Source organism: Hemiscyllium ocellatum, chromosome 11 (assembly GCF_020745735.1).
Source record: "Hemiscyllium ocellatum isolate sHemOce1 chromosome 11, sHemOce1.pat.X.cur, whole genome shotgun sequence".
NCBI lineage: Eukaryota > Metazoa > Chordata > Chondrichthyes > Orectolobiformes > Hemiscylliidae > Hemiscyllium > Hemiscyllium ocellatum.
The window spans coordinates 99,196,974-99,341,152 of NC_083411.1; the positions used below are offsets into that span (position 1 = coordinate 99,196,974).

At 40.8% G+C, this 144,179-nt stretch overlaps 1 protein-coding gene and 1 long non-coding RNA gene across 3 annotated transcripts; one reads left to right on the top strand and one right to left on the bottom strand.

Annotated features, from left to right (window-relative positions):
• Positions 1–39,747: 39,747 nt before the first annotated feature.
• On the bottom strand, positions 39,748–94,262 carry rab41 (RAB41, member RAS oncogene family). Of its 2 annotated transcripts, none has more exons than XM_060832757.1 (8): positions 94,098–94,262; positions 80,036–80,094; positions 74,029–74,082; positions 62,394–62,499; positions 54,676–54,787; positions 52,615–52,708; positions 51,296–51,362; positions 39,748–42,753 (listed from the first exon to the last, which is right to left on the bottom strand). In XM_060832757.1, the coding sequence occupies exons 1-8, from the start codon at positions 94,168–94,170 to the stop codon at positions 42,689–42,691; spliced, it is 630 nt and encodes a 209-aa protein (XP_060688740.1). In that variant the 5' UTR covers positions 94,171–94,262; the 3' UTR covers positions 39,748–42,688. The 2 variants fall into 2 exon arrangements, with proteins under 2 accessions (XP_060688740.1, XP_060688739.1); XM_060832756.1 differs by lacking the exon at positions 62,394–62,499 and adding an exon at positions 60,971–61,076 and having other exon boundaries at positions 94,098–94,254.
• A 72-nt stretch (positions 94,263–94,334) lies between these two features.
• LOC132820527 (uncharacterized) lies at positions 94,335–102,257 on the top strand. Its single transcript, XR_009645201.1, has 2 exons — positions 94,335–94,435; positions 101,667–102,257. It is a non-coding gene; the product is annotated as an uncharacterized LOC132820527 (long non-coding RNA).
• Positions 102,258–144,179: the final 41,922 nt, after the last annotated feature.

The following is a 144,179-nucleotide window of genomic DNA, read 5'->3' on the forward strand; positions in this document are numbered from 1 at the left end:
ACTTATGCAGTCCAAGTTGGGAAGGTAACTGACCTTCTTTCAATACTGCCGTTTATTCCTCCAGACAGCTGAGACTGCACTGACCCCAAGGCGACCTCAGACCAGGATGGCATGATTTGGTGTCGTGGCCTCCACTGCTGGGCATGAAAAAAAAGAGTAAGTCCTGCCTCTGCCCCACCTTGTCCATCTAGGAATGGAGTAGTGCAACAGTGGGTCCGCCAGTTTCTCTCCATCTAACATGTTCAGGGTAAATGTCAGGAATTGTGCAGGACAGCTCCAGACTGACTGTGCTTTTCTGGGCATACAATGGGCTTTTAAAGATGATGCAGATGGAAGGAATGCTGATGAATTCTGGGATATCCGCTGAGTGATGAATTGTTGTGGAAATGGCCCATGGGTAAAATGGGGCCTGAATTGGACATGACAAACACCATAAGGGCAGAATAGTAGTTAACAAGGTGATTTTGCTAAGGTACGGCAATAACAACATTCGGTCTCGCGATGGAGGTTTCTCCAAACGACTCAATACAACTCGGACATTGGCAACAAGATGTAAGATTCAGCCCTCACTAATTATAACTGCTTTCCTGGTGCATCAGCAATACTTCTAGATATCAGAGGCTGATTTCAAGTTCAATTCACTTCACTGCTTTTGTGTTATCTGGAGTTTTAGGCTAATACAGTCAAAGGTTTTGAGGTTGAGCACAGAGTTTTACAGGGGTACTTCTTCTCACTCCTCATTATCAGTCAGCTTGAATGTGCAGGACTAGAACAATAATTTAGTCTCTTTATTGACAGAATAATAACTTGCAATTCCTCTATGGCCACAGGAAAGATGCAGAGAACAGCCAGTGTGGTACCAATATTCAAGTACAGAGCAAGGGATAAATCAGGAAACCACAGGCCAGTCAGCCCAACCTCACTGGTGGGGAACTGTGTAGGTAATTCTGAGAGAATTAATTAATCTGCATTTGGAGAGGTAGGGATGAATGAACAACAATTGGCATAGTTTCGTTAAGGGGAGGTCATGTCTGACCAAATGATTGACTTTTTTGAAGCGATGACCAAGTGTGTAGATGAGGATTAAGCATTTGATATTTTGACTTTAGCAAGACTTTTGATAGGATCTTACATGTGATATTGATAGCAAAGATGGTAGGATCCAAGGAAATTCAGCTAGTTGAGTCCATAGTTGGCTGAGGAGGAGGAAGCCAAGGATGATGGTTGAGGAGTGTTTTTCTGACTTTAAATCTGTGTTCAGTGGGGTCCTGCATGGATCATTGGTGGGGCCCTTGCTGTTTATGGTATATATAAATTATTTCGACCTGAAAGTAGGAGGATTGATCAGTAAGTTTGCAAAATGACACAAAAATTGTTTGGTTGGTAAATAGTGAGGATGATAGCCTTAGATGGCAGGAGGATATCATAAGGTAAAGTTGTAATAGTCCCAGAGGAACGTATAGCTGCTCTTCCATTAAAAAGAGATGACTAGCAAGGGGTGAAGTTGAGAAAGCATGAACTTCATGGTGACCTGACCTGGTCCAGATATTGAACTATGCTATTACCGTTACTTATGGATAGGCATTAGAATAGTGCTCAGGTAAAGTACATTGGGGAAAGGCAAACTATGGCAATTTAAGGTAGGAATTGAAAAATGTCAATTGAGACTGCTGTCTCAGGGTAAATCCGCATGCATCACGTGGGAATCCTTTAAAGGCCAGTTGATTACAGTGCAGAAACAGCATGTTCCTATGAAAAGAGAAGGATATGGATGAAAAGATGTGTAAATCTTGGATGACAAGAGAAATTGAGAGCTGAGTCAAAAAGAAAAATGGAGACCATATGTAAGGTTTAAGAAACAGAAGACAGAACGAGCCCTGAAGGAACATAGAAAGAAAACATTAAGGTAGATAAATCCCTAGGACTTGATGAGATCTATCCCAGAATACTGAGGGAGGCAATGGAGGAAATTGGTGAGATCTTGTACAAAATCTTTGTATCCTCTTTTGTTACAGGTGAAGTCCCAGAGGAATGGAGAATAGCCAATGCTTTTCTTTTGTTTAAGCAGGGCAACAGGAATAAGCCGGGAAATTACAGGCCAGTGAGCCATAGGTCAGTGTTTAGGGAAATTATTGGAGAAGATTTTTAAGAGACAGGATTTATTCACTTCTGGAAAAATATGGACTTGAGAGTCATAGAATCACAGAACTGTACAGCATGGAAACAGAATCTTCAGGAGTAGGAGGATATGAAGAGAAAATTCTTCACCTGGAGAATGGGGAGACTGGAAATCTCTGCCACAGATAGTGATTTTGGCCAAAGAATTTAATGTTTTCAAGAAGAACTCAGGCTAAAGGACCAAAGTATATGAGGAGCAAGCGAAAGCAGGATACTGAGTTTAATGATCATTCACAGAGTCATAGAGCTGTGCACCATGGAAACAGGCTCTTCAGTCCAACTCGTCCATGTTGACCAGACATCTTAAATTAATCTAGTCCCATTTGCCAGCACTTGGCCCATATCACTCTAAATTGTTCCTATTCATATCCCCATCCAGATGTCTTTTAAATGTTGTAATTGTATAAGCCTCCATCACTTCCTCTCACAGATCATTGCACACACGCACCACCCTCTGTGGGAAAAAGTTGCCCCTTAGGTCCTTTTTAAATTTTTCCTCTTCCAACTTAAACCTATGCCCTCGAGCATTAGACTCCCCTATCCTGGGGAAAAGACCTTGGTTATTCGCTGTATTCATGCATCTTACGATATGTTAAACTCCTATAAGGTCAAACCTTAGCCTCTGATGCTCCAGGGAAAATAGCCCCACCTTATTTAGCTTTTCCCTATAACTCAAACTCTCCGATCATCCTTGTAACATCCTTGTAAATCTTTTCTGAACCTTTTCAAGTTTCACAACATCGTTTCTTTCACAGGAGACCAGAATTGAATGCAGTATTTCAAAAGCAGTCCAACTAATGTCCTGCACAGCTACGGTATGACCTCCCAGCTCCTATACTGAATGCACTGACCAATAAAAGGCAAGCATACCAAATGCCTTCTTCACTATCCTGTCTACCTGGGAGTCCACTTTCAAGGAAACATGAACCTACACTCCAAGGTCTCTTTGTTCAGCCACACTCCCCAACATCTTATCATGAAGAGTATAAGTCCTGCCCTGATTTGCCTTACCAAAATGTAGCACCACACATCTATCTAAATGAAACTCCGCTCCTCGGCCCATCTGATCAACATCCTGTTGTACACTGTGGTAACCTTCGTTGCTCTTAACTATACTACCAAAACTTATTAACCATAACTTATATGTTTACATCCAAATTAATTACATAAATTAGTAGCAAAAAGCAGCACGGCTTTGTGTGGTGGAGGTCTTGTCTCACATATTTGGTTGAGTTTTTCTGAGCAAGTGAGAAAGATGATTGATGAGGCAGAGTGGTGGATGTTATCCATATGGACTTTAGCAAGGCCTTTGACAAGATCTCTCATGGCAGGGCGAGACAGAAGGTGAAGTCAAATGGGATCCATGGTGAACTATTAAGATGAATAGAGAACTGGCTTGGTAATAGAAGACAGAGTATTTGTGAAAGGATATTTTTCTGACTGGAAAATTATGATAAGTGGGGTTCCACATGGATCAGTTTTGGAACAACTTTTGTTGGTGACTTATAAAAATAATTTGGAGGAGAATGTAGGTGGTCTGATTAGTAAATTTGTGGATGACATAAAGATTTGGGGAGCTGCAGGATATAGATGGACTGGAGACTTGGGCAGAGAAATAGCAAATGGAACTTAATCCAAACAATCCATGTGGAGGCAAGAGATTTTAGAATCAAAGAGTTATGGTCATAGATTTGTACAGCAGAGAAACAGACCCTTTGGTCCAAATTATCCATGCCGACCAGATAGCCTAAAAAATCTAGTCCTATTTGCCAGCCTTTGGTCAATATCCCTCTAAACCTTTCTTATTCATATACCCATCCAGAGTTAAATGTTGTAATTGTACCAGACTCCAACACTTTCAATGGCAGTTCATTCCATGTACACACCATCACTGCATGAAAGAGTTGCCCCTTAAGTCCCTTTTAAGTCTTAGCCTTCTAGTCTTGGACTCCAATACCCTGGGAAAAAGACCTTGTCTATTCACTCTTTTCATGTCCCTCATGATTTTATAAATCTTGATAATGTCACCCTTCAGCCTCCGATGCTCCAGGGAGAAAGCTCCAGCCTATTCAGCCTCTCCCTATAGCTCAAAACCAGCAACCCTAGCAACATCCCTGTCAATCATTTCTGCACCATTTCAAGTTTCACAACATCCTTCCTTTAGCAGGGAGACCAGAAGGTCACCGAACCAATGTTAGATACATCTGCAACATGACATCCCAACTCCTACTCTTAATGCATTGTCCAAGAAAGGATAGCACAACAAACACCTTTTTCACTACCCTTTCTACCTGCGACTCCACTTTCAAGGAACTATGAACCTGTACTCCAAGGCCTCTTTGTTCGTCAACACACTCCATTAAGTGTATAAGTCCTGCCCTGATTTGCCTTACCAAGATGCAGCACCTTGCATTTATCTAAATTAAACTCCATCTGCCACTCCTTGGTCCATTGGCTCATCTTTCAAGTCTCCTTTGTATTCTGAGATAATCTTCTTCACTGTCCATTATACCATCTATTTTGGTATCAGTTCAAGCTTACTAACGATTCCTCCTTTATTCACTTCCAAATCATTTACATAAATGACAAAAAACAATGGACCCAGCTCTGATTCTTATGGGACTTCACTAGTCACAGGCCTCCAGTCTGAAATACAACCCTCCACTACCCTCTGTCTCATACCTTCAAGCCAATTTTATATCCAAATGGCTAGCTCTCCCTAAAACTCATGTAATCTAATCTTGCTAACCAATCTATCATGCTGAACCTTATGAAACACCTTACTGAACTCCACATGCACAATGTCCACCACTCAGTCTTCATCTACATTCTTTGTCACTTCTTTAAAAAAACTCAATCAAGTTAGTGAGTTAATTTCCCATGCACAAAGCCATGTTGACAATCCCTGATCAGTCCTTGCCTTTCCAAATACATGTAAATCCTGTCCCTTAGAATCTCCTTCAACAACTTCCCACCACCAAAGCCAGGCTCACCAGTCTATAGTTCCTTTGCTTTTACTTATCACATTTCTTGAATAGTGACACATTAGCCACCCTCTAGTCTCCTGGCACCCCACTTGTGTAAGGATCCTGGGAAGCACCAACGATCAGAGGGACCCGAGTGTGAATGTGCACTGGTCCTTTAAGGTAGCAGGACAGCCAGGTAAATCACATATGAATACTTGTCTTTATTAGCCAGGGCATAAAATTTAAGATAAGGGAGGTTATGCTGGAACTGTACAAAATGTTGGTTGGGCCATGTTTGGGGCATTGTGTGCAGTTCTAGAATATACATTATAGGACGGATGTGATTGTGCTCAATAGGATGCAGAGGAGATTTACCAGTAAGTTGCCTGGCTACGAAGAGAGTTTGGATTCACTGCAGTTGTTTTCCTTGGAGCAGAGGACATTGAGAGAGGACATAATTGAAAAAAAAATTGAGGAGCATCTATAAGGTACACATGAAGAAACCTTTCCTTTTGGGGGAGGGGTTAGTGACTGGGGACATAGATTTAACATGGGTGCAGGAGGTCCAAAAGGGATGCCAGAAAAAAAGATTTCACCCAGAGAATGGTGGGCATCTGGAACTCACTACAAGGGGTGCTAGAAGCACAGATCCTCGACATTTAATAGTATTTTTGCATGCAATTGTGCTTCCATAGCATGTAAGACCATGTGTCAAGTACTAGAAAATGGGATTAGAACAGGTAGGTGCTTGTTCTTGACTGGCACAGACTTGATGGGCTGAAGAGCCCTTTTCTGCTAGAGATCCCTATGATAATATGACTCTAATACTTGATATTATATCATTTCCTGTGATATATTATATTTATATTAAAAATATATCTAAATAATTATCCTTTTTTAACCTACAAGTTGACATACTAACCAATACAATATCACAGAGAAGACCAAACCTGGTACCAGAAATTTAAAATAATCAATCAATCCCTTATGACATTAAATGGAAACCAAATCTTTAGAGACTGACTAGACTGCACTTATGGCAAGTTGGGAAGAGGAACTCTAGACAACATTAGTGCAGTACAAGAGACATGGATATCTTAATGGAGTATCAAATATCACTGACCGGATAATTCCCAGTAGTGTGACATTCATTAGGTAATCACCTGTTGTCTGTCCGTAGTTATAGGAATGAAAAGGTATGACTCTGACTGTATTGTAGTCATGGGTGTGGAGAACAGAACTTGGAGAGCTGTGTGTATGGTATCCACGGCTTGTGACTTTAAGGGATCTTCATAAACACAGTATTTGCTCTGCTGTTTGTCTGTATTCACCTGTATCCCTCAGCATTCTTTCATTGTCAAAAAACAATATCTTCAGGAAAGGGTTTAGGCCCGAAACGTCGATTCTCCTGTTCCTTGGATGCTGCCTGACCTGCTGTGCTTTTCCAGCAACATATTTTTCAGATCTGATCTCCAGCATCTGCAGTCCTCACTTTCTCCTAAAAAAAATTCTAAAAACTAACTTCTAATACAAAATACTGGCTGCAATTAGAGATTTTGAAAATCCATTTCTGTTCATTGTAACCAAATGGAACATGATAAGTCATGATGGTTGACACCTGTTAAAAATTCGAGCGTTTACATTACCTTGCAATGTACCAGGTGCTAACCCGTGAAAAAAGTTGCAGGCTGTTTGCTTCAGGTGAACTCAATTATGATGACGAAAAACACCAAATGCTGCTGAGCAAATGCAGTTCCTGAACTTTGTAGACCATAAACTAAAAATTATAGTAGCCATGGAATCAGTTGTCTGACTTCCCCACAGGAAATGGAAGTAAAGTAATGAAATTTCTACCTGTATAAAAAAATTCTTAAATTGTCTTCTCAGTTTCCTTTGAGGAACAGTTAGACTGAAACTGCTAGAATGTTGTTAACTGACTAGAGCTACTGCATTCTGGGAAATTATTACCTGGACATGCTCAGTTTGCACAATCCAAATTCAGAACTGGTTGTGGACAAAAATATAGTCCAAACCCTGACTTTTTGGAGAGACTCTTTCAAGTGAAATCTTTTAAAGGGAATAAAATCTGTTGCGTATACGTATAACTTTTTAAGTGGAGAAAGGAATCACAGGGAATTGTAGTAATACACTGATAAAAAGTGATTGAGGCAAAGGAGGAGATTTTTGATCAAAAATTTGGCCAGAGGTAGAATTCAAGAGGAATTTAAAAGAAAATGGCAAAGAGGAAATGCAGCCATAGGAATTTCTTCAGAGTTAATAAGGTCTGCATTTGCAATTATAGAGACAGAGACGTACAGCACAGAAACAGACCCTTCAGTCCAAATCGTTCATGCCAAACCAATATCCTAAATTAATCCAGTCCTAATTGCCAGCATTTGAGCTATATCTCACTGTTATGGATCAAGCCAGATCCACCAAAACATTTTAAAATGGTAGCTCAGATCCTAACTTTTCTACTTGTTCTGGGCAGATGTTAAGATGGATATCCCAGGAGTAATGCATCTGGTCAAACAACTGGGCTTCAAGTAAAACAATTTATTACAGACTACTGAATGAAACATAAGTAGAAGAAAACAGAATTTAGAATAATAACTATTTGAAAACCCAACCGACACCATATCGCCCACAATTTAACAAAGTGCTGTTCAAATTTCCTGCAACATCCTATAAACACACCCCTTGGCAAAAAAATAAATTCAAACACACGGGTTCTTACAGGAGAGATAGATTGCAGAGAGGATCAGCCAGGGACCATTGGCTAAAGGTCAAACCTCTTCTTCTCCCAACAGCTTTTTGGAGCCCCCAGTTAAAGCTAAAGCAAAACTAGAAAAAAATCCCTGAACCGGGGGAACTGGCCACTTAGCTTTCATTCCACGAGAGTTTTTAAACAAAACCTAAAAGCCCTTTTCCTTGATTGTTGCCTTGACTAGTATCTGTTAGCTATTAGCAAAGGCTGGTTTCCTTGGAGCGTTGGAGGCTGAGGGGCGACCTTATGGAGGTTTATAAAATCAAGAGGAGTATGGATAGGGTAAATAGACAAGGTATTTTCCCTGGGGTGGAGAAGTCAAAAACTACAGAGCAAAAACTAGAGAGGTGAGAGCGGAAAGATTTAAAAGGAACTTCAGGGGTAACTTTTTCACGCAGAGGGTGGTGCATGTGTGGAACAAGTTGCCAGCGGAATTGGTGGAGGCTGGTACAAGTACAACATCTAAAAGGCATCTGGATGGGTATATGAATAGGAAGGATATATAGGGATGTGGGCCAAGTGCTGGCAAATGGGACTAGATTAATTTAGGATATATGGTTGGCATTGACGAGTTGGACTGAAAGGTCTGTTTCTCTTTGAGTACATTTCTAGGAGTCTATGACCCAAATCCTAAAGAAATCAGAACCTCTGCCTTTTACAACCCCTCTTGAAAGAAACCAAGGATAACATAACCTTGTTAAAGGAACAGCATTATTATACCCTTTAAACCCTTTCTATTCATCTACTCATACAGATGCCTTTTAAATGCTGTAATTATACCAGCCTCCATCACTTCCTCTGGCAGCTCATTCCATAATGCACCAGCTTCTGTGTGAAAATGTTGCCCCTTAGGTATCTTTTATATTTTCCAACTGTCACCTTGAACCTATGCCCTCTATATTTGGATTCCCCTACCCTGGGAAAATGACCTTGGCTATTCACTCTTTCCATGCCTCTCATGATTTTATAAATCTCAATAAGGTCACCCCTCAGCCTCCAATGCTCCACGAGAAATTGCTCCAACCTATTCAGCCTCTCCCTACAACTCAAACCGTCCAACCCTGGCAATATCCTTGAAAATCTTTTCATTATCTTTTCAAATTTAACAACATCTTTCCGACAGTAGAGAAACCAGAATTGAACACAGCATTCCAAAAATGGCCAAACCAATGTCTTATACAGGTGCAACATGACATTCCCAATTCCTATACTCAATGCACCGGACCATTAAAGGAAAGCAGTACTAAACACCGTCTCCACTATCTTGTTTACCTGCAACTCCACTTTCAAGGAACTATGAATCTGCAATCCAAGATCTCTTTATTTAGCAATACTGCCCAGACCCGACCATTAAGTGTAGTGAAATTCACAACTAATCTTGGAGGAACCTGTTTTGGAGAGGTCACAGCACAGAAACAGGTAAGTGAATAAGTGAATATTTTAAGCATAACTTCACAGTAAGTCTGCAGTAGTGAGTAGAGTGGGTTCTTTCTTGATTATATGTCTTACTGAGATATGTCTCTTGATTAAACTTAAATATAATCCATAAGTATTAATTAAACCTGGAGGAGCATTTTGTAGAGGAATAAGAACCAACGACATAGAACAGGAAAAGGTTGAGATTCTGAAGGGAGATTACAGAGAGTTAGGCAGGAATTTAAAAAGGAGGTCCTTGAGAGTAGTAATATTTGGATTATTCCTGGTGCTACGAGCTAGTGAAGGTAGGAATAGGATGATAGAGCAGATGAATCCATGGCTGAGGAGCTGGTGTATGGGAGAAGGATTCACATTTTTGGATCATTGGAAACTCTCCTGGGGTAGAAGTGACCTGTACAGGAAGGACAGATTGCACCTAAATTGGAAGGGGACTAATATACTGGCAGGGAGATTTGCTAGATCTGCTCGGGAGGATTTAAAGTAGTAAGATGGTGGGGTGTGGCCTAGGGAGATAGTGAGGAAAAGGATCAATCTGAGACTGGTACGGTTGAGAACAGAAGTGAGTCAAACAATCAGGGCAGGCAGGGACAAAGTAGAGAACAAGGCAGGGCTGATAAATTAAACTGCATCTATTTCAATGCAAGGGGCCTAACAGGGAAGGCAGAGGAACTCAGGGCATGGTTAGGATCATGGGACTGGGATATCAAAGCAATTACAGAAACATGGCTCAGGGATGGACAGGACTGGCAGCTTAATGTTTCAAGATACAAATGCTACAGGAAGGACAGAAAGGGAGGCAAGAGAGGAGGGGAGGTGGTGTTTTTGATAAGGGATAGCATTACAGCTGTGCTGAGGGAGGATATTCCCAGAAATACATCCAGGGAAGTTACTTGGGTGGAACTGAGAAATAAGAAAGGGATGATCATCTTATTGGGATTGTATTATACATCGCCTAATAGTCAAAGGGAAATTGAGACACAAATTTGTAAGGAGATCTCAGTCATCGTTAGCAGGAGCGATGAGTCAGCATACAGAGAGGAGATGCAGCAGCTAACGGACTGGTGCAGAGCCAACAACCTGTCTCTGAATGTGGACAAGATGAAAGATGGTTGTTGACTAAAGGAGGGCATGGAGCAACCACTCGTTTGGACATTGGCTCCCATGTGGAGATCGTGAAGAGCACCAAATTTCTTGACGTCCACCTGGCAGAAAATCTCATCTGGTCCCTCAACACCAGCTCCATAGCCAAGAAAGCCCAGCAGTGTCTCTACTTGCTGTGCAGGCTGAGGAAAGCACACCTCCCACCTCCCATCCCCCCAACTTCACCACATTCCACAGAGGGTTCATTCAGCGTACCCTGAGCTGCTGCATCACTGCCTGGTTTGGGAATTGCACTGTCTCAGATTGTAAAACCCTACAATAGATAGTGAGGGCAGCTGAGAGGATCATTGAGGTCTCTCTCTATTACAGTTGAATGTTCCGCCTGCAGAATGGAAGGTAAAGGTCATCAGTAGTGTCCCTGCTGACTGCATGTGTGGGAAGTGCACACAACACCTACTCCTCAAAAACCACGTTAGGGAACTGGAGCTGAGAACTTCAGATAATTTGGGAGGCAGAGGGGTTGTTGAGAGGAGTTACAGCAAGCTAGTCACACCTCAGGTAAAAGATGAAGGTAGATGGGTTACTGTCAGGGGACGGAAAGGGAACTGGCAGGCAGTGCAGGGATCCCATGTGGCTGTTCCCCTCAACAAGTATACCGCTATGGACACTGTTTAGGAGGGGGGACCTATCATGGATAAATGGTCTCTGGCACAGAGTCTGTCCCTGTTGCTGAGAAGAGAAGGGGGAAGAGGAGAAGGGCATTAATCATTGAGGACTCCACAGTTAGGGGGAGAGATAGGACGTTCTGTGGGAATGAGACAGACTCATGGTTGGTGTGTTGCCTCCCAGGTGCCAGGGTTTATGATGTCTCTGGTTGTGTTTTCGGGATCCTTGAGGGGGAGCAACCCCAAGTCAAGGTCCACATAGGCACCAATGACATAGGTAGGAAGAGAGATGGGGATTTAAGGCAGAAATTCAGGGAGCTAGGGTGGAAGCTTAGAGCTAGAACAAACAGTTGTTTTCTCTGGTTTGTTGCCCGTGCCATGTGCTAGTGAGGCAAGGAATAGGGAGAGAGAGGAGTTGAACACATGGTTGCAGGAGGGAGGAATTTGGATTCCTGGATAATTGGGGCTCTTTCTGGGGTAGATGGGACATCTACAAGCAGGATATCTTCAACTGAACCAGAGGGGTACCAATATCCTATGGGGGAGGTTTGCTAATGCTCTTCGGTTGGATTTAAACTAATTCCACAGCAGGGTGGGAACCTGAAATTGTACTTTGAGTATACGGGGGGAATGAGAGTAGTGAGGGCAGAACTAAAATTTCAAGATTGCAAGAAGACATCAGCAGACAAGAAGTCAGTTTGATGTGTATCTACTTCAATGACAGGATCATCCAGAACAAGGTGAGTGAACTTGCAGCATGGGTTGGTATCTGGGATTTCGATGTTGTGGCCATTTCAGAGACATGGGTAAAGCAGGGACAGGAATGGTTATTGCAGGTTCTGGGAATTAGATGTTTCAGCAAGAACAGAGAAAATATTAAAAGAGGGGATGGTGTGCACTGTTAGTTAAGGACAATATTACAGTTGCAGAAAGGACATTTGAGGACTCCTATACTGAGGTAGTTTGAGCTGAGATTAGAAACGGGAAAGGAGAGGTTACCCTGTTGGGAGATTTCTTTAGTCCTCAGAATAGTTTCAGAGATGTAGAGGATAGAATAGCAAAGATGATCTTTGATAGGAGCGAGAGTGACACGGTGGCTCAGTGGTTAGCACTGCTGCCTCGCAGCAACAGGGTCCCAGGTTCAATTGTGTGTGGAGTTTGCACATTCTCCCTGTGTCTGCATGGGTTTCCTCCCACAGTCCAAAGATGAGCAGGTTAGGTGAATTGGCCATGCTAAATTGCCCATTGTGCTAGCCGCATTAGTCAGAGGAAAATGGGACTGGGTGAGTTGCTCTTCGGAGGGTCGGTGTGGACTTGTTGGGCTGAAGGGCCTGTTTCCACACTAGGGAATCTAATCTGTAAGAATAATAGAGTGGTTATGGTAGGGGACTTTAACTTTTCAAACATAGACTGGGACTGCCATAGTGATAAGGGCTTAGATGGAGAGGAATTTGTTAAGTGTGTACAAGAACATTTTTTGGATTCAGTGTGTCGATGTGCAAGACTTGAGAAAGTGCAAGACTTGACCTACTCTTCGGAAATAAGGCAGGGCAGGTGACTGAAGTGTACGTGGGGGAGCACTTTGGGGCCAGTGACTATAATTCTATTAGTTTTAAAATAGTGTTGGAAGAGGATAGACCAGATCTAAAAGTTGAAGTTCTAAATTGGAGAAAGGCCAATTTTAATGGTATTAGGCAAGAAGGTTCAAAAGCTGACTGGGGGCAGATGTTCACAAGTAAAGGGATGGCTGGAAAGTGGGAAGCCTTCAGAAATGAGATAACGAGCGTCTAGAGAAAGTATATTCCTGTTAGGGTGAAAGGAAAGGTTGGTAGGTATAGGGAATGCTGGATGACCAAAGAAATTTAGGTTAAAAATGTGTTGCTGGAAAAGCACAACAGTTCAGGTAGCATCAAAGGAACAGGAGAATCTATGTTTCGGGCCCAAAATGTTGATTCACCTGCTCCTTTGATGCTGACTGACCTGCTGTGCTTTTCCAGCAACACGTTTTTAACCTCTGATCTCCAGCATCTGCAGTCCTCACTTTCTCAAAAGAAATTGAGGATTTGGTTAAGAAAAAGGAGGAAGCATATGTCAGGTATAGACAGGATAGATCGGGTGGATCCTTAGAAGAGTATAAAGGCAGTAGGAGTATACTTAAGAAGGAAATCAGGACGGCAAAAAGGGGACATGAGATGGCTTTGGCAAATAGACTTAAGGGTTTTTACAAATACATTAAGGACAAAAGGGTAACTAGGGACAGAATAGGGCACCTCAAAGATCAACAAGGTGGCTTTTGTGTGGAGCTGCTGGAGATGTGGGAGATACTAAACAAGTATTTTGTATCAGTGTTTACTGTGGAAAAGGACATGAAAGATACAGAATGTAGGGGAATAGATGATGACACCTTGCAAAATGTCCATATTACAGAGTATGAAGTGCTGAATGTCTTGAAACACATAAAAATGGATAATTCCCCAGGACCTGATCAGGTGTACCCTAGAACTCTGTGGGAAGCTAGGGAAGTGATTGCTGGGCCCCTTACTGAGATATTTGTATCATCGATAGTCACAGGTGAAGACTGGAGGGTGGCTAACGTGGTTCCACTGTTTAAGAAAGTTGGTAAGGACAAGCCAGGGAACTTTAGACCTCGAGTCTGATGTCGGTGGTGGGCAATTTGTTGGAGGGAGTGCTGAGGGACAGGATGTACATGTATTTGGAAAGGCAAGGACTGATTAGGGATAGCCAACATGGCTTTGTGCGAGGGAAATCATGTCGCACAAACTTGATTGAATTTTTTGAAGAAGTAACAAAGAGGATTGATAAGGGTAGAGCAGTAGACATGTTTTATATGGACTTCAGTAAGGCATTCGACAAGGTTCCCCCTGGGAGACTGGTTAGCTAGGTTAGATCTCATGGAATAAAGGGAGAACTAGCCATTTGGATACAGAATTGGCTCAAAGGTAGAAGACAGAGGGTGGTGGTGGAGAGTTGTTTTTAAGACTAGAGGCCTGTGACCAGTGGAGTGCCATAAGGATCGGTGCTGGGTCCTCTACTTTTTGTCATTTACATAAATGATTTGGATGCGAGCATAAGATGTACAGTTAGTAAGTTTGCAGATAACACCAAAATTGGAGGTGTAATGGACAGCGAAGAGAGTTACCTCAGGTTACAACAGGATCTTGACCAGATGGGCCAATGGACTGAGAAGTGGCAGGTGGCATTTGATTCAAATAAGTGTGAGGTGCTGCATTTTGGGAAAGCAAGTCTTCAGAGGACTGTTACACTTAATGATTAGGTCCTAGGGCGTGTTGCTGAACAAAGAGACCTTGGAGTGCAGGTTCATAGCTCCTTGAAAGTGGAGTCACAGGTAGATAGGATAGTGAAGAAGGCGTTTGGTATGCTTCATTGGACAGAGTATTGAGTACAGGAGTTGGGATGTCATGTTGCGGTTGTATAGAACATTGGTTAGGCCACTGTTGGAATATTGCTTGCAATTCTGATTTCCTTCCTAGCGGAAAGATGTTGTGAAACTTGAAAGGGTTCAGAAAAGATTTACAAGGATGTTGCCAGGGTTGGAGGATTGGAGCTATAGGGAGAGGCTGAACAGGCTGGGGCTGTTTTCCCTGGAGCGTTGGAGGTTGAGGGATGACCTTATAGAGGTTTACAAAATCATGAGGGGCATGGATAGGATACATAGACAAAGTCTTTTTTCCTGGGATGGTGGGTGTGGAGTCAAGAACCAGAGGGCATAAGTTTCTTGTGAGAGGGGAAAGATATAAAAGAGAGCTAAGGGGCAACATTTTCACGCAGAGGGTGGTATATATATGGAATGAGCTGACAGAGGAAGTGGTGGAGGCTGGTACAATTGCAACATTTAAAAGGCATCTGGATGGGTATATGAATAGGAAGGGTTTGGAAGGATATGGACCGGGTGCTGGCAGGTGGGATTAGATTGGGTTGGGATATCTGGTCGGCATGGACGGGTTGGGCTGAAGGGTAGCTTTGTGCTGTATATCTCTATGACTATGACACCAAAATCCTGCCCTGATTTGCCTTACCAAAATGTAACATCTCACATTTATCTAAACTAAATTCCAAGTGCCACTCCTCAGCCCATTGGCTCATGTGATCAAGGTCCCATTATACTTTTAGATAACCACCTTTCCCATCCACTATACCACCAATTTTGGTATCATCTGCAAAATTTCTAACTATTCCTCCTTTATTCACATCAAATCATTTCCATAAATTACAAAAAAAAGCAGTGAATCTAGCACTGATCCTAGTTCCATATTTAAGGTGATTGAAAATTTGTAATAGTACCCTTTTTTGAGCCACAAAGATTTTCCTTTCTCAGGTTCTTTACTGTTTTTCAAAGCAAAATTAGAAATTTAGCTGTTTCCAATAATTCCATATCCTTCTGCATCTTGTCTCACTTCAACTGTAAAAACAAGCGGCAAATATTTAAAACTCCCATCATCCCTTCTTCATCTACAACTGCCATTTGACAGAAGGATCCCATTTTCCAGCACTGCTTCTCTTTAGAATATACTTGTAAAAGCCCCTTCTATCTGCGTCAAAATTTCTGTTAGTTCATTTTCACCTTCATTCCACTTTTTACATCCCTCAATTTTGTTTGTATTTTTAAGCTACCCATGGAGTACTGTGTTCCTTTTAATCTGTCCAGTTTAATTTCTATTGATTGTTTCCTTCACCATTTAGACCATCTTATTGGTTGGCCTATCCTAACCTACAGATAGTTCTGGGGATCCTGTAACACATTGTGTTAATGAGAACAATTGCAGAATTGGCAATTTAGGCCATCCATATTTACTCCAAAATTATGTCAGTTATCTCCTTCTTTGTACCTCTCTACTTGTGTTAAATCTGCATAGTGTACTTCCAAGCTTCTTCGCTTGCTGTATCCCATTCTACACCATCAGAAGGTGACCAATTTATCTTTCCAGAATCCAGGCGGAACACCAAGACCCAGATCATTCCAGCTACTTTCATAATTGATTATGATAAATTCAGAGAATTTGTTTTCATATCTAATGTCAGCACATCGATCATAATGGTCATGTCTGTACCTCTGAACCGGAAGGTCAAATTTTAGTCCCACCTACCGCAAAGGTACATTATAAAATGAATTAATATTATAGCATAAATAAGGTGATCTTGAATAATTAAAACTCCTTTACAACAGCATGGATCTTACTGCCAAGGATGCATAAAAAAGAGCTCTGAAGAAATTAATAGCTGTAACATATTGTTATATATAGGCCCTTATACAATAACCCAAAATATATCATCTGCACTTCTCTACAAATCTTCTCAAAACTCGCTCTTCTCTTTACATTTGTCCACTTTTAGACTCTCGTTTTGGTCAAGTAATGTTTTTTATTTCCCCACTTTACACTTCATAAAAACATATTTATCTTGTATTCCATCCAATTCATTTTTGAAGGATTTTCACTATTAATGTTTTCTCTCTCAAATGATTATAAAAGACCTCATGACACTATTTGCAGAGCAACAGACGAGTTTTTTCCACTGTTCTGGATAATATTTATCTCTTAAACAATCAGATTATCCAGTCATTATCATATTGTTATTTTACAGGAGCTTGCTGTCAGCAAACTGACTACATTTTTTTGTACAAAAACAGTGATTACACTTCCGTAGGACTTAATGTGTTGTAACGCATTTTAGTATCACTTCAGCTAATGAAAGGCTGTCTTTGATAAGTTTCTTGTTCGTTTGATTTGGATCTGGTTCCTTATTATCTCTCCAAATATTGCCTTTTTAGACTTCACTGCACTTATATTTAACATTGCAAGAATCTTTTCTATTCTTATATTGAATTTGAATATTTTATAAGCATTATTTCAATTTGATTCCCAACTCTTACATTAGTTATTTTCCATGCTTTATTTCCAAGAATTTAATCAAGTAATGCATCTTCACTTGGGGTAGAAACTATAGGGCTGACAAAGGGTTAAGATGGTAGAGGTTGATGCTTTCATGTCTCTCACTATTTTCATCTGCATAGTAAAGTCACCACCTGACAGAAAGAGGTTAATTTAAATCATAAAAGTTACAATGAAGTTCCAGTGACTGTGGGCCTTTTAAAATTTATTAATAGGGGATGTTTTTTCATGGAATCTCTACAGTGTGGAAACAGGTCACTGGGCCCAACAAGTCCACATCAACCCTCTGAAGTGTATCCCACCCAGACTAGTTCCCCTACCCAACAACCCTACATTTTCCATGATTAATGCACCTAGCCTACACATTCCTGAACACAGTGGACAATTTAGCAAGGCCAATTCACCTAACCTGCACATCTCTGCACTGTGGCAGGAAAACAAACTCAAAGAAAACCCTTGCAGACACAGGGAGAATGTGCAAACTCCACAAAGACAGTTGCCCAAGGCTGGAATCGAACTGGGTCCCTGATGGTCTAGAGCAACAATGCTAACCACTGAGCCACCATGTGCCTTTTATCACTCAAAGGGTAGCATTAGTTGCCCATCCCTACGTTTACTAGAGATGGTTGTGCTGAACTGCTGCCTTGAATATTTGCAGCGCAGGTGGTGTAGATCTACCAACATCTTCTCTGTTATAAAATGGATTGCAGATTTTTGATGCTACGATGTGGCCATCACGGAAACGTTGATAGAAGAGGGACAGGAACGGTTGTTGGAGGTTCCTGGTTACAGATGTTTCATTAAGATTAGGGGGGGTTGTAAAGAAGGGGGGGTGGCATTGCTAATTAGAAATGGTATAACGACTGCAGAAAGTCAGTTCGAAGGGGATCTGCCTTTGGAGGGAGTATGGGCTGAAGTCAGAAATAGGAAAGGTGCAGTCACCTTGTTGGGTGTTTACTATAGGCCCCCCAATAGCAGCAGAGATGTGGAGAAACAGATTGGGAAACAGATTTTGGAAAGGTGCAGAAGCCACAGGGTCGTAGTCATGGGCAATTTCAACTTCCCAAATATTGATTGGAAGCTCTTTAGATCAAGTAGATTGGACGGGGCGGTGTTTGTGCAGTGTGTCCAGGAAGCTTTTCTAACTCAGTATGTAGATTGTCCAATCAGAGGGGAGGCCATATTGGATTTGGTACTTGGTAACGAACCGGGACAAGTGATGTGCTTGTTAGTGGGTGAGCATTTTGGTGATGGTGACCACAATTCTGTGACTTTCACCTTGGTTATGGAGAGAGATAGGTGCGTGCAACAGGGCAGGTTTTACAATTGGGGGAAGGGTAAATACGATGCTGCAAGACAGGATCTGAGGAGCATAAATTAGGAGCATAGGCTGTCAGGGAAGGATGTCGTTGAAATGTGGAACTTTTTCAAGGAACAGATATGACGTATCCTTGATATGTATGTACCAGTCAGGCAGGAAAGAGATGGTCATGTGAGGGAACCTTGGTTGACGAGGGAGGTTGAATGTCTTGTAAGGAAGAAGAAGGAGGCTTACATAAGGTTGAGGAAACAATGTTCAGACAAAGCGTTGGAGGGATACAGGATAGCCGGGAGGGAGCTGAAGAAAGGGATGAGGAGAGCTAAGTGAGGGCATGAAAAATCTTTGGCGGGTAGGATCAAGGATAACCCCAAGGCCTTTTAAGCGTATGTGAGAAACATGAGAATGACGAGAACGAGGGTAGGTCCGATCAAGGACAGTAGTGGGAGACTGTGTATTGAGTCGGAAGAGATAGGAGAGGTCTTGAATGAGTACTTTTCTTCAATATTTACAAATGAGAGGGACCGTATTGTTGAAGAGGAGAGCATGAAACGGACTGGTAAGCTAGAGGAGATACTTGTTAGGAAGGAAGATGTGTTGGGCATTTTGAAAAACTTGAGGATAGACAAGTCCCCCGGGCCTGACGGGATATATCCTAGGATTATGTGGGAAGCAAGAGAGGAAATTGCAGAACCGTTGGCAATGATCTTTTCGTCTTCACTGTCAACAGGATGGCACCAGGGGACTGGAGAGTGGCGAATATTGCGCCCCTGTTCAAAAAAGGGAATAGAGATAACCCCGGGAATTACAGGCCAGTTAGTCTTACTTCGGTGGTAGGCAAAATAATGGAAAGGGTACTGAGGGATAGGATTTATGAGTATCTGGAAAGACACTGCTTGATTAGAGACAGCCAGCAAGGATTTGTGAGGGGTAGGTCTTGCCTTACAAACCTTATTGAATTCTTTGAGGAGGTGACCAAGCATGTAGATGAGGGTAGAGCAGTGGATGTGGTGTACATGGATTTTAGTAAGGCATTTGATAAGGTTCCCCATGGTAGGCTTATGCAGAAAGTCAGGAGGCATGGAATAGTGGGAAGTTTGGCCAATTGGATAGAGAACTGGCTAACTGGTCGAAGTCAGAGAGTGGTGGTAGATGGTAAATATTCAGCCTGGAGCCCAGTTACAAGTGGAGTTCCACAGGGATCAGTTCTGGGTCCTTTGCTGTTTGTAACTTTTATTAATGACTTGGAAGAGGGAGTCGAAGGGTGGGTCAGTAAATTTGCAGACAATACGAAGATTGGTGGAGTTGTGGATAGTGAGGAGGGCTGTTGTCGGCTGCAAAGGGACTTAGATGTGATGTAGAGCTGGGCTGAAGAGTGGCAGATGGAGTTCAACCCTGTCAAGTGTGAGGTTGTCCATTTTGGAAGGACAAATAAGAATGCGGAATACAGGGTTAACGGTAGGGTTCTTAGTAAGGTGGAGGAGCAGAGGTATCTTGGGGTCTATGTTCATCGATCTTTGAAAGTTGCCACTCAGGTGGATAGAGCTTGTAAGAAGGCCTATGGTGTATTAGCGATCATTATCAGAGGGATTGGATTCAAGAGTCGTGAGGTGATGTTGCAGCTGTACAGGACCTTGGTAAGGCCACATTTGGAGTACTGTGTGCAGTTCTGGTCGCCTCACTTTAGGAAAGATGTGGAAGCTTTGGAGAGGGTGCAGAGGAGATTTACCAGGATGTTGCCTGGAATGGAGAATAGGTCGTACGAGGATAGGTTGAGAGTGCTAGGCCTTTTCTCATTGGAACGGCAAAGGATGAGGGGTGACTTGATAGAGGTTTATAAGATGATCAGGGGAATAGATAGAGTAGACAGTCAGAGACTTTTTCCCCAGGTATAACAGAGTGTTACAAGAGGACATAAATTTAAGGTGAAGGGTGGAAGGTATAGGGGGGATGTCAGGGGTAGGTTCTTTACCCAGAGTGGGGGGGGCATGGAATGCGCTGCCTGTGGAAGTGGCAGAGTCAGAATCATTGGCAACCTTTAAGCGGCAATTGGATAGGTACATGGATAGGTACTTAAGCTGGGACAAATGTTCAGCACAACATCATGGGCTGAAGGGCCTGTTCTGTGCTGTATTGTTCTATGTTCTATGTTCTAATGCAACGTGCAGGCCTTCATGGATCTACTTCACAACAGAAGTAAAAACTACTGTCTGATTTTGTTTAAAAGCACATTTGGGACAGGTTCAGATAACATTCGAGGAACAAATTATTTATATTGCAGCAAGTATCAATTTTCCATTCTGAGCTAGGTATGGAAGAAGGACATAGTGCACTGACACTCATAATTATAAGAGTCATAGAGATGTACAGCATGGAAACAGACCCTTCGGTCCAACTCATCCATGCCAACCAGACAACCCAAGCCAATCTAGTCCCACTTGCCAGCACCCAGCCCCATATCCCTCCAAACCCTTCGTGTTCATATACCCATCCAGATGCCTTTTAAATGTTGCAATTGTACCAGCCTCCACCACTTCCTGTGGCAGTACATTCCATACACACACCACTCTCTGCGTGAAAATATTGGCCCTGAGGTCCCTTTTATATCTTTCCCCTCTCACAAGAAACCTATGCCCTCTAATTCTTGACTCCCTCCATTCCAGGGAAAAAACTTTGTCTATTTACCCTATCCATGCCCCTCATGATTTTATAAACCTCTGAGGACATCTCTCAGCCTCCAATGCTACAAGAAAAACAGCCCCAGCCTGTTCAGCCTCTCCCTATAGCTCAAATTCTCCAACCCTGCCAACATCCTTGTAAATCTTTTTTGAAAGCATCCAAGTTTCACAACATCCTTCCGTGAGGAAGGAAACCAGAATTGCACACAATATTCTAAAAGTGACCTAACCAATGTCCTGCGCAGTCGCAACATGACCTCCCAACTCCGGTACTCAATACTCTGACCAATAAAGGAAGGCATATCAAACACCTTCTTCACTATCCTATCTACCTGCGACTCCACTTTCAAGGAGCTATGAACCTGCACTCCAAGGTCTCTTTGTTCAGCAACACTCCCTAGGACCTTACCATTAAGGTGTATAAGTCCTGCTAAGATTTGCTTTCCTAAAATGCTGCACCTCACATTTATCAGAACTAAACTTCATCTGCCACTTCTCAGCCCGTTAGCCCATCTGATCAGGATTCTGTTGTAATCTGAAGTAACCTTCTTCGCTGTCCACTACATTTAGTCTCATCTGCAAACCTACAAACTATATCTCTTATGTTCACATCCAAATCATTTATATACATGACGAAAAGCAGTGGGTCCAGCACCGATCCTTGTGGCACTCCACTGGTCACAGGTCTCCAGTCTGACAAACAACCCTCCACCACCACCCTCTATCTTCTACCTTTGAGCCAATTCTGCATCCAAATATCCTGAATTCCATGAGATCTAACCATACTAACCATTCTCGCATGGGGAACCTTGACAAATGCCTTGCTGAAGTCCAGATGTAGATCATGTCTACTGCTCTCCCCTTATCAATCCTCTTTGTTACTTCCTCAAAAAACTCGATCAAGTTTGTGAGACATGATTTCCCACGCACAAAGTCATGCTGACTGTCCCTAATCAGTCCTTGCCTTTCCAAATAAATGTACAGTCCAATGTCAGGATCACTGGTCTATAGTTCCCTGGCTTGTCCTTACCACCCTTCTTAAACAGTGGCGCCATGTCAGTCAACCTTCAGTCTTCCGGCACCTCACCTGTGACTATCGATGATACAAATATCTCAGCAAAAGGCCTAGCAATCACTTCCTTAGCTTCCCACAGAGTTTTAGGGTACACCTGATCAGGTTCTGGAGATTTATCCACCTTTATGCATTTCAAGACATCCAGCACTTGCTTCTCTGTAATATGGACATTTTTCAAGATATTACCATCTATTTCTCAACATTCTATATCTTCCATGTCCTTTCCCACAGTAAACACTGATGCAAAATACTCATTTAGTATCGCCATCTCCTGCAACTCCACACAAAGGTTGCCTTGTTCATCTTTGAGGGGCCCTATTCTCTCCGGAGTTACCCTTTTGTCCTTAATATATTTATAAAAACCCTTTTGATTCTTCTTTATTTGCCAAAGCTATCTCATGTCCCCGTTTTGCCCTCCTGATTTCCCTCTTAAATATACTCCTATTTCCTTTGTACCCTTCTAAGGATTCCCTCGGTCTATCCTGTCTATACCTGACATATGCTCCCTTCTTTTTCTGAACCAAACCCTCAATTTCTTTAGTCATCCAGCATTCCCTTTACCCACCAGCCTTCCCTTTCACCCTGACAGGAATATACTTTCTCTGAACTCTCGTCAACCCATTTCTGAAGGCTTCCCATTTTCCAGACATCCCTTTACTTGCAAACATTTACCCCCAATCAGCTTTTGAAAGTTCTGGCTTAATACCATCAAAATAAGCCTTCCTCCAAATTTAACCCTTCAACTTTTAGATCTGGTCTATCCTTTTCCATCACTATTTTAAACCTAATAGAAATATAGTCACTGGCCCCAAAGTGCTCCCCTACTGACACCTCAGTCACCTGCCCTGCCTTATTTCCCAAGAGTAGGTCAAGTTTTGGACCTTCTCTATTAGGTACATCCACATACAGAATCAGAAAATTTTCTTGTACATGCTTAACAAATTCCTCAACATCTAAACCCTTCACACTATGTCAGTCCCAGTCTATGTTTGGAAAGTTAAAATCCCATATCATAACCACCGTATTGTTTCTTACAGATAACTGAGATCTCAGAGTCACAGAGATGTACAGCATGGAAACAGACCCTTCGGTCCAACCTGTCCATGCCGACCAGATATCCCGACCCAATACTGGGGCAGCACAATGGCTCAGTGGTTAGCACACACGGTACCAGGGTTCCAGGTTCGATTCCAGCCTTGGGTGACTGTCTGTGTGGAGTTTGCACATTCTCCCAGTGTCTGCGTGGGTTTCCTCTGGGTGCTCCGGTTTCTTCTGGGTGCTCCGGTTTCCTCCCACAGTCCAAAAATATGCAGGTCAGGTAAATTGACCATTCTAAATTGCCCATAGTGTTAGGTGCATTAGACAGAGGGGAATGGTTCTGGGTGGGTTACTCTTCGGAGGGTCGGTGTGGATTTGTTGGGCCTAAGGGCCCATTTCCACACTGTAGGGAATCTAATCTAATCTAGTCCCACTTGCCAGCACCCGGCCCATATCCCTCCAAACCCTTCCTATTTATATACCCATCCAAATGCCTCTTAAATGTTGCAATTGTACCAGCCTCCACCACTTCCTCTGGCAGCTCATTCCATACATGTTTCACCCTCTATGTGAAAAGGTTGCCCCTTAGGTCTTTTTTATATCATTCCCCTCTCATCCTAAACCTAAGCCCTCCAGTTCTGGACTCCCCCACCCCAGGGACAAGACTTTGTCTATTTATCCTATCCATGTCCCGAATGGCTGTGTAAACCTCTAAGGTCACGCCTCTACCTCCGACGCTCCAGGGAAAATAGCCCCAGCCTGTTCAGCCTCTCCTTATAGCTCAAATCCTCCCTCAGTATAGCTGTAATGCTATTAAAGCCTACTGCAACTGGTATTCCTAGGCGGTCACATCCACATACTAACCAAGCCTGAATCTGCTTAGCTTCAGAGATCAGAGAAGATCAGGCATTTTCAGAAAAGGCTGACTTGGGCCGCATACCTATTCCTCCATTCTTCATTCATAAACTACATAATGTCTGATATACTAAATTGCATCTGTTATGTATCTGCCCAATTGACAGCTAATTGTGTCTCTATTATCATCACCATCCTTATTACAATTTGCAAAGACTTCCAATTTGATAGAATGCGTGTACCATTCATTTGTGCATTAAATGAAAGCAACTCTCCAACAGAATCCTTTTATCCTGACTCTTCGCTGTTCAGTAGCTCTCTATTCTTGCCATAACCACCTTAATTCGACATACAATAATTTTTGGCAGAAATCAGTTACTTATTTTAAAAAGTCAAACAAATCAACTTTCTTCAAAGAAGTTCATAAGAATTGAAAATCACATTAATTTTAGAATTCTTTGCTTAGTGGTCATGATTGCCTCACCCTTCACTACGTTAAGGTAAAATCAATCCGTGTTATAGATTCCAGCAGATTATCACTCAAAGGCAAATGGAACATCTTGTCTAATAAAATATTATAAACTGGGCATAAGGTAATACATAAAAGTAGCACGCAGGGAAAGCTGAATGGAAAATCACTATGTTGGGGGTTGGGTGAGGGAAAATAATCTTTTCATTTTTGTTTCGTACCTGTCCTAGTTGAAAGACCAAATGAACGTTCAATGCTTTGGAATCGCAGCATTGTACCACCCTGACTTATAATACTATGACTATAAAACTAGTGTGTTTTAATAGAAAGTATAAATCCATTACACACAGCCTCAAAGTTATATAACCCAATGTAAGTTAATTAGTCAATAACCATACTTGAAGTGAGATTAGCCGATCTATAAAAAAGGCAAAATATCAATACATACTTAACATTTATGAAAATAATCTGTTTCCATGGCCTCTCTATCTGCATTGACAACAATTTATAAAGTGTCCAGGTCAAGTTTAATCTTGCTACGTCATTCTCAACCGCGGGGAAGATAATCTGTGGGGCACATGGGCTTTCAACAATAAATACTAAATGTCTGTAATAATGGGATTTGCACACTAAAAATATTCGCAAGCTTTTACTTACGAACGGTTACTCTGCTCTTCCATATGTTAACAGCTGGGAGAAAGTTACTAGAAATCTTATGGTCAAGGATCAAACAGCACATGTCCGCTAGCATCTAAAGTGTAAACAAATTTAAGAATGCCAACCATAGTCATGGTAACTAGCAACTAATCACAGATGGTTGTCCTTGTATATTAATTAGCTTCAAAAATCAGGACACTAACTTTGTTCTCATTGGTTAGAAGGTGTTAAAGCAATCTCATCGGTTACTCTCACCGAGTTGTACATTTCATGCAAACTCAAAAAAAATACACGCGGTAGCGAGTTTTAGAGAACATACATATCAGCTACTGTACTAGATATAGATGCTGAACTGCACCTTCTCTGTGAATCATTGTTGAGTTTCCTTCAAATTTCGACACTCCTTCTACCCCATTGTACGGAAGAGTGACTGCGTTCACCGAGCAGCACTTTGCAATCGACAGGATTTGTTGAAGTTCCCAGCCGACGCTTTGCTATCGTCTCCTCCCTGCTCCGAATGGCGCTGCTTTCCCCTGTTGTTCTGATATAATTCCGTGTTTTGGCGAAGCCGCAACTGCTCCATGACAAAGACCTCGCAGCAGAAACAGAAACGACTCTGACTGCCATCTGGCAAATTCCGCGACATTTAGGCAGAGCCTCAGAGGGAAGCAGTGTGTGAACGAAGCAGTGAGTAACAAGACGGGGAACAGCAAGACAAAGGATGTGGAAAAGTGAGAGAAAAACATGCTGACAGGTAGAAAAACAGCCGACTTGAACGAGACTGAGGTGGTGACGGAGAAAGTGAGAAACAGGGGGCAAAAACGAGAGGTAGAAGGCAAAAGTGGAAAAAGAACAGAGAAAAATAGTCAGAGGAGAGAAACAGGCAGGAGGTCCAGATGGAGAGACAAGGAATAGTAATGACATGTAGATGGAGAACACGAGAGAAAGTCTAACATTTCATAACCATTTGAATGACAAAGTGTTTCCTGATTTCACTCCCAAAAAAGCCTATAATTTAATTGAACACTTTGACCAGTTATTCTTCTCCAGTAAGGGAAGATGTTATGCTTGCTCATTTTAAATACTTCAATTTTATAACCACTTGATTTTTAAATTTAGAGAATTCAATATGAGCTTATTCAATTCGTCCTTTTTTGTTAACTCTGAGCCCTGTGATCTTCCTGGTGATTGTGTAAGGAATATCCTTGTTTCATACCCAAAATTAAACATAATACTGTGTTCCCAGTTGCTGTTTAATAAAGATTTGGAGATGCTGGTGTTGGACTGGGGTGTACAAAGTTAAAAATCACACAACACCAGGTTATAGTCCAACAGGTTTAATTGGAAGCGCTAGCTTTCGGAGCACTGCTTCTTCGTCAGGTAGTTGTGATGAAGAAGCAGTGCTCTGAAAGCTTGTGCTTCCAATTAAACCCGTTGGACTATAACCTGGTGTTGTGTGATTTTTAACTGTTTAACTAAGGTTCTGTATAACAACATGATAACTTCTTCAATCTTGAATTCCAACATTCTTGAGTTAGAAGATAAGATTATAGATGTTTGTTGACTGCTGTTGATAATCTTTTACACAGGAATCTTGTTCCTCCACAGTTTGAAAGTTTTCATCATTAAGAAAAATACATCAATGAATTTTCAAATGCAAATGACCTCAGACTTCTACCTCAGAACACTTCAACCCCAGGCATCAATGTGGACTTCCTCATGAGTTTCCTCATTTCCCCTTCCCCCCCCCCCCTTCACCCTAGTTCCAAACTTCCAGCTCAGCACTGTCCCCATGACTTGTCCTACCTGCCTATCTTCTTTTCCACCTATCCACTCCACCCTCCTCACTGACCTATCACCTCCATCCCCACCCCCATTCACCTATTGTACTCTTTGCTACTTTCTCCCCACCCTCCTCTCATTTATCTCTCCACCCTGCAGGCACTCTGCCTCTATTCCTGAAATGTCAATTTTCCTGCTGCCTGAACTGCTGTGCTTTTCCAGCACCACTCTAATCTAGAATCTAGTTTCCAGCATCTGCAGTCCTTGTTTTTATCCATGTCTGCCATAGTTTTGAGTGATCAGTCCACTAATTTACCTTTGTATGGTTGCACGGCAGACTACTTGAAGGCCAGAGCAATTCTCAAATCTGGCCAATAATCTGCATTTGTGTGTTTGTTTTATTCCGCAGAGGTATGCAGAGATGATAATACTAGTTTATATGTTTGTAACAGATGTTTCATTTAATGCTTGAAAATGTCTGCTGAACTGCTGACAGCAATTTGACTCTTTTTGGTCAATTTTATTTCCAGTCACCACATCCAAGCTTAACCAATCAGCCACAGTGCAGAGATAAATCAACAGACATATAATTAAACCAGAAAAATCCAACGTTATTGCATTTCCCACTTGTAAAACAAAAGACTTTATTTTAATTAAATAGCCTAACTAAAAAACATTTATGAAATCATTCTTTTAGTTTCAATTTGCCCATTTTCTCTGTGCATAGAATTTACCTTTAAGATACGAAAGTGAGTTTTGATATATTGGTATCAAAAATCCAAAATTCCCTGAACATCGGAAAGCTTTGTGGATTGGAAAAATGCTTATGTAACATGCTTATTCAAAAAAGGAGGGTGATAAACTATAGGAAACTATAGACCAGTTCGAGTAATGTCAGTTATTAGGAAATTATTAGAATCCATTATTAAGAAAGTAACAAGACATGGAGTTAGGGTTATTTATTAGCTTGGAGAGAGGATTAGCTTTCCTACAGGAAACAGAAAGTTGGGATAAATGAGTCTTTTTCTGTTTGGTAAGTTGTAACTAGCAGGTTCCACAGGGTTTGGTCCTCAGGTCATAATTATTAACAATCTATGTTTATGCCTTGGATGCAGGGATAGAAGGTACTATAATCATATTTACAGATTAATATTAAAATAGGTGGGAAAGTAAGTTGCAAAGAAGAAATGACCGAGGTGTCAGTGGGGGAGCACTTTGGGGCCAGCGACCATAATTTTATTACATTTAAAATAATGATGGAAAAGGATCGACCAGATCTAAAAGTTGAAGTTCTAGATTGGAGAAAGGCCAATTTTGACGGTATTAGGCAAAAACTTTTGAAAGCTGATTGGGCACAGATATTTGCAGGTAAAGGGATGGCTGGAAAATGGAAAGCCTTCAGAAATGAGATAGCAAGAATCCAAAGAAAGTATATTCCTGTTAGGGTGAAAGGAAAGGCTGGTAGGTATAGGGGATGTTGGATGACTAAAGAAATTGAGAGTTTGGTTAAGAAAAAGAAGGAAGCATGTGTCAGTTATAGACAGGATATATCGAGTGAATCCTTAGAGTATAAAGGAAGAGTATATTTAAGAGGGAAATCAGAAGGGCAAAACGGGGACATGAGATAGCTTTGGCAGATAGAATTAAGGAGAATCCAAAGAGTTTTTACAAATACATTTAGGACAAAAGGGTAACTAGGGAGAGAATAGGGTCCTTCAGAGATCAGCAAGGCGGTCTTTGTGTGGAGCCACAGAAAATGGGGGAGATACTAAATGAGTATTTTGCATCAGTATTTACTGTGGAAAAGGACATGGAAGATATAGGCTATAGGGAAATAGATGGTGACATCTTGCAAAATGTCCATATTACAGAGGAGGAAGTGCTGGATGTCTTGAAATGTGTAAAGGTGGATAAATCCCCAGGACCTGATCAAGTGTACCCTAGAACTCTAAGGGAAGCTAGAGAAGTGATTGCTGGGCCTCTTGCCAAGATATTTGTATCATCGATAGTCACACTTGAGATGCCGGAAGACTGGAGGTTGGCTAACATGGTGCCACTGTTTAGGGTTAAGAACAAGCCAGGGAACTATAGACCAGTGAGCCTGATGTCAGTGGTGGGCAAGTTGTTGGAAGGAATCCTGTGGGACAGGGTGTACATGTATTTGGAAAGGCAAGGACTGATTAGGGATAGTCAACATGAGGTTTTGTGCATGGGAAATCATGTCTCACAACTTGATTGAGTTTTTTGAAGAAGTAACAAAGTACATTGATGAGGGCAGAGCAGTAGATGTGATCTATACGGACTTCAGTAAGGCGTACAACAAGGTTCCCCATGAGAGACAGATTAGCAAGGTTAGATCTCACGGAATATAGGGAGAACTAACCATTTGGATACAGAACTGGCTCAAAGGTAGAAGACAAAGAGTGGTGGTGGAGGGTTGTTTTTCAGACTGGAGGCCTGTGACCAGTGGAGTGCCACAAGGATCAGTGCTGGGTCCTCTACTTTTTGTCATTTACATAAATGATTTGGATGCGAGCATAAGAGTACAGTTACTAAGTTTGCACATGACACCAAAGTTGGAGGTGTAGTGGACAGCGAAGAGGGTTACCTCGGATTACAACAGATCTTGACCAGATGGGCCAATGGACTGAGAAGTGGTAGATGGAATTTAATTCAGATAAATGCGAGGTGCTGCATTTTGGGAAAGCAAATCTTAGCAGGACTTGTACACTTAATGGTAAGTTCGTAGGGAGTGTTGCTGAACAAAGAGACCTTGGAGTGTAGGTTCATAGCTCCTTGAAAGTGGAGTCACAGGTAGGTAGGATAGTGAAGAAGGCATTTGGTATGCTTTCCTTTATTGCTCAGAATATTGAGTACAGGAGTTGGGAGGTCATGTTGCGGCTGTACAGGACATTGGTTAGGCCACTGTTGGAATATTGCGTGCAATTCTGGTCTCCTTCCCATTGGAAATATGTTGTGAAACGTGCAAGGGTTCAGAAAAGATTTGCAAGGATGTTGCCAGGGTTGGATGATTTGAGCTATAGGGAGAGGCTGAATAGGCTGGGGCTGTTTTCCCTGGAGCGTTGGAGGCTGAGGGGTGACCTTATAGAGGTTTACAAAATTATGAGAGGCATGGATAGTGTAAATAAGCAAAGTCTTCTCCCTGAGGTTGGGGAGTCCAGAACTAGAGGGCATAGGTTTAGGGTGAGAGGGGAAAGATGTAAAAAAAAGACCTACAGGGCAATGTTTTCACATAGAGGGTGGTTTGTGTATGGAATGAGCTGCCTGAGGAAGTGGTGGAGGCTGGTACAATTGCAACATTTAAGAGGCATTTGGATGTGTATATGAATAGGAAGGATTTGGGGGGATATGGGCCGGGTGCTGGCAGGTGAGACTAGATTGGGTTAGGTTATCTGGTCGGCATGGATGGGTTGGGCGGAAGGGTCTGTTTCCATGCTATACATCTCTATGACTCTAAATGAAAAATTGATGAGTGGACATGGATAGGTTAGGTGAGTTGGCCAAAGTCTGACAGATTGAGTTTAATGTGGGTAAGTGTGAGATTATGGTCAGCAGCATAGTAAGGCAGTTTATCTAAAAGGAGAGAAACTTCAGAGTGCTTCAATCCAGAGAGATCTTGGTCCTCTCCTGTATGAATCACAGAAAACTAGCACTCAGGTATAGCAGGTAATGAGGAAGGCAAATGAATTTTGGTATTTATTCCTGAAGGAATAAAGTGTAAAACTAGGGAAATATTGCAGCAATTGTTCAAGACATCATGAGATTACACCTGGAGTATTGTATACATTTTTGGTCCCTCTACTTGAGGAAGAATATGGTTGTATCGAAAGTTTTTCAGAGGAGTTTCACAGATTGATGCCAGAAATGAAGGACTTGTTTTGTGAAGAGAGATTGAGCAGCTTAGGCCTAAACTGTTCAGAATTTTGATGAATTTAAAGAGATCTAATTGAGGTATATAAGATGTTAAAGGGGATTGACAAAATAGATCTGGAGCAATCCGGAACATGAGGTCATGGTTTTAAGATAGGGGGCAGCAGATTTAACTGATGAGGAGGAATTGCTTCTTTGAAATTCACTACCTCAGAGTACGGTGGATATCAGGACACTAATTTTAAAGGAGGAGATAGACAGATTTGTCATTAATAATGGATTAATGGGTTATGAGGAGTGTGCAGGAAAGTGGAGTTGAGGTCAAAATGAAATCAGCCATGATAGCACTAAATGGTGGAGCAGGTTCAAGGGTCTGAATTGTCTACTGCTGCTCCCAGTTTGTATGTTCTGTAAGATATATGAATTTAAATTGTGGCTTTGAGTTATGAATTCAAAGAGGCAAATGATCACTGTCACAGTTGCTTATTGGAAAAGGAAATGAATAGTCAGTCACTGGTCTTGATATATCCTGGTCTGAAATCAAAGTCTTGTGTTCTATTTTGTGTTGTCACCCACCAGATAATTGTCAGTACAAAGCAACCACAGAACAACTCGGTTATCCGAATGTCAATTAGCTGAACAAGATCTCAAGGTCCTGAAAACAAACGTTATCTAAATAATCAGTTGGCCGCACAAAATACTCCCTGCCCCTTTCATTCGAATAAGTGAGATTGTTTTGCATTTGATCGGTTTTAGGTCTGAAAGACATGATGTAAGTTTGCAATGGTTATTTGACTGTTTGGTGCAAAGTCAACCTTTAATTTGAAATAGTGGTTCCCCAGCTTGCTTGATGAGTAAGCTTTAGCCTTTCTTGGTCATCTTGCAATTTTTTTCTACTTTTGGTCTGAAATTCCTCCTTGGGTAACATGAATGGTTTTGGAGTTATCAGTGGCAATGCAAAAGTTACAAGCAATTCTAAGTTCAGCCAGTGTCTTTCCAATCAAACAGTTTAGGGTGGATCACTGCGTAATGAACACAATATAAATGTTGATCAAATGTTCTCCTGTCTGACATTATAACTCTCAGACTGTCCTCTATCACCCTCTTGAATACCTGATGCCACCATTCAATTGTAGGTTAAAAGAATAAAACAGAAGTACTGCACAGGAACAAGCCCTTTGTCCTCCAAGCCTGTGCCGATCATCAGGCCCTAACTAAATTTAAAAAAAACCTTCTGCACTTATTCAGTCCATACCCCTCTTTTCTCTCCCTATTCATGTAACCATACAGATGTCTCTTAAATGCATGCTTCCATTACCTGTTCTGGCAGTGTGTTCCAGGTTCCTAACATTCTGTGTGAGAAAAACTTCCCTTGTACATCTCCCTTAAACTTTGCTCCTCTCAACTTGAACTTGTGCCTCCTTGTAATTGAAACTTCAACCCTGGGAAAAAGCCTCTGACTATCCATCCTATCTATGCCTCATAATTTTGTAAACCTCTATCAGATCTCCTCACAGCTGTCATCTTTCCAGTGAAAACAATCCCAGATTTTTTAACCTTTCCTCATAGCCAATACCCTGAAGACTTCCTGGTGAACCTTCTTTGCACTCTCTCCAAAGCCTCCACATCCTGGTAGTGTGGTGACCAAACTGTATGCAATGATCCAACAGCGGCCTAACAGAGGTTTTATATAGCTGCAGTATAATTTGCCTACTCTTGTATTCCACGCCCTGCCTGATGAAGGCAAACATGCCATATGCCTTCTTAATCACCTTGGCCATCTGTGTTGCCACGTTTAGGGAACTATGGACCTACACACCCAGATCCATCTGAATATTAATGTTCATAAAGGTTGTATCATGTCACATTGTGGTGAACTTGTGTGGCTTGCTGGAACTTTCTAAACTGACTGGAAACAAACTATGAGCCATTGTCTGTAGTGATAGACTGTAGAAAACTACATTTTGTAAATAATTTGTTCAGAATACTAATGACTGTAGTGGTTATTGTCAGATTTGTTATAGAAGTTTCCTGCCATTTGCTATGTTGATCATGAATGACAAGCAAAAATCCTAGTGGCTGCTTGCACTTTACTGAAAGTGTCTTGAGTCATTGCTGTGTTTGTTGGGCCTGGGAGACCGCCACACATTTTATTAATTTTACAAGCTGTAAACAAGGACTACAACCTCACTTCTGGTCTAGAAGTTCTAGATTCAAATTCCACCTGGCCCAATATTTATCATAACATGCCTGAGCAGGTTGGTGAAAAATATCAGTGGTAGAACATTTAGCCAACGACTGACGTCTCTGCTCTTACAATATGTAGATTGGGGCTGTTGTGGTGGTATGCCAGTCAGAAATTGCAGGCTCAATCCCATCTGCCTTGCACGTGTCATATCATGTTTGACAAGATTGAGTAACATAATTAGAAACTACAAAGTTTCAAATAAAATGTTTTTTTTAAAATATGGCAATCTATTAGTAGCCACCAGACTATGTAACAAGATAGTTGCTTTATTTTAGCAACACCCAGGTGTCCTTTCCAGATCAGTAACATGTAGTTATTTGAGGAGAACCACTCGAGTCCGCATGCATTACAGTTGTCAACGTACAATGCAAGCTCATTGAATACTCCATAACATACTGTTGAAGAAAACCCTCGAGACTCAGACCTTGAGAACTGATTAGTTTATTACATGATATATCATGGGGATTTCACCGTTCTAACTGTGGCCTGTGTTACACCGAAGTACATCAGGATACTACAGGATTATATAGAGAAAGCAGATAGGAGCTGATCGTTAATTACACAGTTTGGTAGGCTTACAAGCTGGTACTAAATTGGAGGTTAGTCATTAAGAGCTGAAAACGTGTTGCTGGAAAAGTGCAGCAGGTCAGGCAGCATCCAAGGAGCAGGAGAATCAACGTTTCGGACATGATCCCTTCTTCAGGAATGAGGAAAGTATGCCAAGCAGGCTAAGATAAAGGGTAGGGAGGAGGGACGTTGGAAATGCGATAGATAGAAGGAGGTGAGGGTGATAGGCCGGAATGGGGGTGGGGGGCAGAGGGGTCAGGAAGAAGATTGCAGGTTAGGAAGGTGGTGCGGAGTTAGAGGGTTGGGACTGAGACAAGGTTGGGGGAAATTGGAGAAATCTGAGTTAACCCCTTGTGGTTGAAGGGTTCCTAGGCAGAAGATGAGGCGCTCTTCCTCCAGCCATCGTGTTGCTATGGTCTGGCAATAGAGGAGTCCTGCATGTCCTTGGTGGAGTGGGAGGGGGGAGTTGAAGTGTTGAGCCATGGGGTGGTTGGATTGGGTGGTCCGGGTGTCCCAGAGGTGTTCTCTGCAACGTTTCGCAAGTAGGCGGCCTGTCTCCCCATTATAGAGGCGGCCACATCAGGAGCAGTAAATGATGTGTGTGGAGATGCAAGTTTTGCATTTCTTGTGGTTGTAGGGGAAGGTGCCGGGAGTGGAGGTTGGGGTTGGTGGGGGGTGTGGACCTGATAAGGGAGTCACGGAGGGAGTGGTCTTTTCAGGACGCTGATAGGGGAGGAGAGGGAAATATATCCCTGGTGGTGGGGTCCATTTGGAGGTGGCGGAAATGACGACGGATGATATGATGTATATGGAGGACCAGTGGGGTGGTAGGTGAGGACCAGTGGGGTTCTGTCCTGGTGGCAATTGGAGAGGCAGGGCTCAAGGGCGGAGGAGCGGAAAGTGGAGGAGATGCAGTGGAGAGCATCGATGATCACGTCTGGGGGGGGGGGGGGGGGGGGGGAGAAATAGCGGTCTTTGAAGGAGGCCATCTGGGTTGTTCAGTATTGGCACTGGTCTTCTTGGGAGCAAATGTGGTGAAGATGAAGGAATTGGGCATATGGGATGGCGTTTTTACAGGGGGCAGGGTGGGAGGAGGTGTAGTCAAGGTAGCTGTGGGAGTCGGTCGGTTTCTGGTAAATGTCCGTGTTGATTCGGTCACCCGAGATAGAAACGGAGAGGTCTAGGAAGGGGAGGGGGGGGGGGGGAGTCTGAGACAGTCCAGGTAAATTTGAGGTCGGGGTGGAATGTGTTGGTAAAGTGGATGAACTGTTCAACCTCCTCGTGGGAGCACGAGGCAGCGCCAATACAGTCATCGATGTAGTGGAGGAAAAGGTGGGGGGTGGTGCCAGTGTAGCTGCAGAAGATAGGATATGTGGAACAGTCCATGAAGAGGCAGGCATAGCTGGGGCCCATGTGGATGGCCATGGCTACTCCTTTAGTTTAGTTTACTTTAATGAATAAACCAAAGCACAATTATGCATTCCACAAGTGGACAGAACAAGTGGTATCACCATTTGTTCTAGTTACACAGATTGCTAAAACTAAGCAGAGATGTCCCTAATTATCTGAATGACCGTGAAGTGGCAATAACTCGTGAAGGAAGTGGGACTAATTGACAAGTCTATGTCATCTTGACTGATTCTACAGCCTGCACTGATCATTCAAAGGGAGGAAACATTATCTTGACACCTTTGGAAGATAAGGCTTACCTTTCACATTACCTCATAGTAAGGAATGCACAGCCAGCAAAGTCCTGGGGACACAAAATGGTTTCTCAGCCAGAATAGGAAAATGGCTTCCAGACAAATCATGTTAACTTTTCCCCAACACATACATTGTTGTTCTTTTTGCAAATCCACTCAATTTTTAGGTCCTGATTTACTTTCTGCAGTCTATCACCAATTTCTGTCTCAACTCCTTTCCCACATTTTATGGTCACCTATGAAAACTTTGTGATCACACCAGTCTTCAAATGTTATTTGCTGCTTTGTTATTGCAAACTTGCCAAATGATCAACATTCTCCTTTCATAGTATAAATATTGTTTCCCCTTTACACGGGCATTTGTTCAATACTACCCCATGAACAAGATAAAAAGCTTGTAGAGAATGGGTTTTTTTTTCCAGCAATAATCAAGTTCTACACTACAAAATAACTATCAAAACAGACATTGCAATTGCGAATAGAAACAAAATTTTGGAAAAACTCAGGAGGACTGGCAGCAGCTATGCAGAGAAAGCAGTTAATATTTCCAGTCCAGCAAACCTTCTTCAGAACTAATTGCGAGGAGAAAGTGAGGACTGCAGATGTTGGAATCAGAGCTGAAAATGTGTTTCTGGAAAAGCGCAGGTCAAGCAGCATCCAAGGAACAGGAGATTCGATGTTTCGGGCATAAGCCTGAAGGAGGGCTTATGCCCGAAATGTCGAATCTCCTGTTCCTTGGATGCTGCCTGACCTGCTGCGCTTTTCCAGCAACACATTTTCAGCTCAGAACTAGTTGCAGCTAGAAAAGATTAGCATATGTGCTAAAAATGGAGTAAACCATAGGTAGAGAAGGAGCAGACGGTAAGAGCAAGAGTCAGAGCAAAAAATCAGTTGGGCAGACAAAGGAATGAGTGAAGGTAAACCTGGGAGAATCAATAGCTGCTAAATGGGGACCATTAGTGGCTGACTATGAGTTGTTTGTGGAAGCAATGCGATAAAAAGGCCAGATGTGTCAGAGTTGGGATAAAGGATATTGGAGGAGGTGCTCAAGTCCAAGAATTATTGACCTTGATATTGAGGCCTAAGACTTCAAAGTCTCCAAGTAGTAAATGAGATGCTGCTCTTCCAGTTTGTGCTGAGCCTCACTGGAGTACAGCAGCAAACAGAAGACAGAGTTGCTTGTATGGGAACATGGTGGGGTGTTTAAATGATGAGCAACAGGAACCTCATGTTTTGCAAAGTGGTCACCCAGTCTGCATTTCATCTCCCCCACATTGAGAGCAGTGAATACAGGGAAAGTGAAGCCAGGTGTGAGAGCTGGTAATGCCCAGATCTCCTCTTCAGGTGAGAAGGGTTGATATTAAGAGCAGAAGTGATGTCCAAAGGCCTAAGTATTTTCATTATCACAAGGTAATAGTCTTGTGCAGACTGCTGGAGTGGCAGAGGAAATCCATGGAATTTATCAGGGGGGGAACAAAGTCAGGGCAGACAAAGGAGGTTTGACTGAGAGTCCAACAAATTCAGTTGTAAAACTGAAATATAAATGTGTGTGTGGAAAAAACAAATAAAAGATACCTGAAAATTCCTGACCAGAGGGGAAAAAAGAAAGGAGGAGTTATGTCAGTAGTTAAGTTCTAGGAGCCATCCAAACAAAGAAATGACTTTTCTCAGAAAGATTCACATGAATGCCTAAGGCTTTAGTGAATATTATTGGCAGTGAGCATCTACCCATAGTGTATCAGATGTCACATGTCCCTAGAGTGTTGTATGAAAGGGTGTGCTTAATTGTTTTTTATTCAGTCATGGGGCCAGTGTTTATTGCCCATCCTTAGTTGCCCTTGAGCAGTTAGTGAGGTGTATTGGAGGCAGTTCCAAATTTTGACCCAATGACACAAAGTAATCCATTTCCAAGTCAGGATGGTGACTGGTTTGGAGGTGAATTTGGTCCCATATACTCTTTGCCCTCGTCCTTCGAGATGGTAGAGGATGTGGCTTTGAAAGGTGACATCTCAGGATATTTGGTAAATGCTTGCATGGTAACATGTATTTTATACACTGTTATTGAGCATCAGCAGTGATCAATTGTGGATGCAGTTGCATTCAATCAAATGGTTGCTTTGCCTTAGATGGTGTCAAGGTTCTTGACTGTTACAGGAGCTGCACTCATTCAGCCAAGTGGACTGTATTCCATCACACTCCTAATTTGTGCCTTACAGATGGTGGGCAGACTGTGCAGAATCAATGTAATTTACTCGCTACTGTATTCCTAGTCTCTGACGTGCTTTTGTAGCACAGTATTTATATGGCATATGCAATTGAATTTCTGGTTAATGGTAACCCCCAGGATATTGACTGGGAGAAATTCAGCAATGGTAATGCTACTGATTTTCAAGAGTGATGGTTAGATTGTTGGTGACTGTCATTGGCTGGCATTTCAAAGCCATGAATATCACATGCCACTTTATAGCCCAAACCTGTCTATCGTCGAGGTCTTGCTGCAATTGAGATGGACTGCTTCTGTATCTGAGGAGTCATGAATGATGCTGAACATGTTTGCTGATGATTTTGCAATCTCCACTTCTTTTATAATGGAGGGAAGGTCATTGATGAAATAGTTAAAGACCGTTGAGCCAAAGACACTACTTTGAGGGATTCCTGCCAAGGTGACTGGACGACGGTTGCAGTTGTTGGAGGTCAGTGGGTCAGTGGAGAGATTTACCGGATTCCAATTCGCTCCAATTTGGCTAGAGCTCCTTAATGTCACACTTGGTCAAATGCAACCTAGATGTCACTCACCTCTCTTCTCGAATTCAACTCTTTTGTTCATGTTTGAGCTAAGGTTGTAATGAGGTCAGGGGTTGAGGGGCTGTGGATCAGTGAGCAGGTTATTGCTAAGCAGATGTTCTCTGCCACAATGATACCACGTGGGGCTAAAACCTCTAAAAGCAAACATGCGGGACAAATCTCTCACTCACTCTAGAAATGGAAAGACTCTGTAAAAAGAGGTCCAAATGGCTAGTTTCTGAATTGAAGATTACTATTGATCAAAAACAAAAATGCTTATAAATAGAAAATAAGTGAGATAAAGTCACCTCATCACTACTGGTTATTTGAACTCTTGGTCCATTGACTTTTTTGCCTGTATTTTCCACCCAGGATATTCATGCAAACTGGCTGTCTCTATTTGAAAATATTTGGATTTAGAGAAAAATATTCTAAGTTTGTATGAATAATTAATACCCCATTTTGCCATGTTAGCAGACATGTTTGTATAATGAATACATTTTTGTTTACTTAATTGATGAAACATGGTATGAATTTATTTCATCTTAGATCCTTGTCAAAAACAGGCATCAACCTCTCTAGTGATTAAATGCGTCATTTCACATTTGCAACTCATGAAATAGCAGGGCTGTATTTTTCAGTGTTTTGTTTCCATCAGGGTTATATCAACATTCTGAAAAAGAGATCACACCAAATGTTTTCTTGTACCCCCCCCCCCCCCAAAGCAGAGCGATTTCAATCTGTTTTTAAAACAATCACAGCCAATTTCCAGAGATCAAATGGTAATCAGTGTGCCTGAATTGTTAATAAGACGTTTTTAAAAAAAGTTTAACAAGGCATTTCTCACCTGTCACTTTTCTCCCCTGCTCAAAATTTACAATTTTCTGCTTACAATTGGTGACCAACTTGCTGAAGGGAAGAAGCTTCCATCTCAGTTCTTGTGCTTCTGAAAGAAATCTGGTTAATTCTGATGGTCCTCTTCAAGTGCAACTATAAGGTTTATTTGCACTATTTCCTAAGTTATGCTTACAAAGATTCTGGAGGCAACTGCCTACATCCAAACAGGCCAGAAACTTTGACGGACAGACATCTGAACATGGCAACATTTTTTTTTGCATTAAGAACGAGAGAAGTTATTGCTTTCCCATTTATCTTGAATGTGTTTTGGGTTTAAAAGGGAAAAGCGTTACAATTTCATCTTAAAAACTGTTTACACAAGCTTCACAGCTTCATTGAATAAGTTCACTTTATAATAATCAATTTTATATTTGATAAAGAAACTTTGTTGAAAGATCTTTCATTTAAGTCTATGTAGAAAAAGCCATTTTAGGAACCAGGTAGATAAATTAATTTTATGTTGTGACCTGTGGAATAGCAGAATGAAACAGTGCATTCTTTTTAACTTTGTCGTTACAAGAGTCGAGGCTTGGTAAGGTTGATACTGGGCAAATGTTTCCACATGTAGGAAAAGTAGTATGGATTTAGTTTAAGAATACGAGGTCTTACTTTTAAAATAAAAAAAAATTCTTACTCAGAATCCAGAGGGAACAGCAGTCAACTTCAACTTGATTCACTTTACTTTGACAGTCAGATGACTACACACATGAGAAATCCATTACAAATTGGCTAAGTGGTGAAATGGCTCATTTTATTGTGTAATACAAGGATGTGACTTTACAACAGGAGGTGGTACCTTAACATAAATATTCTAGCAACCAGCTGTTATGAGATCATTAATTACTGGAATATGAAGACAAATATTTTCTTTATTAAACAGATGATGTGTCAATGAATGGTTTGAGTGACAGGATATTTATCTTTGCAAAAGACTTTAGACACCGGTACACAGGCTGAGCTAATCTAACTTGATAAATAGTATAAACAGGCAAGTGGTTTAGTGTCTTACTGCCTTTCCAAAGAACATAATCTAGTAAATGCATACACACAGACATGAGAACATTACAACTGTCCAAGTATTTACAACAAAAAGACTTTTAAATATTCAAAAAGAAAAACACATTGCTGATGGAGGAGGCTCCAGTACTTGTTTGCAAATAGTTCCATTGTAATAGGCTAACATTTTGTTTTAAAAATTATCCAAGAGAGTATCCTTCATTACTGGTCTCCACAGGCTGCATAAATATACCAACAATTATTGTAATCACAAACAGGAAAGCCACACTTGGTATTAGTTACAACTTCAACCTTGCACGCACTCATCCTCAAATGGAGCTGATTAGACATGGCAAAGTTCAAATGGAGAATTTCACTGAGCAACAAACTTAAGCCCTCATGCATGCTGGTATTCTTCAGAACAAAGGTACGCTTGATTTTAAAAGCATGATTAGAAATTCAGGGCATGATTTAAGTGAGCCACAGTGAGATTGCTGTTGTTTCTTAGAGAACCCAGTTAGAACGACTAAATACCTGACTCCTTCTAAACCTCAGTTCAGCTTTTAATTTCAGTTTCTCCATTCTAGTCAATTCACAAAAGTGGAGAAAAACATTTGGAGTTTTATGGAATCGGGTAATTACCAGTCTTGTCAAGTATTACAAATTCTTCCAAAAAAGGTACAGTAATAGGACTTGTACTCCAATATTTATTGGTACAAAACTTATACTGCTGGATGTAGAGAGGGAGGTACTTTTAATTTTGCTGATGGGTTAGCACCAACCATCACCAGTTTAATACTTTCCCATTTAGTTGGCATTTCAAGAAGTTTATAAGAATATAACAGCATTGTCCCAAGTATGCTTAATATGCATTTCTGGGTAGGTCTCTGGTACAAAAGGCTACGTTAGAAGTCTACAAACAGCAGTAATGCAATAAATCATTTTGTGCTGATGTTATGAATGTGAAGATTTAATCTGGCAGTAATAAAGGTCACATTTTCTTTTGCTACAGCAAACTTAATAGTCAATAATTGTTGTTAGATGTCTGTTCAAACTGCCAATGAATCAAAAAGCTATTTCCAATAAATACATTGAAGGGTTTTATATATTTCATTAAAAAGGATTTGCATAAATATGTTGATGTAAATAGAATTTGCTCATCTGAGAATTTAACGTACTAACACAGATTAGGTGTGCTCACAAAGCAACAAACTTACACCTACTAAGTCTAAGCACAAATTACATGTTACTGCATTTCTGAGACTGCATGTACAGAGACTGTACATTAGAACAATACTCAGGGGCTTTGAAAACTAATTAACTGTGGCTTACCTGTAAGACGGTTCCTATAAACTACTAGTTCATGAAGGAATCTAGTGTAATAAGCTGCAACTACTAGTAATACAAACTGTGTATTCAGAGATCTGGTACTGTAATTTCAGCTGCAGCTAAATTACTCAGACATGCCATTTAGTCTGAAACATTGGGAAGTGAGACTAAAATGTCCAAAATTGCAATCAAGTATTCTTCCTGATTTACAAATAAAATTCCAAAGTATCCCTCCACAGTGGTTCCAAACAAAATATTTCCAGGAATGTATTGCTGTTCACCCAGAGCAACCAAAAAAATGAATATTATTTTTCTTGTGACAGTGGAAAAGAAACATCATTTTAGAGTTAGTATAACTCAAAAATGCAGATTATAAAAGTACTAATTAATTTTGAACCTGAAACTTGCAGGGACCATTTGAAAGGTCTTCACAAAGTGATTGGCCAAATAGAATCAGGAAGCAGCAACCAAGCCATGACACTATTCATCAGTCATCACATTCTGCAACACAGATGAACTACAAAGCACGGTTAAGTTATTTCATGGGTTTTGAAACTAGAAGCTGTCTACTTGTGCAATACCAAAATCATCATCTACTTGGGAAGGGGACTGAATGGCTACTCAGCAAAACATTCAGATACTCTCCCCGATGGTGAATAGTTAACTTCCAACTTTAAATGAAACAGATACTATACCAGTGCACTCGAACTCTAAATGGCTGCACAAACGAGCTGAGACACACATCCATGGAGAGCAAAGGAATATAGCTTTAGAAGCTTACCTCAACAGTAGGAAATCAGTTCTCTTCTAGCACCACACAGTAGCAAGAATGCTGCCACACTTCAGCAAAGACCACCCAAGACAGCATATTAAGACATTACTCAGACATCAGGAAGAGTTTGATTGGATACAATGGTGCTTCCCCCTTTCCAAATTATAAAAATACTCCCTCCAGTCAAAGCAGCACCGGTACCTCAGCTCATACCCACATGAAGACATCATAGACAATTTATCCTTTTTTTGAAAATCTGACACAGCAACATCTTTGCATATTCACACAAACATTTTACATCGTGCACACATTTCTGTACAACGTAAAGGACTGCATCGCTCAGTGTTAGAGTGCAATACATAACATAATTAAAATCAAACTTGATCTCTGATCTTAAATAAACCATGCAGCTGAAGGAAATGAAGTTGAATTTTCTGAATGAAGAAGCTCCTCTGGTGTGATTACAGCAGCACGTTCACACATTACTGAGCCAGCACACCACCAAAAGGGAGCAAGGTGGGTAGTCAATGACTGTAATGCAGTTGGTGATGCTGGCCAATAGGGAACAGTTTGATTGTGCCAATATTAGCAGGAGCAGCCACCCTCATTGATTGGTGGTTCTGGTGGTTTCTCCAGCTTGATATCAATCACTGTAAAAGGAGTTAGGGAAATTTCACGTTTCTGAATGAGAAGATTTATATAGCACCTTCCACAACATTTCAAAGTGGTTTGGTACAAAAGAAACAGACGCAGGAGTAGGCTAATTGGCCCCGACATCTGCCCCACCATTATACATTAATGATTGACAAACCCCAAGCCTCAACTTTTCTTTTATGCTAGCTCCTTATAGCTGTCATATTACGAATATTTTTAAAAAAATGAACTACCTACTTCGTCTTTAAATACCTACAGCAATCAGGTCTCCATAACCTTCTGGGATCAAGAATTGCAGACATTTACAATAATGAATATTGTGAAAATGTTGTTAGTATTATAATAAATAAACAGGGGGATAGCAGTCAACTTGTGCACAATAAGTTCCCACAAGTAGACATCTGGTAATGACAGACAATGAACTGGATTTGTTTTTGTGATGTTGATTAAGGGTTAATTATCAGTCAGGACATGGGGATTATTTCACGTAGAGCTGGGGAATATTGGCAACAGATCGTTTCCACGCACAGGAGAGTAGGCCTCCAGTTCATTTAAATATTGCATCGAAAAGTTGGCACCTTTGACAGTGAAACATTCATTCACGGCACTGAAGTGTTTGCTTAATTTTTATGCTCAAGTCTAGGAGTGGTAAGGAATCCACAACAATCTGACTTATAAGAAAGATTATAAGCAAGAGGAGTACAAGACTGCTGGTTGACACCATACAATAGCTGATACTAAATCAAGGGACATATTGCCCCACATCTGTTGTGGTTCTATTCGCCGAGCTGAGAATTTATGTTGCAGATGTTTCGTCCCCTGTCTAGGTGACATCCTCAGTGCTTGGGAGCCTCCTGTGAAGCGCTTCTGTGATCTTTCCTCCGGCATTTATAGTGATTTGTATCTGCCACTTCCGGTTGTCAGTTCCAGCTGTCCGCTGCAGTGGCCGGTATATTGGGTCCAGATCGATGTGCTTATTGATTAAATCTGTGGATGAGTGCCATGCCTCTAGGAATTCCCTGGCTGTTCTGCTTGGCTTGTCCTATAATATTAGTGTTGTCCCAGTCGAATTCATGTTGCTTGTCATCTCCATTAGGTGTTCGCTGTACCATCACGTCTAGGAATGGGAGTTGGTTGTCCTTTTCTTCCTCTCTAGTGAATTGGGTTCCTGTGAGTGTGGCGTTGATGATCCGGTGTGTGTTCTGTATTTCTGTGTTTTTAATGATTACAAAGGTATCATCCACATATCTGACCCAGAGTTTGGGTTGAATTTGCGGTAAGACTGTTTGTTCTAATCTTTGCATTACCGCTTCTGCTATGAGTCCAGAGATGGGTGAGCCCATGGATGTGCCATTGATTTGTTCATATATTTGGTTGTTGAATGTGAAGTGTGTTGTGAGGCACAGGTCCAGTAGTTTGAGCATGCAGTCTTTGTTGATAGGTTCAACGTCCTGTTGTCTGTTCTGTATGTCCAGCAGGTTGGCTATTGTTTCTTTGGCTAGGGTTTTGTCAATAGAGGTGAACAGTGCCGTTACATTGAATGAGACCATGGTTTCTTCCTAATCTATGTGTATATTACTGATGTCCAAGAATTCCTGTGGTGATTGTATAGAGTGTCTGGATCCACTGATAATTAGAGTGCCTGTTAAGAAGATTATCATACTATAAATCATACTACCAGTAGACAAAAGGCAGAATGAGTCTCATCCTGGACAAAGCAGACTACATCCAAAAAGAACAACTACTTGCCAACACCTACCAAAAGAGGGAGTTTGACCCCATCCCACAGCTCACCAATAGGATAAACAACATACTGAGGAACCTACAAAAATACGGTCAGATAACCAGGTTTGACCTACAAAGAATGAAACCGGAAAGCAACAACACTCCCAGATTCTATGGCCTACCTAAAGTGCACAAACCAGATATCCCACTCAGATCCATAGTATCACTACCAGGGACACCAGCACACAAACTGGCTAAAGAACTACAGCAGAAACTGAAACACCTGATCAGCAGATCCAGACACACTATACAATCAACACAGGAATTCTTGGACATCAAAAATATACACAGAGAAGGAAGAAACCATGGTCTCATTCGATGTAACGGCACTGTTCACCTCTATCGACAAAACCCTAGCCAAAGAAACAATAGCCAACCTGCTGGACATTCAGAACAGACAACAGGACGTTGAACCTATCAACAAAGACGGCATACTCAAACTACTGGACCTGTGCCTCACAACACACTTCACATTCAACAACCCTAGACAGGGGACGAAACGTCTGTAACAAATTCTTAGTTCAGCGAACAGAACCACAACAAATGTTGGGCACCTTTGTAATCATTAAAAACACAAATAGAGAACACACACCGGATCATCAACGCCACACTCACAGGAATCCGATTCACTAGAGAGGAAGGACAACCAACTCCCATTCTTAGACATGGTGGTACAGAGAACACCTAATGGAGTATTCACCACAAAAGGTATACAGGAAAGCCACACACACACACACACAGACCAAGTCCTGAACTATGAAAGCAACCACCCCAACGCACACAAAAGAAGTTGCATCAAGACACTATTCAAAAGGGCCACAACATACTGCAGTACACCAGAACTGCAAAAAAGAAGAACTCCTCTACAATGTATTCGCCAAAAACGGATACCCCTGCAATTTCATCAACAGATGCCTAAGGGAAAGACAATGGAACGAGGACATGCCACAATCCAAAGGACTAGCCACACTACCATACATCAAGAGCATTTCCGAACTGACAGCCAGACTACTGCAACCACTAGGACTCATAACAGCACACAAAGCAACAGCCACTCCCAGACAGCAACTCACTAGAACGAAGGACCCGATACCCAGCATGAGCAAAACCAATGTAGTGTACAAAATCCCACGCAAGGACTGCACAAATACTACACAGGGCAAACAGGAAGACAGCTAACGATCTGCATCCATGAACACCAACTAGCCATGAAACAACACGACCGGCTATCCTTAGTAGCCACACACGCAGATGACAAGCAACATGAATTCGACTGGGACAACACTACTATTATAGGACAAGCCAAGCAGAGAACAGCCAGGGAATTCCTAGAGGCATGGCACTCATCCACAGATTCAATCAATAAGCACATCGACCTGGACCCAATATACTGACCACTGCAGCGGACAGCTGGAACTGACAACCGGAAGCGGCAGATTCAAACAACTACAAATGCCGGAGGAAAGATCACAGAAGCGCTTCACAGGAGGCTCCCAAGCACTGAGGATGTCACCTAGACAGGGGACGAAACGTCTGCAGCACAAATTCTCAACTCGGCGAACAGAACCACAACAATGAGCACCCGAGCTACAAATCTTTTCACAAACATTGCCCCACATCTCTTAACTTCATTACCAAAAATCTATCAAATTCAGTTTTAAAACTGACAATATATCTGGCGTCAATTGTCACCTGCAGATGACAGTTCAAAATTTCTAGCATGCTGTGTGAAGGGATGTTTTGTAATTTCACTCTGCAGAGATCTGGCAGTAATGTTTACACTCTGCATCCTATTCTGGAGGGGGGCTCCGGCCCGAAACATCAATTTTCCTGCTCCGTTTTTCCAGCAACGCACTCTTGACTCTGATCTCCAGCATCTGTAGATCTCACTGTATCCTATTCTAGACACCAAACTAGTGGAAGTAGTTTCTCCTAAACTATTCCACTTAATATCTTTAAAAATTAAAACAAGCCACAATGATCAGTACTGGGTCCATTTCTTTTCGTCATTTACATAAATAATTTGGATGTGAACATAGGAGGTATAGTTAGCATGCTTGCAGATGATACCAAAATTGGAGGTGTAGTGGACAGTGAAGGTGCTTGCCTCAGAATGCAAACAGGATCTTGTTCAGATGGGCCAAAGAGTGGCAGATAGATAATTCAGATAAATCTGAATTTCAGATAAATTTGCATTTTGGAAAGGCAAATTAGGGGAGGACTTATACACTTAATGGTAAGGTCCTGGGGAGTGTTGCTAAAAAGAGAGACCTTTGAGTGCAGGTTCATAGTTCCTTGAAAGTGGAGTTCCACGTAAACAGCCTTGTGAAAAAGACATTTGGTATACTTGCCTTTATTGGTCAGTGCTATATTTCCATTGAGTAATGGAGTTGGGAGGTCATGTTGCAGCTGTACAGGATATTAGTGAGGCACTTTTAGAACACTACACACAATTCTGGTCTCCCTGCTATAGGAAGGATGTTATGAAACTTGAATGAGTTCAGAAAAGATTTACAGGATGTTGCCAGGGTTGGAGGATTTGAGTTATAGGGAGAGGCTGAATAGGCTGGGACTGTTTTCCCTGGAGCGTCAGAAGGTGAGGGATGACCTTATAATGATTTATAAAATCACGAAGGGCATGGATAGGATAAATAGACAAGGTCTTTACCCCAAGAGGGCATAGGTCTAAGGTGAGAGGGGAAGGATTTAAAAAGGGACCCAAGGGACAAATTTTTCATGCAGAGATTAGTGTGTGTACAGAATTAGCTTTTTAAGGTTTGTGCGAAGATTTGTGAGCTCACGTTGTGGATGTGGTTGTTTGCTCGCTGAGCTCATGGGTTGTCATGCAAACGCTTCATCACCATACTAGGTAACATCAGTGCAACTTCCATGAAGCATTGTTATTCTACTCTGCTTGATATTTATATGATCTGGCTTGTTTCAACCCAGAATTCCACCAAAGTGTGTAGAAATAGACAGCATACACAAACCACTACAGAGAAAAACTGGAAATGACAACATCCATCTTTATAGACCAGATCATATAAATACCAAGCAAAGTAGAACAACCCTTCACAGATGATATTATCTAGCATGGTGTTGAAACGTCTACATGACAACTGATCAGCTCAGCAAGCAAACCAACAACCGTAGAGAACGAGCTGCCAAAGGAAGAGGAGGAAGCTGGTACAATAACAACTCAAAGGCATCTGGATGAGTATATGAACAGGAAGGGTTTAGGGATATGCGCCAAATGCTAGCAAATGGACTAGATTTATATCAGATATCTGGTTGGCATAGATGAGTTTGACTGAAGGGTCTGTTTCTGTGCTGTATAACTCTGACTCTATTCAGACAATCATTTTCTAAATTCCAGCTAATGCAATCCTAATTTTGTGTCTTGTCACAACTTATAGAAACATATGAATAGGAGGCCATTCAGCCAAAAGAGATTATAAGTGATCTGGAGCTTAAATATATACACCTGGCTTTGGCCCACATCCTTCAAAAGCTTTGCTGAACCAATATCTATTATCTCAGATTTAAAATTAGCATTTGATCTAGCATCAACTACAGTTCGAAGAGGATTTCAAACCACTACCAGCCTGTGTGTAGAACTGCTTCCTAATATTTCTCCTGAATTATCTGGCCCCAATTTTAGGTGACATCCCTAGTTCTAGAAGCTCCAGAGTAGATAGTTTATTTTTATCTACCCAGTCTTTTCCCTTTAATATCTTCAATCTGACTTCCACTTAACATACTGAATTCTAGAGAAAACAGGTCGAATTTACAGTAATCTCTCCTCATATCTTGAACAATGTCCAAGTATCATTCTTGAAAACCGACATTTTTCTCCACCCAAGGCTTCGTAAGGTGTGGTGCCCAGATCTACTCTTCGTGCTCCAAGTGGAATCTAACCAGGGTCTCATAGCTGGGAGAAAGTGAAGACTGCAGATGCTGGAGATCAGAGTTGAGAGTGTGGTGCTGGAAAAGCACAGCAAGCCAAGCAGCATCCGAGGAGCAGGAGATTTGACATTTTGGGCATAAGCCCTTCATCAGATCGTGATGCTGCCTGGCCTGCTGTGCTTTTCCAGCACCACACTTCAACCCAGATTCTCACCGCTGCCATATAACTTGTGCATCCTTCCATTAGCCTTCATTATTTTCTGCATCTGTTAGTGACATTTTAAAGATGTATGCAACTGAACACTATGTATATTTAGACACCCACTGCATTCAACTAGAATGTAGAACGTATCTGAATTTATCCACTTTCGGTCCAAAATGCATGACCTCACACTCGATTACATTGAAATCTGTCTGTCCCATTTTTGCATATTCACCTAGTCAATCAATATCCCTTTGCAATTTTATGCTTTCAATGACAATGTACAATATCACCTAAACTTGTCTCATCAGCAAACTGGATATATTCCATTATCTGTTGTTAATGAACATTGTGAAGAATTGAGGTACCTAGCACAGATCCTCATGGCACACTACCAGTCATATCCTGTTAATTTGAGTGTCTTCCCACAATCCATACTTTTTAATTACCTGTCACTCAAACGATTTTCCATCTACGCCAGTAATTCGTGCTCAATTCCACATGCTTCTTTCATAGTTAACTCTCTCTGATGTGGAAATTCATATAAACATCTACAGACATTCCCCTCTCCAGTACCTTAGTCCTCTCTTCAAAACATTTAATGAGGTTTGTCAGGCACAACCTAACCTCATGAGACTGCTTAACTTAAAAATTCAGGTGTTTAGTTACCTTATCCATATTCTAGACTCCAACAATTTCCCCAGCGTGGATGATATGCTAACTTGCCTGTAATTCCCTAACCTTCCTCTTTTAACCTTCTTAAAAGAGTGACATCTGCAATTTTCCAATCCAGAGGGGCGACTTCTGAATATCGGAAGTTCAAAAGATTATTGTTACAACATTTATAATCTGCTCCCCAACTTCCTTTAATACCTCAGATGGATTGGAATTTGTTACTCTTAAATTGTTCCAAATTAAATCTTGGAGTCAAAGTATCATTTTAGCAATTCTAAATCAGATTTTCCCCTTAAGATTAATATAATATTCCCAAGGTGTCATGCCCAAAACTCCAGGTCCAGCCAAGACTCTGAATTGCTGAAGTGTTAGCTTCAAACATCTTGTATTTTATGCTCCAGATATGAAGACTAGTATTTGATTTTCATTTTTGCTTATTTTCTGGACCTGTTAGGAACTTTAGTGAACCATGCACCTGGATCCTTGGTCTCTCTGCATCTCCATTGTTTTTGTTTCATCATTTTGAATTACTGTCTATCCTTTTTATGTCCAAGTGGATGATCTCCCATAGCTGACATTGAAATCCATATGCTATGTGTTGTTGATTCAGTCTATCAGTATCTTTTTCTAACTTATAAATATATATGCTTGAAAGTACAGAGAGTTATCCACAATTTGAATGAACTCCATTTTTAAAATCTAATATCCTATAAAATCCAAAATTAGTAAGATGATTGCCAGACGATTGAAGGACATCATGGATCGAATTATCAGTCCCTTGTAACACCTGTTACCTCTACTTTATCACTCCATTTTTGCAGTTGTTTTCATAATCCTCCTTAACAGGCACTCTAATTATCAGCTGGGAAAAATCCAGAAACCTCAATGTCAATTATATGGATGAGCATTATTCTTTCTGCTAGACCAGAAGTCTCTCTCTTACAAAGCATTTCATTATCAATGAACACAAAATGTAAATATGGCAGCAATGAGGTGGATTGAAACAGTAGCATTGGAACTTCATCCAAAACCTTGACTTTTTGTTAAACCTATCATGCTGCTTTTCTACCTGCCTGGACAATAAAACAACATCACAGACAAATCCACCTGTCCACCTTTTCGCTCGCATAAATCCTTTTGCATCATTTCTTTCCATTTATCTTCCCTAAGCATCCTTTATGGGATCCAGTTTTAAATGTGTCAGTCACTCTTTGATATACCATCCAAATATTCGTTGTGAATTCACACAGTTATCAATCTATGTCTTCATCTGATGCAGAGTCCTTGCTCATTCAAATGGGATTTTCAACAAGGTAAAACTGTACCTTGATGAAAATTTTTCCAACCCTGAAAAATTCCATGTGTAGCACTCACACCCTGGCTGACAAGACTTTTCCCATCCCCCTCAGCCATTATTAATGTCTTTGGTATCACTTTTGTTTCCACATTTCTGATCCCGCTCGCATTCGTTTAAGTGCTCAAAGGCAGGTGGATAGTAAAGTAGAATTACTAAAATGCTAACTTCTCCCATTCTTCTCCACGGGACAAGGAATGGTATCACTTTATCAATCTAAATTGACAGTATTAACATTGCACGGTTTGCCCTTCAACAAATGGGAATAACCTTCCAAAATTTGGGAATTGAATGGTTACAAAGTTTTGCTGGCACATCTCTAATAGCCCATGAATATATAGAAAAGAGATCATTCCTACATACCACACTAGTTACTGTACACAGGAAAGAAAACTCTACATGTGTAACATCTTTAAACCAGTAAAATATCCAATTTGCTACAAAGAAAAAAAAATGCAAACAATTGAGTGACACTTAATACTTCATGTAGAACAAAAACAACTGACCATGGAAATACGGAGTTTTTAAATTGGCACCCTACATTGCCACTCGTACCATAAGTATGTTAGTTTGCCCTCTGAAGTAAAAAGTCATGGGAAAGTGCACTGAAGGATACTGTCTTCTTTACTCTTTTCAGGTGCATTATCCATTCCAGGCAGAGCAGCTGCTACACGTCGGAAAAGCTGAAAAAAATGGATTTGAAGTTGAAGATGTGTGACTAAACAGATTAAACAAAAAACAAGCTATGTAAGCAGAACAGACCCACTATTGATAATATATTTATGCAGGGTTTATAATCAACAATTATACTTTCCAAAAACAAACTACCAATTATCCCCATTTGTTAACTTTGTGTTCTTTGTCAACTTGCTTGCAGTAACTGAAAGATGACAAAGCCTATTTGGAGTCTCCTTGCCACAAATGACCACTTGGCTTACTAACAGGTGGCTAGAATCATGAACCAAGTTATGGCAAACCAACCTTGTCACCGTTGTCTCGAGTGGAGAGGTATTGCAAGGAACTGGCCAACACAGAAACTGAATAGGTAAAAAGGCTGACTGCCTATTACAGGCACAAATCAATAAAACTTAGATTTACACTGCACTTCTCTCAAAATAACACCCCAACATGCTCAACTGAGAAAATGGAAATGTCACTGCCTTTGCAGCAATTTGAAAATGTGACTGAAGGGAAATGGGAGGCAGGAAAAGGTAGAACATTTGCAGTGCATTCAAGTGAACTTTTTTGATCAGTAGGTTTCCAGCCCAATGAGGAAGATAACTTTACTGGATCTGGGTCCAGGAAATGAGGTGACTGAGTGAAGCAAGATTGAGAAGCAGAGAAGACAGATTTCAAGCTATTGGCAAAAGAATTAAAGGCAATGTGAGTAATGTTTTTGTTTTACTGCATAATTACAATTGGAATGCATTATCTGAAAGCATGAAGGAGGCAGATTTAATTATTGTTTTCCAAAGGAAATGGAATAAGTATTGAAAGAATAAAGACACTTGCAGGACATGTTAGAAAATGGGTGCGGAATGAGGGAGAGATACAATAGAGTTAATTAACATAGTTATTATCACAATTAGCCTATAAATATTTTAATCAGTGAATATTTAACAGTACCAAACAATATTTTATATAAAATAAATATTTTAAAGCATAACTCCCTGCACATTAACTTGGCCTACTCTACAGGAACCAATTTGTGAATTCAAGGTAGCAACAATTCAGTAATTCGAGCCCCAAATAAATTTTGCATTTCAAATCTTGTTTTTTTATATAATAAAAATAAGAAGAGCAGGTGCTGGAGATCTAAGTCAAACAAAAACGGAAATTATTGGAGAAACTCAATAGGTCTGGCAGCATCTATTTAAAGAAAACAAGAGTCCAGTGCCCCTTCTTTAGGGCTTGTTTTTATACACATGTACATACCTGCTTGACGTTATATCCTGCTTTAGCACTAGTTTCAATATACATTACATTCAGTTCCCTGGCTTTTCGCTCTCCTTCCTCCATTGAAACCTGCCTAGAATTGGAATGCAGCAAAACATCAGTGCACAATAAAAGGAAAATTGAGAACCATGATGTTCACATATTTTAGTTCAGAAATGATAGTGTTAGTTCTATCTAGTCTAGCAATAGTTTGAAAGACATTAAATAATTTCTTTCCTACTTTGCTCACACAATACATTCTGGAATGAGAAATGGTAAATCTCTTGAACCTGTTCATTTAAAAGACTCATTTATAGCTATAAATAATTTATTCGATCTGGAGAGAGCTGAGAAATGAAGAAAAGAGTGACATATTCTCTCTCAATCTGACAAGTGGCAATTATTTAGAAAACTCTTCAAGATCTAATTTTCAAGAAATCTTAAAAAGAGAATGAAATCGTAACTGGCAGAGCAGTATCTCTTCATATGTATCCTGTCTAAATAGTCGAGGTATTTTATTCTAGGGCAGAATATCACATGATACTAGGGACAATTGCCTATAGGGCAGAAATCCTCAACACTATGCTTGAAGGTTCACCTGACAATCAAGAATTTCAATAATCCTAGCGTTTCATTTTGTAGCAAAAAGGAAATTTCATTTTAACCAAGTCCACACCTTTGCCCTATACTCGCTAATTTACACTGCATGATCAGAAGCAATCTTTTTGAATTCTCTCTCATTTTTGGAGTTCTCTTCCTTCTTATAGATCAGCCACAGCAAGGTTCCTTCAAATGCGCTCCCAACCTCTCCAGCATTTTTCATTTAAGATGCTTCTGAAAACCTACTTTACAGAGCTTTCATCCATCTCTTCTGATATAATTGCCTTGTGTCTCAATGCCTAATTGTGCTACACAGTCCTCATGTGAAGCACCTTGGGATCTTTTAAAAAGGTACTATATAAATTAGATATCCATCCAGCACATAGAGTAACTTAAACTTCCACTAAAAAATGAACCAACAGCCACCCAGTTATAGCAAATCCCTGTCATCTTCTCAAGGTGTTGTGAACTGCTGAAAGTTAAAACATGCAGCTGAGAATCAGGATACATTTAAGTTTGCTTCTAGAGACAAAGGCTTAAAGTTTGTGATCAACAGAGAGACAAAGCTACTGAACTTCAGACTACTAAAGTGTTAATGGGAGATCCAGCAGTTGTGTACATGCCTGAAATCTTGAATTTGGCATCTGGTTTAAAGAGGTAATAACCACTTTGTCCCCTCTAATCTTTGTGCCATGTTGTAACTCCAAATATTCCCCAACAGACCATGCACAGATAAGTGCTAATTATTTAGAGACTAATGAATGCTCAATGTGATTTTTTTTTAAAAAAGTGTTCCCACAGTTATCATCTATGAAAACGTTTTCACATGGAATGTTGGGAATGATGGTGAGTGTGACAGTTTGACGTCAACTTCCTACTGCTCTTGACACAGAAACTGATCCTTTGGTGATCGGAATACTCACAAATGAGACCCAGACATAAATAGCACATCAGATGATATTTAGTGCACATTTCATGAGAATCATACCTATGGCATCCACAACAAAATTTATTAATCACCTGGTTTAACAGGTGAATTACAAAAAATAAAGCTCACTTCAAATAAGGCCATCACTAATATTAATTTTAAAAATATGAATAAAATCTTCAGCGGGCCTCCGGGCAAAGCACTGTTGATAATTCCTGAATTCTACCTGTATGTTTGGGTTGGTGATGTCATTTCCTGTTCTTTTTCTCCAGGGGTGGTAGATGGGGTCTAACTCTAATTTCCACAGGAAATTATGTCACACAGGAAATGACAGCACCAACCCAAACATATAAATAGAATCAGGCCCAGAGGCCCACTGAAGATGTTACCCAGTTGGGTGACAACGTCTGGAAATGAACCTTCCAACTCAGCGAGCAAACCTACATCCAGAACCTCAACCTGAGCTACAAATCTTCTCAAAACTCGATATGAATAAAAAAAAGTTGACATGAAAAACCATTTAAACTTGTTACCTTTTGTCAGCCAGATCAGTCTTATTCCCAACCAGCATAATGATGACATCACTTCCTCTTTCTGTCCGTACATCATCAATCCATTTTGAAGTCTGTTGGAAAGAGTTCAAATCTGGAGGTAGTGGGGTCAGGTGAAGAGAAACAAAGATACTCTAAGAATGTAGCAAAACAATTTAGATGGTTATTTTCACTGCAATGGGCTGCTCGTGAAAATTAACAGCAGATAGACTCACTGCGTAACTTTACATGGGGTTGATTTCTAATCTTTCTAAGATCCATGCAGTAATGTTCACTTTCTGCAGTAGTTAGACGAAATCATCATATACAAAATTAAAAGATTTTATTGCAGAGATTAGTACCCCCAATGGCCAATCAGCAATAGACTGGAGATCAGGCAGGATTTGCTCTAGAAACTTAGTTATGGAGGTTTGGGTCAGGGAGTTCAATTGTTCCTTTGTTCATACACCAGTTCATGTTTAAATAACAAAAATTAAATTGCTAATGATTTTATATCAAAGACTGATTTTCCAATAATGCCTTCAGATTTCATATTTAGTTCCTGATTCTACTTTAGTGCAAATAGGGCATAATGTGACAAAAATGACTAAAACAGGTACAGTTGTCATCAGCTTAAATCACTCAAATTTTCCAACCCTTCAGAAGTATCCCACAGGTTTTTCATTCTCTTCTTCACATTCTACTCCCATCTCCACACACTAGTTATCAAGAGTAAACTTGGTCTGTAATGAATTGAGTGGAGAGGTTTGTAAGTTAAATCCCCTACAAGATTGTAATATAATCAAGGCTGACATATCAGTGCTATTCTGAAGGTTTATCAGATGAAAAGATGGCATAATTGACAATACATTCTAAAACAGAGGCTCAGACTAGTTTTTCAAGAAGTTGCAAAGTTTAGCATTTTCAAAGGCAAGAGGGTTTTTCCATGTGCCTTGGCCAACATTTCTCAACAAAACTTTCATTACAAACAAACAGTGACTCACTTAATGGACACTGGAAACCTCTGCACAAATTATCCCCTGTACTTGCAATCATCATGTTTATTCGCTGTGAAACCTTCTGGAACATCACAAGGACAAGAAGATACTTTTTTCTTATGTTTTCTGTATTGTGCCCTTTTGCTTATTCATCACTAGCTTCTTTCTTTCTCCGATTCTCCACCCTTCTTAATCTCCTCTCTACCATGCAAACTTCCCTGTCATTTCATCCTTTCCTTCAGCTACATCTCTCTTCTTGCTCCACAATCAAACTCCCATCCATTTCCTCTTTATTACTTACCTTACTCCCTCATCTTTCCACTTTGTCTTGTACTTTCTCAAATCTGTTTTTATCTTTGTGATTGTTTCTAAAATTATTTGAGATGAGACACTGGGATTTGGACACCATTACAAGCAGACCTTTGAATGCAAGAGAATGGTGCACACTGCATCCAAGATTAGTGAGGACTCATCAAAATATCTTCCTGTTCATGGGGTGACATTAAGTTTAATCTCCTGGTTGCTGACTTTGCACATTCTACTCGGGACATTCATATCTCCTGAGATGAGAAATTTCTTCACCCAGAGCATGCTGAGCCTATGGAATTATCGACCACAGAAATTGGTTCTCATCCAAAACATTGATTATTTTCAGGAAGAATTTAGAAATATGCCTTAGGGCTAAAGGGATCAAAGCAGGAACAGGATCCAGAGTTGGATGCTCAGCCATGATCACATTGAATAGTGGAACAGGCTCAAATTGCTGAGTTATAGAGACGTACAGCATGGAAGCAGACTCTTTGGTCCAACTCGTTCATGCCAGCCAGGTATCCTCACCTAATCTAGTCCCATTTGCCACCACTTTGCCCGTATCCCTCTAAACCTTTCCTATTCATATACCCATCCAGATGCCTTTTAAATGTTGTAATTGTACCAGCCTCCACCACTTCTCCTAGCAGCACTCACTGCATGAAAACGTTGCCCCTAGGTCCTTTATAAATCTTTCCTCTCTAACTCCAAAACTATGCCCTGTAGTTCTGGACTCCCCTACCCCAGGAGAAAATACCTTGTCTATTTACCCTCTCCATGCCCCTTATGATGTTATAAACCTATATAAAGACCACCCCTCAGCCTCTGATGCTCCAAGGAAAACTGCCACAGCCTATTCAGTCTCTCCCTATACCTCAAACCCTGGCAACATCCGTAGAAATCTTTTCTGAATCCTTTCAAGTTTCCCTCAGGATTCCCTCCAACAATCTGCCCACCACCGATGTCAGGCTCATTGATCTATAGTTCTTTGGCTTTTCCTTACCAACTTCCTTAAATAGTGGCACCACATTAGTCCATCTCCTGTCTTCTGGCACTTCACCTGTAGCTATTGATGATTCAAATATCTCAGCAAGGGGTCCAGGAATCACTTCCTTAGCTTCCCAGAGTTCAAGGGTACACCTGATCAGGTCCTGGGGATTCATCCACCTTTATACGTTTAAAAACACCCAGTACGTCTGTAACATGGACATTTGAGACCAACATACAGCTTACCTTACTATCTGCCGCATTTGAAGGTTTACATTCAGCAACAAGTGTGCATGGACATCCACGTCTTGTGGCATCTCCTCTTTTCCCAATATACACCATTTAGACAATAGTCGGCATTTGTGTTAATACCAAAGTAGATAACTTCACATTTATTCACATTGTACTGCTTCTGCTATGAATTGCCCACTTACTCAATTTGTCCAAATTTCATTGAAGCATCCCCTTCATCCTCCCATTCAGCTTTGCATCTACAAACTTGGAGATATTACATTTATTTTCCTCACTAAATCATTAATACATAGTGAATCCCTGGGTCCAAACACCGATTCCTACGGAACTCAACTAGCCATTTCCTACTGCTTGGGAAAAAAAAACTGTTCATTCCTCTTGTTTCCTGTCTACAAATCAGTTCTCTAGCCATGTAAGCAACCACCCCCATCCCATTTGTTTTAATTTTGCATACTAATCTCTTATGTGGAACCTTATCCAAAGCCTCCCGATAGTCAAAACAAATCACACCCACTGCTCTCCGTATCAACTCTATTGGTTACTGCCTCAAAAAAATCCAGTGTACTTGTCAAGCACAATTTCCCTTTTGTAAATCTATGCTGACTGTCCAGTCCTGTCACTTTTCCCACAAGTGCTCTGCTATATAATCTGTTAAATGGATTCTAGCATTTTCCTCACTACCAACGTCAGTCTAACCTGCCTTCTGTTTACTTGCCATTTTTAAAAAAAAGTGGGGTTACATTAGGTAACTTGCAATCCATAGATGTTCCAGAGTCTATAGAATCTTGAATGACCACCAATGCAGCCACTATTTCTAGGGCCACGTCCTTAAGTTTTCATGGATATAAATTATGAGGCCATGGTGATTTATCAGTCTTTAATCCCAATAATTTCCCTAGTCCCTCCTTCGCATTAGACTCAGTATTCCCCAACATTTGTGGAATGTTATTCGGGTCCTCCTTTGTGAAGGTAGATCCAGACTATCTATCTCTATCTATATTATATTAGTATGTCATTCCTTTGTTTCTCATTCTAACTTCCTCCTCTCGTTATTCATGTACATAACCATAGAAGCTTTTACAATCAGTTTACAGTCAAGCTTAATCTTGTACTTTACTTCCCCCTTGTTAAGTCAATCCCTTTGTACTCCTTTGATAAAAATATAAACTTCCCCCATTTCTCATTCCTACTGGTTTTTTTTCAACCAATTTGTATGTCCCTTCTTTGGATTTAATACAATCCCTGAAGTTCCTGTTAGCCATGGTTGGGCCTCCTTTCCGGTTTTATTTTTGTGTCAAACAAGAATGAACAATTACTGCAGTTCCTCCAAATAAATGTCTGAATTGGCTATCCACAGTCATCCCTTTAAGTAAGGCTCCCCAATTTATCAAAGCCAACTCATCCCTCATACCATTGTAGTTTCTTTAATTCAGACTCAGAATCTTAGTCCTAGGATCAACTACGTCACTCACTAAAAGAAGAATTATACCACAGTACAATCACTTTTCCCAAGGGGCCTTGCACAGATAGATTGTCAATTATTTCCTTCTCAAAACACAACACCCAACCTAGGATGATTCTGCTTTTCCAATTCACACTTCCCTTAGACCCATCTTCTGTGTCTTTGCTAGCCCCATTATCTCATTTAGTCTTACACCGTCGTAGCCTCTGTCACTATAATGGACTTTCACTTTTGCACTTTCCCTTCCTCCATATTTGTTTTAATATTGTTGCATCTTCAACATTTTCTAATTTTGGAACAACCCAAGCATTAATTGTTCTTCTACAGATATGGTCAGATTTGCTGAATGTTTCCAGCATTTTGTTAGATTACTTACAGCATGGAAACAGACCCTTCAGTCCAATAAGTCCATATACCGACCCGCCGAAGCACAACTCATCCAGACCCATTCCCCTACATTTACCCCTTCGCCTAACACTATGGGCAATTTAGTATGGCCAATTCACCTAACCTGCACATTTTTGGACTGTGGGAGGAAACCCACACAGACACGGGGAGAATGTGCAAACTCCACACTGTCAGTCGCCTGAGGCGGGAATTGATTCCGGGTCTGTGGCGCTGAGAGGCAGCAGTGCTAACCACTGTGACACACTGCCGCCCACAATTTTATTATTAATCAATAATTTACAATACTGGAAGAAAAGCAAATGGAAACCGACTACGTTCAAGATTGCTTAATTCTCTGCTGGTTAGCCATTTATTTCAATTGGGTCTTTCTATACACGGTTTTTAAAAATAAACAATTCAAACCTTAATACCAATTTTCTGTATTTCCTTTCCTCCTGTGGATCATTATCTATTTGCTGCTTTATCCAACTTCCAAGAATGCACAGGCTGTTTCTCCACCAACTCTCCAGCCCTATCATCTTAACATGATCTCTACTATCCCTGTATTTACTCATTTAACAACAGAATGTGAAGGAGCTACATGATCGGAAAATGCTTTTAATATTTTGAATCCATTTCTGAAACACCCTTTAAACACCAAAATTGAATAACATAGTCCACGTGCATTGGTAGCTGTGGATCAGCCTGAAGTTGATTTGCTTGTAACATCCAGATAGTGAAAAAAGGAGGCATTTGAGATTAGGAGAGAAAGCAAGACCAAATGAAGCACATTCTTTATCATTAAGAATCATTCACAGAGGGATAATTGCTTTCAAGCTAGGAATAGCAGGTGCAGGGTAAAAAGGTGTACAACCTTTTCACCAAAAGGGTAACAATCGTTGTTAAATAGACACCAAATTGTTTCAAGAAGCAATTAAGACATTTCTTGCAGAGAAGGCAAGGAAGAGGGGTGGTCACAGGTACATTAGGAGTGAATTGAAAAGGAACAACTGGTCAGGTATTAAATCTCTTAAAATGTCAGTTCTTAACCCCAAGCAACAGATCAGAAATTCGTCAAATTCAAATTAATAGTTAAGGTGCAATATCAAGAATGCAATGGACAAATGGGAGTCTGTTTGCAAAGTTCCAAATCTACTATAGACAGATTGTGAATTAATATTTTAACAAAGTTTTATTTTCAGAATGCCTGCTTTCAAACATTGATTTCCTTTGGCATCAGAGCCTAAAGATAACATTTGGATTATTCTTGCAAAATCTAGCCATGTTTTAAAAAGGGGCAAAGGTAGGAAATTAGGAATACATGCTGACCTAGCCATATCACCGGCATCCCATGAATGAATAAAGAGTAACCAATCATTACATTTAGGAATCCAGATAAATGATTACGTTACAGTCTGAATTAGATTAGATTACTTACAGTGTGGAAACAGGCCCTTTGGCCCAACTAACCCACACCGACCCTCTGAAGAGCAACCCACCCAGACCCATTCCCCTATATTTACTCCTTCACCTAACACTACGGGCAATTTTGCACGGTCAATTCACCTGACCTGCACATTTTTTGACTGCGGAAGGAAACCGGAGCACTCAGAGGAAACCCACTTCACACAGACAGTTGCCCGAGGCGGGAATTGAACCCAGGTCTCTGGTGCCGAGAGGCAGCAGTGCTGACCACTGTGCCACCATGCTGCCCGAATGTACTGCTATTCTCAACATTGTGGTATTACATCACTACGTAACTACATTCTAGGGCACATAGTGAAATGATTAGCTGCAACAGTTTATGCATATTAATAAGAAATTATACCTGAGAGACAAAATAGAAGTGTGTCATGCAGAGGAACAGGAGCAAGAGAAAGAATTAGCAGGAATTTGCACTCACTTGTAATATCATAGACTACAACAGCAATAGTGGAGTCACGGATGTAGCTGGGAATCAGACTGCGGAACCGCTCCTGGCCGGCTGTGTCCCAGAGCTGCAGTCGAACCTGCAGAGACCAGGTCCAAGACAGCAGAGAAAGAGAAAAGGCAAGAGGAAAATGACAGGATCAAGGACCAATCTCAAATCAGCACAGCAGAATGCCACCTACTGGGAGCAGGTCAGAATCTCCGCTACTGTACTGGATTTCATAATTGGATTTAGTTGCAAATTAAGACAAAGTTTAAAATGCTCAACGTGCATTTTACATTAATTTCAGCTCAGGCCTGCAGAATGACACTGCTGTCTGCATCCAATGACAATTCAATGAGATATCCTAATAACTTTCCTGAAATTCAAGGATTTGACTTATCAGGTGTCAAGTATATAATTATACACGACGAGAACAATTCTTTGGGCACCTTTGTAACAGAAAATGCAATTTGCCATAAATTGACAGATTAAATGAAAACTTGAAACCTCTGCAGCTACAGAGGTCTTATACAAAAGGTGTAGAAAGTACAGGCAAAGAGACAGTCACAAGCTAGTTCAACACATATTACACCGGTTAGGAGGTTCGGACCCAACCTTTGAACCATTCAATCATGCAAGTATTGCGAAACCCTTGATTATGCCTTTAACTATATACTTTAAATAGTTCACCTGAGAAGGTCACATTCCTGTCAATTTTCTATATGATTAAAAGACATCTAGTGCAAGTGATTATACAATTGAGATAATCTCAGCTTCTCTCATCCAAACCTCAATGTTTATAGAATTTAGAGAAGCAGCATCACCCCAACAAGCAACTGGTCAAATGTTATATCGAAGACAGGGATTGAGTTCAGGTGCTAGATGTCTCCATCCTTTTTAATAGCTGTTAAGAGTTGGTAGAGTATAATAATAGATATATGGGCTGCAATAGTTGAATACTGGAGCTAAATCTTAAATATATAACCTTCAATTCAGGATGATTTGAAAACTTTGACTCAGTTGTATGCAGATGAAATATATACCAGTAAGTGAAGCATGGCATGTTACCAGTAGCGTACAGGAGTTAGTGGCAGGTAAACCTACATCAAGATAGACCAAACTCCAAAAGAAATTCAGAGTAAGCTTTGCACTGATAACGAACTACAGGTTATTGGAGGCTGCCTGACAAGGTCTAAGGGTGCAAGTGAAATATGCTCCAGTTCATTAACTTTCACTTAATAACCAAAGAAAGATTTGATTAGTGAATGACACCAGAATGTAGCCACAGCAAAAATGTATCTTATTAAAGCTGCCTCAATAGCCAAGAGAGTCTGTTCATTTCCAGATAGTCCATAATCTTTTTATAAAGAGAACCGATTGTACTGGAATCAAAACACATACACCGAATACCTACTTGCAATATCAAACACTACAACAGCAGCAGCCGAGTCACGAATGTAGCTGGGAATGAGGCTGCGGAATCGCTCCTGGCCTGCAGTGTCCCACAGCTGGAGTCTGATCTGGGGATGGAGGAGCAGAGGGGAAAAACCAAATGGGAAAACAACACAGGAAAAATACACTGAAAGGCAAAGTAAACAAAATGAAGAATGCAGGGAACCTAAAAAATAAAAACTTAAAAGTAGAATGGTACTTTACAAACCTACCGGAAGCTTCGTAACCATTGCTTTAAATCCATTTCTCAGATGCAGGTACAAAAACATGATTAAAAACATGAAGGAGCAAATTACTGCAGATACTAGAATCGGTACTGAAAACAGCAAATGCTGGAGATCACAGCAGGGACAAGCAGCATCGCCAGAGAGAAGGGAGGCTAATGTTTTGAGTCTAGATGGCTCTTCTTCAACGTTATGTGAAGTGTGAAGGGGACACAATGCCATAGTTGTGTGTGGGGGTGAAGGTGTAGAGTGCTGGGGGAGAAAAGATGTTGATAGCACAGATTAAGGTGATCGGAATGTGAGAATGGCAGAACAATTGTGTGTCTTACTGCCAGAGTTGAAAGAACAGAGACAGTCTCACTGGGGAAGTGGAGAGAGGATATGGTGACAAAGTGTAACTACTAAAGCCAGAACAGAAGGAAAGAAATGGAAAGACAAAATGCTGGAAAATCTCAGTAGGTCTGGCAGTATCTGTAAGGAGGGAAAAGAGCTGATGTTTCGAATCTAGCTGACCCTTTGTCAAATCCGCCAGACCTGCTGAGATTTTCCAGCATTCTCTTTTGGTTTCAGATTCCAATATCCGCAGTAGTAATTTGCTTTTATATAGGAAAGGAATGGAGCTTGGTTCACAATATGAAGCTGTTAGACTCAATATTAAGTCCAGAAGTTGTAAAATGCTTAGTCTGAAGAGGAGGTGTCGTTCCTTCAGTTTGCATTATGATTCACTGGAACACTGCAGGACACTTGCATACCCATTTGTCTGTCCTTGGCAAGGTGCAATAACTCAATGCAAACTGGATGAACAACATCTCCTCTTCAGACTAGGCATTTTATAACTTCTGGACTTAATATGGAGTTCAACACCTTCAAATCGTGAACCAACCCCCATTCCTTTCCTTCCCTTTTAGCTTTACTTGTTATATTCTGTCACCATGTTCTCTCTCTGCTTCCCCCACCTCAATGGAACTGTCTGTTCTTTCAAGTCTGGCAGTTAGACACATCATTGGTCTGTCATTCTCACATTCTGATCACAATTTGAACTATCAACATCCTTCCTCCCCCAGCACTCAACACCACCCCAACCCCAACACATAACAATCTTAAATGCTGCTCCCTCCACACTTCACGTCAGCTCTCATGAAGAACCATCTAGACATGAAATGTTAGCTTGCTCTTTCCATGGATGTTACCTGACCTGCAGTGATCACCAGCATTTGCTATTTTCATTAAAAACATGGATGTCCTCTTTGAAATCGTCACATGAATGCACAAGAAGCAGGATTAGATTCACTCTGCAACATGCACCAAGTCAATAAGTTTCAGCCAGGCATCTAATCCTTCATCAGAAGCATTACTAGTATATTAGAGTTTTTTTCCATATCCTTCCATGAAGATGTGCACACATTTGGGATACAATTCCACATATGCTCACTAATCTTTGGTAACTGACAAAGGACATTCTTGCTATAAGGTTCTAGATAGTAAATGTCAATGTGTTATCATAAAGGCATTACAACAAAGCTTAATTCTGTTCTCACTTGATCTCCATTAACGATCATTCGACAATAACCACATGTAGAATCACAGCTGATCTTTGATCTCCAGTTGGGGAGCACTTGTTCACTGGATGAGACTAACGACAAAGTTATTACCTTTCTCTTCATGTGCCTCAAGCTGAATAAGGCAAAACACTACTTCAGAGAGTGCACACAGGACAATAAGGAGCACGCTTTTTCAGCCCTTTTCCCCTACATAAATTTTAATTAGCCTTGTAGGCTACCAAAACAATGAATTGGTGCTACCAGATCTTCGCAATACTCTGACTATTGCTCAATAGTGGCTGGTAACAATAAAAGGTGGACTGCTAATGGTTTCTCATCTATGGCCTTTTGGGTATGTCTCAATTAGGAACTGAAATGGGAGATTCCTGATGAAGGGCTTATGCCCGAAACATCGATTCTCCTGCTTCTGGATGCTGCCTGACCTGCTGTGCTTTTCCAGCAACACACTCGACTGACCTCCAGCATCTGCAGTCGTCACTTTCTCCTGAAAGTAAATCCTGTACATTATAATCAGCTGTGCTAAACATCAGCAGTATAACAAGCAAAATTATCACAGCATTGATTTTAAGCTGCTCATTTTAGTTTAACCACTGAAAACAGCTCAAAATACTAGATCTTGAGAGAATGCCACAAAATTACCCTAAGTTACTCAAGACAGATATGATGCTAAACTCTTACTCCTGGACAGGGAGGACATTCTCATAGTGAACCTATTTTTTTAAATCATTGGGAAGTCCAAACTCTGGAAGGCTCCCTGCAGAGCAAATATATTTCATTTACAAAATGACAAGTGCTACAGCCTGCAGCAGATGAGGAACAGCTCATATTTCATTAACTGTCAGAAAAATAATTGCAGAGTCAAGTTGAGCAAACTTTGCTGGGGACTGAGGGGAGGGAGTGTTTGGTTTAATTACAGGCGATTTAATTACAGGTTTAATTACAGATTTTTGCATTCATGGCTCCCTTGCATAGGGATCTCAAGTATAATGTGGAGACTAGATGCTTTAGCTGACACAACACAAAATTAAATCTCTAAGGATTACACTTTGTGTGAACCTTCACTGAGTTTGCTAGCTGACTATATAGCACAGCATCCAAACAGCACTCTGAATGAAGTTAACTTAGTTATTTATTTGGCCCAAATGCTGCAAAAAGCAACAATAAAAAAAGTCTTCAACATTGGTTTTATCAGTTTTTTTTCTGCCAAAGCAAGCAATATTCAACATAATGTTTCCGTGAAGTTACTGATCATCTTCAAATTTACTTCCAATAGTTAATACAATTAAAAAGGCTGGGGGATAAAATGTGACATCCCTGCCTGAGCCAAATGCTCTGGGTTGAAATCCCATTCCATGACAGCCAAGGAAATGTATCTATAATGCAGTCACCAGGTTTAGTATCAACTTGTAGACCATTCCAGCTTATGCCAATAGTTAGCCATAAGAGCAGATGTGATTCCTCGTCAGTCATTGTTGGAGCTGCCAATGGCTGAAGGTAACAAAATGACTGTGGTTTTTAAACTAACATAGGATAGCTGAAATGAACCACTAGCTGAACTCAGCAGTTCCAAGAGTTAGAAAATGCCTCATGGAAATCACAAGATGATCTTTATGAGAGAGAAAAAAAAAGAGTGAAGGAATGTAGACAGCAGATGGGATACATTTTGGATGAGCGAAACTCAGATGGACACCTTTCCGCAAGCCTGGTTAAAGTTTGTTAATTAGCAAAGATCAGAATGAAAAGTCTGATCCCACAATAACTAAGAACTTTTAGGGGAGTGCCATGAACAAACTCAAAGGGTATGTTAGGATTATAGATACATTTGATAGAGGATTTAACTAAACTCCAATAAACAAGCAACCTTAGACAATAGGTAGAAACCTCCATTTTCCTATTAGGAGGGATTGAATAATGTCAATGCGGAAATATTCTTGACAGCAGGGAGGCCTGGAAACAGGGAAACTTGACAGCAGGAAAGAAAAATAACAGGTGTTGCGCAAGATGTATTATGAGAGCCCAAGAATAGTTGATAAAGATGCCTGACAAACAAGACAGCAATGGAAGACCTAGAGCTGTCCATGAAGTTGTTCACCATCGATTATGTATTTACAGAATTGGATGTGTAGGTTAGACAGGATATGGCTAACAGTGATGTCAATATTGTGTGTAATCACTGTAATGCAAAATGTATAAATAAATGGGAGAGTTAGAATGTTTGGAGTCTGTCTCAAGAGGCCTCCACCACTCTGAATTGGTAAGGAGTTCCAAATTAAGATCATTTTGTGCTGCTGAACACTGAACTCAACACTCCTCTTCTAAATCCATCTCCCACAACCATGGAATAGAACAGCAGCAGTTCAAGAGGGCAGCCTACCATCACCTTCTCCGCTGCAATAAACATTGGCCTAGCTCACATCCCATGCATGCATTTAAAAAGAAATGGAACCGTCTACCAATACTAAGATCTCACATATATTTAAAAGTTTGTTGTCAATGTAACTCCAAACTTCTTGGGAATCAATTTGCTCAGTGCAGCTTAATTGCCAACTTGTGTCGGATTAGCACCAGTTTTTATTCTTATGTTAAGGTCTGTGTGTGATGTCTCCTTGCCCCTACCAGTGATGGAATTACAATACTGCAAGTTAGACCTACCTTCAGACAGAGAAGTCAAGATATTAATACAATAGGTATCCCAACAGCTACAGGCCATCCAGATGGATTTAGGTTTTTCAATGCTGAGAATGTTTGCAACAGGTTCATTCTTAGCAGTCTTAAAAGTTTATTGGGAATGCAACACTAGCTTAGTGGAAAAGTGTGTTTTATTTTGCTGGCGAGAGAAAGCTCTCTTACAAAATGATAATTATCTAAACCCCAAACACCTAATGATTTGCACATAATGCGTGGATGAGTTTGTAAAATTGGGAAGTTTCACTATCAACTTCTGAGATCACAATAGAAAGTTTGTTTTAGGTATAAAGACTCCATATTGGATTATGCCAACTACAAGCTGAATTAAGAATATAGCATGAGTGAAAGGAGACATTAAAGGCAAGATTGGATTTTAGCTTTTCTTTTAATAAAAGGAAATTAAAAATCAAAAGGTCATATAAAATTTCAAAATTGAATGTTATTTCGAGAAAGAAAATCCCTACTTTATAGCTATGGTGAATGAACAGTGATTGTTCAAACTGCAGATGTTCAAGATGATATCGACCATCACATGGTCACAGCAGCGAGGAGAGGAAATAAGAGTGATCTTGAGACATAAATCTTCTAACTGGTTTGAATTTTAAGAATTACAGAAAAGGATTTTTTTTTTAAAAAATCAAAATGGCTTTGAAAATACAAATATGTCAACCAGAAGGGAACTGGAAGCATATCTTCGAAATGGATGACTTGATGGAAAGCTAGTCGCAGCTCTAGGCATGACATCTGACATTTTTGTCTATAAGATCAAGTAATATGCATTAGATGGTTTGCACCTAAGAATTCTGAACACATTGGGCTGAGACAGTGAAAGCACAGATCCAATTTTGTCAAAGTGGTAATTGTGTCAAATCATTGAAGATTAGGAAATATCACACTGCTGCTCAAGAAAAGCAAAGAGGGATAAATCAATGTGTGTATTACATTTTTGATTGTGTACACATTTTTAACATTCAGTGGTTGCAGCATGGCTGGCAGGAGGCTGCAAGTTTTCAGTGCTGACAGCAGATGGCCTTGCAGGGTAACCAGAGCAACTCTATACAAGTTCCGAATGTAGCTTGCAGTACCTGCTGCAGTGTTGAGACCCAACCTAAACTGCACTTGCATCAAATATATTACATTAGTAGCAGGGATTTGCAAATACAGACTTGCATCATATGGCCAGGGATCAAAAGATGGTTACTCAGCCTGGATTTATGAAATATAGGCCAGTTTTGAATTGGACATGTCATTTGATAATTTTAAAAAGAGCAGCAGTAGGCCAGTTAGTCCATTGAGCCGGTTTCAACATTCAGTAAGGTCATGGTTATTTGGCAAGAAAGTGGAATTAAGGCTGCAATCTAGTCTCCACAATCCTTAAACCCCTTGTCAAAATTATGTCAATCTGAGCCCTGATATATATTCACTCATCGAACCATAACTGCGCACTGTGGAAGAGAATTTCAAAGACAAACTGAAATAACTCCACATAGACCTATATCCAATCATCCTTTACTTACACATGGAGAGTCCTTGACATTGATCCAGCCCTGAGTGAACAGGAATGTCAGACATTCCAGTTTATATCTGACAGCTAGGGCTGACTGCAGTACAATCACTACATCCCTTCTCCTGAGTTCAAGGACACAAGGCAGTTCTTTTTTGTAGTTCCTCTTGTGTGTTTTAGCACTGAGACAGGTTCCTCCAACTGTGCCCCTGAGATGAGCAATGTGTAACAGACAATAGCTTACCTTTTGCACACACAATATCTCAAAGGAATTAATTCTCCTTGTTCAGACTGCAAAATTTGCTGTCATCGCATATACAGAGGTACCTTCAATGAATGACTGACAGGGAGAACCCACGGGTTCAGGAACAGTCGGAGGCGCAGTCAAGATGCTGGGCACATTTTGTTCCCGCACGATTTGAGTTTGCAGCTTTCATATGGCCCGCATGCTTGTTCAGGACCCTCGCACCTACACAACCTTTTTGTGTCTCTGGACCGGACGTCATGTTGACCATGCCTTTTACCCATGCAGGACTATTCCCATGGCTCCTACCCAAACCTTGTCCCCTGAAGTAAATAGTCTCTCTTACTTAGTGGAGTCTCATGTCCTGCATTGGTGTTCCTGATGCCTTTTCACCATCACCCCCAAGGTCTGGGAAGATACGACTGAGTGGGTGTCCACAAATGTTTAAAAACATTGTGCTCATGAAAGGACCTGTATAGTCAATGTGTAACCAAGTCCAGGGCTTAGCCAGCCATTCACGTGAATGTGGGGGGAACTGCTGGCAGTAAATTTTGTCCTTGTTGGCACTCCCAAGGACACTGCCCTACCAACACAACTATGTCAATATCAAATCCTGGCTAGCAGTCAAATTCTTGCCAATGTCTTCATTTTGGAAACTGCTGGATAGTCCTGGAGGAGTTCAGCCAGTATTTGGCAGCAAACTTCGTGCAGGATATCATTCTTGCTCCCCATAATAACATGCCATTCTCTACTGTGATCTGGTCTCTCCACATCCAAAAAGACTTCATTTCTGGTTGTGTCGGCCTTTGGCTTCCCCAACACCAGGTGTTTCAGTTTTGCCAGACCTGGATCTTTCTGCATCCAAAGTCTGATATTGTCAGCTGTCGCTTGGGAAAAATATCTATGGACTATGTTTAAGTTCCTCAAGTGCTCCTCATTGGTCTTCATGGTTATTAGTACATCTAGATAAAGGGCAACCTGGCGTAGACCTTGTAAAACATTGTCCATCAACCATAACTGCAAGTATGCATGGCTCATGTCCAACTTTGTGAAGGACAGCTCCCCCTGCTGCCAGCTTTGCATATAAATCCTCTATGTAAGGGATTGGTTATTTATCCTGTTGCAAAAGCAGTTTATCATTTGTTTAAAGTCCCCACAATGGTGAACAGATCCGTCGGGTTTCACAATCAGTATGACTGATGCTGCCCAATCTGGACTGATTTGATGATCCCTTTACTTTCCAGCCTTCTGATTTGCCTGTAAGACAAATGGCACTGGGTGGCCCTTGCAGAATCATGGAATTTGCTCCTAGTCAACATGCAAGGTAGCCTTGTGTCCTTTAATAGTCCCTAGACATTTTTGAAAAACAGCCAGGAATTTAATTAAGACTTCACTCAGGCAGCCATTTTCTAACAATTTCATCCCATCAAGTTTAGGGTTTTTACTACAATCAGTGGTAACTGAACCAGCTGCTTCGCATAAGAGACCAGAACCTTTATCTGTTAGGGTTACCCGGTACAGATTCTCAGTCTAACCAATATCTTGTGCTAACTTAAGGGTTGGAGTCCTGAGTGAATTTTATTAAAGATGGTTCTGTGATCACTGAAATTGTCATGCCAGTACTGACCTCCTTTAGCACCAGGGTGACCATTTAACCAGATGTTTATTTTGACTAGTTCAGATTTGGATCTTGCTCGGCAACTTAACTGTTCCAAACCAGATGCAGGTGGGTTTTTCAGAGTGTGAACTCTCCAGGATACCAGCCTACAAGTTCTCTTACTCAATTTAGGTCTGGTGGGACTGTTTTACTGTCTCAAGTCTGAATACCAGCAGCAACCAAAACAGATTGCCGGCCTGGATCCTGAAGAAGGTTTTAACCAATTGGTCGAAACTTGGCTATGTTTTGGGGTTTTGCTGTGGGCTGACAGAGTCCCTCTGTTCGGAATTTACCGTGTGAGGCTTTGCAATTACCTTCACTCAACTGGTGTTCCCCAAGCTGTCAGACTGGCAAGAGTGTCTACTTCCATCAGAAAATCCTGTAACTCATATGCTTCACTTGCTGGACTTTCCAATGATAAAGTCAGTTTTACTGCCTGTTTGAAGTCCAGTTGAACTTCAGCTAGTAGGTATTTTTGCACGGTTTACATCATTAACCCTACAAATGAAACTGAGCATCTCATTAAGGGTCAAATCAAAGACACATGCCCTTGACAGTCATCTTAATCTAGTCAAAAATCCCGATATGTATTCTCCTGGTTCTAGAGTTGCCAAGTAAAACTGACAGACCCTCAGAATTAGAAGAGGTTTGGGATTGTAATATTCCTTAACTATATCGGTCACCTCTTGAAAGGCCTCAGGTAAATTTTGGCTCCTAAAAAACAAAAAAAAACTGTCAGGAGAATGTGTTACTTTGGGGCGGATGCAAAGCAATTTGCCTGAAAAGAAATAACACACTCTTTCCACATGCTGGGCCCAGTCTTTGAAGGGAGAATCGAATGGGTCAGGCCTCCCAAATAATAGTATGATGCTGAAAATGTTTAACCCAACTCAAAGACAAAATGTTGCAAGCAGATTTCTTCAGGAGCGTGTTTTTCTCTCATCGAAACTGAAATAACTCCACAGGAGTAGATTCTTCTATCATCTTCCAAGTGACTCCTGTCATATTCAAGATACCTTTCAGTATTAAAAACTGTGCCACTTATTCTAGACATCCCCCAAAGATGAAACATCCTCACAGAATGTACTCTGACAAATTGCTTCAATATGGTCACCTCTCAATTCTTCCAAACTCAAAACAAACATTTACCAAAATGCAAGGTTTGTGAAGGTTTGTAGCTCAGGTTGAGGTTTAGGATGTAGCTTTGCTCGCTGAACTGTAGGTTCGATATCCAGACGTTTTGTTACCTGGCTAGGTAACATCATCAGTGGTGACCTCCAAGTGAAGCGAAGCTGTTGCCTCCTGCTTTCTATTTATATGTTTGTCCTGGATGGGGTTCCTGGGGTCCCAAAAACACCCCAGGAACCCCATCCAGGACAAACATAAATAGAAAGCAGGAGGCAACAGCTTCACTTCACTTGGAAGTCACCACTGATGATGTTACCTAGCCAGGTAACGAAACGTCTGGATATCGAACCTACAGCTCAGCGAGCAAAGCTACACCCCATTTACTCAAATTGCTCAACATTTCCCTCCGACAATGGCTCCCAGGATACAACTCAGTGAACATTCTCTGAACAAAGTGCATTTATCTTTCCTTAAGTAAGGATACCAATGCCCTGTACAATGCAGTAAGACATTCCAATTCTTATACTCCATTCTCCTTGCAATAAAAACTAACATTTTATCTAATTACTTGCTGATCCTGCATACTAACACTTTGTGAATCACATAAGAACACCTTGAGTCCTCTATATTCTGTGATTTTCTGCAGTCTCTCAATTTAAATGATATTCTGCTTTTCTGTTCTTTCTGCCAAAGTGGACAACCTCACATTTTCCTACATCTTCCAACTTTTACACTCTCAATTAACCTACCCATATCTTTTTGCAGACTGAATCCTCCTCAAAATTTACTTTTTCCTAATTATCTTTGTATCATCAAGTCTGACTACAGCATAACTGGATCCTTTGCCCGAGCAGTAATATGGATTTTAAACATTTGGGACTCCAGTAATCAATTACTCAGTTTGCTAACCTGAAAATGACTCATTTATCCTCATTCTTTTTTTTCTCCTGGTTAGCCAATCCTCTGTACCTGATCACAGATTCTTCATAAAACCGTGAGCTCAATGTTCTGCAAGAACCCTTTATGTGGCTTATCAAATTTTTTTTGGAAATACTGTACTCATCTTGCTTGTCACATTCTTTCTGAACTCTAATAAATTTGTCTCACATTTTATTTCACAAAATAATGCTGATTCCTAACTGTGTTATGATTTTCTTCAAATTCCTATTATCTTCTTAAGATTTAGTGATGCGATTGTTGGAATTCTCCTCCATTGGACAATTGAGATTCCATGGAACTGTATGCAGCACTGCATCAATGAGTACAGCATGAAATCTGCTCACTTAGCCAGACAATTTCAAGTACTCAAAAATGATTTCCTTAGTCTCTACAATTTGCGCCATTAATTGAAATCATGTGTCCAAATTAATCAGTCAGGCCTAGGTGATGGAAGTGAATGGACCTGGTCAACAAAAATTCAATTTTTATGAGTAACCAACTGTAATCTCACAGGTAGATACTTGAATTCACAACAAAATCAGGAGCAAATTTCTTGATTTTAATGCCTCAACTACATGCATGTCTGCTTTCTCTAATTGCATTCAAAAGGTGGGATTATGGGAAAAGGCTAGAGCATTTTCAGGTGCAGCTGAACAGGACATTTCACAAACAGTTAACCACTACTAACATTAATAGGAGGAGAAAGAATTTTTGGAGACATTTGATAAGATGCACAATATGGTAGGGAAATGGATCAATCTACTCTGAATTAACTCATCTTAACCAGGATCATAGGAAATATTACAAAATTAGCTCAGTAGTTAGTGTACAGAGATCAGGATGGAGGGAGGAGAAAACATTTCCAATAAACTGGAGCTCATATTCCCACTACTTCTATTCCTAGGCAGGAAATTATGTCTCAAAATTAAGTGAAAACATCAAACTCAAGATTTCACTTTACATGAATGGCCTACTCACCGTTTAGCGTCCAAAATGAAACATGCCTAATTGAACACGATACTCAAAAAGAACTATTGTTAATGAACTCATATCAGTATGGGCTAACATCTTCAGGAGAAAAGAAAAGACAGGTGTTATGGCTTTGTGGCACATGGGCGGTCTGCAACATTTACAGCCCAATAATGTCAAATGTTTAACTACTCTGAAAACTAGAAACTGTAACAGAAGGAATGAAAACATAACTTCTCTTCGGTATAGGAATTTAGTTCTCACTGCATAATTATTTTACAGAATTAATCCAATCCATGGAGTCTGCCTCAACAACCAAATCAGCCGACAACCAGTAAATTGTTTCAATTTTACTATTCATCTTTTAAAAAAAACAACTTCTGGCATAATTCAGCATACTATAGAGGACATAAAGCAAGAAAATATTTGTGTCTGAACCTAAATAGACTCAGGACTAAAACAGCTGCTATAATCTGCAACAAGATTGCACAAAGTTTAGTTTTATTTCCACTTTGCTAACTAGTCATAAATCCAAAATCTTCCAAACAGCATTCCCTGCACATTTATGCAATGCCTTTCAAAGAAACCAGAAACAAATGGGCTCACATTTGAAAGCACTCGTTAAACCACAAACTCATCAGTAAATATGATCAAACTCATCTATAAATATGATCATACTCACCGTCCGATCTTCCAGATACATTGTTTTTGATAGGAAGTCAATTCCAATTGTTGCCTGGGAACAAAATACCATAACAAAAAACACATACTTATTATAGGACAAGAGATCACAAGTTCAAAATTCAATGTGCAAGTATAGTTAGGACCTAGGTCTCTGGTCTACCCTCTGCAACTGGAGCATCGACTTCTTGTATTATTAGACTTCTGAATTGACGTCTCAAATTTCAAATCTAACGTTGATCTTCCTTCTTCTGCATCTTCTTTGCAGCCATAACTTTGTATTCCTTGCTCCATTCACCCAATGATCTTTGTATGTTATGATCTGCCTGTACTGCACGCAAAATGAAACTTTGCAATGTATTTAAGTTCATGTGACAATAATAAATCAAAATAAAAGGGGAAGTTTCCAAAGACACTTCATTTATAGTCACCTGGCATATTTAAAAAGGGAATTGGATGGCCAGCTTGAAAGTAAAGAAACATTAATGATATTTGACTCTCTTCCTACTAGAAAACAAACTAGAGGCAAAAAAAAAATTGGGATTGCTTGGGCCGGTTCTTTGGGCATTGAGTAATCTCTGACAGCCAAAAATCAATTCTGTTGCGCGTATGATCTCCTTTGGACAAACTGTTTGGCAGTTACAGTAAATAGAAATTGGAGGTATGTAAAAATCAGAAAATCAAAATAGAGAATAGTACAATACTGCCATTTTAAATTATCCAGCTTATGCTCTGTACAATGTCAGACAGCTGAATGGACAAATGAAATCCCGCAGCTGTATGACCAGTTAGTTAAAAGGATAAATGGGCTAGTTTTGATTAGTTACAAGTCAGCTGCTGGTTGAACTCTTGTGGATGTCACTTTGATTATACAATAATATTTAAAGTCATGAAAATTTACAGGGAGAGCCAATGGTATGTGTTGGGAAGTTCATTCTGATTTCTTGGTTTCTGCAGGAACTAAAGTATTTAAGAGTGATAGGCATTGCCCTTGGATTGCAGCAGTATTCAGATGAACAGAGGGAAAAGTAGAGCAAGGCAGGCAGCTAGCATGAGGAAGAAAAGTGCTCTCAGGAGTCAACCCCAACTGCCCAAGGTGCTCCATGGAGCAACTGCCCATTGCAAGTCTCAGGAAACAACAGTGTGCGAAATGTCTGCATTTTAGTAAGAACAGTGTCAACAGAACGAGTTACCGGTTGCAGCCACAACCTAAACATCAGGGTTACATTCAAGACAGCTGAGCTGACAACCGTGGCAATGATGTTTTATACAGGTAGCCTCCTCTAGGGTGTAAGAAGAGATATTTGCAACATCTCAGTTTTCCATCCACTGTGCAAAGAGGTCACAGAAGCTCGTTAGGCAATGATAGTTAATACATTTCACTTTATCCTGCCAAAGTGAAACTGTGAAGAGAGCTTGCGTCTTCGTTAGGAATGCACATTCCCCAACAATGTCAATGCCTAAGACTGGCCATATGTTGCTATGGATGACTTATCAAGTTTGCCTCAGCTTTTAAGTGACCGATTGCTGTAAGATCACAGACCAAAGAATCATGCAGTCCAGTATTATTCTCCTTCCCAGGAGCCCACTTTACCAGCTATTATATTTAACCCAGACAGTAAACTTAAGGGTGGTTGCTGGAAAATGATGGCCATTTGCTGACTACATGAATGACAACTCCAACACCCAATCCATGCAGGTACGTTGTATGCAATGCTGCTATACAAGCAGATCATTGAAAAATTAAGTGATGCTCCTGCTGCTCATCATTAAAATCAGCACAATCTCACTATTATAAAGGGGATTGCCTTTGCCAGCCACTATTAGGTGGGGGTAACCTAGATTGCTACTCTCATCCAAGTAAACAACCAGTAACTGCAATGCTAGGTCTATGCTCACCAAACATTCCCAAATCTTACCTTTCCTGTGATTAAACATTATAACATGCACTTTGCCATTAAGCCAAAAATAAATGCCAACTAAAAAAAATTCAGAAGCAAGTTTCAATGCCACTTTTCAAACTAACAGTATACTAAATTCCCTTGAGCATTTTTTGTATGCTAGTACAGCCATACATTGCATCATAGCACATCTGATGGAAAGCTGCTGGCTTTCAGTGCAGATGACCTTGTAAAGTAACCATGAGCACATCTGCATTTAGAAGTAAAAAATGAGGTCTGCAGATGCTGGAGATCACAGCTGCAAGTGTGTTGCTGGTCAAAGCACAGCAGGTCAGGCAGCATCTCAGGAATAGAGAATTCGACGTTTCGAGCATAAGCCTATGCTCGAAACGTCGAATTCTCTATTCCTGAGATGCTGCCTGACCTGCTGTGCTTTGACCAGCAACACATTTGCATCTGCACTTAGAAGCCCAGTTGTGGACTACATGGGTGGCTTTGCCTCAGCAATCCTTAGAAATCTATTGGACAAGTTGTAGATTGCTGAACGACCCTACAAATCCTACTGAATACTGTAATCCAGTCAGGGTGACCATTGTGCAAGTTTCCACAACAGCACTGCAGTAAGCTCTTTGCCAATTTGGTGCAGTCTCCCTCATGCTCCTTGACATCAACTGCAGGTTTTCCCCCACAGGCATCCCAATGTATCAAGCAGTTATTTATGTGTACCCATTAGTGTTCTTTTGTAGACATCAAAATGCTCAACAATGCCCCCTATAACAGGGCCCATTTGTGAACTCTCCCTCGATTAACCAGTACCTGTGCTAATCCTGCATTAGTTGCAGACCGCTTGTGCCTAGCGTTTCCCCACATGCAGATGTCACCTTTACATTAAACGTAGTGTCAATATCTGAACTGGTGACTCAGTCACTATATTTAATTAAACTGCATTTTCATCATCATGGTTTTCTCAATTCCTCCACTAGCCAGCTTGCACTTCAAGTATCTGAAAGGAGAAGGGGCATGTGTGTAGATTGTGGAATGGGCAACAGATTGCAGAAAGAATAACTTGCTGTCTGTCAGATAAGTTCATAGGGTGAGGGAGAGGTGGGATAAAACAAAAGAGAAGGGTCGGGCATGAGGATATAATTCCTGCTACGAGCCACAACAGCATTGTCCCCCTTACGGGAATTCTAACATTCAAGCCTGTTTGGATTTTTCTGCATAGAAGTCTTTACCCATAGGAAGCATTTCAGTCTGCGCTGTGCAATCTGATTGGCCGACGTTGCTGCCATGGCTGAGTAGCTGGTAGTGTGTACAAGCTTTAAGATGTAGGTGCAAGACTTGCAGCAGTATTAAATGTGGGAAGGTGCAATGCAGGATTTGAATGCCAGTTATGAGCCAGATAAACAGATATTGTTTTTAGGGAAGTGATATTAACATAAGTTTAGCATTGCCTAAAGCTAGTGGTACAATTTTTGGGAACATGACACCTGATGAGGTTAAATTCACTGACCTGAACCACTCAAAAAATGACTGAATAACTTTTAGCACTGCATCTAAGTTCTTGGCATTGACCCCCAAATTGAATTCTGAACATACCTTCTTTCCATATCCTTCACAAAGATATTCAGTATATAGAGTTCAAATACCTTGGAGACTGCAGCATCAAATATTTTGCCATTCTTCGAGGAATCTGAGGTGGGAGTCAGATTCTGCACAACTGCCAACATATGCTCTAATTGCAATGCACCCCAGTTTACTGGTTACCCAAATTAGCCTTTTGCTTCTACACCCAGATAATCAATGAACTAACATCATCATTCTGGCAAGACACAAAGCTTTGAAATAATGAGTCTGCGTCTAGTTAATCTGTGACCTGTATCAGAAACTGGCATGGATTAATCCAGAATTTTGATCTTAGTTCCATTTTTGTATGCTGACAAATTTAGTCCCCTTAAGTGTTTTTAATAGGAGCGTTGAAGATGCATAATGGAATTATATGGATTGACAGACCAATAGGTTATTTCTTTACATAGGTGGTTGCTTGGTAATACAGAACTTGATTAATACTGAGAAAGAGAAACAGCTGAATCGTAGTTCACTGGTTGACAGCTCCCAATAAACCATCCGCAACTGCTCATTTCCAAAGTCAGATACTGCCAAACATCCAGCAATTCTCCCCAAACCTCCAACTATCTGTGCACAAGTTGCCAACTTGTCCAAGCATCAGTTTACTCAAGCAGGGACTGACTGTGAAACTGTATTACTAATCAATACTTTTTTAGAACAGAGAAGACTATGACTCAATGTAATCCATTTCAAAGCTCAGGAGACTTTTGGACAAGAATCAGGCCAAGCTTGCTCCCTTTCAGTTTACTGAAGTTCCATTAAGCATCTATGATTATAGGTATCAACACATTCCAGAAATGGTATGTAAAAAGGCCAGCAGTAAATAGGATGAGTTTTCATGAAGCAAAATAACTAAATCGTAACGCTCCAAGATTAAAGAACATTCCTTATGAATCAAAAGCACAAAGTGATTTTCAGTCCGGTACTGATTAAGAATATAGATACTGAAAAACAAAATTTAATTTCAATAGCAAACTTTATTTGAAAACCTATGTCAAACCAAATGGCCATTGGCACCTCTGCCCAAGAGAGATCATGCAATCAAAAGCCATGAGAGCTACAGGATCAAACATGGATAATCCATAGACAGTTTCTTGCTTAGTACCTTAAACACCTCCCCGGACTCAACTAGCTTGTTGAAAATTTTCATGGCTAACCAAGATCATAGGAGCAAACAAATCCATTTATTAACAAAGCTATCTCCAACTCATTCAAAGATATCTGTGCTTCCCAAATTTTGGCCTCTGCGTGTTTGCTGATTTTAATTTCACCCTCAGAAACTATGATACCATGCTCAGCCCAAACTCCGAAATTTCCTTCTGAAATTACTTCATTCTTTTCTTTACTCTTTAAAATCTCTCTCTTTTGATGGAGATTTTACTCACTGGTCTCAATATCTCCTGTGACAGTTTGGTTTCAGATTTACTTGAAATTGAAATTCAAAGTGATCAAAACTGGAAATGAAAGCTTGTTTCAAAAAGCGTAACCGCGAAATCATGATAGGTTGTTTTTTTTTGGAAAATCAAACTGTGGTTAGCACTGCTGCCTCACAGCGCCAGAGACCCAGGTTCAATTCCTGCCTCAGGCGACTGTCTGTGCGGAGTTTGCACATTCTCCCCGTGTCTGCGTGGGTTTCCTCCAGGTGCTCCACTTTCCTCCCACAGTCCAAAGATTTGCAGGTTAGATGAATTGGCCGTGCTAAATTGCCCGTAGTATTAGGTGAAGGGGTAAATGTAGGGGAATGGGTCCGAATGGGTTGCACTTCGGAGGGTCGATGTGGGTTAATTGGGCTAAAGGGCCTGTTTCCACACTAAGTAATCTAATCTAAAATCTTCTTTAGGAATGAAACCTGCTATTCTTACCTGATCTGGCCTGTATTTAACTTCAGATTCACATTGTGGTTGACTGTTAAGTACCCTCTGAAAACGCATCAACTACTCAGTTCAAGAGCAATTAGGGCATGCAATGAATACTTGCCCCGTCAGTGACAACCACAGCTCACAGAAGAGTGGAAAAAAAACACTCATAGTAACAGTCTCCAGCCTATTCATAAAATATCTGGACTTTGATATATCCCTTCCTTAGTCTGTGCAAGGAATAATAAATATTCAGCATAGTGCAACTGAATTGTACCTTTATTTATGTATAATAACAAGCACAAAGATCTTATGGTGGTCCAGGTTCACATCCCACCAACCTTAGTAGTGTTTTATAACATATCCAAACAGGCTAATTAAACATAACTATATCTATAAGCAAAAGGAATTCTCTCAGTAAAATCAGATCAAATGACTGAAGCTGGGGTTTGTTAGGCTCCAAGTGAGATGTTTCCTCTTAAAATGCCTTGTATATGGCTATTTTTAACAAAACCTTTTGTTGTTTGTTTACAAGACCTGATGTCTCATTAACACACAAAGCATGAAGCTCAGCTATTCATATTTTTTAAATAAAGAGAGACTTGTCGAATGTGTCACTCACCTGGTAGGTGTTGTCAAAACTGTCATACATGAACCTAGTTATCAGTGATGTTTTTCCAACTGCAACAGAAAGAACAATTCACAAATTAGTAAATATACTTTTACAACTCAAAAAGGTAGGTACTTCACAAAAAAAAACAAAAATCATACATTACAAGGAAATAAAAAAGTAAAAGATCTGCCAGGAAACTAATACAGAAGATAATAGATAACTTCAGTTGCAATGCAAATACTTTTCTCTTATGGCATGGAGAAATAAAAGTTTGCATAGGGCTACTGAAAGTTGCCTTAGACATATGAACTCCATATGCCATGGCATCAAGTGTGGAAAGAAGCCCTTCAGCCAATAATATCCACACTGGTCATCAAATACTTATCTACTATAGTCACATTTTCAAGCACTTAACCTGCAAGGAATAGCATTTCACTTGATAATCTAAATGCTTAGAACCTTGTCCTAAGGGGATAAGGTTCTTCCTATTCACATTATGTTCCTCATAATTTTTTACATCTCATCAGGTCCATTCCCACTCAGCTTTCCCTGCAATAAAGAAAATATCTAGTTTCTTTCATAGCTGACCCACCTGGCGAATCTCCCTTGCACCCTTCTCCAGAGTAAATACATCCCTCCTGTAGTGTGGCAATTAGAATTGCACTGTACTACGACTGTAGCCTATGTCTTACCCAGCTCCATCATTACCTACCTGCTCTCGTAATCACTGCTTTGACTAAGAGATGCCATATCCCTTATGCTTTCAATCACCTATCCACTTGTCCTACTGCCTTCAACGATCTGTAGACATGTGCATAGATCCTCTGTATTTCCCAGGGTCTAACAATTCATCCCTCACCTAGTCTTCCTAAAAATGTATTAGCTCACATTTTAAATTCAATTTCCCAAGTACTACCCATCTGATCAGCCTATAATGTCCTGCAGTATTTTTTCAGATTAGATTAGTTTGGAAGCAGGCCCTTCAGCCCAACCAGTCCACACCGACCCTCCGAACAGTAACCCACCCAGAGCCATTTCCGTCTGACCAATGCACCTAACACTATGGGCAATTTAGCATGGCCAATTCACCTGATCTGCACATCTTTGGACTGTGGGAGGAAATAGGAGCACCCGGAGGAAACCCACACAGACATGGGGAGAACATGCAAACTCTCAGTCACCAGAGGCTGGAATTGAACCTGGGACCCTGGTGCTGAGAAGTCACAGTGCTAACCACTGAGCCAGTATATGCCTTTCCTCCTCACTATGACACAAATTCATGTCATTTGCAAACTTACTGATCAAAACTGACATTAATGTCTAGATCATTAATGTACACTACAAACAGCAAGGGATCCAACACTGCACTTTATAGTGTGTCACTGAACAGGACATTATACAACAGACATTACATTAGTATGCTCAACAAACAGGTGTAAGGGAATTATTAGTTAGTTTAACACAGTTTGATGTAAACCCAACTACTAATTTGTTTTTTTGAAGTGCTGCTTACTTTTACCCTTTGTCTGGTCAGAAAGTGTGAACCTTAAAATTTTACAGCTGCAAAATAGTTAAGCGTACAGCAATTACCAGGTCTTTAAGTATGCCTTTTCTGAATAATGTTACCTTATTCCTTGTCTAAGACAGCAACTAGCCTAAGCTGAATTCCTGATGAAGGGCTTTTGCCCGAAACGTCGATTTCCCTGCTCCTCGGATGCTGCCTGACCTGCTGTGCTTTTCCAGCACCACTCTATTCTAGACTCTGGTTTCCAGCATCTGCAGTCCTCACTTTTGCTAAGCTGAATTCAAACTGAGGCCCCAATGTGAAAGATGATTCCAATGACTTTCAGAAACAATTTGCATCCTCAAAAATGAAAAATAATATTCTACATTTTCTGAAGGAACAGTCCGATACAGGCATTTTTATGAAGTGATAGAAGTTTAAAAAAAAGGAAAAGAAAAAACACCAACCTACATATGTGTTCTAAAACAAAATGATTAAAACTCTTCAAGGTAAGATGGATATAAATTGCTCCTTTAGATAATTAGAGAACTCAGAGTCCCAATGAAACTCACTGCAGGAACAGGTTGAATCTTTTGCAAACAGTAGAGACAGACGACACAAAGTCCGTGAGGCTGTCAGGTCTGCCAATTAAAAGTTGGCGTGGAGGCAGAGCCGAAGAGTCAGACATACACAAGAGCCGTGGTAACAGGGGACTCCATAGTGAGAGGAACTGAACGAGGTTTCTGTGGCAACAAGTGGGATTTGAGGATGGTGTGTTGTGTTCCTGGTGCCAGGATTAAGGACATCGCAGACAGTGCAGGAAATTCTCAAGGGCGAAGGTGAACAGCCAGAGGTGGTGGTACATCTCAGCACAAATGATGTCAGGAAGAAGAGGAAGGACATTCTACCTGGGACTTCGGAGAACTCGGAAGAAAGCTGAAAAGCAGAGACGTCCAGGGTGGTTATCTCCTGTTTGCTTCCAGTTCCTCAGGCTGGAGGGGTCAGGAACAGGGAGAAAATGGAGTTGAATGCATGGCTAGGGAACTGGCGCAGGAAGCAAGGATTTAAATTCTTGGATCACTGTGGAATGTTTTGCGGTAAGGATAAATTATACAAGAGGAAAGGGTTGCACCTTAATAGGTGGGGGACCAGCATTCTGGCAGGCAGGTTTGCTACTGCAACACAGCTGTATTTAAACTAAATAGCAGGGGTGGGGTGGGGTGGGGTGGGGGGGTGGAGGGGACAAACTGGAAGTTTAAGACGGAAATTGAAGGGAAAGTTAGAACAAGAAAAGTCAAGAAAGACAACGGTATCAATGGAGCAGAAAACTCAAAAAAGGATCATGCTGTAAAGTTGAGTGAAATAGGGATTGATAGGAAGAAAGGATGAGGGCAGTAACAAATTAAAAATATTATATATGAATGCACGAAGCACTAGAAATAAAATGGATGAGCTCGAGGCTCATTTGGAAATTGGCAGTTACGATGTTGTGGGGATAATGGAGACGTAGCTTCAAGTGGACAGGGCCTGGGAAATGAATATTCAAGGCTATACGTGCTATCCTAAGGACAGACTGACAGGCAGAGGGGGTGGGGTGGCCCTGTTGGTAAGGAATGATATTCAGTCCCTTGCACGGGAGGACCTAGAATCAGGGGATGTAAAGTCAGTACGGATAGAGCTGAGAAATTCTAAGGGTAGAAAGACCCTCATGGGAGTTATCTACAGGCCCCCAAACAGTAGTCTGAATGTAGGGTGTAAGTTGAATAAGAAGCTGAAATTGGCCTGTCGCAAAGATATTACTACAGCTGTTCTGGAGGATTTCAACATGTAGGTAGACTGGGAGAATTAAGATGGTACTGGACCCCAAGAAAGGGAATTTGTGGACTACCTCCGAGATGGATTCTTAGAATTGCTGGCGCTGGAGCCCACCAGGGAGAAGGCAATTCTGGATCTGGTGTTGTGCAACGAACCGGATTTGATCAGGGACCTCAAAGTGAAGGAGCCATTAGGAGATAGTGACCATAATACAATAAGCTTCAATCTGCAATTTGAAAGGGAGAGGGTACAATCGGAAGTGACAATATTTCAGTTGAATAAAGGGAACTATGGAGCTATGAGGGAGGAGCTGGCCAAAGTTCAATGGTGCAATACCCTAGCAGGGATGGCAGTGAAGCAACAATGGCAGGTATTTCTGGGTATAATGCAGGAGATGTAGGATCAGTTCATTCCAAAAAAGGAAGAAAGATCCTAAGAGGCGGCGGGGTGGGCATGGCTGATGAGGGAAATTAAGAAACAAAGTCAAAAGAGTAAAATTATAACATAGCAAAGATGATTGGGAAAATGGAGGACTGGGAAGCTTTTAAAGAACAACAGAGGATAACGAAGAAGGAAATAGGCAGAGAAAAAAAAGAGGTACGAAGGTGAACTAGTCAAAAATATAAAGGGGGATAGTAAAAGCTTTTTTAGGTACGTGAAAGGAAAAAAAAGGTTAAGACTAAAATTGGGTCCTTGAAGGCAGAAACAGGTGAATATATTATGGGGAACAAAGAAATGGCAGAAGAGTTGAATTGGTACTTCAGATCTGTGTTCACTGGGGAAGACACAAACAATCTCCCAAAGGTAATAGTGGCTGAAGGACCTGAACTGAAGGGAATTTATATTTGCCAGGGAATGGCGTTGGAGAGACTGTTAGGTCTGAAGGCTGATAAGTCTCTGAGACCTGATGGTCTACATCCCAGGGTACTAAAGTAGGTGCCTCTAGAAATTGTGGATGCATTGGTAACCATTTTCCAACGTTCAATAGATTTAGGATCAATTCCTGCAGATTGGAGGGTGGCTAAGGTTGTCCCACTCTAAGAAAGGAGGGAGAGAGAAAGCAGGGAATTATAGACCAGTTAGTCTGGCCTCAGTGGTGGGAAAGATGCTGGAGTCAATCATAAAAGGATGAAATTACGACACATCTGGATAGCAGTAACAGGATAGGTCAGAGTCAGCATGGATTTATGAAGGGGAAATCATGCTTGACTAATCTTCTGGAATTTTTTGAGGATGTAACTCTGAAGATGGACAAGGGAGATCCAGTGGATGTAGTGTACCGGGACTTTCAGAAAGTCTTTGATAAAGTCCGACATAGGAGGTTAGTGAGCAAAATTAGGGCACATGGTATTGGGGGCAGAATACTGACGGATTGAAAACTGGTTGGCTGACAGAAAACAAACAAACAGTCGTGATAAACGGCTCCCTTTCGGAATGGCAGGTGGTGACCAGTGGGGTACTGCAGGGATCAGTGCTGGAACCGCAGCTTTTTACAATATACATTAATGATATAGATGATGGCATTAAAAGTAATATTAGCAAATTTGCTGATGACACAAAGCTGGATGGCAGGGTGAAACGGGAGGAGGGTGTTAGGAGATTACAGGGTGACCTGGACAGGCTATGTGAGTGGACAGATGCATAGAAGATGCAGTTTAATGTGGATAAATGTGTGGTTATCCACTTTGGTGGCAAGAACAGGAAGGCAGATGACTACCTAAATGGAGTCAAGTTAGGTAAAGGGGCAGTACAACAAGATCCAGGTGTTCTTATACACCAGTTAATGAAAGCAAGCATGCAGGTACAGTGAAGAAAGCTAATAGCATGCTGGCCTTCATAACAAGAGGAATTGAGTATAGAAGCAAAGAGGTTCTTCTGCAGCTGTACAGGGCCCTAGTGAGACTACACCTGGAACATTGTGTGCAGTTTTGGTCTCCAAATTTGAGGAAAGACATTCTGGCTATTGAGGGAGTGCAGCGTGGGTTCACGAGGTCAATTCCTGGAATGGCAGGACTACCTTACGTTGAAAGATTAGAGCGACTGGACTTGTATACACTTGTGTTTAGAAGGCTGAGGGGGATCTGATTGAGACGTATAAGATTATTAAAGGATTGGACACTCCGGAGGCAGGAAGCATGTTTCCGCTGATGGATGAGTCCCGAACCAGAGGACACAGCTTAAAAATAAGGGGTAGGCCATTTAGAACAGAGTTGAGGAGAAACTCCTTCACCCAGAGAGTGGTGGGCGTGTGGAATGCTCTGCCCCAGAAGGCTGTGGAGGCCAAGTCTCTGGATACTTTCAAGAAAGAGTTGGATAGAGCTCTTAAGGATAGTGGAATCAAGGGTTATGGGGATAAGGCAGGAACAGGATACTGAGGATGATCAGCCATGATCATAATGAATGGTAATGCTGGCTCGAAGGGCAGAATGGCATACTCCTGCACCTATTGTCTATTGGTGCATAGCATGTTGCCAAATAATCTGCCATGAAAGAAACTGCTTCTGTCACAGCATTTGGAAAATCTGGAATGGGGTCAAATTACTGAAATGGGAAGTTCATTCATGAAACAATTCTCTCTGCATGCCATCACTAAATATATTTCAGTAAAATTAACAATGAAAGAAGGATTCCATACATTGACTAACTGAAAAATGGGGGAAAAAAAAGTTTGGACTTTATTACTAGGGTTAAGTAGCAGTCATGGCAGAAAGAATAATATGTAATTACACAATAATTACACAAGATTAAACTTTTCCCAATAATAACTTTACAATCTACTAAATTAGTCTACTGACAAGATTGAGGGCAATGCTCAGTTATTTAGAAAATGTTCAGAAACACAATTATTGATCAACTTAAGATATTCTATTTAAGTCAATAACCAATGAACAGGAAATTAGCAGTAGGCACAATAAGCTCTAACTACCCTAGAAGAACTGACTAGGAGATCAGAATTTAATCTCAAGATATTTTAATGGCCACATAAACTACTAAAATATGTTACCATATGCAGCAAGACATGTTCTCAAATACTTCAAAATCCAATTAGCCAAAAACCAGTCTGTGAATGCATAAATTAAAACAATTGGTAAGGGCTTGAATACAGAGAGAAAGCAAAATTTAAATGCATTTAAAAAGCAAGTAGATTAACTGGTTAACTGCCAAAAGAACCAGAAAGGATTTTATTCAAAATGGCCAGATGAATATCAAATAAAATTTAATGCAGAAAAAAAATGGGATTATATATTTAGGGAAGAAGAAATAAAGTTGAGAAAAAAGAATCAAAGGTGAAAAAAAAGGAGCATGCTTGGAGATGTCAAATTCACAATTCCTGAACTTGATGAAGCTATTTTAAAAGTGCATAGGATTCTGTTGCTTTAATAAATAACAATCAAATAATATTTTTCTTAATAAATTCAAGAAACATTAAATGTCAAACATATGAAAAGCACAGACAAAAAGATTCAGAGAAGACTGGATACATATACAGTATTTCAACCATCATGCAACTGATGGCGTAGTGCAGATGTGAGAAAGTCTTACGTCAAACAAGATACTTTTAACAGATTAATTTATGAAGGCATAGAAAAGTACCTGGTTAAAGTACTAAATACACAAAAAATAATGCTAGTCTTTTCAGGAACATACTAAAAGTCAGTCTTGGATTTCTTCCTGCAGTCTGTTGCATTTTTAATTCTTCAGAGCAGAGACAATACAGTACTGGTTACATGTCAGTTGCAACATTTAACTAAGGGATCAGACAATGTAGCATGACACTTATTATAAATTTGGCACACACATAGGACCATTACAGTCAGAGCCATCCAAACACCACAGTATATGGAACTTAGAAAAAAAATGGAGTTACAAAGAGACGAAGACAACCTTGGAGAGCTGGCTAAAGAAAGTTAAATGGGAAGAGCTACACAACCTGCCTGCCGGGCTAAAATTCTGAAGGAGTAAACACAGATTTACAATGAATAAGAGAAAATTATCTGTTCACAAGATACCTCTGCAGTCCAGGTCAGAGAAAGCCCTATGTTCTGGAGCCATTCAGAAAGCAGGTTATCCTATCCTTGGTATTATGCAATGACACAGGATTAATTAATGATTATATAATGAAGTAGCAATGCTTACATGATCAAATTTTACATTCAATTTGAGGAAGAGGAATGGATAGAGACTTCTTTAAAATAGTTACAAAGGACAACGATGAGAGCATGAATGCAGAGCTAGTTAAAATGAATTTGTAACTTAGGCTAATGGTTACGTCAATGGATGGATGTGGATGTAAGTTTGCTCGCTAAGCTGGAAGGTTCATTTTCAGACATTTCGTCACCAAACTAGGTAACATCATCGGTGAGTCTCTGGTGAAGCACTGGTGTTAGTGTCCTGCTTTCTATTTGTACATTTAGGTTTCCTTGGGTTGATGTCATTTCCTGTGGCACTGTCATTTCCTATACTTTTTCTCAGATGGGTCAATAGAAACGCAATGTCAGACATTTAAGGGGATATTTCAGATTTACACCGAAAAGATACATTTCAACAACAAAAAGTTCAAGGATGGAACCACCATTGTGATTAACAAGAAAAGGTGAAGATAATAAAAGCACGTGAATGTGCAAAGACAGGTGTCAAGTCAGAAGACCGGACAGAAAATCAAAAACAGCAAAGAATGACTGACAAGAGAGTGGAAAATTTACAGTGAGAGAAAGCTTACCAGAAATCAATAAAAGAGTTAACAAAGTGAGCATTGGTCCTAACTGGAAGGGTTTCTGGGGATTTTAATGATGGAAAATAAGGAGATTCGGCATTGTAATTGTATCGGCATTTGGCCTCAGTTTTCAATATAGAGACTTTAACTAATATGCCAAAAGCAACAAGAAATCAGGAAATAGGAAGGAGTAAAAATTATAATCACCAGAGAAGTGGTACTGAGTAAATTATTGGAGTTGCAGGCTGAAAAGTCCTGGGTCCTGATATTCACCCCGGATCTGAAAAGAATTGGCTAGTAAAATAATTGATGCATTGGCTTTAATTGTATAAAAGCCCATTGATTTGGGGAAGGTTCCATTTGTTTAGAAGATGAAAAATGTAAGTCTATTCCAAAAAAAGATAGAAAGCAAGAAACAAGAAGCCAGTTAATTCAATATCGGTCATAGGTAAATTGCGAAAAACTATTAAGAAAATCATTGTATGGCACTTAAAGTAGTTATAGAGGCATACAGCAAAGAAAAAGGCCAATTGCCCAACTCATGGATGTGAACTAAGTTTCCTAAATTGAACTAGTCCTGTTTGCATGTATTTGACCCATACTCCTCCAAACCTTTTCCACTCATGTACCTGTGCAAATATCTTTTAAATGGTGCAATTGAATCCATCTCTACTACTTCCTCTGGCAACTCGTTCCATAAGCGCACCACAGTGTGTGTGGAAGTTGTTGTTCCTTAGGTCCCTTTTAAATCTTTCACTTCTCACTTTAAATCTATGCCCTCTAGTTTTATATTTCCCTACCCTGGCAAAAAGACCTTGGTTATTCACCACATCTATGCCCCTCATGCTTTATGAACCTCTAAAAAGGTCACCCCTCAACCTCCCATGCTCCCAAGGGAAAGGTCCGAACCTATCCAGCATGTCCATACAACTCAACCCTTCCAATTGCAGTGACACCCTTGTAAGTCTTTTCTGCACCTTTTCCAATTTAATAACATCTTTCCCAGTGTTCAAGTTGATTTGCTTGATTATTTGGTTTCATGAAAGGAAAAATAACATTTAATTAATTTATTGGGGTTCTTTGAGAAACGTGGGCCAATGTTGAAGGTGAACTAGTGAATGTATTGTACTTGCATTACAAGGCAGCATTTGATATAGTGCCACAAAGGTTATTGAAGAGTATCAAACTCATGAGGTATGAGGTAGCATACCGGAAATTATAGCCTGCCAGTTGTCTAACAGAAACATGCTGACAGGATCTTGTTCAGTTTGGCAAGATGTGGTGTGAGGATCAAGTGTCAGAGTGAGGATCTCAACTGTTTACAATTTATATAAATGACTTAAGTGAAGAGATGGCTGCCAAATTTGCTGATCGCACAAAGATAGGCAAAATAATTAAGTTGTGAAGTGGACTTAACTACCTATAATTTTTTGTAGCCTCCTTAAGTGAGTGCACAAAGATCTGACAAATACAATATATTGTGGGAAAATGTGCAATTGCCAATTTTGGAGGGAAGATTAAAAATAAGCATAATATCAAAACGAGAGATTACTAAGCTTTGAAAGGTAGAGATCTCGATACCCTCATGTACAAATCACAAAAGGCCTGTATGCATGTACAGCAAGTTATGAGAAAGCTAATCAAATATCATTTGCAAGGGGAACTGAATATAGAACTAGGGAGAGTATGCCTGTTATATGGGGCACTGGCAAGACTACATACATAATGTGTTACTGTACTGGTCACTGTTTATGAATTTAAATGCACTGGAAGGAGGACAAAGATCTACAGACCAATAGCTGAAATTGGTTGGTTTTCTAGTGAAAAAAGGCTGGTCAGGCTCAGCTTGTATCCAGTTTAGAAGAAAAAGTGGCAAAGGAACTGACGATCCTGAAGGCTCTTCCCATGGTGGACAAATTTTAAACTATGGGTCACTCTTTAAAAAAAAAATAAGAGTTTACCCAATGAAAAGAAATGCAGCCTCTATTATCCCCCATGATTACAGGGGGTGAGATTCTTTGTAAGTCTTTCCCAGAGGAGGGTCTTCGAGCAGAATTCTCCCAGCCCCTGAACAACGTGTGGCCTATTTGCATGTATTATCTCATTGTTACCTATTCTCACCTATTTCAAATGCAATGTGTTATTCTCCCACAGAGGAAACAAATTAGACAATGTTAACACCCATCAGGATAGTCAAAGCAGGTACCTGGTGACTCCATCTCACCATTTACACTTTTTTGGGGGTGGGGTGGGCAGGGGTTCCATCTTGGCCAAAAGTGCCACATCTCTGGGTGCATTCTATGGGTAATTACCTAACTACCTGCATCACCCCACAGTCCCTCTTCTCCATGAAAGTTGGCATTGGATATGCACCAGCCACACAATGTCACAGCAGATCTCCAACTCACTTAAAACATAGATGACCACTTTAACATTGCATTTCAAATGTAGCAACATCCATATGAACTTGTGGCTATACAGTACAGTCCTGTGCTAAATCAATGTCACGCTTTGTGCCAGCAGCTTACGAAGCAAACAACGTACTGTAACCAAATGTTACGTAAGAAAGTAGTTCTCAGTCCAATCAAAGAAGACTGCCACAGAAGAGATAAGCTTAACTTTACTTTACTGTGACTGGATATCCTTCAAGACACAAGGACATTATCAGGCATTTGCATAGGCCAGGTTAAAGATATCTTTACTTTTTTTTCTTATTCATCAATTTTTCTAACCAACCTGTTCACAGATATAATCACATGCCTCTCTGGATCAGGCAAGCCTTAAATCCAGACCTCTCAGTTCAGGTGTAGGGACACTACCACTACCAGAGGAGCCCCTAAAGACATCTGTAATCATAGAATCTGGATCGAAACACATGGAATGACCAACTGTGTGGGATAGAAACCTTGGGCACAAGCAATCTCAAACATGTCACTGGTCATTATAAATTGGCTATCATCTTTGTGAAGCAGTCATAATCACAGGAGACTTTAAATGTAACACCTGTGGGCCATAACTCAAAGACAATTCAAGGTCCCTCAGGCTGCACAAGGGTATGAAGTGAAGTGAACCTTGTACAGTAAGTTATTGCCAACATGCTCTTATGTGCAATGCAGCTTTCCTTTGCTGATTGAGGGGAGTAGGGTGGGCTTGGGTTACAAGGTTTCGGAGATTCTACTGTAATTATGTGGCATATATCTACCTTAAGATGTTAAGCATGGCTCACCTTTGTAGATTCATTCTCGGAGCTGTGGTTGTGGTAATAGTCAATTAGACAATTAAAGTAGCAAGCAAGTTATGAATGGGAGCTTCTATTTCAAATGAAATGTCACCCATGTCCCCTCAGAAGCTGTATGTTTTCATCTTTCTCTATGTATTGCAAATGGTTATTCTTGACTGGTAAGTGAATAATCTGGTGCACAGCTGGGCTTTAAATATGGCAGCAGGTGGCAGAAATCCAAGGGTTCCACTCGTGGCAAGTACAGTGCAAGACAGCTGAAGTGTGGAGCAGTAATGACGCAGTGCATATGTAATGAGGCCAACTGAGAATTACATGAGCGTGCTTAGTAGAGGTCTCAAAGACATCCTTTGAGTGGGAATGTGGATTTAAAACTATGACAATTCTTTGTGAAATACATATGTCTCTCCCAATAGATAAAAAGGACATTGACATGAAATGGATACACAACCCTCCTTTGAGACCTTCCAGAAAGCCAATTACAAAACTTTAGCCCAGTCAATAGTGATAGATTAGTCACTATCGGCTAGTTTAAACAAAGGTCAGGTCAGCAAGTTCTAAAAAAGTATTTCTGAAGTTCTGCAAAAGCATACTAATCTGCAAATTAACAATACAAAAGTTCAAGAACAGGATTTTTTTTTAAGAATGTGTTAAAATGTTGTGGACAACCATGAACTAACATCACAGATCCATTGATACTCAATGCCAAAGAACAACAGTTCATACCAAAAGATATAGAAAGGGGGATTAATAATCCCAATCCAGAACAGCAGCATAAATTTGGGAAAGCTGCAAAAAGCATACCGTCCTGTCAAGAGATGATGGCAGCAAATTTGATTCATTAGTAAAGCAAACAACTACAGATTCTGAAATTCTGAAACAAAAACAAATTGCTGGAGAAACTCAGCAGGTCTGACAGAGAAACAGTTAATATGTTGAGTCATGGAGATGTACAGCACGAAAATAGACCCTTTGGTCCAACTTGTCCATGCCGACCAGATGTCCCAATCAAATCTAGTCCTACATGCCAGAACCTAGCACATATCCCTCCAAACCCTTCCTATTCATATACCCATCCAGATGCCTTTTAAAATGTTCCAATTATACTAACCTCCACTATTCCCACTGGCAGCTCATTCCATACATGTACCACCCTCTGCGTGAAAAAGTTGCCTCTTAGGTCCTTTTTTATATCTTTCCCCTCTCGCAAGAAACCTATGCTCTCTAGTTCTGGACCGCACCCCACCCCAGGGAAAACACTGTCTATTTATCCTTTCTATGCCCCTCATGATTTTATAAACTGCTATAAAGTCATCCCTCAGCCTCCGACGCTCCAGGACAACAGCCCCAGCCTATTCAACTCCTCCCTGTAGCTCAAATCCTCCAACTCTAGCAACATTCTTGCAAATCTTTTCTGAACCTTTTCAAGTTTCACAACATCCTTCTGGTAGGAAGGAGACCAGAATTGCACACAATATTCCAAAAGTGGCCTAACTAATGTCCTGTACATATGTAACATGCACTCAATATTCTGACCAATATAGGAAAGCATACCAAACACCTTCTTCACTATCCTACCTACCTGCAACTCCACTTTCAAGGAGCAATGAACCTGCACTCCAAGGTTTCTTTATTCAGCAACACTACCGAAGAATTTACCATTAAGTGAATAAGTCCTGCTAAGATTTGCTTTCCCAAAACGCAGCACCTCATGTTTGTCTAAATTAAATTCCATCTGCCACTCTCAGCCCATTGGCCCACCTGATCAATATCCTGTTGTAATTGGAGGTAACCTTCTTCGCTGTCCACTACACCTCCAATTTTGGTGTCATCTATAAACTTACTACCTATATCTCCAATGCTCATATCCAAATCATTTATATAAATGACAAAAAGTAGTGGACCCAGCACCGAGCATTGTGACACTCCACTGGTTACAGAACTCCAGTCTGAAAAACAACCTTCCACCACCACCCTCTGTCTTCTACTCTCCAGCCTGTTGTGTATCCAAATACATAGTTCTGTCTGTATTCCTTGGAGATCTAACCTTGCTAACCAGTCTACCATATGACACCTTGTCGAACGCTTTATTGAAGTGCATATAATCCTGTGACCCTTTGTCAGAAGAATCCACCATCTCCCCCCTCCCAACCAGAAATATGCAGCTGCAGAGATTCATTGTAAATGGAGGCACACACCTGACCATACAGCAAAAAATAATTCTTGCTTAAAATTCCTAAACCTGCCATAGGCTGAGCGAGAGATGCACAATCAACCTAACACTTGGTTCATCGAAAAAATTCTCAAAAGGGAAGGATGCACCAGATGAATCTGTCCAACTCGGTCAATGTTTCTGCAACTTTGTACAGAAAATGTCACCAGCACCTTAATCAAACTGACATGACAGCTGACACACACTGAAAAAGTAAAACACATCAAAGCAGGCCTTTTCTCTAAGGCCCTGAAGGAAAGTCCTAAACAATCGATGGAAGAGACGGACGCTATAAGCGACACTGGAGGGAGGGATGGGGGGGACAGGGATAAGAGCTCAGGCTCTTCAGGCTGAAGTTTCCCTCTGGGCGGAGAGCGGAGGAGGAGGAGACGATGTCTTTTCGGTGGGGTCAGTGCTGTCAGACCGGAGGCTCACTGAGGCGGCCTCCTGCTCCAAGCGATGCCAGGGGTAATCCGGGCCTTTCCAGCCGCAGGGCCTGACGGAAAGGCCCGGATGCTGCCGCCGCCGCCGCAGGGCAGCCTTTCGCTGAGGACAGCCCCGAGCTGCAGGCCCAGGCTGCTCACTCACCGCTCTGTTCGCCCAGGAAGACGAGCTTAAACTTGCGCAGAGGATTCCCGAACTCTCCGCCGCCGCCGGACATGATGATGGTGGTGGTGGTGCTGCTGAAGGCGAAAGGGAGGCGAGCGAAACCGTCCGAGCAGCAAGGCAACCCGTCACCGCAGCAACAAGTGCGTCACTTCCGCCGGACCCGCCCCGCTCCCCGTCACGTTGCCGTGGCGACCGGGAGAGGTCACGTGGTAGGTCTCCATGCGGAGGACGATCTCGGGGTTTTAAAGGGCAGCGAGGAAGGGTTTTTCGCGTGTGTAATGTTGTGGAGCGTCTCGGGATGTGTGTCCCGTGTAAAGGTACTGCATTTGTGCAACTTTGTTGTGCGTAAGGTGAGGAAAGTATGAGGGAGTGAAGAATGGCCACGCCCATAGGGAACCCGAGTGGCTGGCCTGTAACTGGGGCTGGCTAACCATGTCCACACGGTGAACAGGGACTTATTTTCAATTCCTACTTCCTTTATATTAATGGAAAAACATTCTACAAAAAAATAATTTTAAGTTGCGCCAAAACTCTGCTGCCCACACCCAGTTAACTTGCCAGCCCTGTGTCCTCCCAGCCCAGCAAGGACTCCATCTTAAACTAGTGACAAAAGCAAAATCCTGTGGATGCTGGGATCTGATATAAAAACAGAAAACACTAGAAATATTCAGCAGCAGGCGTGGAAACATCTGGGAAGGGATGTCTGGTATGGGGGGAAATCAAGTTCAACACTTTTTTGGGTTGTGACATTTAAGCACAGGACTACACTACCATTTTACTTCCTAAGTTTCACATTAATGTGGCCATTCAACTGCACAATCACAATTTTACCTGCAGTATTTAAAGGAGCAAACCAAAAGTAAAAGGCGTAAAGTGTGGAGACAGTTAGGGGGAAGCCAGAGGATTTGGAACCCTTTTAAAAAACAGCAGAGGACAACCAAAAAAAAGCAATCAAGGAATAGAAGATAAAACAAAAGAGCAAGCTAGCTAGTTACATGAAAGATGATTGCACTTTTTTTTCAGATATATAAATGCAAGAGCGGACATTGGACTGCTGGAAAATGAGGCTGAAGAACTAGTAATGGGGAATAAAGAAATGGCGGAGGAACTGAATAGATACTTAGCATCAGTCTTCATGGTGAAAGACACTAGTAGCTGACATGAAAAATATCAGGGGGAAGATGTGATTGTAGTGAACATTACTGAAGTGAACGTACTGGGGAAGCTGAAAGGTCTGGAGGTGGATAAATCACCTGAACGAGGTGGACTACAACCCAGAGTTCTGAAGGAAGTATTTGAAAGGATTGTGGTAGCTTTGGTGGTGATGTTTCAGAAATCACTGGAGTCAGGGAGGGTCTCAGAGGATGGGACAAAGAAAAATGGCTAATGAAACAGCCCTATTTAAGAAGGCAGAAAATGGGAAATTATAGTCCAGTTAGCCTAAACCTGTTAGAGTCCATTGTTAAAGATGCAGTTGCAAAGTACTTTGAAGTACATGGTAAAATAGGGCTGAATCACCACAACTTTCATCAAGCACAGGTCATGCCTGACAAATCTGGTAGAATTTTTTAAGCAGGTAACAAACAAGTCAGAAAAGTAGAGCCAGCAGATGTGATCTATTTGGATTTGCAGAAGGCTTTTGACAAGGTACGCACAGGAGATTGTGAAATAAGAGCCCATAGTGTTAGGGGTAAGGCAGTAGCATGGATAGAGGATTTGTTGACTGGCAGAAGGCAGAGAGTTGGAGTAAAGGGGTCTTTTTCAAGACAGTAGCCAGTGATTAGTGGAGTTCTGCAGTAGTCGCTGTTAGGACCACAACTATTCACATTATATGTTAACAATCTGGACGAAGGAACCGAGAGTATTGTTGCAAAGTTTGCAGATGACACAAAGATGGGTGGAGTGATAGACAGTATTGTGGAAATGGAGGCTGCAGAAAGACTTGGGCGGGTCAAGAGAGTGGGCAATGAAGTGACAGATGGAATAAAATGTGGGAAATTATAAGGAAGGATAGAAGGATAAACTATTTTCTAAATGAGGAAAGGCTTCTGAAATCTGAAACACTAAGGTACTTGAGAGTCCTATTTGAGGATTCTTTTCATGTAGGTTCAGTTGGCAGTTAGGAAGGCAAATTAGGGAAGGCTTGCATTCGCTTCAAGAGGGCTAGCATACAAGAGCAGGTATGTACTGAGGCTATAAAGGAAAAAGTACTGCAGGTGCTGGAGAGGTCAGAGTTGAAAAGGGTGGCACTGGAAAAGCACAGCAGGTCAGGCAGCATCCAAGGAGCAGGAAACTTGATGTTTCAGGCATAAACTCTTTATCAGGAATGTGCCGATGAAAGGCTTATGCCTAAAACATCGACTCTCCTGCTTCTCGGATGCTGCCTGACCTGCTATGCTTTTCCAGTGCCACCCTTATCAACTGAGACTATATAAAGCTCTGGTCAGACCATGTTTGGAATATTGAGAACAGCTATCTATCCAAGGAAGTTGTGGTTCTGCTCGCCGAGCTGGAAGTTTTTGCTGCAAACGTTTCGTTCCCTGGCTAGGGAACATCATCAGTTGGAGCCTCGTGTGAAGCGCTGCTTTGATGTTTCTTCCGGTATTTATATTGGTTTGTTCTTGCCGCTTCCGGGTGTCAGTTTCAGCTGTAGTGGTTTGTATATGGTGTCCAGGTCAATGTGTCTGTTGATGGAGTTTGGGGATGAATGCCATGCTTCTAGGAATTCTCTGGCTGTTCTCTGTCTGGCTTGTCCTATGATAGTGGTGTTTTCCCAGTCAAATTCCTAGAAGCATGGCATTCATCCCCAAACTCCATCAACAGACACATTGACCTGGACACCATATACAAACCACTACAGCTGAAACTGACACCCGGAAGTGGCAAGAACAAACCAATATAAATACCGGAAGAAACATCAAAGCAGCGCTTCACGCGCGGCTCCAACAGCACTGATGATGTTCCCTAGCCAGGGAACGAAACGTTTGCAGCAAAAACTTCCAGCTCGGCGAGCAGAACCACAACAACGGACACCCGAGCTACAAATCTTCAATCAGATTTTATCCAAGGAAGATTGTGCTGGCATTGGAGGGGGTCAAGAGGAGGTTTACAAGAATGATCCTAGGGATGGAGGGCTTGCCATATGAGGAGCAGTTGAGGATGTGGGTCTGTACTTGGAATGTAGAAGGGTTGGGGGTGTGGTGGTGGCGGGGGTGGGGGGGGGGGGGGGAGGTTGCAGGAAATCTCATTGAAATTTACAAAATACTGAGAGGCCTGGATGGAGTGGAAATGGAGAAGATGTTTCCAGTAGTAGGAGAGACTACAGAATTAGATTTTAGAGAATTAGATTTCAAATATAGGGAGGAGAAAGTGAGGTCTGCAGATCAGAGCTGAAAATGTGTTGCTGGAAAAGCGCAGTAGGTCAGGCAGCATCCAAGGAACAGGAGAATCGACGTTTCGGGCATAAGCCCTTCTTCAGGAAAGGATTCCTGAAGAAGGGCTTATGCCCAAAACGTCAATTCTCCTGTTCCTTGGATGCTGCCTGACCCGCTGCGCTTTTCCAGCAACACATTTTCAGTTCAAATATAGGGATACAGGAGTACAGTGAAAAGTGTACAATATCACCATTCCTGGTGTCAACTTAGGCATAAAGACACCTAGATACAACATCTTAGGGTCAAAGTTCAAAAATAAGAAAATATATAGTTAAAAGTTTAACATTAAAGTCATTCTTAATATAAACCTTTAATAAAGAAATAAAGTTAAAAGTTCGACATTGTAGTCCTTTTTGAGTGCATAGCCATGTTGGGCTTGCAATCCCTCACAAGGGTTCGATCTCCTCCACATTGGGCTCACTCTTCCCCAGAGTTTCTCACTGACCCTGCACTGATTCATTCTCCTCCATATTGGGCTTGCTCTCTTACTCTTCTATGCACTCTCTCACTTTCCCCTGTGCTAGCTCATTCTCTCCACAGAAGGTAAGTAGATTAAGAAAAGCAATGTTGTGAACCAAGAAAAAAATGTGAAAGCAGATGGAGCGGGTGAGTTCTGCGCAGAGGCCTGCACGCTATGCCGCCATCTTGGAGAAAGTGCCCAAGGACACAGCCTCAGAATGAAAGGACGATGGTTTAGAACGGAGATGAATAGGAATTCATCAGCCAGAGTGTGGTGAATCTGTAGAACTCATTGCCACAGAGATTGTGGAGCTCAACTTATTAAATGTATTTAAAACAGAGATGAATTGATTCTTGATTAGTAAGAGGATCAAAGATTGCAAGAAAAAGGCAGGAGAATGGAGTTGAATAATATATCATCCATGATGGTGGAGCAGACACAATGGGCCAAATGGCCTAGTTCTCCTCCTATAGCATGATCTCAAGTTAAGAGTTCGGCAAAGAGAAGAGGAAGAGCTGAAAAATGTGTTGCTGGAAAAGCACAGCAGGTCAGGCAGCATCCAAGGAGCAGGAGAATCGAAGTTTTGGGCATAAGCCCTTCTTCAGGAATCTTATGCCCGAAACATCGATTCTCTTGCTCCTTGGATTCTGCCTGACCTGCTGCGCTTTTCCAGCAACACATTTTTCAGCTCTGATCTCCAGCATCTGCAATCCTCACTTTCTCCAAAGAGAAGAGGAACACTGGCAGAATGCGGAGTCAAAGAGTGATGCTCTTCCCCATCAGGAGGAGCATCATGCTCCTGGATTTAGTGTAGAAAAAACATTTTAATATCTTAATTAGGTCAGGAAAGGTGAGTATAATTGCATGTTCACATTCATCCTGGTGTGTGCATTATCCTGACTCCTTCACTCTATTTTGTCAAGTCCACTCCGTCACATGGCTCTCATTCGTTAACCTTGAAATTGCAGTAATCTTTCTCTTCCTCTGCACTTCTTCATATTCCAATTATTCATTCACCACTGCCACACACCCTCATCCTTCCGCAACTTAATCCTGAAAGATTAGCTCCCTAAATGTGCTTCATCTATGCGATGACCACTTGCGATTACATTCATTCATACATATAAACTAATTCTGAGGGAGAGGGAACAAATTTGACAAGGTACAAAAAATTGAATTGAGAGAAGGCATGACAGCAATGTAATAATAAGGGAAATGATGACCAGAGCTTGGGAGGAAGGGACAGTTACTCTGGCAGATTAGAGGTTACAAAAGTTGCAAAAAGTCAAAACTAAAGTCTCTGCATTTAAATACATGTGTTGTTTTGATAAAATAATAAAATGCCACTGCATATGTAAATAAATACATAAATATAGAAATACACGTTATCTGTTGCCGTTACAAGAAATATGTCCGCAAGGTGACAAAGACTAGGACCTGAATGTTCAAGGGTATATGGCATTTAGGAAGGAAAGAAGCCAGGCAAAGATCATGGGTAGTTCCATTAATTACGGATGCTGTAGAGTCATACAGCAAAGAAGCAGACCTTTCAGTCCAACTCGTCCATGCCAAAGATGTTTTCCAAACTAACACTTGCCTGTTAGTTAACTAAACCTTTCCTATTCATGTACCTGTCCATATGGCTTTTAAGTATTGCAACTATACCTGCCTCTACCACTTTCTCTGGCAGCTCATTCCACATACAAGCCACCCTGTGTGCAAAATTTGTCCCTCAGGTCTCTTTAAATCTTTCCCATCACCTTAAACCTATGCCCTCTAGTTTTGTTCTCCCCCACCCTAAGGAAAAGACCTTGATTATTCACCTTATTCATGTGCAATAGAGAGGGATGAACTTAGTTCTGGAGATCAAAATGTAGAATCATATTTGATAGAGATAATAATTTTGAAGGTAAATACTTGCTTGTGGGTGTGGTATACAGGCCTCAAGGTAAGCACACTTCAGAATGTACTATACAGGAAAAAAATAATAGGTTTTGTAAAAAAGGTACAGCGATAATCATGAATTATTTTAATCCACAGATAGATGAATCCAATTGGAAAAGGTAGCCTGAACAATGACTTCCTAGAGTGTTTTCAGGGACATTTATTAGAGCAGTATGTTGCAGAGCCATCCAGAGAACTGGCTGTATTAAATCTGGTAATATGCAATGAGACAGGAGTAATAAATTACGTTATAGTGAAGTCATTATAGCAGTGATCATAATATGATTGAATACCACATTCAGTTTGAGGGAAGAGAGGAACAAAAATAGACCATTCAACCCATCGAAAGGAATGGATTTAAGATTACTGTTTTGAATTTCTATATGATTAATTATAAGGGCACAGATACAGTTGGCTAAAGTGAACTGGAAAGTTATTGGACAGATCAGTCGCAACACAGTAGCAGAAATTTAAGGAGATACCTCAGAATACTAGGAGTAGGAACATTTCAGTAAAAAATGAGGTCTGCAGATGCTGGAGATCACAGCTGAAAATGTGTTGCTGGTCAAAGGCCTGCTGTGCTTTGACCAGCAACACATTTTCAGTAGGAACATTTCAGCAAGAAAATAAACTTGAAGTATAAAAATTGTTTGTTGACTTTCTCACTGAGCTGGTATGTTTGTTTGTAGATATTTCATCACCATGCTAGGTAACATTGTCAGTGCGTTCTGATGATGCGTTAGTGTTCTGTCCTGCATGCTATTTATTGTCTGCATCTCCCAGGATGGGTGGTGTAATTTCTACTTTTGTTGTTGGTTCTGTTTCTTAGTGGTTGCTATACAGGATCCAAATCTACATGTTTGTTAATGGAGTTCCAAGTTGAGTGCCAAACTTCGGGTAAACAGGAAGGAGATTAGCCATCAGGGAATACAAACACCAATTAGACACCAACAGCCATGACCAACTATCACTTGTATCCCTTCACACAGACAGACAATGAAGAACACCAATTCGACAGGGACAATGTATCCTTCCTAGGACAAGCCAGACAGAGACATGCATGGGAATTCCTGAAATGCTGGCACTCAACACAGAACTCCATTAACAAATGAAGATTTGTACTCCATATACCAAACACTAAGAAAGAGAACCAACAACAAAACCGGAAATGACACCACCAACCCAAGCAGAAATAGACACATAAAGTGGGACAGAACAACATTGCTTCACTGGAGGTGTCCTGATGATGTTACCTAGAATGATGATGAAACGTTTGCAAACAAACTCACCAGCTCAGTGAGCAAGTCAACAACCTCATCCACAACCCGGGCTACTAATCTTCTTAAACACCCTAAATATAAAGGTAGTTTTAGGCAGGTGTTTGAAAAGGAAAGGAATATGTTAAATGAATGTTGGTTCTCTTTAGAGGAAGTCTGGGGAATAATGAACAGTAAGGAAATGACAAAAGAAATGAACAGACATTTGCATCAGTCTTCGCTATATTAAATACAAATAATTGCAAATGGGTAGGTGTGAGGGAGAAACTTAAAATAATTGCAATTACGATGTAAATGGTACTCAAAATATGAACTAAAAGCTGACCAGTCCCCCATATCCCGAAGACTTCATCCTAGGCTTTTAGAAGAAGTTGATGCTAAAATAGTAGATGAATTGATATTAATTTTCCAAAATTTCCTACATTCTGGAAAGGTCACATCTATTGGAAAATAACAAAGGTGACTTCCTACTCCAGGACGTGGAGGAGGGAGGGAGACAAAGCAAGAAACTACAGATTAACAACTCTCATAGAAAAAATGCTGAAATCTTCAAGAGGATATAATAAAGCATTTGAAAACCTAAATGCAATCATGTAACATCAACGTGGCTTTATGAAAAGGAAATTAGATTTGACTAACTTTTTGGAGATTTGACAATGTTATGTAACAAATAATGTGGATAAATGGAGCTTGTGGCTGTGCTGTAGAAGTTTGAGAAGGCATTTGAATGGTGCCACATAAGATGTGGAAGCAGATGTAGGCCATTGAGCCTGCTGCACTATTTAGTGAGATCATGACTGTGCCATCTCCATGTACCTGTATATTTTACTTTTTCTGTTCATGATCCAATTCCCTCTTGAATGCCTCAATTGAATCTGCCTTCACCCCTCCTTGCCAAATGCTAAATACTGCTGCATTTTAAAAAAGGTTTTTCTCAAGTTATCATGGCTTTATTTTTGTTCATCATGTGAAATCTGTGTATTCTTGCTTTCAATATTTCCACCAATAAAAAGAGATGATCCCTGCTGATGTTATTTGTTTAAAAATTACATAACACCAACTCATAGTCCAACAGGTTAATTTGGAAGTACTAGCTTTTGGAGCGCTGCTCCTTCATCAGGTGGTTTGAGAAGATTTGTAGCTCAGGTTGAGGTACTGGATGTAGGCTTGCTCGCTGAGCTGGAAGGTTCATTTTCAGACATTTGTCACCATACTATGTAACATCTTCAGTGAGCCTCCAGGTGAAGCACTGGTAGTGTAATCCATTTTCTGTTTATGTATTTGGGTTTCCTTGGATTGGTGATGTCATTTCCTGTGGTGATGCCATTTCCTATGGGATCATGGTAGCCTTAAAAAACCACCAACACACTAAAACAATAGCTAATGAACTTGAAAGACCCTATACAGGCAACAAGCAAAACTAATGTAATTTACAAAATACCTTGCAAGAACTGTAACAAACACTACATTGGACAACAGACAGAAAATTAGCCACAAGGATACATGAACATCAACTAGCCACAAAAAGATATGATCCACTCTCACAAGTATCCTTACATACCGATAACGAAGAACACCCCTTCGACTGAGAGAACAATCCATCCTAAGACAAGCCAAACAGAGACATGCATGAGAATTCCTAGAAACATGGCATTCCAAACAGAACTCTATCAACAAACATATTGACTTGGATCCCATTTATCACCCCTGAGAAAAGTAACAGGAAATGACATCACCATAGGAAATGATGTCACCACAGGAAATTACCTCACCAACCCAAGGAAACCCAAGCACATGAACAAAAAGCGGGCTACACTGAAGATGTTACCTAGTGTGATGACGAACCATTAACAACTTTGTTTCTTAAAAGTGTAACAGATAATAATTAACTAACCACGATTTACAGTTTCTTTCTCTAACCTATTAGATTATCTTAGATTAGATTCCCTACAGTGTGGAAACAGGACCTTCGGCCCAACAAGTCCACACCGATTGTCTGTAGAGTAACCCAACCAAACCCATTTCCCTCTGACTAATGGCCAAATCACCTGACCTGCACATCTTTGGACTGAGAAAGGAAACTGGAGAACCCCGAGGAAACCCACACAGACACGAGGAGAATGTGCAAACTCTACACAGACAGTCACCTGAGGCTGGAATCGAACCTGCCATGCCAAGTCCGAGCATGTCATAATGGAAAGACGGTTTTATTTATTTTTCTACTGTTTAAACACATTACCCTAACATACTGATAACTTTCACGTAAGTTTACCTTAACGTCGTCCGATGTACCTACATATAGATAAAACATTAAATAAAGACAAATCTCATTTAAACTTTATCAGTTAAATCCATGATAACACGTCTGCAATTACATTTTCTGACCCGCAACATGTATGATTTTTAAATTAAAAGTCTGTAACATAAGACTCCAACAAAATAGTCTCACATTCTTATCTTTTAAACATTCTAAGAATATACGCACATTATGATATGTGTACACAATCATCTCCGACACACTGTTCGTGACATACACATTAAAATGTTGTAAGGCCAGTACCAAACTCAATAGTTCATTTTTGATCATGAAGTATTTCCTCTGGTGGATGTTGATCTTCTTCGAAAAATAAACAACTGGCAGTTCAATCCCATCCTCATCTTCCTGTAGGACTACAGCTCCGACTCCCATGTTATTAGCATCGATGGTGACTTTAATAGATTTTGAAAAGTTTGATGTAGCTAAAACTGGTTTGGTGGTTAATATTGATTTCAAATGGTCAAATGCCTCCTGACATTGTTCTGTCCACCAAAACTTTGTGTTCTTCTTCAGCAAATCAGTTAATAGTGCCACTACACTGCTGAGGCTTGGAACAAAATTCTGATTGAATCTGCTGAGTCCTATGAATCGAAGCACCTCTTTCTTCGAGGTTGGTCATGGAGATTCCTCGATGGCCTTCATCTTTGCGTTCCATGGGGTCAACCTTCCATGACTAATGTTATATCTCAAGAATGTCACCTCTGCTTTTGCGATTTCCGTTTTATTTATTTGCTTCTTGTAGTCATTCAAAGAACTCTGTCAACTGTACCATGTGGTCTTTCCAGGACGTACTAAAGATCATTACATTGTCCAAGTAGACTGCACAGTTTATTAACCCAGCCACAACTCTGTTCATGAGTCATTAGAATGTGGCAGGTGTGTTCTTCATTCCAAAGGGCATCACTTTAATATAGCCCATTTGGGGTTCCAAACACAGGAATTTATTTCGCCATCTCTAATAAAGGTACCTGCCAGTAACATTAAGTCCAACTTGGTGAGGTAATTGGCTTGTCTGACTTTCTCGATACAATCCTCCAAACTAGGAATTGGATATGAGTTAGATTTTGTTATGGCATTGACCTTCCAATAATCCATGCAGAATCGTTGAGTCCTATTGGTTTGGGAACTAAGACGATCGGCAAACTCCACTTGGTTTTATGAGATTCTCGTCAAATATGGCCTCCACCCTCCATCTGTACATGTCTGACTTTGAAAGGATTAAGTCGATAGGCGTGTTGTTTTATCGGAGCAGCATTCCCTACATCTACATCATGTACAATAGCATTAGTCCTCCCCATCTAATTCTTATACTGTTCTGTTGGAACATGCAGAATACTATGGGTTCAGGCAAGAAATATCAAGGAAGAAGACACTGGGTGTAGTCGAAAGGTAATAGAAAATAACAATCATTCACAACATAGGCATACCCCATTGTGCAACTTAGCTTCAATGAAAGGGATAAACCAACCATGATAAACCAAGGAAGTTAAGGATATGTTAGAACTCACATTTTACATTGACAGTCCCAGCCCAGTGATACGTTTAGGTGCAAACTTATTTTGGTTCAACTTCGTTATAGTTTAAGATTTTCTTCGCAGTAAGGCACACAAAAACTTCCGATTGTACAAAGTTAAAAACTTAGAATGTACATGCCCCTTTGATACTGATGGTCAACGGCACGGGATGCCCCTCTGTAACTGGCGCTTTCACACAGCATTATAACTGTTCACAGCAATTTCAATGTATTTCTAATTAAGGACAGCAAAGAGGTAGACAGGCTGGTCGTTCATCCACAGTTATGATGTTTTCATAGACTTTAATGATAAGGGGAAACACTTCGACCACCTGAAACTGCTTTGAATCTTTTTGTTAGTGTTTTTTTTGCATATATGTGGATCTATAGCCACAATGGAATCTATATATATATGATTAACTGAAGAATCTTAACTAAAACCTACTCTTAATATTGTAACATATGATTAAATAATTCAAGAGAAACAGCTACTTAGCATAGAATATTCTTATCTATGTAAGCAATTGCAGCTGCACATTCTATCCTAACCAGTAACCTTGTTTAAACAGTCCTGCTATGGTTCGACTTGCTAAGACTTCATGAAGCAAGTACTTTCCCACATGCTCTAACTATTGTAGCCATAGGCAACTGTTGGCCATTTTGTGCCACCAAGTCACAGGCAGCTCAAACAGGAGAGTATCTAAATGAAATAAAAAAAACATATAATGTGGCAAAGATTATGGTAAGCCAAAAGATTGGAAATGTTTCATAGACTAATAAAAGACTAGAAAAAAGGACAAAATACATTTTGAGGGTAATGTGGTGCTTAATGTAAAAAAGGAAAGGAAGAGCTTTTTTTAATTCTGTAAAAAGAAAAAAGGAGACAAAGTGAACATTGGTTCCTTGGAGAATGAGGCTAGGGAGATAATAGAGGGCAGGTGAGTTAATTAAATACTTGGCATCAGACCTCACAGTTGAATATATCAACAATATTCCAAAAAATACTAACTAAATCAAGGGGCAAAAGCAGGGTGAAAATAAATACATCCTTTATTAGTAGCATACCAGAGAAGCTAATGGAGCTAAAGATTAATAAGCTCCCTGCACCTGATGGGTTGCATCAAAAGGTACTATAGAAAATAGCTGCAGAGATATTGGCTGCAATGGTAATCTTTCAATAATCCTTAGATTTTAGAAAAGTCCCAAAGGATTGGAAGCATCAATATAACACCCTTATTCAAAAAATGAGGAAGACAAAAAAAAGGCCAGTTAGCTTAATACCTGCCTGTGGTAAAATGTTAGTCTATAAAGCCCATGTTTAAAAGGATGCACTAGCAGACCATTTAAAGATTTTTAAGAAATCAAGCATATTATTAAGGGGAAGTTGGGCCTGACAAATCAATTAGAAATCTTTGAGGAGGGTACAAGCATAGACATAAAGGTGGATTTTGCATTTTTAAGTGGTGTTTGACACTGTATTGTACATAAGGCTATTTAATAACACAAGGACCTATGATGGGGAGTTAGTATATTAACATTTATAGAATATTTTAGAGTCACCATAGTCCTAGCACCTCTCTTGCTGGAGCAAGTTTGTGTTGATTTAACCTGAGGGTCACCAAGCCTCAAGCACAGAAAGTGGTTGAGTAGAAGAGTCCTTCATGATAACCTCAGCTCGTGTGGGAATTGAACCCATGCTGTTGGCATTAATGTACATCACAAACCAGCATCCAGCTAACTGAACCCCCCCCCCCCACATAGAGTATTAGAAGACTACTAACAATCACAAGACAGAGAGGTATTGTAGACGGGCATTCTCAGGATGGCAACCAGTAACTATTGGCGTGACAGTGCGATGAGTGCCCAGGCCACAATAATTAAAATTTATGTATAGACTTGGATGAGAGGCGTGAATGCACGATTGCAGGTGACACAAGAATAGCTAGGAAAGCACAAAGAATCTTGAGAGGGATATAGACAGGTTAAGTAAATAAGCAAAATCTTGGCAGTTGGAATAATAGATGATAAAATGTGAGATCATGCATTTTAATGGGAAGAATAGAGGAGCTAAATATTACCTAATGGAGAAAACCTGCAAGAACCTCCTTCTGAGAGCTGATATAAACAAAATGGAACAAATGGCCTCTGTGATTCTAAGAATAAATAAATACTTGAAATTAATGAATTTTTTTATGCAAGATACAATAATCTATGGATTCCTATGTAATCCTGAAATATGGTTTAGGATATACCTGATCAGAAAGTTGAAAATGTAACGTAAAGATCAGTTGAAATGGATTTCAATTCAAAGTGGGCGGGGGGATGGTGATGGTAACCAGGATGTGATGCAAAGGGACAGAACATGCAAACGTGCGAGTGATCACGGTTGGGTAAAGTGGTAAAATAACAGCCCTAAAGGCTCTTTATTTGAAAGCATAAACATTCCTGGAAAGATAAATGGATCAGTAGCAGAAATTTAAATAAATGTTTATGAATTGATTGGCATTACAGATAGCTGGTCTAAGGTAACTGAGGCTATGAACTCAATATTCAATGCTATTTAACATTTCAGAAAGATGGGTAGAAAGAATTAGTTGGCATAATTTTGCTAATAGTCAAGATCTAGAATCACTTTGGGAGGAATTAAATAGAAGGGAAAGAAATTGCTTGTGGGAATAGTTTATTGGACCTGAACAGTAATTATTATCAGATAAGAAAACATAAAGCAAGAAAAAAAATGCGGAATGGTCAGAAAGGTACTGCAATAATCACAAGTGATTTCAATTCTTACAGGTTAGACAAGTCAAATTGGCTCAGGTAACCTTAATAGACAATAGATAATAGGTGCAGGAGTAAGCCATTCAGCCCTTCGAGCCTGCACCGCCATTCAATATGATCATGGCTGATCATTCCTAATCAGTATCCCTGCCTTATCTCCATAACCCTTGATTCCACTATCTTTGAGACCTCTATCCAACTCTTTCTTAAATGAATCCAGAGACTGGGCCTCCACTGTCCTCTGGGGCAGAGCATTCCACACAGCCACCACTCTCTGGGTGAAGAAGCTTCTCCTCATCTCTGTCCTAAATGGTCTACCCTGTATTTTTAAGCTGTGTCCTCTGGTTCGGCACTCACCCATCAGCGGAAACATGTTTCCTGCTGCCAGAGTGTCCAATCCTTTCATAATCTTATACGTCTCAATCATATCCCCACTCAGTCTTCTAAACTCAAGGGTATACAAGCCCAGTCGCTTCAGTCTTTCAGTGTAAGGTAATCCCGCCATTCCAGGAATTGTCCTTGTGAACCTACGCTGCACTCCCTCAATAGCCAGAATGTCTTTCCTCAAATTTGGCGACCAGAACTGCACACAGTACTCCAGGTGTGGTCTCATCAGGGCCCTGAACAGCTGCAGACTCACATTTTTGCTTCTATACTCAATCCCTCTTGTTATGAAGGCCAGCATGCTATTAGCCTGCTTCACTACCTGCTGTACCTGCATGCATGCCTTCATTGACTGGTGTACAAGAACACCCAGATCTCTCTGTACTGCCCCTTTACCGAAATTAATTCCATTGAGGTAGTGATCTGCCTTCCTGTTCTTGCCACCAAAGTGGATAACCATACATTTATCCACATTAAACTGCATCTGCCATGCATCTGCCCACTCACCTAACCTGTCCAGGTCACCCTGTAATCTCCTAACATCCTCATCACATTTCACCCTGCCACCCAGCTTTGTATCATCAGCAAATATGCTAATGTTATTGCTGATACCATCTTCTATATCATTAACATATATTGTAAAAAGCTGCAGTCCCAGCACGGATCCCTGCGGTACCCCACTGGTCACTGCCTGCCATTCCAAAATGGAGCCATTTATCACTACCTTTTGTTTCCTATCAGCCAACCAATTTTCAATCCAATCTAGTACTTTGCCCCCAATACCATGCGCTCTAAGTTTACTCACTAACCTCCTATGTGGAACTTTATCAAAAGCTTTCTGAAAGTCCAGGTACACTACATCTACCAGATCTCCCTTATCCATCCTCAGAGTTACATCCTCAAAAAACTCCAGAAGATTAGTCAAGCACGATTTCCCCTTCATAAATCCATGCTGACTCTGACCTATCCTGTTACTACTATCCAGATGTGCCGTAATCTCATCCTTTATAATAGACTCCAGCATCTTTCCCACCACTGAGGTCAGACTAACTGGTCTATAATTTCCTGCTTTCTCTCTCCCACCTTTCTTAAAAAGTGGTATAACATTAGCCACTCTCCAATCCTCAGGTACCGATCCTGAATCTATCGAATTCTGGAAAATCATCACCAACACATCCACGATTTCCCGAGCCACCTCCTTCAGTACCCTTGGATGTAGACCATAGGCCCCGGGGATTTATCAACCTTCAGACCTAACAGTCCTTCCAACACCAAATCCTGGCAAATACAGATTCTCTTAAGTTCAGGTCCTTCAGTCACTGTTACCTCAGGGAGATTGCTTGTGTCTTCCCCAGTGAACACAGATCTGAAGTACCCATTTAATTCTTCTGCCATTTCTTTGTTCCCTGTAATATATTCCCCTGTTTCTGTCTTCAAGGGCCCAATTTTAGTCCTAACCATTTTTTTGCCTTGCACATACTTGAAAAAGCTTTTACTATCCTCCTTTATATTATTGGCCAGTTTACCTTCGTATCTCATTTTTCCTCTGCGTATTTCCTTCTTAGTAATCCTCTGTTGTTCTTTAAAAGCTTCCCAGTCCTCTGTTTTCCCACTTATCTTTGCTATGTTATACTTTTTCTCTTTTAACTTTATATGATTCTTAACTTCCCTCGTCAGCCACGGCCACCCATGCCTCCTACTGGGATCTTTCTTCCTTTTAGGAATGAACTGATCCTGCAACTTCTGCATTATACACAGAAATACCCGCCATTGTTCCACCACGGTCATCCCTGCTAAGGTATTGCACCATTGAACTTTGGCCAGCTCCTCCCTCATAGCTCCATAGTTCCCTTTATTCAACAGAAGTATTGTCACTTCCGACTGTAACCTCTCCCTCTCAAATTGCAGATTGAAACTTATTGTATTATGGTCACTACTTCCCAATGGCTCCTTCACTTCGAGGTCTAATAATGTGTGCATTGAGTATTCTTGGATAATGCTAAGAACAATACATTCTGTTAGCAACTAGTGTACAAGCTATTTTTGAGTTGGAAATGTGGAATGAGACTGGTTAATTAATTCATGATCTGATAGAAAACCTCTATGGTAAAAGAATAAAGATGATTGGATCATAGCTATAGATGTATGAGGACGGCACAGGACAGATAATGATGCCCTGACAGCAGATCTGTTAAAAGTGGTTACAAGCAGCAGTAGCAGTAAGTGATTCTTTTGGAAAGAGTGCTCATGACATGTAGCATTTTACATTCAGCTTTCCTTAGGTTTGCCTGTTTAAGTATACCACACAGTTGGATAATCCTTCAATGTCCTTGTTAGTTAATTGTTGAGAGGTTGCTGGTGAATTTTTTTTTATCCTAAGCAGCATGACTTTACATTTATTGGGCCCATCTAATGCTACAAAATGTGGTATTTCTTTGACTATATCAATCAATGGAACTCACCAATACCTTTTTAATAAATCAATTTGGGAAGCATGGTGGCACAGTGGTTAGCACTGCTGCCTCACAGCACCAGAGACCCAGGCTCAATTCCCACCTCGGGCAACTGTCTGTGTGGAGTTTGCACATTCTCCCTGTGTCTGCGTGGGATTCCTGTGGGTGCCCCGGTTTCCTCCCACAGTCCAAAGATGTGCAGGTCAGGTGAATTGGCCGTGCTAAATTGCCCGTAGTGTTAGGTGAAAGGGTAGATGTGGGTGCATTGCTGTTTGGAAGGTCGGTGTGGGCTTGTTGGGCCGAAGGTCCTGTTTCCACACTGTAAGTAATCTAAAAAAAATGTTTGTATCAGCCATGATTGTTCAGTCACCTTAATACAATCCTTTCATCACAGAATTAGATAGGAATCTGCCTTTGTTGCCATGCTACCTTGGCAATACACAGTTATTGTGATCCATCTGGTTTTGTGAGATCCAACTACTATGAATCAGGTCAGTCATGCTATTATCCATCATTAATTGAACCTCTTCCCTCAGTTGAGCTAACGTCTCTGTATTAACGCTGTAAGGATATTTACAATTTTTCTGCTATTTTCACTTTTCCTATTTCTTTCACAACTGTCAATACACCTCTTAACTATTCTCCTTGTCAAAGAAATTGCTTTAACATATTATCATGACATATTCACTGATGTTTTCCCCCTCCTGTCTAAAATATGCACATACTAATCCACATTGGTTTTACTTTGGTTTTATAAGGTCCAATGAATTATGCTTTAAATGATTTTCCAGAGATAGATAATAGTACTGACACCTGGTCACCAGCAACATAATTCAAGTTTTGGCATTTTGATCTGCTGTATTTTTCATTGTTTACAGAGACCTTTCAAATATATTTTGGCCAATATATAATATTTGGTTATTTTTTCTTGGAAACTTAACATGTAAGTCAGAAGGGTTAGTCTCTGAGCTTTGGTTTGTAATTGTTTTCTTTAAGGTGCCCTCTCATCTCATGACTGTGCATCTGTTTGAAAATTTCAATTCTATGGATTCAATAAAAGCATCCTGAACAATAACAAAATAGTTCCTTTATCTAAATCAACAAAATATTTTTGACAACTGGGATCTTTAAAGTTTGATGCCATTTTTCAATTGCTCCTTAAGGTTATGGATCAGAAGCTGAATATGTAAATTGTTTATTTTTGAACTATTTGTTATTTTGTAAAATATTTGTGACATTAAATTTGAATTTTGATCTGATAGTATTTCTTTGGGCAATCCATATTTTGTAAAAGAAAATTGAACTAAATTCTTCACTATAACTTTTGCTGTGGTTTTCCCTTGCCTCAGAAAAATTTGTTCAAACAGCTATATTTGTACAAACATGCTGACTCCCATTACAGCATTTATTATCAATCCTTAGTTGCCCATTGGCAGTTAAGTATCAACCATATTTCTGTGAGTCTAGGCCAGATTAGGTAAGGATGACCGATATCCTTTCCTGAAGAACATTAGTGAACCAGATAGGATTTTACATCAATGATTTTATGTTTCCATGAGGCATTCTGGATATTTTTTATTGAATTCATATTTTACCATCTGCCAGGATGTGATTTGGACCCAAGTTATGAGAATATTAGATTGAAAGTTTTATCGATATGTCAGTAATGCTCTGGACATATCAATAACTAAACAATAGTTACCAGGACCCTGGAGTAATGGATTAAATTCCACCTGCAAATGATGTGCTTTCCTTGGATACTGCCCTAAATTTGGTTAAAAAAAAATGTTGAAGTAATAGGTCCCTGATAAATCTTTCAGTCTAACATATTTGCACCATATAAACTCTGGCACTTATTAAAATTTTGGAGAAGGTTTGTAGCTCAGGTTGTGGATCAGGTTGTTGGTTTGCTCGCGGAGCTGGTGGGTTTGTTTTCAGACATTTTGTCACCATGCTAGGTAACATCATTCAGTGAGCCTCTGGTGAAGCATTGGTGTTCTGTCCCACTTGCTATTTTTGGTTTGTTGTGGGTGGTTGATATCATTTCTAGATCCGTTTCTGAGAGGTTGGTAAATGGATTCCAAATCTATATGCTTGTTAACGGGGTTCCAGTTTGAATGCCAGGCCTCCAGGAATTCCTGCACATGTATTTGTTTGGCCAGGATGGATGCATTGTCCCAATTGAACTGATCTCCCTCTTCATTTGTGTATCTGGATACTAGTGATAGTTGGTCATATCTTTTGATGGCTCGTTTATACTCATATATCCTGCTGGCTAGTTTCCTGCTGGTTTGTCAGGGCCTCAAAATAGATATACTATCTATATTAATGGCTTGGAGGAGGGGCAGAGTGTAATGTATACAAATTCACTGATGATACAAAAATACTGGGAGACCATAAGACATCTGTAAGGGATATATAGAAATTGAGCGAATGGGCAAAAACTTGACCGACTGTGTTTAATGCAGGCAAGTATGAGACCATGCACTTTGGTAGGAAGAATCAAAACGCAGACCATTATTTCAATTAAGAAAGGCTCCAAAAAGCTGTAGCACAGAGAGATCTGGTTGCTCTTGTGTATGAAACACAAAATGTTGGTATGCAGATGCAGCAAATAATTAAGAAGGCAAATGTGATTTGAGCCTTTGCTGTTAGGGTTTGGAGTTTAAAAACAGAAGTCTTGTTACAACTGTACAGACTGTTGGTGAGTCCTCACTTTGAAGTACTGTAGATAATTTTGATCCCCATATTTGAAAAGAAAATACTGGCATTGTAAGCTGTTCAATCATTAGTCAGATTGCTGGAACAAAGGGGTTGACTTTCAAGAACACCTGAACAGCTTTGAGAGTTCTGAGAGTTTAAAAGAATGAGAAGTGATCTTATTTAAACATATAAAATTCTAAGTGGACTTGTGAAAACAGATGTTGAGAAGATGTTTCCACTTGTAGGGAAATCTTGAACTGGGGACAAGGTTGCAGAATAAGGAGACACTAATTTAAAACTGAGATGAGGAGAAATTTCTTCTCCAAGGGGCTAGCAATTGTCTGGAATTCTTTATCCAAGAGAGTTGTAGAGTCTAGATCACTTAAAGTACTTAAATAGATTTTTCAAATTTCAGGGAGTTGAGGGCTATGCTGAGCTGACATGACAGAGGAGTTGAGGTTTGGGGCAGATCAGCTATGATCTTGTTCAATGCTGGAGCCAAGTAACCTCTTCCCACTCCTATTTATTGTTTCTTTTATGTTCTTAAAAATAATTTCATTCATAATTTGTCCAGATTTGTAGGAAAATGCCATTATGGTAATTTTAAGCCAGAATTAATACAAGGTTTCATTGTAGGAATGGATGAGTCTTTGTCAAATTTTTTACAGTTGAAAGAATATATCATTCTGGTGGAAGCCATTCTGATGGTGAGTTGAGCAGAATTTCAGAAACAACGCAGTTCAGTCGTCAAACATGAAGATTAACCTTGGCACAGGAGATTAGCTGATTTCATTTGGTACAAAACTACAAAAAGCAAATACAAGAAACATGTACGGCCAGTAGGATACATAACACATACTAAAAGTACTTGCAGCAGTGAAACAGAGAAGCCTCGCAGACACGGACTGTGGCTAGCAAGCTCCAATTGGCTTGATCAGATCTGACTAGGAATGTCGCACTCTGTTAGTATTGTGTTGATGTTAGCCAGTACAAAGGTCCAGTGGATTGGCCATAGAAATCTAATTGGGCACCAGCATCATTTTACCGATCATGGATTTTGAATGACTAGCCACTCCAACTTTACTCGGGAACGATGTCCTAGAAAAGCTGCATCAGGGACACTTGAGGATCACCAAAGCAAAGATGAAGTCAAAGGTGACTCCAAGAACATTGACCTCGTATCCAATTATAAAACCTTTGATTACATTGCATTGGCAGAAATGTTTTCCAATATGATCAACACTGTCTACAGTAAAGGCTAAAAGAATCAGCAAAATATGTAAGGAAACACAAGCAATGAGATAGCCAGTGAGATAGTCATACGCCCCACTTAAACTAATCGACGAATCTCGAACAGATATAACTCAAAGTGCAACAAAGCTTTGCGAACAAATAGCTATGACAGATTCATTTCTGTATTAGATATGGAGGTGACTTGGAAGAGATAAGTTGAAGCATATTATCTGACTTCCTTACCATTCCAGGAAGAATCCTGAGTAACTCTGATAGTATTCATGCTAAGCAAGAAGCAACAGAAGTGAGAAAGGAAACTTGTGATTCAATTAATATTGCAATGTTGAGATCAAATGAGAATGACCAACCAATCAAAAAGATTGAATTGAGGAGTCTTCATGGGTCAGCGCAGAGCTACAGGGAAATGAAAAATAAAAATCTGATTCATTATCCAGTGATTCAAGGTATTGTAAGGAGGAAATAGGCTTTACTGTGAGGGAAGGTTTTCTCCACCAAGGAAATCCAGAAGTTTAAAGGTCTTTTGGTAAAGGGGTCTAGAGGCTCTGAACTATCAGGGAGGGAATCAAAGTCAAAAGTTTTCTTGTCAACAATCTGCAACATGTATGAGGTGAGGGAAGCCATTAGTGTCCCTGCTGATTACACATGCGGGAAGTGCACCCATCTCCAGCTCCTCCAAGACCGTGTTAGGGAACTGGAGCTGGAGTTGGATGAACTGCAGATTATTCGGGAGGCAGAGGGGGTCATAGATCAGAGCTTTAGGGAAGTAGTTACTCCGAAAGTTATAGACAGAAGGGTGACAGTGAGGGGGACTGGGAGGAAGCAGCCAGTGCAGGGACCCCCTGCGGTCGTTCCCCTCAATAACAAGTATACCGTTTTGGATATTGGGGGGGGGGGGGGGACTTACCAGGGGTAAGCAACGAGGTTCAGGCCTCTGGCACGGAGCCTGTCCCCGTTGCTCAGAAGGGAAGGGCGGAGAAAGGTAGAGCGATAGAGCGGGGGCAACAGAGACTCACGTTTGTAATGTTGCCTCCCAGGTGCAAGGGTACATGATGTCTCTGATCGTGTTTTCCGGGTCCTTAAGGGGGAGGGGGAGCAGCCCCAGGTCGTGGTCCACGTTGGCACCAACGACATAGGTAGGAAGAAGGATGAGGATGTTAGGCAGGCTTTCAGGGAGCTAGGTTGGAAGCTCAGAGCTAGAACAAACAGAGGTGTTGTCTCTGGTTTGTTACCCGTGTCACGTGATATAGAGTTGAGGAATATGGAGAGAGAACAGTTAAATGCGTGGCTACAGGGATGGTGCAGGAGGGAGGGATTCCAGTTTCTGGACAACTGGGGTTCTTTCTGGGGAAGGTGGGACCTCTATAAACAGGATGGTCTCCACCTGAACCTGAGGGGCACCAGCATCCTTGGGGGGAGGTTTGCTAGTGGTCTTTGGGAGGGTTTAAACTAACTCTGCAGGGGCATGGGAACCTGGACTGTAGCTTTAGGGTGCAGGACCTTGAGTGTAGGGAGGTTAGGAACCAGACATCGATCTCGAAGGAGGGTGCCTGTAAACAGAAGGGTGGATTGAAGTGTGTATACCTCAATGCCAGAAGTATAAGAAATAAGGTAGGTGAACTTGCAGCATGGGTTGGTACCTGGGACTTCGATGTTGTGGCCATTACAGAGACGTGGGTAGAACAGGGACAGGAATGGCTATTGCAGGTTCCAGGGTTTAAATGTTTTAGTAGGATCAGAGGTGGGGGTAAAAGAAGGGGAGGTGTGGCATTGCTTGTCAAGGATAGTATTACAGCGGTGGAAAGGACGATGGAAAACCCAAAGGCTTTCTATAGGTATGTCAGGAATAAAAGGATGACTAGGGTAGGTATGGGTCCAGTCAGGGATAGTAGTGGGAAGTTGTGTGTGGAGGCGGAGGAGATTGGAGAGACACTAAATCAATACTTTTCGTCAGTATTCACTCAGGAACAGGACATTGTTGCTGATGTGAATATTGAGTCACAAGTGATTAGAATGGATGGCTTTGAGGTATGTAGGGAAGAGGTCCGGGGAATACTGGAAAGGGTGAAAATAGATAAGTCCCCTGGGCCTGATGGCATTTATCCTAGGATCCTCTGGGAAGCTAGGGAGGAGATAGCAGAGCCATTGGCCTTGATTTTTATGTCGTCATTGTCTACAGGAATAGTGCCAGAAGACTGGAGGATAGCAAATGTGGTCCCCTTGTTCAAGAAGGGGAATAGGGACAGCCCTAGTAACTATAGGCCGTGAGTCTCACTTCTGTTGTGGGCAAAGTCTTAGAGAGAATTGTAAGGGATAGGATTTATGAACATCTGGATAGGAATAATGTGATCAAGGATAGTCAGCATGGTTTTGTGAAGGGCAGGTCGTGCCTCACAAACCTTATTGAGTTCTTTGAGAAGGTGACCAAGGAAGTGGATGAGGGTAAAGCAGTAGATGTGGTGTATATGGATTTTAGCAAGGCGTTCGATAAAGTACCCCATGGTAGGCTACTGCAAAAATTACGGAGGTATGGCACTGAGGGTGCATTAGAGGTTTGGATTAGGAATTGGCTGCCTAGAAGGAGACAGAGGGTAGCAGTTGATGGTAAAGGTTCATCTTGGAGTGCAGTTACTAGCGGTGTTCCACAAGGATCTGTTTTGGGACCATGGCTGTTTGTCATTTTTATAAATGAGGGGTTTGAAGGCTGGGTGAGCAAGTTTGAGATGATACGAAAGTCGGTGGAGTGGTGGATAGCGAAGAAGGATGTGGCAGGTTACAGCGGGATATAGATAAGTTGCAGAGCTGGGCAGAAAGGTGGCAAATGGAATTCAATGTAGCTAAGTGTGAAGTCATTCACTTTGGTAGGAGTAACAAAAAGATGGATTACTGGGCTAATGGTAGGCTACTTGGTAGTGTGGATGAGCAGAGGGATCTTGGTGTCCATGTACACAGATCTCTGAAAGTTGCCACCCAGGTAAATAGTGCTGTGAAGAAGGCATATGGCGTATTGGGCTTTATTGGTAGAGGAATTGAGTTCCGGAGTCCTGAGGTCATGTTGCAACTGTATAAGACTCTGGTGCGGCCTCATCTGGAGTATTGTGTGCAGTTTTGGTCGCCATACAATAGGAAGGATGTGGAGGCACTGGAACGGGTGCAGAGGAGGTTTACCAGGATGTTGCCTGGCATGGTAGGAAGATCGTATGAGGAAAGGCTGAGGCACTTGGGGCTGTTCTCATTGGAGAAAAGAGCTGAAAATGTGTTGCTGGTTAAAGCACAGCAGGTTAGGCAGCATCCAAGGAACAGGAAATTAGACATTTCGGGCCAGAGCCCTTCATCAGGAATCTCCTGTTCCTTGGATGCTGCCTGACCTGCTGTGCTTTAACCAGCAACACATTTTCAGCTCTGATCTCCAGCATCTGCAGACCTCACTTTTTACTCATTGGAGAAAAGAAGGTTTAGGGGAGATTTGATAGAGGTGTACAAGATGATTTGGGTTTTAGTTAGGGTTGACAGTGAGAACCTTTTTCCGTGTATGGAGTCAGCTGTTACTAGGGGACACAGCTTTAAATTAAGGGGGGGGTTGGTATAGGACAGATGTTAGGGGTAGATTCTTTACTCAGCGGGTTGTGAGTTCATGGAATGCCCTGCCAGTATCAGTGGTGGATTCTCCCTCTTTATGGGCATTCAAGCGGGCATTAGATAAGCATATGGAGGTTATTGGGCTAGTGTAGGTTAGGTAGGCTTCAGTCGGCGCAACATCAAGGGCCGAAGGGCCTGTACTGCGCGGTATTTTTCTATGTTCTATGTTCTAATCTCAGTTTTCCAAATCCAGAGTGACTGCATTCTGAGTGAACATCAAACCTCGAATTTGCCTGAATCTGTAGGATCATAAATTTAGGAGGAATGGGGTTTCAATGAATAACTGACAACCAGCATTAATGATAGAATGCAGCATAAACAGGTTTCAGCATAAGGACTACAGGGACAAAGAGGAATGAAATTCAAATATGTAAACATGGACTGTGGCAGGCTGCTGACTCTACACTATCAGTCCATGCACAATCTGTGTTATTCTATTGCGGAGCAGAGACAACATTGGAGAGTTATATTTTGTAACATTCAGGAAACACTGCTGATGTTTTGTAGTCATCTTACTTATTTATGCATTTAAATGAAATGTAAATCATAGAACTGTATGTATTGTACTCTGTAAGTATTTCAATGCACTGCATTAATAAAAAAATCCTTTAAATTTCTTGAATTGATTTTAAAAAAATATTCTTTAATTGGTGGTGTTGATTACCAACCCAAAATCTATAATCTCCTAAAAATAAAATTTGTTGTTCCATGGTGTTGCACATGGGAAATATTATGGACAGACCCAACCCCTCAAAATATATTAAAAATACCCTAGACCCCAACATTGTCTTATTTTGTAAGGCGTTGTGTTCCAAATGCAATTTGATTAATCAAACTATCAAGCTTGAAGCAAAACACACTTTTTCTTATACAATAGTTGAAATACAAACAAGCGAAAGAAGAACTGGCATAACTTAACTCCACTGGAAAACTGAAAAGGATTATTTAACTACTAAACTGCAAATATTCCAATATATTAACTTATCATTAACCACATCTGCGGCAAAGGCAAATTCAGTAAAATAGACTGTCTCACAATCAAATTTTGCAGTACAGGAGGAAAGAACATCATGAGAAACCTTTGAGAGAGAGAGAGAGAGAGCATTTTTCTGTAGTGGGGAGAGACATATATCAGGTTACAAACCCTACAGCCTGTGAAAGTTAAATAATATCCTGATTCTGTGGGAGTTTGACCTCATCGCTTTGATTAGATTCTCTACAGTGTGGAAACAGGCCCTTCAGCCCAACAAGTCCACACCGACCCTCCAAAGAGTAACCCACCCAGACCCATTTCCCTCTGACTTATGCACCTAACACCATGGGCAATTTAGCATGGCCACTTCACCTGAACTGCACATCTTTGGACTGTGGGAGGAAACCAGAGCACCCGGAGGAAACCCACGCAGACATGGGGAGAATGTGCAAACTCCACACAGACAGTCGTCCGAGGCTGGAATTGAACCTGGGACCCTGGTGCTGTGAGGCAGCCACTGAGCCACTGTGCAGCCCCTGCTGCTTCATGCTGCTTCTATTGTTCCAACTTTTAAAAAAAAACCCATGTCCTCACAAGCTGTTTAGCTTATTGGTTTGGAACAAACTGCTCACCACATCTGTCTTCACATCTCTTTACAAAAAGCTAGATAAAACATACCTCTTAAAGCTATAGTACCATCACAGAAATCAAACATAATCTTTAGGTAAATGGGGTTGAATGATGGAGCATAGTTGGACCATGGCATGTAGATTTTTTAAAAAGATTCTATTGGCTCTCATGCAGGTTCTTCTCAGTCTTTTGGACATTGGAGTACGAACATGAAACTTTGATGAGAACATTCAAATGCATTGATAAGATGTGTAATGGGAATAGTTATTTTTAAGAATTTGAAGGGTTTCAACTGGAATGTTTGGGAATTTGGAAAAATTATAGAGATTTGAATTACAGAAATGGTAATATGGATGTTGCTGGAGTATTTTATGATAAGAGTGTCAGGCTGAAATTGTCAAGTAAAGCCCTTTTGGTTTTTTAAAATTTAGAATTGTTATTAAAGAAGAAAAAAGTTTAAGCTGTGTATATATAATTCCATTTATGACAAAGTCTGTGTAAGGTAAGTTACCCCTTATCTCAAGTAGAATTCTTTGTCTCTGTAGTTAAGATTAGGCAGCTTTTCTGCTGGCCAGACAGTTGTTTTGCTGGCATAGATTGGAATTGCACATGGGAGCCTTATGGAATCCCCATCTAGCACTCACTGAATGAATAGACCAGAAAATTGAATTTTCTACTAGGTAATTCTGCTATACCTGGGATAGTGAAAAAGTCTCCATAAAAGTTCAAGACTTAGCATGGTTCTAATGAAATTAAGTAAAGGGGTTGCCCAGGACAAGTTAGACTGTTAGATACACAGTCTAACTCCTGGATAACTATTAAACTGATCTCATTCTTACCTCACTCACAATCCCCAGACTTCAAAAGAACATGGATAAGACAGTAGAATGGTGGATCAATGGTGGATGGAATTCAAAGAGTAAAAAATGAGGTCTGCAGATGCTGGAGATCACAGCTGAAAATGTGTTGCTGGTCAAACCACAGCAGGCCAGGCAGCATCTCAGGAATAGGGAATTCGACGTTTCGAGCATAAGCCCTTCATCAGGAACCTGATGAAGATTCCTGATGAAGGGCTTATGCTCGAAACGTCGAATTCCCTATTCCTGAGATGCTGCCTGGCCTGCTGTGCTTTGACCAGCAACACATTTTCAGGATGGAATTCAAACCAGAGAGGATAAGATGATGCATTTTAGTAGGAAGAACTGGACAGAGAACATAAAATACTGGATGCAATTTCAGAGGGGGATGCAAGAACAGAACAGAGGGACTTGGGTGCATATGTGCATAGATCATTGAAGGTGGCAAGACTGGTGGCAGAGGAGTAATTAAAGCATATAGTATTCCAGCTTTTATTAATTGAGGGATGGAGTACAAAAGAAAGGAGGTAATTGCTGAACTTCAATAAGACATTTGTTAGATTTCATAGCTGTACTTAGAGAGGATATTCATGGAAGATCGTCCAGTGAAGTTATGTGGATGGATCTGAGAAATAAGAAAGGAATGATAACCTTGTTAAGATTGTATTATAGGCTCCCAATAGTCAGTGGAAAATTGAGAAACAAATATGGAATGAGATCTCAGATATCCGTAAGAATAATAGAGTTGTAATGGTAGGGAATTTTAACTTTCCAAACATGAACTGCCATAATGTTAAGAGCTTGGAATGAGAGGAATTTGTTAGGTGTGTACAAGAAAACTTTCGTATTCACTATGTGAATGTCCCTACGAGAGAAGGAGCAAACTTCACCTTCTGTTGGGAAATAAAGTAAGGCAAGTGACTGAGGTGTCAGTGGGGGAGCATTTTGAGGTAAGCAATCATAATTCTATTAGTTTAAAAATAGTTATGGAAAAGGGTAAAACTGATTAAAAATTTAAACTGGTAAATTGGAGTAAGGCCAATTTTGATGGTATTAGACAGGAACTTTCAAAAGTTGATAAAGAGGGACTATTTGCAGGTAAAAGGATGGCTAGAAAGTTGGAGGCCTTCAAAAATGAGAAAATGCTGCTCAGAGCAAATATGGTCCTACTAGTTTGAAGGACAAGGCTTGTATGTGTAGGAAATGCTGGATGACTAGAGAAATTGAGGTTCTGGTCAAGAAAAAGGAGGCATACATCAAGTATGGACAGCTGGGATTGAATGAATCCCTAGAGGAGTATAAGGGCAGTAGGAGTATACTTAAGATGCAAAAAAAGGACATTAGATAGCTTTGCCAAATAAAATTAAAGAGAATCCAAAGAGATTCCACAAGTACTTTCAGAGTAAAAGTGTAATTAGAGAGAGAATAGGCCCCTTAAAGATCAATATGGCTGTCTATGTATGGAACCACAGGAGATAAAATGAATATTTTGCATCAGTATTTACTGTGAGGAAGGACATCGAAGCTAAGGAACTTGGGAAAATAAATAGTGATGTCCTGAAAAGATTCCATATTACAGAAGAGGAGGTGCTGAAGGTCTTAAATTGCATAAAGGTAGATAAATCCCCAGGATCTGATCATATGTTTCCCCTAACTTTGTGGGAAGCTGGTGAGAGATTGCTGAGGCCCTAGATGAGATTTTTGCATTATTGACAGCCACGGGTGAGGTACCGAAAGACTGAAGGTTGGCTAATGGGGTGCCAGTATATAACATAGGCCGTAAGGAAAGGCCAGGGAACTACAGATCAGTGAGCCTAAGTCAGTGGTGGGTAAGTTGTGAGAAAGGATTCTGAGGGATGGGATTTACATGCATTTGGAAAGGCAAGAACTGATTAGAAATAGTCAACCTGGCTTTGTGTGTGGGAAATCGTGTCTCACTAACTTAATTGAGGATTTTGAAGAAGTGACAAAGAAGATTTATGAAGGCAGAGTGGTAGACATTATCTCTGGATTTCAGCAAGGCATTCAACAAGGCTCTGTATGGTCGACTCTTTAATGAGGTTAGATCACATGGGATCTGGGGCAACTAGCCAATTAGATACAAAATTGGCTTGAAGATAAGAGACAGAAGGTGGTCGTAGAGGTTAGCGTTTTGGACCGGAGGCTTGTGATCAATAGTGTGCCACAAGGGTCAGCGCCTGGTCCACTGCTTTTCATTATTTATAAACTGATTTGGATGCGAATAAAGGAGGTATAATTAGTAAGTTTGCAAATGGCACCAAAGTTAGTGGTGTAGTGGACAGTGAAGATTATCTCAGAGTGCAATGGGACATTGATCAGATGGGCCTATGGGCTGAGGAGTGACCGTTGGAGTTAAATACAAATAAATGTGATGTGTTGCATTTTGATAAGGTAAAACAAAGGCAGGACTTATACAGTTAATAGTAGAGCCCTGGGGAGTGTTGCAGAACCTGGAGACCTTTGAGTGCAGGTATATTGATCCTTGAAAGTAGAGTTGCAGCTAGACATGAAGAAGACTTTTGCATGCTAGCCTTCATTAGTCAGAACACTGAGTACACAAGTTAGGATGTCATGTTGTGGCTGTACAGGACATTAGTGAGGCGACTTTTAGAATATTGTATAGAATTTAGTCGCCCTTTTATAGAAGAAGTTGTTAAAATTGAAAGAGTACAGAAAAGATTTACAAGGATGTTCCTGCAATTGGAAAGTTTGAGTTATAGGGAGAGGATGCTTTTTTTCTGAAGCTTTTTTTCCCTGGAGGTTGAGGGGTGACCTTAAAGAAGTTTATAAAATCATGAGGGGCATGGATAGGTTGGGGAGTCCAAACCTAGACAGCATAGATTTAAGAGACCATTTTCCAGCACCACTCTGATCCAAACTCTGGTTTCCAGCACCTGCAGTCCTCATTTTTGCCTAGCATAGATTTAAGGTGAGAGGGGAAAAATTTTAAAAAAACCAGAGGGATACATTTTCACATAGAGGATGGTGCATGTATGGAATGAGCTGCCAGAGGAGGTAGTGGAAGCAGGTACAATTACAACATTTAAAAAGTATTTGGATGGGTATATGAACGCTTCAGGGAACACCTCTGGGACGCCCGGACCAACCAACCCAACCACCCTGTGGCTCAACACTTTAACTCTCCCTCCCACTCCACCAAGGACATGCAGGTCCTTGGACTCCTCCATCGCCAGAACATAACAACACGACGGTTGGAGGAAGAGCACCTCATCTTCCCTCCAACCACAAGGGATGAACTCAGATTTCTCCAGTTTCCTCATTTCCCCTCCCCCCACCTTGTCTCAGTCGAATCCCTTGAACTCAGCACCGCCCTCCTAACCTGCAATCTTCTTCCTGACCTCTCCGCCCCCACCCCACTCCGGCCTATCACCCTCACCTTGACCTCCTTCCACCTATCACACCTCCATCGCCCCTCCCCCAAGTCCCTCCAACCTACCTTTTATCTTAGCCTGCTGGACACACTTTCCTCATTCCTGATGAAGGGCTTATGCCCGAAACGTTGAATTTCCTGTTTCTTGGATGCTGCCTGACCTGCTGCGCTTTAACCAGCAACACATTTTCAGCTGGGTATATGAATAGGCTGGGTTTTGAGGAATATGGGCCAAGTGCTGGCAAATGGGACTAGGTCAGATTGGGATGTTTTGTCAGTGCAGATGAGTTGGACTGAAGTGTCTGTATCTGTGCTGTACAACTCCATGAGCTGTTGTGTCCAGTCCTCATAACTATCATGCAACACTATGAAAAGGATGCAAACAGTGAAGAGATTTACAAGAATTGTTCCAGGGATGAGAAACTTCAGTCATGAGGATAGATTAGAGGACTTAGCCTTCTTTTCTCCAGGAGAATAAATCCAAAAGGAAATGTAATTGAAATCATGAAGTGTGAGAAACAAAACTCACATATTAATAAATTTCAGTCCAAGTCAAATTCTGAAGCAGCGAATTTGATTGATACGTACTTGCAAGAACGGGTATCTAACAAGTAAGCACCTCGATCTGAGGGTTACATTCTGATTTATGCAGTTGAGCTGCATCTCTCAGTCGTCCCCTTTCACCCCATTGGTTACTTTTGCTGTAGCGTGTAACCTATCACAAGCTCTAGCTTCATTCCGCCTTTGTCTCGCTTCTCTCCACCTCTGCTTACTTCTCCCATTACCCTTACTCTTATTTATCTCATTCCTTATATGTGACTATCCTGGCATAGTTTGCTGTCTTCATGCAATCATCCTGCCAAACTAAATTCTATCCATTGACCACACCCTTCCTGCGACTGGCACACTATTCTCCTGTTACTGGTACATCCTGCTACACGGTGGTTCTGCCCTATTAGTCATAGATAATTCTACCTGTTTTCGCTTCTCACTGTTTAGTAGTTGCATGTGCAGCCTAATTTTATAATGTAAGCTTTTGCAGAAGCAAATCCTGTTCCTTTATTCTGCACAATTTTAACCCTACACCTTACATGAAGGAACTGGATAGAATAGATGACAAGAAACTGTTCCCACTCAAAAAGGATCGAAAACACAAGGTCACAGGTCACTAAGCAAGTATCTGTGAGAAAATATTTTTCACACAGGTGGTTTATGGCTGGAATGCACTGCCTGGGAGAGTTGTGAAGGTAAGTTTATTGAGGTTTTCAAGAGAACATTGATTTTATTTAAATAACCATCAAATATGCAAGAGTATGGGGGTGAGGAAGTAAGAGAATGTAATTAAGTCATGATGTTCATTTGGAGAGCTGGTGCAGAAATTAAATGTTTAATGGCTTCCTTCTATACCATAACATGTGATTCTGCAAAACGTTGTGCAATTTTTCTATATTCAAGTAGATTTTTTAAAAAAGCATGCTTGAGATCTTTATCCATAACTTCTTAAAAATCTTAAAGCTATTGCATTTTCTATCTGCAAATCTTACTTCCTGTTGTCACTATTTTCGTCAGATGTTAAAAAGCACACAACACCAGGTTATAGTCCAACAGGTTTAATTGGAAGCACACTAGCTTTCGGAGCAACGCTCCTTCATCAGGTGATAGTGGATCATCGTTCCAAAAGCTAGTGTGCTTCCAATTAAACCTGTTGGACTATAACCTGGTGCTGTGTGCTTTTTAACTTTGCACACCCCAGTCCAACACCGGCATCTCCAATTCATCAGATGTGTTTTGGTCAACTTTTTGGGAACAGGTTGTTCTGCTATTATGCGGATTTCGTTAACATGAATTCACTATAACACAATTGATGGATTGGGGACACTGTTTATAAGTGCAAGGTTTTAAAGCATGTATTGACTATAATGCAATTCTGTCTCCATTAGTTTAAATAGTGCTGCTATTATGCGATTTTCTTATAAACACGGTATTGCATGAGAATTGCTTTATAGCAGAACTGACTATATTATAATGTTCATGCTTAAAATGGAATTTTTTACGTAAACCTTTCACTTGTAATTCAAAACCTTTGTCACTAAGTGGCAGTATATTTTTTAATTCATGAATTGTCTAAAAGCTTTCTGAAAATTTCTTCCATAATGTTTCTATTCATTATTATCTCATCACTGAAATTTCTAATGTCCAAGGAAAACAAATTTTTAAAAATTGTCTGAACAATACCATGATTCAATTAATTGACTTGTGGTAAGACAAATCCCTGAACTTCCTTTTCTACAACTACTTACACAATGTGTCATTTCTAACCACTAAGTTCAAACCAAGTTGGTATATCTGTAATTATGCTGATTCATTGCATAGTCCTGTTAATGCAAGAATCATAGCACAAGTATATATACCAAATGAGAATACAATATTATAGTTTGTTCTGTTATGCAAAGCATGCTTCAGTGGTCAGCAAAATGAACAGTAAGATTGAGCATTTCATGGTTTGGGTTTGCCTTATGTTCATTGGTTAATTCTAATTCTAAACTACGTTGCTGCTTGTGGTCACTGATATTTTTCTCAAAGTATATGGTTGTGATAACTAACAAAATTATCCAGATTATCCATTGATATATAAATATAAATTGTTGTTAAAGATTATTATTACTGAGTTTTGTGAAAATTTGTAGCTGAGGTTGAGGTTCTGGATGTAAGTTTGCTCACTGAACTGGAAGGTTTGTTTTCGGATGTTTTGCCACCATACTATGTAACATCATTAGTGAGCGTCCAGTGAAGGGCTGCGGTTATGTCCCACTCCCTATTTATGTGTTTAGGGTTCCTTGGGTTGGTGATGTTATTTTCTGTTCTTTTTCTCAGAGGGTAATAGATGGGGTCCAAATTGATGTGTTTGTTGATAGAGTTCCGGCTGGAATGCCATGCTTCTAGGAATTCTTGTGCATGTCCCTGTTTGGCTTCTCCTACGATGGATGTGTTGTCCTCGTCAAAGTGGTGTCCTTCCTCATCTGTATGTAAGCATTCTAGTGATAGTGGGTCATGGAATTGGACCGAAGGGTCTGTTTCCATGCTATACATCTCTATGACTCTATGACTTATGTCTTTTTGTGGCCAGTCGATGTTCATGTAAGCTGGTGGCTAATTTTCTGCTTGTTTGTCCAATGTAGTGTTTGTTACAGTTCTTGCATGGGGGTATTTTGTAAATGACGACTGCAGCTCAGAGGAACTACGAAGAGCAGAAAAGAAATAACCTATGCAGCGTGTTCAAAAGGAATGAGTACACAATGAACACAGTCTGCTGCTTTCTCAGCAACAAACCTTAACAAGAAGACAAAACACACCCAGAAACCCGAGCCACTCTTCCCTAATTAGAGACATCTCAGAAATGACTGCCAGACTACTCAGACCTCTTGGCATCATGGTAGACCACAAACCCACCAACACACCAAAACAGCAGCTAATGAACTTAAACAAACTGGATACAGACAACAAACAAAATGAATACCATTTACAAAATACCTTACAAGAACTGTAACAAACACTATTCTGTACAAACAAGCTGAAAACTAACCATCAGGATACATGAACATCAAGTAGTCACAAAAAGACATGATCCACTACCAGTAGTATTCTTACATACAGATGAGGAAGGACACTGCTTTGACTAGGACAATACATCCATCCTAGGAGAAGCCAAGGGACATGCACGAGAATTCTTAAAAGCATGGCATTCCAACCAGAACTCTATCAACAAACATATTGATTTGGACACCATCTACCACCCTTTGAGAAAAAGAACAGGAAATGACATCACCAACTCAAAGAAATCCAAAAACATAAATAGGAATTGGGACATAACACCAGCCCTTCACCGGAGGTTCATTAACTATGTTACCTAGTATGGTGACAAAATGTCTGAAAACGAACCTTCTAGCTCTGTGAGTAAACTTGCGTCCCTTATTATTATTGTTATGATATGCTATGTATTTCAATTTAGTAAATCATCTATCCTGGAAGATGTGTATATATAAATGTCTGTGTTTTCAGAACACTTCATTTTTACCTGACTTTTATCAGATACAAAGTTGAATAAAGTTTCTTACAGCTAGCAAAGTTGAATAAACTTTTTACAGCTAGCATAGCAAGGAGGCATGTATTCAACAACGTCTGCACTGTGCAATGGGTTAAAGGTTGTTGTTGTACACTATCCTCATTCCAAGTGCTTGCCCTGTTCCCACAAGCTTTTTTTTCCACATCATCCCATATGAGAAGGAGAGCAGAGAACACAGAGATAGTCACCAGAACCTAAAACAGCAAGAGGGAAGAAACCCTGGATGCCTTCACAAACTTCTAAAAGTGAGAGTGAAAGAGGCAAGAACCATGTGCTTCTGAAAGAGTGCAAAAGAGAACAGGGACAGCAGCTCCATAAAGAGAAGATCAGTCCTGTATGACCAGAGTAGCAGCAACAGGAGGCAGAGGCCAATAACAGAAAGCCCCTTCAACTTGTTTTTACTGTTCAATGGAGAGATGTGATGTCACAGGAAAGTAGGTAGTGATTGGTGGGTATTTTTTCTGTACCATATTTGATTGGTTAAGTAGTTTAAATCAGGGGATTTTCTTGCAGGTGAAGAGTATAGTTAAGAAGTTCACTTTTAACATATTCAATATCCAAATGGGTTAATTTTATATGGAGTAGAGATGACTGGCAGATAATGTAGCTGCAGTATGTGTGGTGAATGCAAACAATATTGGCTGCTTGATGAACTGTGGCTCACAGTTGATTAGCTGGAGTCCAAATTGAAAGCATAATGACTCAGCAGGGAGTGTGGGAGGAATCTTACCATTGTTTCAGGACACACTTTATATCCTTCAGAAAGATTATCTCAAATTTGGTCTATGGCAAGGATAGGGATCTGAAACTTAGGTTTGGAGAAACCTCAGCTAGTGCCATTGTCTCATTGATAGGAGAACAAAGAACAAAGAAAATTTACAGCCCAGGAACAGGCCCTTCGGCCCTCCAAGCCTGAGCTGATCCAAATGTACTGTCTAAACCTGTTGGTCAATTCCTAAGCATTTGTATCCCTCTGCTCCCCACCTACTCATGCATCTGTCCAGACTCATCTTAAACGAATCTACTGTGCCTGCCTCTACCATCTCTGCTGGCAACGCGTTCCAGATGTCCACCACCCTATGTGTGAAGTACTTGCCACGTGTATCCCCCTTAAACTTACCACCTCTCACCTTGAAAGCATGACCTCTCGTTATTGAATCCCTCACCCTGGGAAAAAGCTTATCTCTATCGACTCTGTCTATACCCTTCATGATTCTGTAAACCTCAATCAGGTCCCCCCTCAATCTAGTGAAAATAAACCCAACCTCCTCAATCTCTCTTCATAGCTAGCACCTTCCATACCGGGCAACATCCTCGTAAACCTTCTCTGCACCCTCTCCAAAGCATTCACATCCTTTTGGTAATGTGGCACCCAGAACTGTACACAGTATTCTAAATGCGGCCGAACCAATGTCTTGTACAATTTTAACATGAGTTGCTAATTCTTATACTCAATACCCCGCCCAATGAAGGCAAGCATACTATATGCCTTCTTTACCACTCTATCCACCTGTGCAGCAACCTTCAGGGTACAATGGACCTGCACTCCCAAATCTCTCTGCCCATGAACTTTTCCTAAGGCTCTTCCATTCATTGTATAATTCACTCTAGAATTAGACTTGTCTAAATGCATTACCTCACATTTGTCTGGATTGAAAGCCATCTGCCACTTCTCCGCCCAGCTCTCCAGTCTATCTATATCCTCCTGTATTCTCTGACTGTCCCTTGTGCTTTCTGCTATTCCATCAATCTTTGTGTCATCTGCAAACTTGCTGATCATACCAACAGTGCCCTCCTCCAGATCATTTATGTATATGACAAACAACAGTGGCCCCAATACTGACCCCTGTGGAACACTACTGATTACCTTTCTCCATTTCGAGAAACTCCCTTCAACTATTACTCTCTGTCCTGTTGTTCAACCAGTTCTTTATCTACCTAGCTAGAACACCCTGCACACCATGTGACTTCATTTTCTTCATTAGTCTACAATGGGGAACCTTATCAAACACCTTACTAAAGTCCATGTATATGACATCAACAGCCTTCCTTCATCTAACAACTTGGTAACTTCCTCGAAGAACTCTATTAAGTTGGTAAGGCATGATCTCCCCCACATAAAACCATTTTGCCTATCACTGATAAGCTCATTCCTTTCTAAATATAAGTAGACCCTATCTCTCAGTACCCTCTCTAGCAACTTCCCCACCACTGACATCAGGCTCACTGGTCTGTCGTTACCAGGAATATCCCTACCACCCTTCTTGTATGGGGGACAACATGAGCAACCTTCCAGTTCTCCGGCACCTCACCTGTATTTAAGGATGCCACAAAGATATCTGTCAGGGCCCCAGCTATTTCCTGTCTCACCTCCCTCAGCAACCTGGGATAGATCCCATCCGGTTCTGGGGATTTGTCCACTTAATAATCTCTAGCATACCCAACACACCTTCCCTACTTATGCCAACGTGATCCAGACTAATCAAACTTCTATCTCTAATCTCAAGATTCATCATGTTCCTCTCCTCAGTGAACACTGATGCAAAGTAATCATTCAGAATCTCACCCATTCTCTTAGGTTCGGTACACAGCCTTCCTTCATTATCTTTTAGTGGACCAATCCTTTCTCTAGTTACCTGCTTGCTTCTTATATAAGAATAAAATGCTTTGGGATTTTCCTTAATTCTGCTAGCTAAAGCTACTTCATGACCCCTTTTCACCCACCTGATTCCTTGTTTAAGACTTGTCCTACTCTTCTGATATTCCTCCAGGGCCCGTTCTGTTCTTAGCTGCCTAGCCCTAATGTATGCTTCCCTTTTCCTCTTGGCTAGTTGGACAATTTCTCCTGTCATCCACGGTTCACAAATCTTGCCCTTCCTATCTTTTACCTTCAACGGGACATGCCTATCCTGCACTGCTGTTAACCTATCTTCGAAAGCCTCCCATATCTCAAATGTTGACTTCCCTTCAAATAGTTGTGTCCAATCCACATTTCCCAGCTCCTGCCTAATTTTGATATAATTGGCCTTATCCCAGTTTAGTACTCTTCCCTTAGGACCACTCTCTTCTTTATCTATGAGTATTCTAAAACGTACAGAATTATGGTCACTGTTCCCAAAGAAGTCCCCCACCGCAACTTCTACCACTTGTCCTGGCTCGTTCCCCAGTACCAGGTTCAATATGGCATCTTCCCTCATTGGACTATTGACATACTGCTCTAGAAAACTCTACTGGACACTTTGTATAAATTCTACTCCATCCAGACCTCTGATGCTAAGTGTATCCCAGTCAATGTTGGGAAAATTTAAATCTCCCAACACCACTACCCTATTGCCTCTACATCTATTCATAATCTGTTTCCCTATTTGTTCTTCTACCTCAAGCTCACTGTTGGGAGGTCTGTAATACAGCCCCAACAATGTAACTGCATCCTTCTTATTTCTCAGCTCCACCCATAATGCCTCATTACCCAAGACTGCCATAGTGTCCTCCTTTAGCACAGCCGTGATATCGTCCCTGACCAGCAATGCAACTCCACCCCCTCTTTTACTTCCCTCCCTGTCCTCTCTGAAGCATTTATATCCTGGAACATTTAGTTGCCAATCATCATGCCCTTCCTTCAACCAAGTCTCTGTGATGGCAATAATGTCATACTCCCAGGCACCAATCCAAGCCCTGAGTTCATCTGCCTTACACACTATACTCCTTGCATTAAAGTAGATGCATTTCAGGCCACCAGTTCTTTTGCGCTCACCTGCTCTCTGCCTATTCTTCCCTTTGTTAATGTTATCTTCATAATTCTTATAGTCTCCAGTCTCCACCTCGCTGTCTACTTGTTTTCTCTTCTGGTTCCCAGCCTCCTGCCACATTAGTTTAAAACCTCCCCAACTGCAGTAGCAAAAACTCCCCCAAGGACATTAGTTCCCGTCTGGTTCAGATGTAGACTGTCCCTTTTGTAATAGGCCCACCTTCCCCAGAACCAGTCCCAATGTCCAACAAATCTAAACCCCTCCTTCCTACACGATCTCTCAAGCCACGTGTTCATCCTGGCTATTTTTTCATTTCTACGCTGGCTAGCACATTGCACTGGTGGTAATCCCGAGATCACTACCTTTGAGGTCGTTTAACTTCTCTCCTCGCTCCCTGAATTCTTCTTTCAGGACCTTATCTCACTTTCTACTTATATTGTTGGTGCCTATATGCACCAAGACAACTGACTGTTCACCCTCCCTTCTAGAATGCTCTGCAGCCGATCGGTGACATCCCTGACCCGAGCATCTGGGAGGCAACATACCATCTGGGAGTCCTGTTTTTGGTCACAGAACCGCCTATCTATTCCCCTCACAATAAAATCCTCTGACTATGACCCTACGAGTCTTTTCCCTGCCCTTCTGAACAGCAGTGCCCGCCACGGTGCCATGATCTTGATAAAAGCTGCCTCCCCCAACAGTATCCAAAACGGTATACCTGTTTTGGAGGGAGATGACTGCAGGGGACACCTGCCCTGCCTTCCTACTCTTTTTCTGTCTTTTGGTCACCCACTCACTGTCTCCCTCAGCCATCCTAACCTGTGGTGTGACCAGTTCACTAAATGTGCTATCCACAACCTCCTCAGCATCGCGGATGCTCCACAGTGAGTCCATCCGCAGCTCCAGAGCCGTCATGCTGTCAACCAACAGCTGCAGCTGGACACAATTCTTGCAAGTGTAAGAGTCAGGAGTGTCTGACACGTTCCTATGCTCCCATATCAAGCAAGAGTCACATGCCACAGGTCAGAGGTCCCTGCCATTGTAAGCTTAGCTTTGTATGAACTAACTGAGACCAAGCAATGCACTTAAGTAAATGAACAAGAAAGATAAGAAATAAAAGTCTTACCTTACAGGGATTTTTCCTTCTGGTTAGAGAAGGGGGGCAGTAGGGAGATACTACACGTGTAGTATCTCGGGTTTAGTCTCTGCCCAAATATAAATTAAGCCCTTCCCATCTCGGCAGCCCTCGCTTCACTCCTCCTTCTCTCCTCGCTGCTCTGGCAAAATGGAACTTGCAGGGTTGATGAATGAACTGACAACAGCACCCTGGTCTGGAATACTACTCAACTGGGGGGAAGAAAAGAGAAATGGATATTATTTAGTGATAGCATAGTTAGGGCAGTAGATACTGTTTTTGCAGCAATGACACAATCCCAAAGGCTGCGTTGCCTACCTAGCGTCAAAGCTTGGAACATCTCTTCTGTGCTGGAGAGGTGCATGGAGAGGAAGGGGAAGGATTCAGTTGTTGTGAGCCACGTAGATGCCTACAGCATGGAAAGGACTAGGAAAGAGCTTCCGCTGAATGATAATGAGCAACTAGAGGCTAAATTAAGAAGCAGAAGCATAAAGGCAGTAATTTTGAGATGCGTGACTCCATGATAGGTGGGAAAGGGATTCTGTCCTATTGGTACTGACGTGGGTATTAGTGAAAGACAGAACAATTCCGTTAGGGCCAGCTTCATATGAACAATGTGGGGACTACTATCCAGGCAAATTATAAAATTAGAGTTGTAGATAAAGCTTTATACTGATTACTAGAGGGAGAAGAGTTCAAATGAAGGGGTATTTTAAAATCATGAAGAGGTGAAAGAGAGTGGAGGTGCAGAGTAGTAAAAATGTGAACAATAATTAAAAGTGTGAGAGGAAGAGGGTGAAAATGTGTGCAAAAGTGAAGCAGCAGTTAGAATCAGAGTAAGTAATAATAGTAAAAAGTCAAAGTTTGTGGCTAGTTATAGGAATATACACAACCTTTGCAACAACAAAGAAGATTTGATGACACAAATAGAAATAAAATGATATGAATTGATAACTATTATGAAGATGTGATGTAGGGTGACCAAGACTGGGATCTCAATATTCTAAGGTATTTGACATTCTGGAAAATTAGGCAGAAGAGAAAAGAGATTGGAAGGCTTTTTAATAAAGGAAGTGATCAATGTGTTGACGAATACTGATATAGGAGCAACAGATCATGATACAGATCCAGTTTGGGTGGAATTAAGGAATAACAAGGGAAATAAATCATAGGAGAGAGTGGTCTATAGGCTTCAAAAAGTTGTCTCACTGTAGGACGAATTGTACATTTGGAAATAATAGAAATGTGTAAGAAAGGAATTATAGTTGTCATGGGTTACTTTTATCTGCCTATTAACTGGACAAATCAGAGAAGCAAGAGTAACATGGAAGACAAAATTGTAGAGCATTATGGATTGTTTTTAGAGCAATATATTGATGAATCTACCCAGGAACAGGTTACTTTAGAACTTGTGCAGGACGGTTAATAAGAGATCTGTAGTTACGAATCTCTGGGGTATAGCAATCATAGCATGGTAGAATTTCAAATTCAGTTTGCAGAAGCGCAACTCAGGTCTCAAACAAATTTCCACATCTTAAATAAGGGCAACTACACAGTTATGAAGAAACAGTTGTCAAAAGTGACCAGAAAAATAGACTAAGGGGTAGCTCAGTCGGTGAGCAGTGGCATTAAAACAGATTTTTCATAAAACACAATAAAAATTATGCCAGTCAAAAAGAGGTTGAGGAAAAGAATGAACCCATGGTTAACAAAGCCAGTCAAGAACAACATTCAATCAACACCTAAGGCAGAGAAAGTGACAGAAACTAATGGTAAGCAAGATGATTGGAATTTCTTAGGAACCAGCAGCAGATGACTAAAAAGCCAATAAAAAGAATGCAAGTTTATTACGAAATTAAATTGACAAGAAATATAAAAGCAAATTGTAGGAGCTTTATGAGTATATAAAAAGAAAGAGATTAGCTAAACTAAGTGTGGGATGCTTGGCAGCTTCAGTTAGGGCAATCAATAATGGGGAATAGAGAAATGGCAAATAATTTAACCAAATGTTTTGCATCGGTCTCCATGGAGGAGGACATTATTAACATTCAAAAGATATTAGATACTCATGGTGCTAATGGGAAGAAAGATTTTGTAACAGTCTCTATCATGAGGAGCAAAATATTTGACAGATTGACTCGACTAAAGACAGACAAGTTGCCAGGACCTGATCACCTGCATCTAAGTGCTTTAAAGGAAACAACTGCAGAAATAGTGGAAGCATTGGTCAAAATATTTGAGAACCCACTGGATTCTGAGCAGGATCCAATCGAATGAAACACTGCAAATGTGATGCTCATTTTCTGGTAGGAAGGCAGTTAGAAAGCAAGAGACCATTGGTCAGTTAGCTCACCATCTGGAAAAGTGCTAAGATGCATTAGTAAAGATGAAATAGCATGTTACTTTTTTAAAAAATGCAATTAAACAGCATCAACCGGTTTTGTGAAAGGGCAATCGTATCTGACAAATTTGCGAGATAACTTCGAGGATGTAAAAAGCAGAGTAGTAAAAGGGAAACTGTAAGTGCTGTGTATTTAGATTTCCAGAACGTATTCGGTGAGGTGCCATATAAAAAGTTCTTGCACAGCAAAAGAGCTCACAATTTTAGGAATAATGTATTGGCTTGAACTAAGGGTTGGTTAACATACAGAAGACAGAGAATCAGAATTAATGGTCTTTTTCAGGTTGAAAGGACATAACTAATGAAAGTGCCACTAGGATCAGACCTCAGGACTCAATTATGTACTGTCGTTATTAATAGCGTGAATGATGGGTCATAGTGTAATCTATCCAAAATTGCTTATGATATTAAAAATAAGTGGGAATGTATGTTGCAGTAAGGACATAAGAGCCTGCAATGGGATAGATAGATTGAATGAGTCAGCAAAAATTTGGCAGATGGAGTCGAATATTGAAAGTTGTGAAGCCATGCACTTTGGCAGGAAAAGTCGAAAGGCAGGCTATTATCACTGGGGAAGGATTCCAAAAAAAACATTCTTGTTCAGGAAATGCATTTAAGAAGACAAATGGAATTTTGGCTTTTATTGCTTCGGGTTAGAATTTAAAAATAACAGTCTCGTTACAGTTGCGCAGGATGTCGGTGAGGCTGCACTTGGAGTACTGTATTGAGTTTTGGTCCCTATATTTAAAAAAGATACACCGGTTTTGGAAGCAATTTAAAACAGATTCACTAGGCTAATACTTGAGATTAAGCGATTAATTTAGGAGAATGGTTCAGCAAATTAGGCCTTCGGTCATCAGCATTTAGAAGAAGCAAGAGTGAACTTATTGAATATCCAAGATTCTGAGGGGGCTTGACAGAGTAGATGTTGACAAGATATTTTGACTATTGGGGAAATCTCAATAGAGCTTTAGGATAAGGGGACACAAATTTATAAGTGAGATGTGAAGAAATTTCCAATTCCAGAAGTCACTGCAGCACACACAGCTTAGCAGACAACACAGAAGAAGTAGTTGGGGGAATGTTGTTTATTTGCTTGTGGTTTTAAAAGTGAAATCTCTTATTTCTTAGTTTTGTCATTAACAATGGAAAAAAAAATCATTTTTATTTCATACTAATTTTTTTTTCATAGCAGCAGAGGTAGGCTTCACACGATTGTGGCAAGCCGCACAGCACAGTATTAGTGCCTATTGTAGTTTAATTGCTCAGAGAAGCTGAATTGCCTGTGGAGGCTAATTCACCGTTATATAGAACAATACTCAGCTGGTGCCTGGTTGTGACAGCATTGACTATTATAATCTGGCTGAAACGTGGCATAATTATAATTGCCATAGGAAGCAGAAATGTTAAACTGGTAAGAGAAGTAATCTTTGTAAACAAAACAGATTACAGATGTTTCTTGTCAACTGTTAGCACAAAAGTAACATTTTAAAACTATTTGTTAGTTAAGATGAAATTAATCTTTGAAGATTTATTCTTAAAATGGTAGAAACTAAATGCCATTGGACAGTCAATATTGTAAATACAGGAATATTTCTTCCCACTTCTCTTTCTGGAAATGTTTATTTAATATTGTCACATTTTCTTTATTCAGCCATGGTATGTGAACCAACAATAATCACACATACTTTGTTGTCATTAAACTGAATGGCTTGATGGACCATCTCACATTTATTAGTCAATGACATTCTTGAAGATCTGAAGTTACATATCGGCCAAAACAGGCAAGAATGGCAAACTTACTTCTCTCATGGACATTAGTGAATTGCAAGGGTCTTACAACAGCCAGTGGCAGTTTTGATTATGCCAGCTGTTAATCCTAGATTTTTCTGGAATTCAAATTAAACCATTTGCTTTGATGGGATTCAAACCCATGTCTCCAGGACATTAGTCATAGACTTTGAAGTACAAGCCTACTGATATTACCATTGTGCCACCATCTCCCCATGGTGATACAATGAACAAAAGATTGGGGAATGGAGAAAATGGCTGAAAATAGTCCTGTCTACCTTTTCTGTTTTTAACAGTGGGAAATGTAGGCATGGATGCCAAACCATAGATCACTCTTCAGTGTTATGGCCAATGTGCCTTTTAGTACAGGTTCTTTCAGAACATTGGTTAGGCCACTTGTGGAATATTGGGTGCAATTCTGGTCTCCTTCCAAACAGAAGGATGTTGTGAAACATAAAAAGGTTCAGAAAAGATTTACAAGGATGTTGCCAGAATTGCAGGATTTGAGCCTATGGGGATAGACTAAATGGGTTGGGGCTGTTTTCCCTGGAGCATCTGAGGCTGGGTGGGGGGAAGGGGGGGTGCTTATAGAGGTTTATAAAATCATGAGGGGCAAGAATTGGGTAAATATACAAGGTATTTTCCCCTGGGTGGGGGAGTCCAGAACCACAGGGCATAGGTTTTGGGTGAGAGGGGAAAAATTTAAAAGGGACCTGAAGGGCAACTTTTTCACACAGAGGGTGGTGTGTGTATAGAATGAGCTGTCAGAGGAAGTTGTGGAGTCTGGTACAATTGCAACATTTAAGAGGCATCTAGATAGGTATATGAATAGGAAGGGTTTTGGAAGGATATGGGCCAAGTGCTGGCAAATGGGACTAGATTAGGTTAGGATATCTGGTTGGCATGGATGAGTTGGACCAAAGGATTTGTCTCTGTGCTGTACATCTCTATGATTATAATACTCTATACATGTCCACAGTTTTTGTGGATTCATGCCAGGTTATTAAAAGGTTGTGGTTTACAGCAGATTAGGAGTGTCATGTACTCTAGTCTGTATAAAGAAACCTTTGGAAAGATAAATTCAAATGATCTTCCTCATGCACCCCAGGCTAAAGTAAGCTCCCTGAAATAATTCAAATGACCCCTCATAGACCCCACCATGACAATATATTTCCATACACATACATCTACTATACATAGGAGGAAAGCAGTGAACCTTGCCGTGTCAGTTGGGAGAATAAAAAAAAACTTACAAATACTGTGGATATTTGGACTCTGAAATAAAACTAGAAAGTGCTAGAGAAACTCCATGATCTAACAGCATCTGTGAAGAGGGAACCAATTAATGTTGAGTCTTAGATCACTCTTCTTTTGGAACTGAAGGAAGTTGGGAAATTTTTTTTTATATTGTTGACAGAAGAGGGGCAAGTGGAATAAATTATAAGAATGCTTAGAGCCAATAACACTTTCCCAAATTGTATTCTGTCTGCTACTTCTTTGTTCACTCTCCAAGCTTGCCCAAGTCAGCTTCCCAGCCTTCTCAACACTACATGTCCCTCCACCATATTTGTGCTGTCTGCAAATTGAGCAACAAGCACTCAGTTCCTTTTTCCAGACCAATGAAGGGAGGAAAGGGATGTAAAAAAGGGTGTAAATTAAAATGTAATAAGGAGAAAAACAAGTCTGTTGTGTTGAGAGCAAAGTTAGCAAAACACAAAGGAGTCATGACTGCGTGTGAGGGGTGGGTGTGGAGCAACATTCTCCCTAAGCAGTGTGCATGTGACCATTCCAAAGTTTTGCACAAAGTGATCAGTATCAACATGTCAATCAGGCATTGACTTCTGGTGTCAGAGGTCACCAGATATGTGTATAATTTGGAGACCTGCACAACTGGTTAGAATTTTGAGAACATCCTGGTGGGGGTGGGGAGGGATTGGAGGATTTAAAAAAAGTAGAGAATACAAGAGTCATGTTTTGAAGTTTTAGATTTCAATATTGAGTCCTAGAGATTGTAAGGTGCCCAAGTGAAAATGAGGAGTTGTTCCTCTAGCTTATCCTAGACTTGTTAGAACTGAGTAGCAGGTCCAGGATGGAAATACTTGCAAGAAGCAAAGTGGTTTATTGAAAAGTGAAGCAAATGGAAGGTCAAGGTCCTTCCTTCAGCCAAATTGGAAGTATTATTTTCCCTTCACCACCTTTAGTGACGTCTTCCTGTTTTGGCTCTGAGCACCCTTACAATTTGTTCCACTTACTCATCCTCCTTCTCGGTCTGCTGGTCTGGATGAAGGAACTGAGGGCATTATTGCTCAGCCTGCAGGAGACACAAATACAGGTGGAGGTACACAGAGTGTCGAGGAGGTTGGGAGGCTAATTTGATCAAGCTCAGCCAATATGTGTATAAACACCTTGTAAAACTCACCCAGGAACCCATATGGCCCAGGTGCTTTGCCATTTTGGAGCTGTCGTACTGCCTCCTGCATCTCATATCATCCGGGGTGCACTTATAAGGGAGGCCTGCTCTTCATTTGTACCAGGGAGTAACAGGTTTTCAAAACATGATTCCATTCTTGCTATTCCATCTTCGTAGCCCTCTGACCAATATAACTTTGCCTAGAATTTTCAAAATCTAGCATTAATCTTTTTCAACTCACGGGTGATGGCACCAGCTCTCTCCCTAATAGATACAATAGACTGTGGAGCACTTTTCTTCCTAACTACATAAGCCAGGTATCTAACCAGTTTATCCCCATATTTGAACAACCTTTGCTTTGCAAAGGAGACCCCTCTCTTCACCGTCTGCATGAACACTGAATCCAGTGCAGCCCAGAGAGCAGTGACTCGCTGTAACTTCACCACAGATGGCCTGTTATAATATGCCAACTCAGCTGCCTGCAGCCAGGACTTAAGCAACAGCTGCTGCTCCCCTCTCTGTCTCTTTGTAGTTGTTGAATATGAGATAATCAGATCCCTTAAATATGCCTTGGTGGTCTCCCAAAGCACCGATGGATTATGGCTGTGCTCCAACTAATGCCCCAGAAAGCCCTGAACGCTCTTGTGTGGTACTCTACAAAGTTACTATCCCTCAGCAGAAATGGATCCATGCACCAGTGCTGTGTGTCTGTCCCACTATCCTTAATCTTGACATCCAAGTACATTGCCGCATGGTCCGAAATAGTTATGTTCCCAATTCTGCAGGCCAACATTGAGTCCAAAAAAACCGATGGAGTAAAGAACATATCAATTCTCGTGTAGGATTTGTGTAGGTTGGAGTAGAAGGAAAAGACCCTCCCATTAGGGTGGAGACAACTCCATAAATCCATTAACCCCAACTCCTTTCACAAATCCAGTAGCAGTCTAGATTGTAGGGGTGCACCCGACAGACCCTTTGGCATCCTATCCACCCCAGGGTCCATGAGACAATTAAAGTCTCCCCCTATAATTGTACAGTGCATCTCAAGACCCATTAATTTAGAGATTGTGCCAACTAAAACTTTGAGGGGGTGCACCAGGGGACAATAAGTGGTGAAGATGCCATACTCTTCTCTATGTTTCAGAGCATTAAGAATGATGAACTGTCCATGCTCATCCTTGATTTGAGCTATCATCTGAAATGGAAGGTTCTTTCGGACCAGTATGACCAATCCTCTACATTTAGAGTTGAAGGAGGAGAACAATATCCCCTACATTCCCCCGCTGTAACTTCAAATGTTCCCTATCAGTTAAGTGTGTCTCTTGCAGCAAAGTGACGTCAACCATTTCCTTCTTAAGGTTTGACATCGCCTTTTTTCTTTTAATGGGGGAATGGCTCCCTTTTATACTCCAGGTGCAGTATCTGAACAGATCACTAGCCATGATCGCCCACTGCAGCCCGTGCTCCCCACGAGGAAGAAGCCCAATCAATGTGCAGCGAGTAGAAAAAAAATACAAGACTTTATAAAATCTAAAAACTATCCCTACAAACACTAACAAAACTAAAAAAAACCTAACCACTACACTCAAAGTACAAACCACAAGAGATCTTGCTCCTCACCCATAGGGGGCATTCACTCCAAACCTTACAGCCATCCTAATTCCTTCCAGGTAAGGCTGCATACCAAACCCAGGCAATGCACAAAGAGAAAAAAACATTGTATACACTCATGGAAGATAACAATGGACGCCCTTCCCTCCCTCTCCATATCTTAATTCCATACATAGAGTCATAGAGATGTACAGCACAGAAACAGACCCTTCAGTCCAACCCATCCATGCCAACCGATATCCCAATCAAATCTAGTCCCACCTGTCAGCACCTGGCCCATGTCCCTCCAAACCCTTCCTATTCATATACCCATCCAAATGCCTTCTAAATGTTGCAATTATATGAGCTTCCACCATTTCCTCTGGCAGCTCATTCCATACACGCACCAACCTCTGTGTGAAAATGTTGTCCCTTAGATCTCTTTTATATCTTTCCCCTTTCACCCTAAACCTATACCTTCTAGATCTGGACTCCCCCACCCCAAGGGAAAAGACTTTGTCTATTTATCCTATCCATGCCATTCATGATTTTGTAACCCTCTATAAGGTCACCCCTCAGCCTCCAACGCTCCAGGAAAAACAGCCCCAGCCTATTCAGCTCTTCCTATAGTTCAAATCCTAAATCCTGGCAACATCCTTGGAAATCTTTTCTGAACCCTTTCAAGTTTCACAACATCTTTCCGATGGGAAGGAGACCAGAATTGTACGCAATATTCCAACAGTGGCCTAACCAATGTCCTGTACAGCCACAACATGACCTCCAAACTCCTGTACTCAATACTCTGACCAATATAGGAAAGTATACCAAACACCTTCTTCACTATCCTATCTACCTGCAACTCCACTTTCAAGGAGCTATAAACCTGTACTCCAAGATCTCTTTGTTCAGCAACACACCCTAGGACCCTACCATTAAGTGTATAAGTTCTGCTAAAATTTGCTTTCCCAAAATACAGCACCTCACATTTATCTGAATTAAACTCCATCTGCCACTTCTCAGCCCATTGGCCCATCTGATCAAGATCCCATTGTAATCTGAGGTAACCTTCTTCACTGTCCACTACACCTCCAATTTAGGTATCATCTGCAAACGTACTAGCTCTTATGCTCACATCCAAATCATTTATATAAATTATGAAAAGTAGTGGACCCAGCACCGATTCTTGGGGCACTCCATTGGTCACAGGCCTCCATTCTGAAAAACAACCCTCCACCACCACCCTCTGTTTTCTACCTTTGAGCCAGTTACACAAAAGAAGATACCACTCCTCATCCAGAAAAAAAAGAACAGTGAAATAAGAGATAATTACCAAATGGATGTAATACAAAACAATCCAAAAGTTTACACCACAGCTGTGCCAAGCCTACAGGACCAATCCACAAAAGAACAAAAAAGGAAGAGAGGAAAAAAAGATACTGTGCCATTCTCCACAAATATCTTTTTCTCTTCCCTCCACACCCCCCCCCCCCACCCCACCATTGGCTCAATTAAGTTATTTGAGTGAGTTCAGAAATATTTTAGCCTTTTCCGCCAAGTTAAAATTACAAATGGATTCACCATGATTAAAACACAATACTGCCAGGTACCTCAGATAAAATTGAATATTCAAGCCTGTTAGTTTTTTCTTAACGTCATCAAAATATTTCCTTTTATTAATTATTGCCCCAGAAAAGTCTTGAAAAACATTATTCTCGGATCTTTATATACCAGAGCCTGTGGATCTCTTCCCAGTCATCTGGAGGCTTCTATTATTATCTGCTTTTTTAAAAATAGTGCTGGAGTTGCACTAGGACTTGGAGGGAGGGCACTGATCTGACCCAGACCTGCGCACTGTGATCCAGTGGGCCCGCTCCACCCTCACCCAGCCCGACTCAATCTCTAGCCCCAACAGCTTCGGGAGCCACTTCTCCAGGAACTTGGCCGGATTGTTGCCCTCCTCACACTCAGGACAATCCACTACATTTAAGTTTTTCCTCCCACCTCGATTCTCAAGGTCATCAACTTGGTCCAGCAGGGCCCGAACCTGGCCTTCCAGAGTTCGCATTGAGTGTATTTAACATAGCAATGGATAGGTCTTTGATTAGTAAGGGGATCAAGAGTTACAGGTAAAAGAAAGGAGGGGTTGAGCAACATATCAGCAATGATTGAAGAATGGAGCAGAGTCAATGGGCTGAATGGCCTAAGTCTGTTCCTATATCTTCAGGTTTTGTATTACATTAACACTCTTTCTCTCTCCACAGAAGCTGCAGATCTAATGAGTTCTTGAGAATTGTTTTTGCAAGAAGGGATTCATTCATAACATTTCAATTTCTTAACATAATTTTTTTTATTACAGTGCAATAGAAGTGTCAGAAATCCAAACCCTTTGAAGTTTTATTAGCTAAAACCATAAAGAAATATGAAACCACTGTAAGCATCAATTGTGAAATTGATGGAGATGGAGGCATTGAGTATAAGGATAGACAAGTTAAGCTACAGCTTTATAGAACTTTAGTTAGGCCATGCATGGAATATTACATACAGTTCTGGTCACCACACTACCAGAAGGATGTATTGCCTGGTACAGGGGATTTTAACTATGAAGACTGGTTTGTTTTCACTGGAATGCAGGAGGTTGAGGGGTGCTTTAATAGATGTTTATAAGATCATGATTAGCATGGATACAGTGGGAAGTATGAGACTTTTTACAAGGGTGGAGGGGTCAATTATTAACGGATACAAGTTTGAATTGTGAGGCGGGAAGTTTTAAAGCAATGTGCAAGACAGGTTTTTCACACATAGGGTGATGAGTGTCTGGAATGCATTGCCAGAGGAGG

Bases quoted from the DNA above. Each gene is read 5' to 3' on its own strand.
- rab41 (XM_060832757.1), bottom strand. From the start codon at position 94,170: ATGTCCGGCGGCGGCGGAGAGTTCGGGAATCCTCTGCGCAAGTTTAAG. The intron at 74,083-80,035 runs GTGAGTGACACA...TTTTGTTCCCAG, and splicing joins GTTTTGACAACACCTACCAG to GCAACAATTGGAATTGACTT. The intron at 54,788-62,393 runs GTAGGTATTCGG...CACTACCTCCAG, and splicing joins TGTAGTGTTTGATATTGCAA to ATTTGAACTCTTTCCAACAG.